The sequence below is a fragment of the Rosa chinensis genome, chromosome 5, assembly GCF_002994745.2.
Source record: "Rosa chinensis cultivar Old Blush chromosome 5, RchiOBHm-V2, whole genome shotgun sequence".
Classification (NCBI taxonomy): domain Eukaryota; kingdom Viridiplantae; phylum Streptophyta; class Magnoliopsida; order Rosales; family Rosaceae; genus Rosa; species Rosa chinensis.
The window spans coordinates 21277182-21418184 of NC_037092.1; the positions used below are offsets into that span (position 1 = coordinate 21277182).

The following is a 141003-nucleotide window of genomic DNA, read 5'->3' on the forward strand; positions in this document are numbered from 1 at the left end:
CGCATCCATGTGATGCGCCGATGTCGTTCGCATCCGTAACTGAACCTCATCACTCCAAAAGAAACCCAAGCCACCTGCTTGTCCTTCACTCAGCACCGCCTCTGCATGAGCAAAACCTAAAGCATGCTGTAGCCGCTCAAACTCTTCCCTGCGGCTGATTTTTGTCTCACAGAGAAACACGATCTGGGGCCTGTCCTGAGTAATCAAATCTTTCAGTGCCCTAACCGTTGCATCGTTACATATACCTCGGCAATTCCAGCTGAGTACGTCCAGATCCATGGTGGACCGATTTGCTTTCTACCAACGAGAAAGTATCCCTAGGGCTAGAGCGGCTAGATCGAGAGCGGCTAAACCCTGCCAAACTATTACAAAAGAACTTAAGAATGAAGCACAGAGAAGTTCACGGAAGTCTTTTGGAATTAGCTTTTCCCCTTACTAGAAAATTATTTTCTCTAAAGTTCAGTCATTCATACAAATAACTATAATGTCTAAGATAATAGACCAATTGAAGACATCCAAATTTACTTTAAAAAAATATTTATCAATTTAGAAGTTCGATCAAGCTCGACCCTCATGATAGCTAACAGATAGAGAGCAAATATATAAGTACGTGTCGGACTATTTCTCAAATTCATACATTTGTTTCGAATAAATGTATATCAATTAAAAATTCAAATTAAATATTCTATAAATGCGTGATAATATGATATCATTACCCAAGTAACCACACCTCAATATCTCAAACTCTCTTAACTAATTAACTAATAATAATGAGTGTTCCCGATATTTGAATTCTTTTTCTATATCCCACCTCCCCTTCAAAGTTTGTTTGCGTCTGATCAGGGAGGGGCCTAAACACTCATGTCAAAGTGTCAAACTCAAGCAGATCCTATGCTATGAACACTCATTGTGCCACGTCTAACTCAAGCAGATCCTATGCTATGAACACTCATTGTGCCATGTCTAACTCATAAACACTCATTGTGTCATGTCTAACTCATAAACAACATGAAAATCACATATAAGTGGAAATATCAACCATAATTGAAAACAAAACGAGACAACGACCAAAACTAAGCATCGATCCTGTGGTGGCACATGTACATGTATTTGCCACATGACCCTACGTACTATGGCACTTGATATATTTCAGAAAAGAATGAATCCAATATGTGACCTACATCACAGTGGTGTTATTTAATTTATTGCCCAGAATAAATATAAGGTCAAGGCCATTTAAAGTTGTCACAAAATATATTTTGGGGATTGGGCTCTCTTAATTGGGTGGTGCACGTCCACTTGGGTTATTAAGAAATAAAAGTAGGTTCTAATTCGAACTATTGAACATATTTGATTATGAAAGAGGATACATTTTCATTGTTAGGATCTTTTATGAATTCAAGTAGCAAGCTAAATATCATAAATTATCGTTTCGCTATTCCCACAACCGTAATTGGTAGCTACCTGGATTTCTGAGGAGTATTGTGACACGCTAACTTTAATTACTTGTATAAACGTGTGATTGGAACAAAAGTTTAATACCAAATTATAATTTGTTGTCACCACTCTGATATTCCAGAAACTAACCCATTACGTCTATAAATTGTAGTTCATTGTTTTCAACTATTTGCCAAAATAACTCTTCCATAGTTTGACGCTTTATCTACAGAAAGATTCTAGTCACGAATTAATATGATTAATTAGCTTTTCGGTCCATGATCGACAGAGGGCAATGAATGTCTGTTTGTTATTTTCTTCCTAAAGATAGCAAGTGTTTTGGTTAAAATACCTAAAAGATGTATAAACCAAGATGTATAGAAGATGATGAAGAGTTAATATAAAGAGTTCAACACAAAGTGTTCAAGCCATCCCGTAAATTGTCTCAATGAGGTTGAAATAAGAACAACGAGAAAGTAGTGCAAGCTGGGAATAGAGGGTACGTTGCTTATTATCGAGCGATCTTAAGAATAAAATTTCTTTGAATCCACCACAAACTACTAAAAATCTTGGATGCACAGTTGGCGCTCTGGTTTGAATTTGAAGACCAACGTACCATAGTTGGCACATATCATAGTACCAAACCATCTTGGATTTACAAGTTTTGCAACCTGGAACCTACTCAATATCTATATAACCCCCTTAAATCGATGATTACTGACAATCTTGAGTTGGTAACTTAACAATTCGGCTAATTTTGTCGGTACAGGCTTAATTATAAACCATCTTCTTGGCCATTTATTTCTTTTGAACAAAATAAACTATCAACACAAATATAGAACAAATATATGTTTTTGATTTCGTAAAGCTGTATTAATGTTTGGATCATAGAGAAGGTAATTTACAAATGATTCTGAAAAGGTTCTTAATTGGCTTCTTCTTTTTTTGTTTTTATTTTTGTTTATGAGTTCGATAGACCAATCACAATGGTATTGGTATGCAGCTCTATCTCACTCTCTTAGCACGAGAGAGAAGACAGGGAAATTATTTATTTGCCTGCATTATTATGAGCATCACTTAATACCTAGTTTGGCAGGTGAAGAGCATTATTGATGAATTATTATTTTTATTTATATAAAAAAATTAAAACTTCAACGATCATCATAATATAATATGAAGATTTTTTTTTTTATACGAATATAATATGAAGATTGAATTAGGAGTCAAATATGAGTGAGAGATTATTGAGGTGGTGTAAGCAACAATGTAGGGCCAATGTTGATCACGTGGCAGACAGCATCATCTTTCATTTTCGACATGGGTCCCGCCCCAGTAACGAACAAGTCATCTCGACCCATCACATGGTACGTACCCTTTGCCCTAATAATTAATTAGAGATTAGCAGTGATTAAGTCATTAAGAATTTAAGGCTAGTCCTAAACAAAGATTAGTAGTGAGTAGAAGGTTCCACTATGTTTTTGTTATTTTTTTACCCGCGGGGGCAAAAGTCGGCTACATGCACGTTGGGTTTTCACTTTAATTCGTGTTGATATATGATGTGTACGTAAATCAATTTAACTTGTAAATGAAGAATTCTCTTTAATTATCTTTCTTGTTAGAATGCTCTTTATTATATAAGATGCAAGGTAGGTTAAGTATGCGCTAAGTTCATTCTGAAAAAAAAAAAAAAAAGGTTCTAAGTTGCCAAATATATAAATTATTTAAGATGCGACGTTTTGATGTTTCTATAAATCCTTGATAATTCTACATGTTTTTACAGTCTGTACACTTTTGTTGTACTATTGGTGAAAAGTAAGACTTTAGTTGTCAATTGTCAAAGGGGAAAGTCCTAGAAATACTAGGTTCTCTATGTGGCTATGTGCAAGTGCCTAATCCTAGGGCTGCACACGGATTGGGTTGGTTCGGTTTTGACTCTAAACCGTCTCTATACTAAAGTGAGCGGTTTAAGCATTTTGGACAACCGATCATTAAAAAAAAAAAGCTTAACCCGATCCAATCCAATCCAATTAAAGATGGTTTGGTTTGGTCGGTTAGGCGGTTTTAACCTATATTATATTAACATACTATTTATGAAAAAAAATTCTAGTAAAATTCAATCTAAATAATAAAAATTATATTAAATAAGCATAATCTAAATTTAAAATACAATAATCAAATCCAAAACTAATATTCAAAAACCAAAATCTAGAATAGATTCAAAGTGATTGAATTATTTGATGGCTTAGCTATAAATACTAGCTTAATAGGGTAGTATTAAAGGTTAGAGAATGAGAGATTGAGATATGTGATATGAGAGGATCAAATTAATTGTAGTGATTATTTATTAGACTTCTAGGCCTTTGGGCATTAGATTTGATATGGTAGTATATCATTTGAGAATAAAGTTATAATTAGATATTTAGAACTTACTTACAACGACTGAACAAATTAATATATATATATATATATAACGACTGAACAAATTAATATATATATATATATTTATATTTAACACTTTTTCTTATTATATTTCAAACATACCGGTCGGTTCGGGTTCCGCGGTTTAAGCAAATGAGAAACCAAACCAACCCAATTCATAAATGGTTTGGTTCGGTATTGAACCGGCTTTCAATTTTTAAAGTTAAAAAACCTTAACCAAACCATATTTACCGGTCGGTTTTGACCGGTTTGGCCGGTTTGTACAGTGTTTTGCACACCCCTACCTAATCCTATGAATATTCCGCCGTTGGTGCGTGCTCCATTTTCTCATCAAAAAGAGATTCATAGCAAGAATTTACAACCCTACGCCGACTAATTTTATGAATCAATTCAAAGCTAGCAGATTTATGAAATTAATTAATTTATAAGTTAGTTTACTTTCTCGTACGTCATAAGATTTAATCTTCTCTATTTTCTTTATACTTTTATACATGACACTTCACATATTCAATCTAAATAGGTTACTATTTGCCAAAAAAAAAAATCTAAATAGGCCTGGCTAGCAAAACCTTATGCAATATCGATCGAGTACCCAAAGTACTTCAAAATGGAGTTTTAATTAGTTTCCCAAATACGGATAGCCAAACCTTGTTTTCTCTTTTGATCAGAAAGTGATGACTTCATTTAATTATATGATCCTCAGAATTTCAATCCAATAAACACTACGTACGATAAAAAAAAGAATATTATCACTCCATCATAAACTATGTAACGAATACGACTTCCAAAATCAACAATCCACTGTCAACGACACTTGCATCAGCAGTGTTAACCATATGCAATCGCCATTGTAGAACTATATATGCTCCAGATAATGAACGGCTGTGACTTTGTGTTATACGGCGCAATTATAAAACTTCAAATACTGGATTAAATGGACCGTTATCTCATCAAAAAGAGCTCCTTTCTGCAGCTAGTCCCAACCCCTTCGATGGTCCAACTTTGACCGTACATAATTACAGATCCATCTAATTTTAAGCAGAGCATTAAACTTGGTGTTTAAAACCTACCAACTCTGGATCGCAGAAACTAATCAACCGCGCCTCCCTCCTCCCGCAGATAGATCAAAATCATTAATAAACCATTCAGCTAGCATGGAAGTAGTTGGAGTCGTAGAACCAAAGTTATGACTATCCTGAATAATTTAGTAGAGCTCAAGCTCGATCTCTGTGAGAAACAGCCGACTAGACTTATATATAGGCTTATGCATGTAGGAGAGATTATTCAGAGCACCACTGTGCACTTGCACTAACATAAATGAATGGTTAGATTGCATTAAATACACTTTTTGTTTATTAAAAATAAAGTTGATAATAAATATCAAAGGTTGAGATTATTTTATAAGTGTTGGGTCACTTACACCGTCGGTGCATAGAATAATTTCCAATGCAGGTAGATCGATCAGAACTAGCCCTATTATTCAGTTCTCTTAACTTTTTTTTTATTGAAGTTCTCTAGCTTTGATTCACACCCTTCGATATAATAAAAGCGGCTTCTATCCTAACTCGTTCCCTTTGTCAGCGCCTTCAATTCTTCAAACAACTATATATTGACTATCCTCATCAGCCTCGTGCATGGGAATGTGCTCCCCTCCTAGTCTTATCAACAAGAAAACAACTACACACGTCGATTGGGTAGTCTTTTGTATTCAAAGCATTATTGGCCGCACAGATAAACCTAATGACGTCGCTAAACACTTACTTTTCTGAGTAATTAAGCTCTCTGCATATACAAAAGGAAACTCTATAACGGGGGAGGATTCAGTACACCGACGTGCATTTTGCACAGACGTGCACTTGTACCGACATAAATGGATGGTTAGATTATATTAAATACACTCTTAGGTTATTAATTAAAATATTAATTATAAATATCAAGGGTTGAGATCATCTTATAAGTGTTGGGTCATTTACACCGTCGGTGCATAGAATAATTTCCATAACAGAACCAAGTGACTATTTCTTTCATCAACAAAGATCCCATATTCCCATTACTTGACCTTCTTTATTTCTAGTTAGACGCGTAACTTATATTCAACATGCTATGATTTCGGTTAGCTTCTTCTTAGTCGAACTTGCTTCTATTGTGATTGTTTTTCTTGTCATAGCGAATAGAAAGATCACAACTAAATCAATGTCTAAGGCCTCGTTTGGTTCGCAGAATTGAGGACTCAGGAAAGGAAAGTCATTACTTTCCTTTGTTTGGTAACCACAAACTTAGGAAATACTTTCCTAATAGAGGAGAAAGCAGGGGGAAATCATTCTACTCAGACCCATGGGATTGATTTTTCCTTCCCATTTCCCAGCATTTATTACAAAATTTTTAGACAATAATACCCTCTCTTGCATAAAAAATTGGTGCACTTTGGAATTTTTATGATGTTGTTTTATTTTAAAATACAAGGTTATTATTGAAACATTGATATATTTTTTGGGATTTTGTCCATTTACCCAATTTCTAGGGATTTTTTTTTAATTCTCCCTTATCCAAAACACTCTAAGGAAGTCTTCCCTAATACCCCATTAAGTTTTTTGTTTTTGTTTTTTGTTTATTTTTGAGACTATTTTACCCTCACCCCTTTGTTACTTAGAGAGAGAGAGAGAGACCATAGGAGACTTCGCCGGAGCCCGGTTACCGATCGCCGGAATCCTGTCACCCGCCCCCGCCCACCGGACTTCTCTAAAAACCTCGCCTGAGATCCCCAAAGAGGTCGTCGGAGATCTCATAGGTCACCAGAAAGGTTTATTGCCCCCAAATAGACGTCTGTTAGGGGGCAATAGAGATTTATGAAACCTCGCTGGAAGTCTCCAAAGAAGTTGTTGTAGATCTCATATGGAGCCGGAGAGGTTTAGTGCCCCCTGAATAAACCTGTATTGCCCCCAAATAGACATTTATTGTCCCTCAATAGAACTTTCAGTCTCCAAAATGAGAACTAATCTCTGTAAAATTAGACCAATAAAACTTTGATTAAGGAAAAAAAAGAGGAGATGACATAAATTCATAACATATATTGCCCCCAATAGACGTCTATTGCCCCAAATAAACCTTTAACAGACCTCTATTGCTCCCTAATAACCCTTTACTGCCCTTTAATAAAACTTTTATTGAGAGTTAACTAAACTCCAAATTAGAACACTACCTCCAATTTATAAAGATGCTTACACATAAATGGCAAAAATAACTGAAAGCTCAAGATTAAACTCAAAATTGCAACAAATACTGTACCACTAGTAACCAAGGCAAAGTTAAACACACTATGGTGCCCAGGATCCAAAACCCATCGAGCCCATAAGCTTGGACGAACTTTTGAGAAACCCTCCCAACAAATAAACCTCAAGGTGCTCGCGAACTTCAAGCCGTCCCTCAACAACCGTCCTGAAGACCAAGTCATGAAGCTCTGCAACATTATTGTCGCCACCACGAAGCCAAACTCGACGATGATGAAGACGGAATAGAATACCGACCTTGAGCTTGGAGGGATCGATGTCCAACGAAGGCGTTTCGCAAGCGAAGAGCGTGGTGACTGAAAATCTGATCAGACCCTGTTGCTGGAAGCCTGCTTCTGCTACAACGACGTCAACGAGTCGCCGATTTCAGTGCGGTTGTTGTGCTACTCTGCAAAAGATCGAAGAGGGAAGGAAGATAGTCTTTTTTATTTGTATGTTGGGAGCTAGCCAGCTAGGTTTGTGTCGACTACTTCATGCTCAGAGAGAGAGAGAGAGCGGCTCCAGCTGGCTGGATGAGAGAGAGAGAGAGAGAGATATATATATATATATATATATATATATATAAGTGGCAATGGCTGTGATTTGGTAATTAGGTTAAGGGCAAAGTTGCAATTTCATTTTAAATTGGGTTAGTGGGAATAAAAAAATATGTTGGTGGGGTCAGTGGGTAATTTTGGCCAATTTTAGTGCTTTGGGTCAAGAACCCATATTTTTACGTTATTTTCCTGCACCAACCAAATACCGGAAGAGATCTTAAATGGTCTTTCCCAAATACTTTCCCTAATGTACCAAACAGAGGAAATGAAATTTAATAGGAGCTTTAGTCTTCCTTTCCCATGGGAAGGACAAGGGAATTGATTTCCCTTCCGTGGACCAAACGAGGGGACAAACCAAGCCTAAATGTAATACGATAAATTCAATGAATGTGATAGTTTATACTGAAACACAACTATTAAATGTCCTTAATAGGGTAACATTATTGCCTTTATATTTTATAACAAATATATATATTCTAATGTTTAGCACACTTAATTAACGGATGCCAACAATACAATACAAAAGTCCAAAAATCCTTATATCTCAAGCTCTTTCAAACTCTAGGGTTTGAGCAGAGAGCAACAGCAACACTCTTCTGAGGATCCGCAGATGTGGCGATGAAGGCGTTGATTGCGTCTTTGATCGTGTTCTTGTTCAGCGTTGGTAGGTGTGGCGTAGATCTAAGTTGGGATTCGTCTCCGATCTCGGATTTGCAATGCTGCGTTTGGTCCAACAGGCTGGGTGCGATGGGGTTGGATTCTGATCGCATGTTGTGGCGATGGGGTAGGCCACCTGAGTTCAGTGCGACGAGGTTGATGACGAAGGTTGGGATGTCCATCGCGAGGAGGTTTCTTGGCTATTGCTGTCGACACCTTGATTGGGGATTGGCAGTTGAGAAGCGAAGGGAGCAAGCACGGTGGGGCGCTGGGTTTCAGAGCAGATGCACGGCGGCGGTGCAATCTCGGATGGAGACATGACAGGGCATGCTGATTCCAGGAGTGCGGCGATCGAAGGTGCAGCACAGGGCAGTACCGGTACCGAGTTTTCGCACCGGAGTTTGCCTTGACTGGGTGCCCATACCAGTCTTTTGGGTGCCCAGAATAAGGTCATGGGCTTGGGGGCTAGGCTGGTATTGGGTCCAAAACAATGGTTGGGCTTGAGTTCTCCACAGTTTTGGATTTGGGACCTAAGAGGGGTTTTGGATGCTTGCTTGTTTATATGTGTTCGGCTAATTATTTCGGGTGTGTCGTGCTTACGTGCAGGCAGATTGCTTATTACAGTGTTCTATAAAAGATCTCTATATAATCATGCTGTGAGTACCACAATTGCGTGCCTGGCGAGCAGTGTTAATTGTACTGGGACAAACATAGTTTTGAGTCATTTACAGATCTCTAGCATGCCCGAATTACAGATTCTACTGGTTTGGTCTCCAAATCTCGAGGTCGTGGCAATGGTCTCATTGTTGGTAATTATCTTGAGAAGGCTGAGAATTTATCTTCAGTTTTCTGTTAGTTTCTCTTGAAGTGATTCAGAGTAGTATTTTATTGTACATGAACTTCCTACTGGTGTAGTACACCTTCTGGTTTGTTCTAGCTTAGCTCTAGTGTCAAGCCGTCTGTGGCTTGTGTATGCTCCCAAGGTTTTTCGAGATGTCATTCTAAACGATTGTAATCGTTAAAAGTTTTAATGAATTCACTTTTTCAAAAAAAATACAAGAGTCCAAAAGGAAAAATTTTCCCGAAAAAGGGATGATGTAGAAAAATACATTTGCATATTCATTGTACGAGCATTTCCAATGAAATTGTCAAGAGGAGATGAACCGATAATAAATTATAGGGTTAATTACATGTAAGTGCATCTTTGAATACCAACTAGTTTTTTTTCCCTCATAAGGCCACTAGATTAAAAAGGTTGTTATATTTTGGATATTAAAAACCAACATATTTACATAAATGCCACTGGAGGACAAAGTCAACAGTCATTCTCTCTCCTCTTCGGCAAGGTCTCCGGCCAACTTCCGGCGGACCTCCGGCGAACTCCGGCAACCACAAAAGCTACTGTCACTAACACCTAAAGCTACTGTGGCTAGCAACAAAAGCTACTCTGATGAGATTCCCGACAACCTCCGGTGAGGTCACAAAAGATACTATCACCAACAACAAAAGCTATTCCTTACCCAAAAACCTATGCTCCCCAAAACGAAAAGCTACTATCCCCAACAACAAAAGATACTGTCACCAATACCAAAAGCTACTCTCATCAACAACAAATACTACTTTCATTAGCAATAGAAAACTACTCTCACCAACAGCAAAAGCTACTTTCACCAACACCAAAATCTACTTTCGCCAACATCAACGAGAGTACTCACTAACATTAGAGAGCTACTAACATAGGTACAGAAAGCTACGGTCACTATGATAGAAAACCACTATAATAGTTACAGAGAGCTACTGATTTGAAAAAAAAAAAGCTGCTAACTTGAAATGCCACATGAACAATTACACATAAAACTACTAACATAGACACATAAAGCTACTATCACTATATTGAAATGCCACTAGAACAATTACATGGAGCTGCTAACTTGAAATAATGAAAATGAAAATAGAAGCTATTGGCATAAACATACTGACATAAACATAGCTATCAAAGTTACTCCCAACATCTGAGAAAGCTATTACTAACTGAGACAAAAGCCACTCTAAAACATCAAAACAAGTATACATTTACAATGTCAAATGTTTGAATCAAAACATTCTGATTTCAACCAAATACAATTGCAATTAGGCACAAATTCAGCCAAATCATCCAAAACCAAGAACAACCTGTCTATTAGGGAAAAGAAAATCTTCGCAATCAAAACAAATCAAATCAAAGACCTGTTAGTCCCAATTATTCCCAAAAAAAAAAAAAAATTGAGCTTGTTGCTCGCCGGAGAAGAGCAAGGAGGCTCGGGTCCGCCATAACCTCAAGAAACTGTTCGTGTTGTCGTCGCCACCACTGGAGGATTCTGAATTTTAGCCGGATCTGCGAAGCAGTTAAAGAAGAAAAGCTCTGGCTCCGGCATAGAAAATCGAAGCATCATATAATCGCATACCAGTTTTCCATTCGAAGAGAGCCGAATCAAATGCACCTAGTCAATTCCAATTCCATCATATCCAGATCCAAATTAGAATCTCTAAATTCAGTTAAAACCCTAGCCTACGCAAGAAGCCAAGAAGACAAACCTCATTTTCTTCTCTAAGACTGAGAGTGCCGGCGAAGGTGAGTGATTGTTATGGTGGTCTCCTCGTCGGAGGCATAATAGATAGGTAATTTCGAATTATGACCTGCAGTGGTGATTTTGGCTGGCGACATATATTGATCGAATGACGAGGTCCCATCAGATCTACTTTGGATCGGCGTCGAGATCAGAGAAAAAGCGGGAGAAAGAGGAGGAGGTGGTGAAACGATGCCGTCTCGTTTCACTCCGATCAGCAACAAGGCTTCTCTCCGTCGAGATCGTCCGGCAAGCGCTGAGCTTCGCTGCGCAATCGTCCGTTGCCGCTGAGGGAGAGCTTCTGACGTCGGAGATGTTCTTCGTCGGCGACGCCATGGATGACAGCCATGGCGAGAAGCGAACGAGCTCATCGGAGAGACTGAGAGAGAGAACGTTGAATCGCCGGCAAGAGAGAGAAGAGAGAACGAAGGATTTTTTTTTGTTTTTGTTTTTGTTTAAAGAGAATGGATCTGATATGTTGGTTTTGACGTTTTGTTAAGTGGAAGGGTAAAATTGTCATAGATAAAATAATTTGAAGGTGAAAGTGGCCTTATGAAGACAAAAAGAGTTGTGTGGCCTTATAACTAATTAAAGTTTTAAAATGACACTTGTGTGTAATTTTCTATAAATTATATCAATAAAAAATTATCCAACAGTGTAATTATTTGCTTCGCTAATATAGTCCTTTTAGCTTAACAGTCAAGTTAAAACTGCTGTCATATTCATTTCAATAAATTTTTATATTATTGTTTCGAGAAACAGACAGAATTTATTGACATGAGTGAAAAAATGTTAAGTTTCATCTTGCCATATAATCTAAAAATTTATATGTAACATTGAATATTTTGCATCTCCATTAAATATAAATAGTAAAAACAATACATCTGGTTAAGATTGAGAAAATTAAAATATTCTTTCATACTGGATTAACCTCCTTCTTTTCTCTTGTCTTTTCTATTGACATCAAATATTCTTGTTCCTTTCTTAAATTTACGTAGATATGGAGTAATATCTGTGCTTATTGCATGATTAGGTGAACCCAAAACATGGTTATATCCATAGGACCAGAAAAATCCCTGTTGGCTCCTCTGAATTTGATGCCCCATTCCTTGTATTCCTTCCCTTCCGCCCTTATTTAAACCCCCTTCTCTCTCCCATTTTAACATGCAGATGCTCAGCCGGGGTCAACCAAACACCTTATTTAATCCTCCTCCAGGCCCTTCGAACCTTCCCCTCTTCCTGTTCCTCTCTTCCTCTCTCTCATCCTTTATAAGCCTCCATACCAATCCCAAACAAACTTGCATTTGATTTTCTCCAACATATATACTACAACTCTCTAGCTCTCTTGTATGCACCAGCCATGGAAGTCGACTTGGACTGCCCGTTGCCTATAGCCGACTACGGCGACCTCGACTTCAGCTTCACCTCCTGCACAACCGACCGCACCTACGTCTCCTCCTCCAGCGCCCGCACCAGCTTGGCCCGCAGCAGCCTCACTCTCAGCTTCAACGATCGCGACTCACGCCTATCCTCCGCCACCGTAACAACCACCAACGTCCCCACAGTCCTCCACCACCGCAAATGGGACCCGCATTGGACGGCGATAAAAGCGGCCACCAACCTGTCATCCGACAAGGCACTCCACATCCGACACCTCAAGCTCCTCCGCCGCCTCGGCTCCGGCAACCTCGGACGCGTCTTCCTCTGCCGCCTCCGCGACTACAACCCCGACGACTCCTTGTTCGCCCTCAAAGTCGTTGACCATGCGGCCATCTCGCCGAAGAAGCAGGCCCACGTGGAGACCGAGGCCCAGATCCTCGCCATGCTCGACCACCCTTTCCTCCCTACGCTCTACGCCCGCATCGACGTCTCCCACTACACGTGTCTCCTCATCGACTACTGCCCCAACGGCGACCTCCAAACCCTCCTCATGAAACAGCCCCAGCACCGCCTCCCGGTCCGGACCGCCCGCTTCTTCGCCGCCGAGGTCCTCGCCTCGCTCGAGTACCTCCACGCGCTCGGGATCGTCTACCGCGACCTCAAACCCGAGAACGTCCTCCTCCGAGAGGACGGCCACATCATGCTCTCCGACTTCGACCTCTGCTTCAAGTCCGACGTCGTTCCGACCTTCGAGCGCCGCCGCGTCGTGAAGCTCCGGCCCGCCAGGAAAACAAGGAGATCCGCCAACTGCTTCGGATCGAGCGAGCGAGAGCCGAAGGAGGAGGAGGAGGAAATGGAGGCGGAGTTCGTGGCGGAGCCAACGACGGCGTTTTCGATGTCGTGCGTGGGCACCCACGAGTATTTGGCGCCCGAACTCGTCGGCGGTTACGGTCACGGTAACGGCGTCGATTGGTGGGCGTTCGGGATTTTCATCTTCGAACTGCTGTACGGGACGACGCCGTTTAAGGGCGGGAGTAAGGAGAGCACGCTGCGGAATATAGCGCTGGCCGACGGCGTTAGGTTCCACGTGGCGGAGGGAGAGGAGGAGGGGATGAAGGAGGCGAGGGATTTGATACAGGGACTGCTGGCGAGGGACCCGAAGAAAAGGATAGGGTGCGCCAAGGGGGCTACTGAGATTAAACGGCACCCGTTTTTTCATGGGATTAATTGGGCCTTGCTCAAGAGTTACAGGCCGCCGGATGTGTATGGGGTTAAAAAGAAGCCCAGTAAGACTATTGTCGTCCCGGCTGGGGTTTCGCTTTCAGCCCATAAGAGGCGGCGGTGGTGGTGGAAGGGACTTGGTCAGCTGGTGAAGACTAGAAGTAACAAGAAGAACAACCAGAGTAACAGTAATTACTATCATTACGTCAGTGATAAAATGGTCAGGAAAAGTTGATCACATTTGTGTTGATCTTTTTGGTGGGAAAAAGCTAGGTTTGTTGTGGTTAGAGATGAAGATTTGAGTGAATATAAAGAAAGGTAGTGAAGCAGTTCTAGATCCCAGGGGTGATCATCTTTGTGGATGTTAGGATATATGTGAATCAAGTTATACACAGTGAGATTGACGTTTAAAGAATTTGGTTATTGATTTACAATTTTGGCCATACTAGAATTCCTTATTGCGAATGTGTTCTTGTTTGTTAAATTGCTGGTGAACTGTCCTTGCACATGATTAGGTTCTCCGGAAACGACATACAACAATACCCCTATACAGGATTTCTTAGCAACTCTAAAGGTTCCATCCTCAATAAGATTCAATGATATAATTCATGTAAATTGAAATGTGTTTTTTGGCGAGGCATGAGTAATCAGTTAACTTTATCTTATGTAGATAAAACTGCCACAGACAATCTGGCCAACTTGGAAAAAGAAACTGCGAAGATGCTGTGACAGAATTTTGGGACAGGATTAGAGTGGTTCGCTTTCTTCACAGCCACACTATTTTGCTTCTTTAACATTTTGAGTGGTTAGCACAAAGCAGATCATAAGATATAATCTTTATTTTCTTTGAGCAAATCCAACAGAGAAGAACAACCAGTGAGTCTAAAAAACCCTTTCTGGCAGATGGAGTGAGTCTATAACTCCATACAATCTGCAATATACAAAATCATGCAAGCCAATATCAGTTCTAACCCCCAGAACGATAAGCCTACCAATCTTTCTGTTTTTTTTTTTGGGTGTGTGTGTGTGTGTGTGTGTTCTAACCTCTTGAAGGATCTTTATCCAAAGGACTCTCAGATGTTGGTGATGAGCAGTTGCTCACGGTCACGGACCGCCTAGCATCAATCATCATCGCAATGACCTCCCTCATTGTTGGCCTTTTAACTGGGGACACACTGGTGCAGAACAACGCAATCTTGAGAAATAGAGTCATCTCTTCAGTTGTGCTCCTCATACTCAGATCTAGCCTCTTGTCGAACAATTCGGATGTTGCCACTGAATTATTTATGGCTCTTCTTACCAGAGTGACTAGGTCTCCACCCAGCTCCAGTGGTTGGACGGGTGTCTTTCCGGTTACTAGTTCCAGCAGAACCACTCCGAAACTATAGATGTCACACTTCTCAGTCACTTTCATTGTGTAAGCATACTCTGAAATGAAAAGGTACATGGTCAGAATTACGATGAAGACTACTTGCCCTCTCTACTGTAAGTTACATAGGTTATTCTGAAATAAACATCTGATACAGTGAGCTACTTCAAGTGAGTGTAATAATTCACTAAAGTAAGCATATATTCCCTGAGATATGATATATAGTATATCAACTTTTATGTAGCAGTAGAAACGAGAATGACAGAGTGAAAATATGTAAAAACTATTGTTAACACTTTTCTTACCTGGTGCAATGTAGCCATATGAGCCAGCAACAGCAGACATGGATTTTGAGTATGGCAATTCAATCAATTTTGCCAAGCCGAAATCTCCCACATGTGCTTCAAGAACTTCATCCAGTAAAATGTTATTTGACTTTATGTCACGGTGAACGATTTGGGGCTTGCAGTAATAATGGAGATAACACAAACCCTCTGCTGCTCCAAGAGCAATCTTATATCGTGTATTCCAGTCTAGATAACATCTTTGATCGTTTCCATGGAGATGTTCTCCTAAACTGCCATTTTCCATGTACTCATACAAGAGCAGATTCGAGTCTTGGTGACAGCAGAAGCCATAGAGCTTCACAATATTGCAATGCCTGATCTTCCCGAGGGTTGATATCTCAGCGCGGAAGCTGCTATCGACACCGACTCCTTCCCCTTGTGCCTTGAGCTTTTTGACTGCAATCACCTCTCCATCAGCCATGACGGCTTTGTACACAGTGCCACAGGCTCCCCTTCCAAGAACTGCATTGTCTGAAAAATTGTTGGTGCCTACAACAAGATCCTGGTACTTGAAACCTTCCTTCGGAAAGTAATAGTTGTCCAACACGTCTGGCTTGATTGGATCTTCAACCGGAACAAAAGTAGGTCTGGAGCGCTTCATTGCCCAACAGAAACCAACTATGAGAATCAAGGAAATTACTCCAATTACAGCAGCAATGATGCTTACTAATTTCTCTTTAGATGAACCCTCCTTTATCCAGCTCCGTTTTGGTGTATGAGATTGAACTGGAGGTTGATGACAATGGTATGATCCAGATCTGCACAATCCATTGTTTCCAGCAAAATTTGAAGGATCCATCCTTTGAAATACTTGTGTGTTTGGCACAGTTCCCACTAGGTTATTGTTAGAGAGGTTGCACACCAGAAGGCTAAGCAACTCACCAATTGAGGCAGGAATTTCACCAACAAGCTGATTGTCATTCAAGTAGAGGGATTCCAACATCTGCAAGTCCCCCAACTTTTCAGGAATTTCACCTGAAAGATTATTATGGCTAATATTGAGGGCAATCTGTAGAGCACTGAGTTGGCCCAGCTGAAAAGGGACGCTACCAGAAAAGTGATTTCCCCCCATCTCCAACTCAGTCAATCGGGCAAGATCCCCTAGAGTACTCGGTATCCCTCCCATCAACTTGTTATCAGAAAGCTTCAAAAGTTCCAGATTCACTAGCTTTCCAAGTTCTTCCGGGAGAACTCCAGTGAAGTAATTCCTACTGAGATCAAGCCTCTGTAGCTTTGTACAATTTCCCAGCTCATGAGGAATGTTCCCCGTGAGCCTGTTGGAGGAAACATTGAAGGTAACAAGCTGCGATAGGTTGCCAATCTCAAGAGGAATATGCCCAATAAAATAGTTATCTGACAACAGTAGCCTTTCTAAACTTTTAAACCTGCCTACCTCTGGAGGTATAGGTCCTGAGAATCGGTTTTGAAAGACTTCAAGAGCATAAAGAGTATATAATTCCATAGGGAGACTTCCTGTAAGATGGTTGTCTCCTAGCATTAGCTGGACTAGAGACTTGCATGTTTTAATACCATAAGGAATATTTCCAGACAACCTATTTGACCCAAGGCTTAGAAATGCTAATTTCCCATACTCGCAAAGATGCGCAGGTATGCTACCCACAAGCTTATTTGCAGACATGTCAAGAATGCTGAGGTTACTGTTAGCTCCAAGGAGAGGAGGAATTTTACCCTCGAGATGATTATCAAACAGTTGCAACTCATCCATGTAAGGAAGGTTCTGAAATTCTAGTGGGATTGGGCCAGTCAAATTGTTTATGGACAAGTCTAACATCTGCAGCTGCTTCAACTGGCCAAGCTCCCTCGGAATGTTTCCTTCCAGATGATTTTCAAAGAGGTGAAGCAACAAAAGATTAGGAATGTAACCCAACTCCCGTGGTATGACTCCACTTAACTGGTTTTCAGAAAAATCTATATGAACCGCATTGGTACAATTCCCTAGTTCCCTTGGGATAGTTCCATTCAACTGGTTGGTGTATATATACAATCTCTTCAGCTGTGATAACTTACCAAGTTCCTTAGGGATCATTCCTCCGAAAGAGTTTTCATGCAAGGCAAGCAACTCTAGCCTACTTAGATTACCAATCTCAGCAGGAACTGAACCAGTTAAATGATTTTGCCAAAGGATCAAATCAGTCAGATTTTGAAGTTCTTCAAGCTCCCTGGGAATTGAACCTTCTAAATGATTCTGTGATAACCCCAAAACTTCTAAGCTCTGACACTGACTGATAACAGTTGGTATTGGGCCAGAAAGAGAATTTCGACCCGCCCTGAGGACTTTTAACTTTTTCAACTTACTAATTGAACCAGGAATGGAGCCAGTGAGATTATTACTATAAATCACAAGCTCTTCAAGTAGAGTTAAGTTCCCTATCTCCTCAGGCATTTCACCAAACACATAATTCTCACAGAGATACAACTTCCTAAGGTTGGTCATTTTGGTGAATGGGGTAACCAATTCCCCATGAAACCTATTTGTGCAAAGGTCTAGAAACGCTAGATTATGACAGTTAGCAAGATCATTGGAAAATGGCCCAGAGAAGAAGTTCTTGGACACATTGAATTCAACCAAGTAAGGAAGATTGCAAATGACTGGAGACAAAACACCAGACAAATTAAGGCCAGTGAGATTTATAGAAGTTACCTTGGACTTGAGACACCTCACACCAGTCCAATTGCAAGGACTCAAATGTGATGAATTCCAGCTTCCAAGATTGTTCCTTGGATCAGATAGGGACCTCTTGAACTCCAAAAGAAAAAGACTTTCTTCATCTAATGAGTTTGTAGAGCCAAAACTGAAACATAACACGAGGAGTCCCAAGTGTAATAGCATTTTCAGGGAAGAAGTAACCATACTACGAAAAACAACACCAATAGGTTTGCTTCACAACTTTAGGGGATGACAGATGAAATTTTGGACTAGCTCAAACCCAAAACATCATTTGATTGGGTACCCGATTCCGGAAAAGTTTAGAGGTGCAAATGATCAAAGAGAATGGAAGAAAAGAATGAAAACTGAGATAAGGATACTAGGGGGATAATGCATGGTTACCAAAACAGAGACTTTGGAGAATCCAGGAAATTTTGGTCTCTATGGTTTAAAGGGAGAGAAACCCAACTGGGCTTTAAGCATTAGGTAAAGGTTAAGAAAAATAAGTAAGCCCATGAAAATAATCAATATGGGTCTGACTTTCAGAGATAAGGAAGAGAGAGACAGACACAGAGACTCTCAGGTCCTCTTCACACCTAACTTTACAGAGAGGAGAAAAAATGTGAGGCTAAGAACAAAAATAGGGGAATAGATCGATTGATGGAGGAGGAAGACAGTGAGAGTCACAATCTTGAGCAGTAAAAGAGACCCAAATTTTTTAACAAGTCAACTCTTTCCTTGCTACCACTTTACAGCAAATTGAGTGCAGCTTCATTTTCTTTCTGTGCTTGCTCTGTTTCTTGTTCTTCTCGACCTCTACTTCTTCTGATACTCGCTTTGCTTTTGTCTTCATGCCATCCACCATAGAATTGCTTCTTCTTGCCTGCCATCATTGTGAGCTTGATGGGTTTTTCTTTTCCTGATTGAGAGAGACTAGTCATATGAAAATCTGAGAATGCAATCTGTTTCTGGGCCTCTAAGTCGGGATGTGAAGGATTTTGGAGACTAATTGTAATTTTGGTTTGGCTTTTTATTGTTGTTGGAACTGTGTGTAATGATTTCTTTGGAGACTTGTAATGTGGTGAGTGGCTCAGTGGGATTGTTTTGGAATCTCTCTTGGCATTCAGTACCCGAAAGGCTAAATGGGGAGAAGAAAAATCTGTAAACGTGTTTTCAACCCAACTATATGAACACTGTTTATCTTTTAGACTTTTACAATACACCAATGAGATATATGAACAAGTAATCAACTACGACACATGAGCTGCATGTAATTGTACTTGAATAAAATAAAGCCAGGATTATGAGTGTGTTTGGATTTCCAGCTTTGTGGGGGTGTTTTTATTTGTTTTTCTCTTCCTTTTACAGTTCACTGCTACAATACTATTAAGAACGGAGAATCGGCTCCAAATTAATCGCTTTTACGTAGAAAAATCGGAACACCTAGAAGCTGAAGCTCGTATCAATGGAAGAGCACAATACTTCGGGGGGTCGTCATGTAATTTGATCACATAATTATTTGGCTAGCTATGTAAAACTAGACTTAAACCTGAATATTGCCTCGAATTTTAAATTCTACGATCTTGACTGGTTTATCCACATACACCAAGCCTAGTCTGGTAAGTGCAACTTGTTGACATAATGAGCACGAATGAAGCATGAGATACTCGAGAGGGTGTAAATTAAACTTTTCAGTGTTATTTACCTACTCAATTATGCTCAATGATCATTGAATTTAAGTTCAATGTTGAAGAATAATAATGAAAATGAACTCATTCTAACTATCTCATAATCCTCTGTTCTTGAATTTAAATCTAATGTTAATGAGTCATGACTTGTTGGTTAGCTAACCTAAATAACATGGTAGAGGTCATGGGTCAAATCTCACATGCATCAGCGATGGGGGTCTAAGTGGGGTAAGGACTAAAAACAAAAAATGTTTGTTGAGCACAATTAAGTAATGTATTAACTGAGACTTAATTAGCAAAGAGATAGAAACTTGGAGACTCAAGGAAGAGGCCTAATGATGGGTGGCTGAAAATTAACTATGACCGCATATCAGGCTGCAAATAGGCGAGAGTAGCTGGTATAGCTGTCCGGGGCAAAGCATGACAGTTTAATGCAGGTCCTGATAGACCCGGTGTTATGCTTACTTTGCCTTTTCACGCAGACTTTGCTGCGTTGCTGGAAGGGATGAAGCTAGCAGTTTCTCTACAGTATGTGCATGTATTTTTTCAGACAGACTGCTCTTTTTTGGTGCAAGCTAGCTATCAGTCAAGAAGGCCAGGATTTGTCTACAATGACTTTTATGCTAGAGGACATCAAGAAGCTGTTGAGAGATCATCCTCAATTCCCGATTGACTTTGTACCAAGAAAGACAATTGCAGCGGTTCACTTGCTTGCATCTCATGCTTTTAAGGAATAGTGATAGCCAAATTTGGCTTGTAATTGCTCCTGACTTCATAAGGGATGTCATTAATAACGATTACAATCGTTAATGATTCAATGAAATCATTTTGGGCGGTTCTAGTTAGACCTCTAAATTTGATATTTGATATTTGAAACTCTCTTGATATTGGAAATTTTTTAATTCCTATCAAGCTCCGATAGATTATTGAAAAGGAGAAAAGAAAAATTCAATTGCACCCACCTATTTTAAGAACATAAATCCCTCTAGCAGGTATCTCTCTCTCTCTCTGCACACGCATCTTTCTTTGTGTTGTTGGTGGCCAATCCAATTTGCAAGACGATCAAATAAGACGATTTGTGAAATTTTGATCATAATATTTCGTACGATACTAATTCAAATAGTCACTGGCTTTTGAGTTTAACTTCAAACACCAATTAATGTCTCATTTATCTAGTAGAATGAGAGTAATGAACTAATGATTTGATCAACAATTAATATACTGTCCAAGATATTGAAATCAGAACTCTACTACTTCACCTTTTAATCTTTCAAGTAAAGAAGTATGTATGATTGATGATATATGTTTTAGGGTAAAGCTATGGTATGTTAATATTTCTCATACATCAACTATTTTTACCCTTTAAGGACTCATGTTACCACTTTGAGGACTAATATTACTATTTTGAGGACTCATATGGTAAACTAAGAAAATTTGTCACTTTAAGGACTCATGTTACCACTTTGAGGACTAATATTACTATTTTGAGGACTCATGTGGTAACTAAGAAAATTTACCACTTTAAGGACTCATGTTACTACTTTAAGGACTAATATTACTATTTTGATGACTCATTTTACCACTTTTAAGACAATTGTATGCATATCATACGTTAACACATTGTAAAATTTTCCCATACGGTATTCTTAGTTTGTTTTATTTGATGCCAATACCTAGCTTGTTAGTTTGGGCCCCATCTAGATGGAATTGTATTCAAACCAACTGATAGCATGTTCATGAATATGAGCAAATCGATCTAAACAAAATTAAAAAAGGAGGTAAAAATGGTAGTTTAGTGTAGAGATATTGACGAGAAATGTTTAAATATCAATTTTGAAGGTCTAACTAAACCATCCGGTATTTTTTTCAAAAAAAAAAAAGAAGAAGAAAGAGATAGAAACTTGGAGAATCCAAACTAGATAGTCATAGAGAAAATATTTGAGATCCCAAAAAATTGTACCAAAATTCCTTACCAAATGATGCGGCACTGCCAGCTAATGTCACATCATTGATTACATGATTTACTTGTTTGAATGAATTTGTGTTTCTTTTTTAATAAAGTAAAACTAAAATGATAAATAACTAATATCAACCTTACTAAACATGTTTTTTTTTTTTTTTTTGAGGAAAGGACATCAGAGTATATTTATGTATCAACTTAGTTTGTACACAAAGTGGCTACAAAGCCACTAATTTATGTGGGAACAAATTCACTCCAATACAAATCAAAATTAGAACATAATGCAAATTTAGCCAACTTATGTGCTACCCTATTTGCATTCCTACCAACATAACTAAGATGAGAACCATGTAGGCTCTCTAAAATAGTAGAAGTACCCTCATATACTCTACCCAACAAAGAAGTATTGGCACCCATTGACAGAATGGATGAAACAATACACTGGCAATCTGACTCAAAAGCAACTGGAGCTAGACTAAAACCTCTCCACTAATTGACATGCAGCTCGGCAAGCCAAAGCTTCCACAGTCTCCGGATTTAACACCTGCCATACCTTAGTATAGACTCCACCCACCACAGAGCCAGAACTATCCTTAAGCACAACCCTAATACCACCAAAATGGCTTGAAGCATTGTAAGCCCCACCACAATTGGCCTTGAGCCAACCCAGTAAAGGTAAAGACCATTTAACACTCCACTTATTAACAATCCAGTGTATCGTACCTTTTACTGACATATGAAGATGGTGAAAGGAAGTGATTTGGGAAGCTAGTTGAACATGAGATGCATACTTACCAGACCAAAGTCTCTTGTTCCTCTCCTTCCAAACAAACCAAACCAAAATCAAGAACAAAACAGCATTCTCCTTTCTCAATAGCCCCAAACATGAAGAGAGCCAATCAACCACAGAACCATGTAGATCACGCCACTGCAACACCGAACTCAGAGAAGGAAAGAGACCCAACAGATCCTTGACAAAAGAACACTCACAATTGACATGCATAATCGTCTCCTCCTCAGAATTACAAAAGAAGCACCCATCCACTACCGGTACTCTACGTGAACAGAGTTGTGAATATATTAGTAGGCAAGATAGATGAGCAAACCTTCCAAAAGTGCACTTTAATTTTTCCTGGAATATTAGGAAGCCAAATTGACTTCCAAAAGTTTGAAGCTTCTTCACCTTCATAAGAGGAATAACCCCGATACATCTGATGAAAAGCAAGTAAATATGTGCTCTTGGTAGAGAAACTGCCCTTGGAATCATAATGTCAAACTAACCTATCAGGAACAACACGCCGACTCGGGTAGCTAGAATCAACTCTTCATCATCCTGAGAAAAACAATCTCTCACCAAATCCACATTCCAAGGCAGACCAAGAAGCAAATAATCCTTCACCAACAAAGGCCCATCCCTCCTACGAATAACAAGTCTAAAACTAACTGGTCTAGGTATCTACTGATCATTCCAAGCATGAATATTAGCACCGTTACCCACCTGCCATCTTATACCACTCCTGAGGAGCTTTAAAGAAGAAAAAAAATACCTATCCAGCAAGCAGAGGGGGAAGATGTAAGAATATTGCTCCAAATATTACCCCATGGAAAGTACCTAGCACCATACAATCTAGCTAGCAAAGAATTTGGGTTACATAACAGACGCCAACCCTGTTTAGCCAAAAGACAACATTGTGTATATGTAGATCCCTAAACCCCATACCACCAGACACTCTTGGCTGGCAGATTTTAGACCAGGAAAGCCAATGAATCTTCTTATTCTCATTTTTGCTGCCCCACTAGAAGCGAGCATATCACTGGTTGACCCAGTATAGGCCTAGTGTGGGCTGCTCCCTACAGTGAAATAATATATGACAATTTCATGTATAGAATTCCTTGTTAGTTTGTTGCAATTAAAGGGAGACAATAAGGTTGTGCCCCCACATAGAAACCATCAGTAGCTATGACCAAACATTGCATAAGTTTTTAAACTTACTCTTATTATGTTATAACTTAGAACCTTTTTCTCTTAAGGATGTATATTTCTGTCCATGAGAATGATTATAAAAAAATAGTTCCTCCTGCTCTCATAGTAGAATATTATCTCTAGATTATGTGTTTTTAAATTTTTCGTTTTTATGTCAGCTATTGTAATTTAAGTTCATCCTCAGAGAAGCACACTTCTGGGTCCGCCACTGGAGCACGTAACTGATGAAGTGTATCGCAAAAATGTTGTGGCAGCTTAAAACAATTCATAGTATAATAAGTAGGGAGCGACTGAGCAACTACTCTAATGAGAAGATCTTTACCTGTACCACTAAGGAGTTTACCTTGCCAACCCGTTAGTTTCTTACTTATCTTCTCCTTAATGTAATCAAAGGGTTCAGTCTTATTCCTCACTCAGTAGGTCGTTAACCCCAAATACTTCTCATGATTAGGAATAATCTTAACACCCAAGTAATTAGACAACTGACTCTGTAGAGAACCATAGACCTTCTTATTGAACACCACACTGGTTTTTGTAAAGTTAACCTTCTGTCCTGAAGCTAACTCATAAGTAGAAATAACAGACTGATCTGCATGAATTCCTCATAAGTAGCTCTTCCAAACAACAAACTGTCATCAACAAAAAAAACGTGATGAATAATTGGTGCCTTTGGCCAAATCTAAATTCCCTGTAACAATCCCATAGGTATTTTGCGCTCTAAAAGCATGGAGAAAACCTCAGCACACAACAAGAACAAATAAGGAGACAAATGGTCCTCTTGCCTCAATCCTCTAGAAGGAGTCAAATAACCACATGGCCGCCCATTAATCAAGAAAGAATAATAAATAGTTGACACACACTGCATAATGATCTTGACCCAACTATCATAAAAACCAAGCCTTAATAACACTGCCTCCAAAAAACACCACTCCATACGATCATAAGCCTTGCTCATATCCAACTTTAAGGACATCACCCCTTATGTGCTAGACTTCCAATTATGAATAAAGTGTGAGATCTCATTGGCAATAAGTGTATTGTCAGTGATCAACCTCTTAGGAATAAATGCACTCTGAGTAGGTGAAATTAGAACATCAAGGATCTTCTTCAAACTGTTAGCCACAACCTTAGAGCATATCTTATAGACAACATTACCAAGAGCAATTGGTCATAAATCAGACATGTGTTCAGGATTCTGTACCTTAGGAATTAAACATACATGTGTATAATAAGAGCCCCAAGGAGTCTCCTAGAAAGCAAAAAGTCACGTACTACTGCTACAATGTCAGACCCAACAACCTCCCAATACTGCAGAAAAAATAATATGAGCATCCCATCAGGGCTAGGAGCCTTAGTGGGATACATCCGGAAAAGTGCATCCCTAATCTCAATCTCAGTATAAGGCTGTAACAAGTAACCTTAGGTTGTAACAAGTTAACCACCACATGCATCTATCAGTGAGCTGTGACTTATTGTTTTATTATAATTCCAACATTGTAAAGGTCATTGGTTCGATTATCACTGACATATGTAAGGGTGGGGTGGGCTAAGAGTTTTTTTTTTTTTTTTGTTAAAAAAAAAACCACCACATGCATCTGTGAACGATCAAAGTCACCCGACTTAAACATAGAAGAAAAGTAATCCAAAACTACCTCTTCCATACCTACCTCCGTAGAATGCCAAGTTCCATCATTAGCAAACAATCTGTGCAATATGTTTTTAGCTCTTCTGTTGGAGGCCTTATGATGAAAATACTTCGTGTTATGATCCCCTTTGGTCAACCATGTGACCTTGGATCTCTGTTGCCATTAGTGATGTTCTGTCATTAAGAGATTATCAAGCCATCTGTTCCTGTTGCAGTTGAGCATAATGAAAACTAGTTAACAAAACCTGAAGCCTGTCACGAAGCATATCCATTTCTCTCCTCCAATTCCCAAAAATCTCCTTCTACCAATGGTTTAAAGTAATCCTTGTATGCATAATTTTTTGCGTTACATGAAACATAGTTGTACCATCCATCAGAGTTGACCAACCCTGCTTCACAATCTGACGGCAATCATCATGCTGAACCCAGAATGACTCAAACCGGAATAGCCTAGCAGGCCTATTATGTGAAGGCGACTCTTTACAACTCAGTAAAATTAGGATATGATCCCCATGAATCGGCGCCAAGTATGAAACCGTAGCATCTGGGAAGACATCCACCCAGGACACTGAAGCAGCAGCTCTATCCAAGCGGCATTTCCCTCCACTACCATGCTAAGTAAACGGTGTACCAAAGAAGCCCAGGTCCACCAGATCACAGTGCACCATGACATCACGTAACAACTGCATCTGCCCTTCGTGTCGTGGCACTCCCATTTCCTTCTCAGCATTATGTAGAATCTCGTTGTAGTCTTCGATCACTACCCATGGCAGAGAAGACGCCACACACAGTTCCCAGAGTAAATCCCAAGTCCAGTGTCTCTCAGATGTGGTTGGATGCCCATAAAACCTGGTCTGCCTCCACTTGTGACTCGACCCATCAGTCTCTCTGATCTCAACATCGATACGGTGACTTGACTTCAACTGGAAACGGCCGTCAAGACAGTCACGCCAGAAGAGAGCTAGGCCGCTGGACTGTCTCTGGCTGAAGATAGCTTCGCAATTCAGGTAACCCACTTTCAATCGCAGATTCGCCATATAATCAAAATCTGAAACCTTAGTCTCACTAAGAAAGATAAAATATGGCCTGTGTTTCTGAATAACAACACACAAAGCTTGCACAGAAGCATCATACGTTGCCAATCCCTTTACAATTCAATGCCAAAATCTCCATTGAAGTTGACGGGCAATGCTGAAAAACCCGAAACCCTAGCTCCGTGTTTTTCTCGATAATATTTTACTAAACATGCCTTAGATTTTCAATGAAACTTAAAAACTTATGAGCCAAATTTCACTTTCCCATTATATAAGTACAATAAAGAAGGGGGGGGTGTGAAATTTGCACCCCCAAAATTGCAAACCACACCCCTTCTCACATCTCTTTTCACTTCCTAAAATGCCCTTGAGTTTTTTTGGTCTCTATCTCCTCTCTCTCTCTCTCTTTCTCTCTCTCTCTCTCTCTCTCTCTCCATGACAGAACCCTTCTTATTTTTCTCTCTCCTCAAAACAACGACAGACTCTCTTTTCCAATCTCCATTGTGTGAGGGCAATTTTGTGTTTTAGATCTTTTGTAGCAGAGCCCTCTTGATTAAGCGAGACTAGGCCCAAAATTGATCAAAGGTTGGACCTGAGAACAACCTCATTGTGACCAGCTAGATGATAACGGCAGTGATTGCACTAGATAATAACAGCAGCGATTGGATTGGATGATAACAGCAACGATTTAGATAATAACAGCAGCAATTGGATTAGATTTCACGAGAACAGAACTTACAGGTAGATGTGGTGTGGGAGCTAGATGCTTGGGAGCTTAGCAGAGAGAGAGAGTTTCGGCAATGGCATGATTTCTGGGTTAAAGTTGATTTGGAGGAATTGATGGCTAGGGATTCAGAGATAGAGCTTGATCTCTTTCTTGATGTTTCTAGGTTGTTGTGGCTTGCTTCCAACGGTGATGAGCTCGCTTTTTTATAGTGGAGATAGGAGGGGAAGATTTGTGATAAGAACTGGGGGTTTTGAAGTGGTATTCTTAGTTTTGGTGGGTTAATCCTCAAGCTTTCAACTTTTTTTTTTCTCCATGAAACCAAAAGGGTGAAAGCTGGGTCTTGTTATGAGAGTGAAGGCCGGTGGTATAGGCACATAGCAGTGAAGATCCCATATTTTGTGCTGCTGTGATATTTGAGGGATTCTAATCCCCCTATTTTCTGCTATTGTAAATTGTAATCACAAAGTTTGAGGGCTATTGGGAATTGAAATGGGATTGCTGGGTATATGAATAAGAAAGCTTCTCCATGGATTTTGGGTTCTTGCCAAAAATGGTGAAGCACCAATCCCAGCAGCAATCTTGATGGAGCGATATTTCTGGTTTGGGGAAGAAGATGGTTTCAACGAGCTTTGGGCTAGAAGCTGCTGTAATGGACTTTGGGTAATGGGCTTCGGGTAAAGAAATAACTCTAGTGGGCTTTAGGTTTTGTTGGGCCTGCTTTTATCTCTCTACTAGCCTTTGTTAAGGTTCTAGACCCTCAAGCATGAATTTTGGTCCCCAAGCCCAAAATTGTCAATAGGCCTTAACTCAACAATAGGCCTCACAGAATCTGTTACCTTCCACACCACACCCTTCCATATAAGCCCCAAGCGTAGCTTGGGTCTATGCGTATTGCATGGTAAATAAGCGTGTTAGCTTCTTTGAAAATGCGTGTCAATCGTTTGAGCATTTGGGCTTCTCGTAGAGAGCTTCCTTTTGACGTGAAGTGGGCTTGCTCGAAGGCCCAATTAGATTGCGAGGTAGATGACTCGTCCCCTTTTCATGTCACTCGTTACATTTGAGCTTGTGGAAATTTGGGTGTCAACACATTGAAACTTTCTAAACCCGATCTCTGACCTAAACTCAAACTAAATCTCTCCTCTCTCCCACTCTCTCTCTCTCTCTCTCTCTCTCTCTCTCTCTCTCTCTCTCTCTCTCTCTCTCTCTCTCTCTCTCTCTCCCCGGGCACGGCAACACGGCGCACGGACGCCTTTTCTCTCTTCGATGGTGACGCCATGATGGATTGACAGTGCGATGGTGGTAAGTTTGGGTTTCTATTTTTCACTCTTCAGTCAATTTATGGGTTTATGGTATTCAATTGATTTTTGTTTCTCTTACTTTGTGCTTCTGGGTATTCTATTTTCAGTAGCAAAGCATAGACGATTAGACGTCTTCAAGGCTCAAGCAGATTTCTGGGTTCGGTTTCAGTTTTCGACTTTTCGATTTCGGATTCTTCAAGCTTGGTAAGTTGCTAGTTGTAAAAACAAAAAACAAAAAACCCCCAATCATGCATTTCTCTGTTTGTAGCTCATTTTACTCAGGTATTGCTTCAAGATCAGGAAAAATTTGGTGCATTAGTTAGTCGGGTTAAGGAAATTGGATTTAGTTTTGATAATTCAACATCTGCAGTGGCACTAGGCCAATTGGGTACTAAAAATAGTAAGTCCATAATGAATCGAAGTCGCTGAGTTTATATAACGAAATGGGGTTGGTATGAGGATGATGTTCACTCTGCCTTGAAGAAGTTCCCTCAGTGTATGTTCAAGTCGGAGAAGAAAATAATGCAAACAATGGATTTTCTGGTGAACAAGATGGGATTGCCTTCAGGAATAGTTGTCAAATTCCCATAGGTTATGTCAGTCAATTGAGTATGTGCCTATGTGGTATTCATGATTTGGTCTTTCTCTTTTCCTTCATTTTTAGTTTTACTGGTTTTGGTACACCTTTTTACTTCCTGTTCTTATGATTTTAATTTTTGTTTCTGCACTACGTGCATTGGTACTAAGAATAGTAAGTCGATATGGAATTGAAGTAGCCAAGTTTATATGATGAGATGGGGTTGAGGATGATGTTCACTCTGCCTTCAAGAATTTAAGTCGGAGAAGAAAATAATGCAAGAAATGGTTTTTTCTTGAACAATATGGAATTGCCTTAAGAAATGATTGTCAAATACCCACAGGTTTTGGCATTTAGTTTGGAGAAGCAGATAGTCCCAAGGTGTTCAGTTGTCAAATTCACTCTTGAATCTGTTTTTCCAGTTTTAGATAGGAATTAAATTGTATGATTCATTGATTTGTATCTGTTTTGCTCATTAATCTGAAATCTAGGATTTTATTGATTTTTGCAAAAGGTTAGGTCCTCATTTTTTAAATTTGAGGTTCCAGACCGGGTTCAGGTCCTTGTACTTGACCTGGGTTCGGAGCCTCTGGTTTTCAAATTTGATTTCGACGAATGGGGACGTTGAGCCTTCGCCGTCTTTGGGCATGAGGTTGTGGGCCGCCACCACCTCCACCACAAGGCATTCTTTACCGATGCTGTTGCTCACAGTCATGGATGGATTTTGGTGAAGAAGAAGAAGGAAACAGAGAAAATGAAAGATGAAGCAGAGAACAGAGGAATAGAAAAAACAGAGGAAGCAAACAATGAATGAAACAGAGCAGAGAGCTAGCTAGAGAGAGAGAGAGAGAGAGAGAGAGAGAGAGAGGCGTATAGGGAACACAATGTGACAAATTCGGAGGCTTAATAAAGCCAGAAAACCACCATGCGAATCAGAAGAGCGTGCAGCTTAGAGATAGAGAGATAAATAAAAAGCCAGAGAGAGAGAGCTCTGTTTCAGGGAGAGTATAGAGGAGGAGCTCACTCTTTCTAAGTTGGCAGAAGGTAAAGACAGTCAACGGTCCCACTCTTTAGTTCAACGTGTGATGTTCACGGACCAAAAAAGACCAAAAAAAAAAAAAGGTATCTGACTCAAGGGCATTTAAAAAAGTGTAAAGAGATGTGAGAAAAAATACTATTAAAATAATATAAAGGGGTGTGGTTTGTAATTATGGGGGTGCAAATTTCACCCGCCTAAAGAAAAAGAACCCCAAACCTGCTGTATTTATGTGGTTCTTTGATTATATTATTGGTAATCAAAGGGTGACCCCAGGTTCGAGAAAAGAAAAAATGGTCCAGACGCCCACCTATACACCCCTCTTTTATGAAGAACAATGAGAGATAATTCTAAAGGCCTTTTGCCTTTACAATTTCCTTAAATCTAGTCAAAGAAAGTAAAAAGGCATAAAATATTCTACAACACAGAAATCTCCATACCCATCCCCAAATGTAGGGGGAAAAAACGCTTCTTGAGAAATTAGTTATGCTATAAAATATTTCAATGTGATGGTGTTATGATGCATGTATGACAGTTGTTAGATTAGTCTGAATTGGGATTCCTCACCTTTTTATCTATATCTTTCTTATAAAAACTTGAAATAAAATATATGTCATCCGTTCGTTCATACAAATCGAATTATGTTGCATCTGCCACGTCATTTGATAATCAAATTTAGTATAAAAATTTAGGATGGGTGTGGCTCTTTCCACCCTATAATTTTCTTTGCTCACCCTACATCTAATTTTTGCCACCAAAATTTTCAGTGTCACCCTTGTTTGTTAAACTAAAACATAAAACAAAACAAAAGCTGTAGCGTTGCCATCCACCGTTGCAAACAAACCATACCACACCTCTGTCGAACCAAACTGCAATGATGCCTCTCATTTTCTAAATAGATCCCTTTTCTAGTTTTATCTGATAGCTAGCAAAGAACTCCAGCATGCTTGCAGGACACTTGATTGATGGAGCAAAAGAAAAGAGAAAAAAAAAAAAACCGAAAGGAAGAAAGGGATAGAGCTTAGTGTGTTGCAAAGGCAGAGGTGCCACCTACAAAAATTTGATAGTTTGGTTTGGTAAATCATGCATGATGCATTATATGATGAAACGCCATGGACCCATATTACCTATGAACATTACAACTTTGCCCTTTTATGGAGATTGTTTCTCTTCTGTTCCGATGCCATGGTTTTCTTAAAATCTCACTACCTAGTGTTCTCTTATCTATGCACTCTTTTCAACTTCGATCAGTTGACAATGAGTTAAATTATGTGGTATTAATTGGCTTCTTATAGAGGATTGAATAAAGGATGAAGGAGCTTGGCAAAAGTGTCGGTCATAGCAAGGGTGCTAGTGGTTGTTGCAAATTTCCATTCTTTTTTATTTATATTTATTTAATTGAAGGATAAAATTGAAATATTTGAGTGATAATTGTTTTGTAGGATGAACAAAGTAGACTGTAGGGTAGTAATAGCCATACCCATTTAGGATATGTAACGCCCCAAGCTGCACCTCACCAGCTTAAGCACGTCACAGTGCCGCGAGCCTCTAAAATATAAACCGAACGCTCGATTTATATTCTAGAGAACCGCTAGGCTTTTTGTTTGAAAAGTTTTCGTAAAACACAGCGGAAGCTACAAATATTTTTGAGGTGAAAACTTGAATTGCTAGCAACCATTTTGTTTGTTCAGAACTTGGATAATGACGTACACGGGGTACGGATTTCAATGAAAGAGAATCCAACTGAGTTTAACCTGAGGCTAGATAACAACAAGCTCTGAAACACGAAGTTTGAGAAATAAAAGTTAGCGCAACTCCAGACAAGGGTTTACCGAACTTGTTATGCACACCCAGCTCCGTCCGCTAATGTCCCGTCACCAGTGCACAGTACCTGCATTCATACTGTTGTAGGGGTGAGCTTTCGTCCTCGCTGCTCAACAGGAACTCTAACTCGACTAGGCATGAAACCAATAAATAGATTTTGGAGCTCCAGTGTGAAAATAGGCTTAAACCAAGTAATTAAAAATGAACGACAAATTTTAATATTTTCAACTTGAAAACTGATGCATGATGCTTAAATAAATACGGCGCCAAATCCAAGTGTTACCTGATGGCCGGTCCCATAGACCCACTACACGACCTTACATCAAATTCATTTATCACCAGGTAAGCGTAGCGAGAACGTCCACTACCTAGCTATACACACGTACCGAGTCCGGGATTGCAAATACTTGGACGACCGGTATAGCTAACCCTCCGGAGGTTTAGGGGATCGAACCCAAGGAAGTCAGTGCCCCTTTCGCTCTCAAGCCATCACATCTCTCACAATTTGGTTAGTATGCATTGCATTTTAACATAACCAAACCGTACCACCCATCATGCATATTTTAACACAAGATATAAAGAAACAACTAACCGAGGAGAGTCCTGAATCCCTACCTGGATTCCGATGCTTTCTCTCACGTACTCCGAGAGTCGTGAACCTTCTGTTCCTCGGGTAACTGGAATCCTAAATTCCGACATTTCGATAGTCAATAGTCTATTGAACATATAAACGAAATCTCGACGATTAATAAATCGTCTAAACCTACTTTTCCTGGTTTGACCAGGAGTTGACCAAGGGTTGACCACCTTGACCATTTGACCATGTTTGACCAATCGAGGTAGACTCGATAATTACCTAAATTATCGAGCATTGACTTGAAGTTACGTTATCGACCAAACATATATTGAGTGTATCCGATTACCAAGGCCACCCAATACATGTATAAACATTAATTTCTTTCTTTACTTATTATCACACCACGAAATACACAAACAAACCAATAACGACGTCACTAACGAAAGATCTCAAATTTACTTAACCGTTTAGCCACATAGTAACTCCATGGAATTTACTATGGACACCCAAGCTTTATAGCTTCACCAAAATTTTGATTTTTCCACAACCCATTCCTAAATTCTAAACTGTTATCACCGTAACAACAACAACCACAATCAGACATGATAGTCATAATCCATTCACATCGACTCACAACCCAGTCTGCACATGCAATCGAGCTTATACACATTCAAACAACTAACTATCCATTTCAAGGCCACAACAACAGGTTATCCACTCACTTTCAAACTCAACCTTGAGTAACCAACTTAGAACAAGCATAATATAATTTCAGCCAAACAACCCATTCAGTTCATCTAACCCCCAAGTATTATACCAAGATCAAAACTTGGTTCGAGAGTTGAAATATACCTTCAAGAGCTACTGTGCGCAAGCTCGATTGAACAGGGACGATGATGAACTGGGAGTTCAACACCAGCTTGCAGTTCTTTGGAATTTAGCTTCAGTTTAGAACGACAAGCATCAACAGGTGGAGACGAAATGCAGAGCGAACCAAGAGAGGCCAGAGAAGTCGCCTGCGTCGAAGAACAGAGCCGGAACCGAAAGGAATCCAGAAACCCAATTCATCAAAACTCACTCCAATCCGAAAACTAAGTATCAAATTGTGTATAACATGACGAAGGGATGAATTTCCATACCGAATGCACCTTGAATGGTGGCCGGAAACTTGCAGAAACTGGCCAGAGCAGTCACTGCACTCACCGCCACATCTCCCTCCTCGTTCCGTGCATGGGCGATCAGAAGCTACTGGGATGTAGGCGATGCAGAGGTGAAGGGAATGGTGGGTATGCGCCGTCGTGAGGTGGCCGGAGGACGGCGTTCTGGCCGGGTTTTCTTTCTCGGGTCGGTGGCGTCCGGTGCAGAGAGCACCAGGTTCTATTCTCTCTCTCTCGATCCTTCTGGCTCTCCCAACAGAGCACACATGGATATATAGACTGATCTAATTAAGGATGAAAGGCTAGGATCAAGAGGTGGAGTCGGTGGATGGCTAGGATCACGCCATCTGTTTCCTAATTTCTTAGTTTAATTTCTAAAATTCCTCAACTTCAGAAAATAGTTAAAAATAGCTCGGGTATCCGGAAAATTCCCCGAAAATTTCCACGAACTCGTCGTGCCGTATACTTTACCATCCACCTCCTAAATTGAGGATTTCACCTTATGTAAAATTCTGAAATTATTCTCGAACACTTGACAATTACCGAGATCGTAAATAAATAATTTGTCGAACGATCTCAAATTAAGCTTGATAAATTTTCCGGGGCTCACAGGATATGTAGCACAACTCTAACATGAAATTGGATATAAAGATCAGTTAGAAGATAATGCAAACAGAACAAACACAATTACCATAATGTGTCTCAGTTAGGAGCGCAGCAGTATGAACATGTACTTGCCAAGTTTGCTTTGTTAGAAAAATGTTGTAACATTTGGTTGGAGGAAGCGCCTGAATAGCTCATGAAATGTATTATTGATGATGTATCTTTGATTTCCTCAATTTAGTGAATGGTTGTTTCACTTCTGCTTTATAAAAACAAAACAAAAAACAAAAACAAAAACAAAATCGAACAAACAGACAAACACAATTGACTTGAACTTTGTTGTGGATTGGATCGACTACCAATATCATTTCGTAAGAAATGTTTATAAGTAGATACTTATCTCATTAGCCGAAGAAACTAGATACCTTTTGAAGGCAGACCCAAAAGTGAGAAGTTATCACCACATAATTAATCTAGGAAGCCCAGTACAAATGTTGCAACATTATGAGGGTAAATCTCAAAACCCAGGTTCAGTTTGACCCCAAAGCCAGCCCTTAAACTCTATGTTTCTTATGATCGAGAACGCCCGGCCTCTTTGCCAAATAACTCATTTCACCCCATATGTGATTTCTTAAAGTCAGATTTTCTGGCCTCTTAAAGCTAATCGACTAATATTTTACTTACATATGTACTGTAAAATTATCAACCCAACTATCTATATTATACATGTGTTGAGTAAAAATATGCACACAGTGAGCGTAAATGTCACCCAACATAATTTCACTCGTATTCATTTAGTGAATAGAGTTTTAATTATTTCGGGTTTGACCTATTCAAGACAGAATGTGTCTCTTAATTATATTCTCTTGTTACAGGGAAACACCCTTTGATTCTATTTATGAATAAACCAATTGTAGAAGTGTGTTTGTTTATTTGTTTTTGCGGCTGCACTCGGATATTTGAATGGGTTGCCTACGTACCCTTGGAGAGGGATCAAGCCACTTGTAGTTCAAGAATTCCATTGGGTGAATGACCCATTAGAGGGTATTGCTTTTGGAATGTGAATAGTGTTTGGACGAATTTTGTGTAAGTGAACCAAGGATAAGATTTGTTTTGGATTTGTTTGGAAATGCTGTGACGTTTCCTGGTGTTTGGCGGAATTTGACTGATGAGGTCAGGGATTCGGATTGGATGAACCAGGGAGTCAGGGATTTTGTTTGGACTTGCGGTTGCATCTAGTGGGTCGCTAGATTGCCTACATACCCTCGAGGAGGGATCAAACCGTTGTAGTTCTTGAGGAATTTGTATTTCTGGTGTTGGGAGAATTTAACTGGAGTCAGTGATTCAATTTAGGACTGGCTAAATTTGACTGGTGGAGTCAAGGATTCTGTTTGGATTTGTGGTGTGAATTTGATTAGTGGAGTCAGGGATTCTGTTTGAAATTGTGGTTGCATCTAGTGAGCCGCTAGATTGCCTACATACCCTGTAAAGGGATCAAACCATTGTAGTTAAGAGGAATTTGTATTTCTGGTTTTGTACCAACTTTTGTGTTCGACGGATGTATGTATTTTTTTGAATCCATCAAATGTATTTCTTTTGCAGACATTCAGATTTGATTTGGGCATCCGATGTGTTGAATTTTGTACTGGGCCGTGTAATGGGCTTTTGTGTTGTCAACAAACAAAATTGGCCAGGCCCAAACGTCGAGATAAACTGTTTGAAAATAGGCTTCAGAATTTGTGGATGAGTGATTCAGCAGGCCCATCTTTCTTTCCAGGCCCTTTAGCTTTAATTTGCGTCAGGCCCAATTACAAAGCCCGCTCCACCTGTGAGACCAAACTGATAGACTCTTGTCTTCACATCAGAAAGCTGGGATCTTTCGCAGTTGCCTCGAGCTGGTACAGATCGTGTTTGGAGATGGAAGCTAACTCTTGCAGTTCGCTTTGGAGAGGGAAACATGAAGCCCGGCTCTGCATAAATAGCGGGTTGCATGCCCGTGATGCTGCAATTACAAACTGGGTAAAGCCTCCATCTTTCTTATTTCTTCTCAATGGATTTCGATCAACCGAAACACCCACTAAGATTTCCGAATTTATTTCTTTGCTGCTGCAAATTTGGTGTGGCAATTGGACAAACTGCTATTGCGGCAACTTGTCAATCAGCTGGTGTACAAAGAGCTTGCGACCCATTTTTTTGGGTACAATCCACCTCTCTGAATGATCAATTAAGCCTTTGTTTTTGTCTTCTAATTGATCATGTGTAGCACCGCATTAAGAGAGTTGGAATCATTAATTCAATTATGCTTGCCACCATTTGACTTTTGCTTATGACATATAGCAAGTTCCAAATTGAATATTCAAACCAATGCTTCTTGTATTCTTGCTTATGACATACAGCAAGTTCAAGTTTGAATATTCAAACCAATGCTTCTTGTCTTCTTGCTTATGACATACAACAAGTTCAAGGTTGAATTCTTGTTTAAACAATTAAGCTTGCTTCCATTGTTTTGTCTTCTTGTTTATAATCATGCCACCGCTTCAAGAAACAAAGCAAAGCTTAATTAATCTTTCTATTGCTTCTGAGCATCTGGACCTTGTCCAGACCCTTTTGTATTGCTTTAATATAAACTCTTTTGCAGGTTTCCATTATTTCACCACCGCCAAGCTTTGTCATGCAATTTTGTTTGAAACGTGGTCGTAAAGGATGAGACTTTGAGAGACAGAATTTTGTTCGTCTCAGTTTCTATTTGCTGACTATAGCTTCGACATTGGCTTCAAGGAATATTTGTGTGATGGTCATGACCATCCATGACTTTGGCTGTTCATGAACAACCTCCGTTAAAGCAATAACAGCGTCATCGTTTGGGGGAATTTAGCAGCTGGGTTGTTCATGAACAACCAAATATTTCAATGCATTAAGCTTGCGACACCATTTGGGAGGGATTTTGAGCATGAAACTCGGCTGTTCATGAACAACCGCTCTTGTTTCAATGCTTCAGGCCTCGGAGCATTTGGGAGTAGCAAGAACATCATTTCGATGAGCTTAGGAGAACTCTAATAATTGTGGTCGTTCATGAACAGCCTATTAGAGTTTTGGAGGGCCACAAGACATATGAGGATCACTTGGAGAAGGTTGTATCACAGGGAAGCCAGACTTGTTTTTCCTCCTTTTCCTCTTTCCGCTCTCTGTATTTCTGCTCTGTAACTTTTTCTCCTATGTTGCCCCTGTATCTTTGTATTTCTCTTCCCCCTCTGTCTATTTCTTTTCACGTTGCCACCTTTATATAGCAGTAGTTGGATAAGTGTAGCTGGGTAGCTGATAACCCTTTCCAACTTTGTATTTGAATTTGAATGATAAGTTTATCTCCAGCTGTTATCTTCACATTTGAATGGGTCAATCACTTAACCAACACTTGAATAGTCAAAGCTAGCAGAACATGTATCCTTGATGTCAGTTGTACTTGTCAAAACTCAAAGACCAAAATTTTGAATAGCAATTATCCTCATTTGCTAGACATTCAAAGCTATTTAACAAACTTTAAGCTTATCAATCAGAGATGTATGAATGTATTTCTTTTTTCTTGATCTCGCAACAGCTTGTACAAGCCTATAATTGTGCACCAATATTTGGTGTGATGGGCTCCCACCTTTCCGATTTAAAAGACCATCACCATATAATTTGTGGACTTGTGATTTTTTTTAGTTTGGTAGACGACATTATTACACAAATTAGACCAAATAATATACTTTCATATGTGTCATGGCCGGTGACTTCTACTATAATTGCATGCGGGTGTTATTTGTTTTTAGTAGTTTGAAACAAAGTTTTAACTTTATATTTATATTTAATTCTAAATAAGTGCACAATAAGTTTTATACTGAAATTTACTTAATTGCGAGAGATTTTCTCCATATTTACGCCAAATATACTAGAGTTATATTACGTTAGGGGTTTTAAGCTCTGACTTGACAGTGACCCGGTTGTACTGAATGAGTATATGAATACTTCAATTCTCTAAAAAAAAATATTTACAGGTAAATAATTAAGTCAGCTTTCGATCAGGAGTATATATCTATCTACTATCTACTCATTAATTGTTAGTGTGACACATGCATTAGAATAATTAATGGGGTTTTGTCCATTTACCCCATTTCTAGGGATTTTTTTCCCACTTACCCCATTAAGTTTTTTTAATTCTCTCTTACCCAATACACTCTAAGGGAGTCTTCCCTAATACCTTTTTTTTTGTTTTTAATTTTTTTTTAATACCATTTTACCCTCACCCCCTTGTTACTTAGAGAGAGAGAGAAAAAAAAATAGAAGAGAGAGAAACCATGGGAGACTTCGCCGGAGCCCGTCACCGGCCGCCGGAATCCGGTCACCGGCAGCCGGATTCCGGTCACCGGCCGCTGGATTCCGGCCAACTTCGCCGGAATCCGGCCAATTTTCACCGGAATCCGGTCAACGGCCGCCGGATTCCGATCACCGGCTACCACCCACCGGAAAGTTTTTTTGCCCCCAATAGACGTCTATTAGGGGGCAATAGACGTCTATTGCCCCCAATAGACGACTATCAGCCATGTATTGCCCCCCAATAGACGACTATCAGCCATGTATTGCCCCCAATAGATGTCTATTGCCCCCCAATAAAGGGGCAATAGACGACTATCAACCATGTATTGCCTCCTAATAGACGTCTATTAACCATGTATTGCCCTCCCAATAGACGACTATCAGCCATGTATTGCCCCCCAATAGACGTCTATTGCCCCCAATAGACGTCTATTACCCTCCAATAGACCCTTAACACACTCCAAAGAGCACAGAAAATAACATGTGAAAACAATATTGGAAACAGTAAAAGCTCCACTAGGTTCTCGACTATATTGCAAGAATACTCAATCAGAAACAAAATCATTGTACAGATGCTCCTCAATACCTCAAAAAATACATTCCAAACTGGGAGAAGGAAGCTAAAGCACTCTACGAAAGGTTCGAACATAGGCCGGGCAAAAAACTAAAAAAAAAAAAAAAAAAAAAAAAAGAAGAAGAAAAGGATCGAGTGGTACTCCTGATATTCAAGAACCAGGTTCCGACCACTCAGGGCTAGGCTCCGACCAACCAAGGTCAGGCTGCAACCTCCTCCAAGACTACTCCTTCCCCGGCCCCAACACCCTCGGCCTCCTCCCCCTCCTCATCCACATCCGACTCTCCCACCTCGTCCCGGACTAGCTCCGCTCCACCGGCTCCACCAGCCTCAACCCCATCATCAATCGCCTCCTCATCCACATACGAGGAGATCGTCGCCTTCGACCACTATCGCCGGGAAACGACGACGACGTGGCTTTACTGCCGCTCGATCCCATCTTCTCTCTCTCTCCCTCTCTCCAGATTCAATGCGCCTAGAAATGCGATTTGAACCGCGGAACTGAGATCTGCATCACAGCTCGCACTCGATCGAGTGGAGGATTTTATGCAGAGGAGAGAGAGAGAGAGACAGCACCAGAGGAGAGAGAGAGACGGCGCCGGAGGCTAGAGAGAAAGCGCGGAGGAGAGAGAAACAGCGCCGGAGGGGGAGAGAGATCGGGATGTGAGATTGATGTTGAGTGGCGTGTTTGTAATTTTTTAATTGAGTTGAGGGTATAATGGTCATTTAGTGTCAAATTGGGTATGTGGGAATAAAAATCTGTTGCTGGGGTAAGTGGAATAATTTTTGCTCATTTTGGGGCGTTGGGTCAAGGCCCCATAATTAATTAGTTAGGTTATGTTGGCATTGACTTGTAAGGAGAGGGAAGGTTTGATGAGAAATCCTCCTCTACCTCTATGCTTAATTGTCGTGGTTATAACTTGAAACCTTTAATTAATATGAAAGTTTGCTTCATAAAACCTTATAATCTATCAATATAACCTCTGTACGTACGTCTTCGTTATCTTTCAGAATAAATTAATTATGACCAAATTAAGGAAAACCAATGTACCACTGCATATTTAATAGTACATTATTTCTTATTGATTTTATAGCATCTTTAGCAGAATCTCTATTGTGGCTCCTTAGTTATTTTGGAGAGCATGTTTAGCTTTTTATCTATTTTAGCAGCTGTACCAGACTCCTAAGTGACTCTCTATTATAACTTTTAGCTATCTCGCTCCTCAATATAGAGAGCGAGATGAGACTCTCTATAATTTAAAACATTCATTTTAAGTTATTTTATGTAATTTATAAATATATTTAAACTATTTAATATTTATTTAAAAAATAATATAAATTCAAAACTTGCTAAAATAGAGAGCATTGATGCAGACGTAATTCTAAAGTGGCTAGCTAAAATAACTTTTTAGCTAAAATTTGACTCAAAAATAGATAGCATTGCTAAAGATGCTCTTAAAACCTTACCTTTGTCCATACCTAATTATCAACGTTACCTAATGCGTTGATGAAAAGCATTAATATTTGCTTAATTAACAAATTTGATCAATTTACAGAGCTTAATTCCTGTATTTGTCATTGTTACTGGTTCTATCATTTTTAGTCCTATATACTGAATGACATGCATGCATATGACAATATTATCAATAGTATAAAAAGTTTATACAGTATATGCTATGCTTGAATGCAAAGGAACGTTGCTCATCCTCTTAACTCATCATTATGCTTCGCTTAAATCATGTATATAGATCACCATCTCGATCATTGTACATTTTGAACTAATGAATTTAATTAGTAATAGTACATGTGCTAAGCAAAACAGGAACATGAAACACTTACTAGTTTGAACTAGAAAATTCTCCAAACTTAATTATACATACGTCTTGCTTTTACCATCATCTATTTCCTTTGATTTTCTCAACACCACCCCCCAAAATTATTAATCAAGTTTTCTTACTCTGATCATCTGCGACGGCCATTTCTCATATGTACGTGAGTTTGATTTTAACTATGCCTCGCAAAGAAAGAACTATAATCCATCTCTATGTCAATAATCAAAGCACAAATAGGGTAAACGTTTTTGGAGTAAATACTATAATTTGCTCTTGATTTTTTTTCTCTTCCTTTGATCAGTCTTTGTCTTTCTATATAATATATCGGTCTTGATATAACTATTAAACAACTAAAACAAGCTCCTTTGTACGTACTAATTAGTTAACTATTAATCTTTTTAAAATCGCACCAGGGCTTTGTTTTATTATATATACCTCGAAGCTAGCCTCAGCCTCGGCACTCACTTGCTTAGTACTGTAATCCTTTTCTTTCTTCTTCAGTCTTTTAGTTTAATTAATTAGCAACAAAGCTGATTAAGCAGTTTGTGATAGTGCAATGGTGGAGGAGGTTGTTGTTCTGGGCTTCTGGTCGAGCATGTTTGCCATGAGACCCAGAGTTGCTCTGACCGAGAAAGGGGTGGAGTATGAGTACAGAGAGGAGGACTTGCCCAACAAAACCTCACTGCTTCTGGAGATGAACCCGATCCACAAGAAAGTCCCCGTTCTTATCCACAACGGCAAACCCGTCTGTGAGTCGGCCAACATTGTCCAGTATATTGACGAGGCTTGGAAGGACAAAGGTCCTACTTTGCTTCCTTCTGATCCTTACCAGAGAGGTCAGGCCAGGTTCTGGGTTGATTACATTGATAAGAAGGTAATAAACGTCTCGCTATCTATTTTTTATTATTTTTTTTAATCTTTCTCCAACTTTCTGTTTTCCTCCTAGTATTTTTTTTTCTGGAAAATTCTATAATACATACTTGTATATATATCATACACACATTTACAAATGTAACAACAAATTTGTTGTCAAAGTGGTAAAATGAGTTATATTTTGTGTAATCTTAGTTATATTAATAGTAATTACACCACCTACAACATTGTTACAAGTTTTTGAACAAATTCATTGTTAATGTTGTAATTTTATTTTAATTATATGTAAACAGTGTAATTTGTTCTCAATGTTGTAATTTTGATTCATATAAATTGTAAATTTTGTTCAAGTAGATGTAAAATCAGTATATGATAAACATCTTAATATCATAATTTGTCTCCTTTTTCTCCCAAATCAAATAATGCTACTCTAAATTGATGAACTGTAGTTATATGAAGCTGGGAAGAATATACGGTCCACAAAGGGAGAAGAACAAGAAGCAGCCAAGAAGGTTTTTTTGGAAATCCTTAAGCTGCTGGAGGGAGAACTTGGGGACAAGACATACTTTGGGGGACAGAGCTTTGGGTTCTTAGACATCAATCTTGTCACATTTTACTGTTGGTTTTTGACCTATGAGACCATCGGAAACTTCAGCATAGAGGCAGAGTGCCCCAAACTGATTGCGTGGTTCAACAGGTGTACGCAGAAGGAGAGCGTCTCCAAAACTCTTCCTGACCCAAAAAAGGTGTATGAGTTTTGCCTTTTCTTGCAAAAGTATTATGGTGTGGCATAGTGGAAGGGAAAAGGGCTTTGCTTAACCATGATGTCATGGCCACTTGCAAAAGCATCTCGATGTTATGGCCTTTTCTTGCTTAAATTATGGTGTTCATCTGTTTCCTTTAATTTTCCTATAGGCTCCGGCTTGTGTTTCATGTGGTGTCCTTTGGTGTGTCTTGTACTCTTGTTATGTCAATTTTATATGAAGAGAAAATATTTCAAACAGTACCCAAACTTAGACCAACTCGTAACTTCAGTATCCGACTATGCAAAACTATCACTTTGGTACCCCAACTTTGAAGTCTAACCCAAGAATGGTACACGCCGTCTATCACAGCGTTAAATCTTTGCTACGTGGCAAACCATGAGGGCCCTCAAAATATGCCACGTGGTTAGCTAGTTAACGCCGTGATGGACGGTGTGTACCATTCTTGGGTCGGACTTCAAATTTGGGGTACCAAAGTGATAGTTTTGCATAGTCGGGTACTGAAGTTAAGAATGAGCCTTAGTTCGGTACTGTTTGTAACATTTTCTCTTATATGAAATAAAGATGCAGCCAATTGTGAAAAAAAAAAAAACAGATGCAGCTAGTTTAACGTGTCTGCTCGTTGTTATGGGTGAAAATGACGGTTGGATGGGTTACGATGATAAATAAAAGGGTTTTTGTCCATTTATCTCATTTTTAGAGATTTTTTTCTCACTTATCCCATTTAGTTTTTTTAATTCTCTCTTACTCAAAACACTCTAAAGAGGTCTTATTTAATACCCCATTAAGATTTTTTTTTTTGTTTTTATTTTTTTAAATACCATTTTACCCTCACCTTTGTTACTTAAAAAGAGAGAGAGAGAGAGAGAGAGAGAGAGAGAGAGAGAGAGAGAGAGAGAGAGAATGGAAGAGAGAGAAACCATAGGGGACTTCGCCAGAGCACCGTCACCGGCTGCCGGAATCCGGTTACCGATCGCCGGAATCTGGTCACCGACTACCGCCCACCGGACTTTTCTAAAAACCTCACTGGAAAGGTTTATTGCCCCCAATAGACATCTATTGCCTCCCAATAGACATCTATCAGCCATGTATTGCCCTCCAATAGATGTCTATTGCCTCCCAATAAGACTTTCAGTCGCCAGAATGGGAACTAATCTTCTTAGATTTAGACAAATAAAACTTTGATTACATAAAAAAAAATAAGGAGATTACATCAATTCAAAATGTCTATTGCCCCCCAATAGAACTGAATATGAACTAATATTCCTAAAATTAGACAAATAAAACTTTAATTGAAGAAAAAAAAAAAGGAGATTACATCAATTTAAAACGTCTATTGCCCCCTAATAATAGAGTCTTCCAATAGATCTTTAATAGACATTTATTACCCCCTAATAGCCCTCTATTGCCCTAGTGTTTTCTAAGATAAATGGTCAAAACCCCAAAAAATATATTTTGATGGTCAAATATCAATATCACCAAACTTGACTTTCTTAAACACATGATGTTTAATTAAAATATACATTATCTATTTAAGCCAAAATGGATAGCCCAACCAACTAACCAAGGCGGCAAGGCTACTCTACGTTTTATATTTTTATATTATGAATCAATCTAAAGAAAAAGAAAGATAGAAAGAAGCATCCAACACACTTGTAACCAAAGCTGGTCACTTGGTGGTTTGTTGGCTTTGCTTTAATTGCCAAGTTTGCGAGGTCCCAATATATATAGACTAGCATCAAAAGCAACATCAAACACTTGTAACCAAGAAAAACAAAGAAGCATCTTACACACTGACAGATCTTTTGGCCTCTAGTGACTGATATGAGCACCATCAACACACCAGCAAAAAAATCATGACTTTGGAATCGACGCGTGGTCGTTCCTGACAAACCAATATTAAAGATGTAAGAAGAAGAGAGCAACATGAGTGTCCTCAGAACTCTCCTCCGACGAGGACTTCTCCGATCTTATTGCCCTTGCAGGTCTTTCGTCTCCAAGGCCATGAAAAATCTGGAAACCGAACCTCGACGATGGCGCGAAGGGGAGAGATAGAGGAGAGAGAAAGAGAGACGGCGCTGAGCCTCGACTACGGCGCAGTGGAGAGAGAGAGAGAGAGAGAGGAGAGAGACAGTGTTGAGGAATCAGAATCGGGTTTGAAGTTTCTGAAAGCTATCCGAAGGACGAAGTCGAAAAAGTTCGAGAGAGTTGCTCCAGCGAAGCTAAAAAGGTCGGACAAATCGGAGTAGGATGAGAGGAAGGTGGCAGAGAGAGATCTGAAGGAGATATGAAGGGGTTTATTTATTTTGGTTAAGGACAAAATTGTCATTTGGCTTTATATTTGGTAAGTGGGAATGTAAATTTGTTGTTGGGGTAAGTGAGATAATTTTAGCTGATTTTGGTGTTTTGGGTCAAAGACCCTAAATAAAACATAATCAATCCATTTAGTAAGAAAAAATAAAAGTAAATTGATAGATTTAATGTCAGATATGAATTCGCTTTGAAGTAAACATATTTGTGTTAGATAAAAAATTATTATCAACACATTTTAAATGTTAATGAATACATTTATTTATTTTATTTTTTTCTCGAATAATGATAATTCCATTGATAATAGCGCATACCAAGAAAGCCATTACATACTCATCCGCTGACACATAACAATGGCCAGAAAAAGGATTCTTGGAAGAGCCACAGTGGTATATAGGATAGACCAACTATATTTGAACTTATCGCTCACTTTAAAAGCAAGCCTATAAGCTATAGAAAAAACATAGCGAATAGACAAGCCAAACTACACTCATTAGATTCCTAATATAAGAAACTTACTGTAATTAGACAAAAGCTAAAAACATAGGTTTGGAGTAAGAGCCTAAACCTAGCCCAAAATTAGAAGCTATTGGACTAGGGAAGAATCCCAGCCCGAACTCAAAGCCCACCAAAGCAAAGGTCCACCCAAGGCCCATTCAGCCAGATCCAGTCCAGTTCACCCACTTCCCCGTCCCTGTCATACAGACCAACCAAGCCATGCTCCGTCGATGCACACCGCCACGACCTGCGCTCGCCTCAATCTGCTCCGTCACCACCTGCACTGCCACTAGCACCTGCCGCCTACGACCCAAACTGCATAGATCACACCACCACGGAGAAAAAACCAAACCCCATCTAGGCGCCCACACCTCCCACCACTACCGAGTCAGACCGGTGACGCCGTCATCAGGGTTCGATCGCCGGACCTGTTAGCACGACAACCGCATCTCACCATCCCAGCCAGAATCACCAAGAAACCTTGAGCAAAACCCCATCTGATGGAACAAGAGCAATAGCCACTAATACCCGTACGTTCGGCAGCAAACCCCATGACGACAGCGAGGTCAAAGGCCAGCCCATGCGTCCAGGCGTCGCCGGACGAGAATGATTTCTCAGATCGAAACGTCGCCGGTCTTAAGTGTTTTCTCGCGGAGAGAGAGAAAACTTTTTTCCTATTTATTTATTTGTTTTGACTTTACAAATAGTTCATATAATACTTTCAATGCAATGACAACTAGTATATATAATTTATATAATGAAGATAATTTTTGTTGTTGTTGTTTTTTTAGGGGAAGGTTGGGGAATCAAAGTCCCTATCTAAAAACATTATTAATGAGTGAAATGTCATTATACGTCAGAGGAGATATAACACCCGAACTTCTAGTTACATTAAAAGCAAAACAAATATCTTCGTAGAGAATATCCTAAATTATCTAATCCAAACGCATCAAATCAGAAATTAATAAGTTACGGTAATCTATTAGTTACGTCATTTACTTCACGATAAAAACGTCACAATTGTATAGAATTGAAAGCATGCATATAATTAAGACTTACAATCCTCTCAAGTCTCAAACAATTATCATCCGACAAGTCTTCATCTACATCTGCAGTATTCTTTGTATTTATGCCTAAAACTGACTTGACTTGGCTAATTACATTTGTAGCCCTTAACACCGTACGTGAGTGAGCAAAATCACTTCAAATATAATATAGTAAATTCAATGAAATTTACTTAGTTTGAACAGGTTCGCCTACACTCTAGAGTTACACGACCAAAAAGGCGAAGACTCTACAGATTTCATTGTATGTATGGCATATTCGCAAAGCAAAGCACTAAACTTCCAATATCACATCGTCCTGAACAAGCCAGAAGCCTAGAACATTTCAGGCACATCATTTTCTCAAGCAAACGTCATACAACACGTCACACACCTATCTCAAAATCAGCCACGACTATACCACATGCAAATTAATTAGACTTCAAACACCTCTATAAAACCCCCTTTGGTTTTCTTTGGGTTCTTGCTCATCAGTCTCCGAGCTAGTTAGCAATACCTACAAGCTAGCTAGAAGAACTTTGTGAACTGTTTCCATGGCGGACGAGGTTATTCTATTGGACGGTTATGTGAGCAGCTTTGGGATGAGGGTCAGAGTAGCTCTGGCCGAGAAGGGAATTAGGTATGAGTACAGAGAAGAAGACCTGAGAAACAAGAGCCAACTGCTTCTTAAGATGAACCCGATCCACAAGAAGATCCCGGTGCTCATCCATAATGGCAAACCGGTCTGTGAGTCGCTCATCATTGTGCAGTATATTGATGAGGTATGGAAGGACAAGGCTCCTCTGCTTCCCTCTGATCCCTACCAGAGAGCCCAGGCCAGATTCTGGGCCGATTTCATTGATAAGAAGGTAACGCTTTGTATTTGTATCTTCTTCGTTCATCATTTTAATTTGCAATGTTTCATTTATTGTAATTTTGTTTCATGGTGGAGAGGTTCGTGATTTTGGTTTGCTAGTTTACTTGTTTAGCACACCATTTGGGACTGTTTGGTGCTTCATTCATTTGGGGCTTTGCATGATTTGGGTTCTGTTTATATTCTCTTTATGGGGAGACGGAAGCAAAACATCATTGGATAAATGCTTTTGTTTAAGGTTAAATTGCATATTGAACAAAATTTGAAATGATATATATGCATGAAAAAGAAAATGATTTCTATGTCAGTTTTAATAAGCACCCTTAAAATTGGCCTAAAATTATCGAATGAATAGTCACTAACATGGTCTGCGAAACTTTCAGTTATATGATGCGAGCAGGAAGATATGGACTACAAAAGGAGAAGAGCAGGAGGCAGCAAAGAAGGAATTCATTGAAGTCCTGAAGGTGTTGGAAGGAGAGCTTGGAGACAAGCCTTATTTCATGGGTGAGAGATTTGGGTTCCTGGACATTGCTCTCATCACATTCTACAGCTGGTTTCATGCTTTTGAGACACTTGGAAACTTCAGTATAGAGGCCGAGTGCCCCAAGCTGATTTCATGGGCCAAGAGGTGCTTGCAGAAGGAGAGTGTTTCAAAATCTCTTGCTGACCAGAAAAAGGTTTATGAGTTTGTTGTTGAGATGAAGAAGAGTCTTGGTGTGTAAGAAAGTCCTGAAATAAAACTCTTTAGGTGTACTGGTCTTGAAACTTTTCTGGTGAGAGACACTTTGGTGTGTCTGCTGAATGCCATGACTTATCCATAAGTAATTAATTATGTATCCTAACAATAATGAAAACACTTTGATGTGTCTGCCCATTGTTAATAATATATGAAAGGAGTGTTTTCTAATAGTTTGTGGGTCAATATTTCTCTCAAGAAAAAACGGGAGATAACATCATATTCTCAAAAAAAAAAAAAAAAAAAAAAAAAGGGGATAACATCTTTTGTATTTTAGTCTTTGATGCGGCTCCATCTTCTCCATGAAGCCTCTGCTGCTATTTTGTCCTCTGCTGCTATTTTCTGTTTTATGCTTCTTTCTTTTTTGTTGTAGTATCTTCGTCGAAAAACTTTAAGAAATAGGGAAAAAACATTTGATAGCTCCATATTACTAAACTTTTGAAGTTCGGAAGGTGTCACACATCATCTACAATTTTTTTTTTCTTTTTGATGCGACATGATCTACAATTGCATTTTTCCCTTCCTCCTTTCAAATTATCTGCTTCTTCCTTTGTCGGGATAATGCTGACGTCAATTTTGTTCATAACAAGCGATGACAACATAAAGATTCAACCTTACCAGTGAATCTGGGTGATTCTGGGCTGATTTCATTGATAAGAACGTCTGTTTTTCTGTTTTGTACAATTTCATTTTCAAGTTGGAGATGCACTACATGTTCATCATTAACGCCCATCTGGAGGTCCCTTAGCTGAGCATTAATCTCAATGAACTTCATCATATGCTCTCTCCCTTTTGCTCTCTCCCTTTTCCTATGCCTGTGTACTTCAGTTCATTGAATTCTTTTGACAGTCTAGCTGCCTCAGCCTTATCACTGTCTCTGTACATATCATGAATGGCATACATGTACAGGAAATTCATGGCTAGCTCAGGTTCTTCAATACTATCTCTAACTATCTGACATGGTAGTTCTAATCACATTCTTTGCCATCTTATTAGCCCTATGTCACTCCTTATAATATTCCTTATCTTCATGTGTGCTCTCACTATGAAGCATTTCAGGTTCTTCCTCATTCAGGCAAAGGTCTATGTTCTGGTTCATGCATGGCTAAGTAAAAATCTACTTGGTTTCTCCACTTCTTATTTTATATCCAGTTAGGAGCTAAATGGTGTTCAAGATCACAGTAGGGATTTCTAAAGAACAAAAACAAAATAAAGTTTTGTAAGTTTTCAATCTGTAAAATTCTTAAAATTTTACAGTTTTATGTTTTCTGTAACTCAATCAAAAACAAAATAAAGCAAACTGAACATAGAAAACAAAAACCAAAACACAAGCAATGTCATATTTCAAGAATTCAATCAACAACCCTTCAACCAAAATCAATATCATGCAAAACTTTTGAGCAGAAGACACAATATTCTGAAGGTTTCAAATCAATAAGCCACATTTTTTGAAATAATATCAACTTGATATAATAATACTCAGGCTAAAAGGACCATTACATATACTCTTTCTACCATCTCTAGGTAGATAAAGAGTTTGTGAAAAACCACAGCGCGCGATACATAGATTAGGTCCGATCATTTGACCGTACCCATGCTCACTTATTTAAGCAAGCCTGCAGACTATGAAATAACATAGTAAATAAGCAAGGTAAAAACTTATAGTTGCCCTGAAACAATAGGAAATAGAGTTCCCGAAACAGAGGAAACTATTGAAAAAATAGACAAACTAAAAATACTAATACATCTTGGACCTAAGGAAATACCTCAGGCCTAAGATCCACTAGGCCCCAGGAGAGGCCCACAACCAAGCTAGGGCAAGGAGGGCCCAATATGTGAATCCAACCCAAAATCAACTGCTACACAGGCATCATCGCTACCACCATCCCACCTCTAACATCATTGCGCCGCCGCCACTTTCCGACCCCAAACTCCTTCGAACAAACCTCGTTGACAAAGCACCAGCAGTCGTCATCCCCTTCCACCATACCCTTACAACCCGAGCACCCAAACCCATGATGCAGATCCGCACCAAAGCCTGGACAACCACCATCGCCCTCCCTAAACCCGCCATCAAGGGTTAATGACCCTGCTACAAGATCAGAAATCGACTCCCCACCATCATTCACCTCTGTCTGTCGCGCATCCCAACCCCGTACAACCACCTCCATGAGCCTAAAGCCAGACAAAAAGGAATCCCTCCGCCCTAGCCTCTGATCACTGGACCATGCTTCTAAGATATTATCCCGTCTGGCCACACTCAACACATGCCGGCGAGGCCAGAGACCTACGCCTACGGCGCTGCACAGCTGGACGAGAAACAGAGAAGATGACGCTAGGTTTCACTTGCTAGTGTTAGCATTGAAGCCACCCTCAAATGCAAGAGGTACAAGTTATAGAATAGGGGATAAAGTAAGGATGTCGAACCCACGAGGATTGGTAAATTCTTTCCTAGCTAGGGAAAACCTAAGGAAAAACTAGAATAATATGCAAATGTACAATCATAAACAAAGGCTCACAAGTGAACCAAAGTTCATGGTGAGTATGAGCAAGATGGTGTGTAGAGATTTGATTTTGATTTTGAGATTGGTTTTTATTCAAATTGAAACAATGAAAGCAAGTAATATAAACTAAGCTAAACTAAACAAGTTATTATCAAATGGATGGGAGTTAGGGTATCGGGTTTCACCTTTTGCCTCCATTGCAAGCATTAAAGCGATTGAATATGAATGATGCAAAGCTAATTGTCCAACTACCCTCTTAGCATCCGGATAGGACTACTAAGGCTTAAACCCTTTTCATTTTATTAACTCTAACTGGATAAGTCTAGAGCTAACTACTTAGAGACAAATTCAATTATTGGATAGGTCTCAATCCTTTGCCCTAAATGCATAAAGCTTAGAGTTTAGGTAACCAAGTAAGCAAACCAATCCTATCTCTAGGTGATTTTAGCTCACTACCCTCACATGCACACATGGTGTGCTTTCATGCTCCCTTTTTGCCTAAAGGTAATCAATCTCTAGGAAAAACTTCATGTCATGGCAAACACATAACTCAAATTGATTAGATCTAAGTAATGCATTCAACTATTGACTTAGCATGTGAGAATGACAACATGAATTTGCATCAATTTATAAACAAAAGCATCAATACAAGCAAGTTTGGCTAGGGCTTTCAACCCTTACCCCAACTAGTTCACTACTCACACATAGTTAGATACATAAGCTTCAACATTCTATTAAACATCAAATACATAAAAAGATATGGAGTAAAGGGTGACTATTGATGATGCCAGAAGAGGTGGTGGAGATGGGTCTCCAAGAACATGATGTGGTGGTAGTCACCTCCTTCTTCTTACTCCAAGCTCTTGATATTGGTAAGAATAGTGAAATTTAGAATCTTTAAGGTGAGTTGTGGTGCTGAGTCACTACCAAAAAGAATTCATTTGGCTTTACCAGTTAGCGTCTACGTGAGAATGCTGTCGCCATTGATCTAAAATTTGCTACGGCAAATGTGGCGTTGCAAAGAGAAAAATTATTTGCCACGGCATGGCGTCGCCGTCGCATAAATATGCCCTCAATGGCTACGGCATATTCTTTCCGTCGCCAAATTTCTTTAATTTTAACTACGGTAATACATACCATTGTGTATTTTCATTTTATACATTTTCTTTTGTTTTATTTTTTTGATGTTGGGGTGGATATAGGTGCCAAAATTACACATGTTGGCAAGTTTTTAGGTTTTTGGGTCATAAACTTTGTTCTTGTACCTGCTCCCTCCATCTGCTATTTCCTGCTCACTCCATCCAGTCCCGACAACGAAGTCGACCATAGCAATCTCTCAAACTCTCAGAATCTCATCCCTCTCTCTCCGACTCTCAGACTCACTCTCCCCCAATCTTCTCCGCGGATGATGGTCAACGGCATGGGCACAATGGGCCGACGACACATCAATCTTCTCTCAATCTATCCTCAAATCTGATTTTGGTCCGACCCTCTCCTCGAACCCAATATGGCCGGTAGTGACTTGTCCTCTCTCTCTCTCTCTAAAATCTCAGATCTGTTTGAAAATCTGAAATCTGAAACCCAGTTCTTGGTTTCTCAATTTCCCCTGTTATGTGTTTATTTCACTTTAATCAAAATTGAAAGTGTAGGCTGTGTTCTATACTTCTGTGTAGAAATAGTGGTATTTGTCATGTTCTTGGTTTGATTAGGTTCAGCGAAAATGCTTTAGTGTTGTTTATTATGTACTTGGAGAATCAATGTTCTTGGTTACTGAGGCACTGATGTATTGTTCTAGTAAAACCTTTCAACTCCGATTCCTGAAAATTGGAAGTCAGATTTGCTTGATTCATAGCTTTATTATGAGGGAGTAGGCATAATTGGAATCTTGTACTTTGTAGTTGTGAAAATATGACTTTCAGTTTCCTGCTCTTAGAAAGCAATAGAGGTGGGAATAATTTGTGAGATTTGTGTACTTTTTCCAAAAAGTTACTATTTCCTTTCTACTGGAAATTTAGGCTTAACAAGAAACAAATGAGGTTTATGCGCATATGACACTTAATTAATAGGACAAGTTCAAATGAGGTTTATGCGCATTTGAATACACTTGTTGCTGTTAACTTATTCATGTCTTTTATCCCAGAAAACTACCTGGGTTTCAACATTCTACAAGTGCATAGTACTTGGATTTGCACTTGGTTTTGTTTGTGTTGGCCTGGTAAGTTTATATACCTAGTTCCGTCATAATTTATACATATGATTTGTTGGAACAACAGTTATATACAAATGCATTTGACACTTAATTAATAGGACAAGTTCAAATGCTCAATCGGATTTATTGTGCCATGAACACAAGTTGCTTAAATAGGATAAACTCGGCTTCTCCTTTAGCATGAAGCTTCGAATTTCAGGTACAACTAATGTTTTTTATTTTTTGTCAAATGTAAATGTATTTTCTAATCAAAATTTTGTCATGCTTCTTGTAACCAAGAACTCTCTGTGAGTCTAGAGTTTCTCTTTTTCTAATTAGGGATATAATATTTGTTGAGTTTTACATGTTCTGGATGTACTGGTTTTTGTTGGGATCGACAATGGTTAGTAGTAAACTACAAAGAGAGGGCATAAACTCAAAGAGTTGAGCCAAAGCTTGCTTTGGTTGAGGTACAGCTGCAAAACGAGGCATTCTTAGAGAATTGGGAACCTACTGAAAGCTCTTATCTTGGTGAGAACATCAATCTTATTTTGTTCTTAATTGATATAAACTTTGTTTTCCTTTTAGACACCAAAAACCAAACTATGGTTTCTGCAGCAGAAATTTATAACTAAGCTAGTGATGCTGTGATTCACTTGTTCTCAATTCTAGTTTACTGATTATCACTTTGCCCCGTCATGTTTATTGGGTTCTGTAGTTTAGTGATTATGTTTATTGGGTTCTGTAGTTTAGTGCTCATGTTCAAATGGATTTGTACTCTTTCTTGCTTTTCATGGAATTGATGGGAAAAGATTCGGAAATTGATGGGAAAAGATAAGGACATGAGGAATCAATTACACAACCAGAGGAGTTTAGCACATTGTTTACGGCTAAGAAACCTTTGCTGTTGTTCACATCAGTCTTCATCTTATCTTAAAATATAAAGTATGTTTAGAGAGACGAGTTTAAGGTTGGCAGTTTTGTTTCTTCCAAGAAGAAACAAGTTTAAAATATTTAGATTGTAGAATCTAATATGCTTTTGGAGTTGTGGACCTTCATATGCAACAAATCTTGGACTTTCATACTAACCTTTTGAGTTTTTAATTTATGCTTTTGGATTTCTCAAGCATATATATAAGTTAGGCTCAGTAAAATAGGAATATAAAGAGCAAGTTAGTCTGCAACAATAAGTAATTGTAAGGTTATAACGGTAATGATCATGCTGTAATAGATAGCAAAGTTGTGGAGTTAAGCTGCTAATTTACCTGATTTGCTTCCATTAAATTATCCTTTGTCAACATTAGTTGCAGTTTAAAAAAGGCTTAAAGACAGAATGCTCAGTCATGATTCCATTCGATTATATTACAGGGACTCTTATTTTGGCTCTAATTGGTGGTCATTTAAAACTTTGTTGTTTAAGTTCTCATGCCCACTATTTTTTGATAGAATTCAAGAATCAATCTAGTTTTAGTGTAATTTCTCATCAAAATTTAATATTGTTTTTTGCTGTGCTACTTTGCTATTCTATCTATTTGATCTGCTTTGCTGGAGATTATATCTAGTACAATAGGATTATTATAAACAGATATATCCCAGCTTTAGTTGGTAGTCATATAATCTAAGCACTAATTTGTTCCCGAAATCTTTTTTTAAACAATTTAATGGGAAAGACTATCCTTTGCTTTTGTGAGACTGGTTTGATGGTTTTGATATTAGGGTATGTGTTTTGAATTGGGGTTTGAGAAGGTTGGAATGAAAAAGGTGTAAGCTTTTGATTTTGATTTTGAGTGTGTGACATCAATTGCTGAATAACAATGATAGTTATTGATGATTCACAATCTTTTGATCTCAGTTGTTTGTGATGAGTTGATTATGTGACCTATTCCTCTAAGAGTTTATCTTTTGGATCCTTCCTGGGCACAAGACAATAAAGCTTAGAAGTAAAACAGGGCATATCAATACCATAAGACAGTAGGAACTAAATGCTTTCATAGAGTATATATGAATTGAAACTATAATGAAATGACTGAAAGCTACGAAACTAATTAAGTAAAGGTTTTTTTTGTTCTGTATCTTATTTCTGATGTGCATAATTCTTGTTCATTGTTTATCAAGTTCTAAATTTGCAACTCTATATATGTTCATTGAATCTTGAATTGATGCAGGTATGTCCAGAACTACAAGGAAAAGGAGAAGTTGGAGCATAGGTTCTGAAGTGCATAGTTGGAAAAGGAGGATGAGAGGCAGAGCTTTTAGCAACATTTTTTGGGGATTTGCAGTTATGAAAAACTCATATGTAGTTTAAATTTCACTTTATGTTTTTTTTTTATGTGGGGTGTGTAGTGTGTACATTGATATTGTTTGATCTGGTTGACAGTAAATTTGCCGACCTAGGATCTATGCTTTAATGAAGTAATTAATCACTCAAATGTACACTTCTCCAAATTTCACTCTAAATTTCATTCAAATGTACACTTCTCCACACTAGGATCTATGCTTTCATAAAGTAATTAATCAGAGGATATCAATATCAATTTGCCTAAACTTTAGTATCTGTAAGTGTAGTCCCAAGTCTCATGCTCATCCTCCCTCTCTTCACTTGATTTATGTTTCTTTATCTGAATACTTTTCACTTATCTATGTAGATAGAAAACGGACACATATCTTGAGGAAGATGGAGGAAGATCCCTGCAAAGCTTTTCTTGAAGTAGAGGAAGAAAAGTACCTTGTATTATCTTGTAAACTCTTGTATAAGAGCTTCATTGCTTTTGTAACATTCATGAGAAAAATCAAAATTTAACATTCCCTTTTCAATATGTTTAATTCCTTTTTGTATAGCTCGCTTTTATCCAAAAAAAAATAAAAAAAATCTGGCAATGCATATATGCATGCCAGATTTTTTTTTTAATTCATAAATAAAATTTTGCGACGGCAATTTTACCGTTGCAAAGTTTTGGTAGCGGTCGGTGGCGTCGCCATAGATATTTGCGACAGCATTTTACAATGGCAAAATTCTTGCGACGGCATTTTACAATGGCAAAATTCTTGCGACGGCAAGGGGTTGCCGTTGCTAATAACCTTGCGACGTTGCATTTGCCATCGCAGATACCAATGGCGACGCCCTCAACGACATCAGTGCAATTGTCGTCGCTTAGCCGTCGCCATTGGTCTTTCGCGACGGCACATCGCCGTGGCAATTTGAATTTTTTTTTTTTGTAGTGAGTGGTGGAGGAAATGGAGGTTGTAGTGGTGGAAATGGTGGTGTCTTCTCTAGAGAGAAAAATGGATCTTGGATAAGATGAAGATGATTGAATGAAGTCAAAAATGCTGAAGAATGAATCTTTGGTCTCTCTTTGATCAACTATGTATGCCCTCTTTGGTCCCAAAGTGTGCAAGAGATGCTCTTATACCATTGTCCCCCAAATGGTCCCAAATCGGCAAGGTGACAAAGGATAAGATGTAGAGAGATATTTGAATTTCAAGTGATGGGAGATTCTCATAACCATGGTCCTCCTTTGCTGGAGAAAGGACCCTCCATGAGTGGCAACTGCCGGAAAAGTTTGTCAGAAAAGTCGCCGGAAAAGTTTGCCGGAAAAATCGATTTGCAATTTTTTTGTAATCTCCATGTCTTCTTCCCCTAGTTCTAAATCTCCTCATTTCAAGACTCAAATAGTCATTTTATTCTCAATGCAAGGTTTCCTACAAATAAAAGGAAATGGATTAAAAATGGTAAAATAGCATGGAAGACAAATCAATTTTCATAAATATGGGGCACAATTGCATAAGTAATTTGTGACTCAACAGCTAGGTTTTGGAAAAAAGTAATCACACTCAGCGAAATAGTGTTTTATGCCGTTCTTTGAGAAACAGAACAGCTTGGATATAATAAGCCACATCCATTGAAGATAAGTTATCTAGAGAAAACAAATCACATTTTTGGATAAAAATTTGTATTCTGAGTATCCATATTTGAAATCAACAGATATGCATATTGCTATTTGCATTCTAAAATCACACAGTACTCCTTCTTTGAAAGCAAAATAATAGGTATAATTTTAAAACACAAGATACAATTTTTCAGGTTTTTTAACCAAAAGCTTTTTGCAAGAATCAATGAAAAGTGCTTTGTGCAATATATTCACTTAAACCTAAGAAAACACAAACCAAAATTGAGCTTGAAAACTTGATTTTTTATCCAGATTAATGATCCTTATAAGAAACTAAGCCCTTTTGTACCTGTAAATTTTAACAATGCCTAAAATTTTAGGAGATTTCTACATACATTGTCATACCACAAAAAAAGATACAAAACTCAACAATTCATATCATAACAAGCATACCAACTCACAAGCAAAAGCAATACAAATATGTATACACCCAGTTTCGATTCCACAAGACACAAAAACATCCAAAGAAATTAAATTTCATCTGATCACCATCTACGCTAGCCTATGCACACGCCGGGAATGCTACTAGGGTTCTTGTGCTCATCAGTTAACATAAAACAAAATTGAATCGAAACAAGATTTTTTTCTGAAGACCTAACCTTTGCAATTTTTCCAATTTTACTGCAAAAATTCTTTTGCAGAAGCATGAATTCAAAAACCAGCAAGCAGCAAAACATCCTTCTTGGCATCTTAATTCGAGGTTTTGAATTCCCAAAAAAAAAAAATGAATCATCTTGTGTGCTTCAATTCCAAAACCCAGAAACCAGCCCTAACTGATCTGACCTTCTAAAAACAACGGTCACTATCTTTAGTTTATGAAGGAATAGCTAATCTTCCTCTATCAACACCAGACCAGTAGTTATCACTAGCATATGTTTGGATAATTATTTCATCATTTTCTTCTGGTTGTTGTAGAGTAGGGAGATTCTTGCAGAGGGATTTTATCTGCTTCACAATTTTTTCATCCATCATCTTCTGTGAAGTTCCATTTTCTTTTGGAACTTGTTTTAGGAGATAAAATTGTTGTTAGTCATGAGATTTTGGGAATGAAATCTCTCCTATAGTTGATGACTCCTAAAAATCTCTCTAGACTTTTAGCATCAGGAATTCTGTCTGGAAATTTCCAGATTTTCTCGAGGATGTGAGTTTGGAGCTTTATTACTCCATTCTTGATGTTTATTCCAAGAAAATCAACTTCATCTAGGATAAAGAATATTTTCTTTTCTCCTAAGATAATTTCATGCTGAACTATCAGCTTTACAATCTCATAAAGGTGTTTCATGTATATGTTCTTCTCTGTTTTTAGAGAAGACAAGGATGTCATCAATATAGATGACACAGAATTCAGCAACATGTTTGAAGATGTCATCCATTTTCTCTGGAAAATTGAAGGGTTTTAGGCCAAAAGACATTACTAACCATTCGTAATGACCTTGTGGTGTTTTAAATGCAGTAAGAGAAACACTATCTGGATGCATCTTAACTTGCCAAAAACTCGACTTTGCATCTAATTTTGAAAAGACATTAGCTCATTTGAGCTGATTGATCAAGACTCTTGCTTGAGCTATTTGATAACTGTCTTTAACGATCTTTTTATTGACATCTATGTGATCAATCACCATTCTTGGTTTTCCTCTGACATTTTCTGCATGGTTTCTCACATAGAAAGCTGGAGCATGATGAGGGCTAGTAGATATATGGTCGAATTAATCTCTTGTTTAGGAGATCTTCTATATCTTTTCTGAATACTTTTTATCTTCCTCTTTGTATTAAGAAATAGATATGACATGACATATAGCATTCATATCATGTAATCTTAATTCACAGACCACTGGGTCTTTTTCCCAAAATTTCTGAGGGTCGACATCTATATTCTGTTCGAGCATTTTCTTGATTTTATCAAGAGTAGGTATTTTCTGAGATTCAAGCTTATTCTGAAAATGCTTGATATTATGCTCATGGATGAAACTAGCTTCTTCATCTTCGCTAGTAGTTTCTTCTTATTCTTCAGAAGATTCTTCAACAAGTAATTCTTCTTGTTATTTTATTTGTATCACAGGTTCAAATCTGGGCATGTAGGGCTTACGATCACCACTATTTTGTTGCGATCTCTGATATTGAGTAGTAAAGTTTGGACTTACTACACTTTTTGCTTGGGTCAGTCTATCGGCCCAAAACATTCTGCCTTCTTTTCTGAAGCCCATTGCTTCTTCATCTTGAACAAATCTCTGTTGGAGAAGGAAATCATTTCCCAACAAGAAATCTGATCCTTGGCCTTCAGATTGCCAAAGAGTATGGATGATAAATGTTCCGCCACCAATGGTGATGGGAACATCTTTAGCTACTTTTTTCATGATTAGGTGACTTCCATCAAACTGGACATGCACCAGTAGCTATTTTTTTGTTGTCTTCTTTCCAGAGTTCGTCTAGTATTGCAATTCTTTTGGCAACTGTAAATCCTGATCCATTATCTACAAATGTGTGTAGATGATAGTTTCGATGATCAGGAAATTTTAATCCAATCTCTATGTTGTTGCTGTATCTGCTAGTAGAGATGATTTTCGCTTGTTGAGGCTCATTTTCTTGAGCTTGTTCCTATGGTATGAATGACTTACATTCTTCTGGAACCTTTTTTGGTGGTTCAACTAGTTCTATTTTATCATCAACCTTTTCTTCCTTTGAGGTGCAAGATTCAACTGTCTCTTGGAACAAAGTTTCTATTTTTTTTTATCTTTTTGTTCAGAGAAATACTCTTCATATTCTTGTTCAACTAATTGGCCGATAAGGCCATTCTTGGTTTTTCTTCGTGCTTCAGCTATGAAGCATTCCTTGTGATAAGTCTTTTTTTATTCTTCACAAAACATAGGAAGTCCATTCTTTTCATGACATAAGCAGTAGTCACAAACAAATGTACCAGGGTTCACCTGATAGGAAGACGTTTTTGCTTCTATCTTGCTTTTGCTTCCTTCCCAGCTTTTGACTTTTAGAACATTCATCTGTCTAGATTCTAAGTATTCTACTTCTGAATCTGTTTTAGAATCAAATGAGGATTCTTCTAACTAGGCAGAGTAAACTGACCTGTCATCATCGTTTTCATCAGAATAAGCTATTTCATAGCATTTCATATTTGCTATCTCTACTATAGGCTCATATTCTTCAAATAGAGATTTTGTAGATCTTTTATTCTTTTCTGGACATTCATTGGCATAGTGTCCTTCAGCTTTACATAACCAGCATCTGCAAGCATTCTTGCCTGGTTGTTTATCCTGATGGTTTTTTTTTTGTGATTCTTTTCTTTTTTGGATCTTCATTATCTTGTTTTTTAAAATTGAAACTTTTCTTAAATTTCCAATCTTTCTTTTTAGAGCTAAAATTATTTTACCACCCTGAACTTTACACCTAAAATCATTTGTGTCCCCAAACTTCTAATTTGATCACATATGCCCTTATTGTAACGTCCCATATCTCAATTTACCCGTTTATTAGTCATTTGGACGGTAAATGACAATTACTTTCACTTTTTACTTTGTTTCGATACTTTTAGTGGCCCTAAAAATTGACTTTTTGTTAGGGTCAAAATTTGAGAAAATGTTCTTCATGAAAGTTGTAGAAGACGTTAAAGCGAGCGCGTGCATATGCGGTACGTAAAAATTAGAGTTCGTATGCTATTTATAATTTGTCTATAAATAGCCCAGTTACTATGGTAAGTTTCCATTTTCAGAAACTTACCGAGCTCTCTCTCTTCTCTCTTCCTCTCCGACCTCTTCACCTTCTTCTGGCCATAACTCCTCCATCCGGCGATGGATTTTGACGCATAAGCTGTCGTTGGAAAGCTCTCTTCCTTCTCTTCATTTCTGGGTTCGTTTGGTAGCTTAATTTGAACTATGGAAAGTGCAGCAACAAGAAGAAGAGGACGGTCACTGTAGCAGTTTTGAGTCAACGCCGATATTTTCCTATTCCGGCCGTCTCCGGTCACCAAACCGGCGTCGAATGTTCGGTTTTTGCCAAGGATCATTTTTCCCCTAGCCTTGAGCCACGATTGGAAGCGTGGAGGAAGAATCGAAGGTTTGAATTTCTGGGTACTATTCATAAATATGGGTTTATTGATTTCTGAATTGTTGATCTAGGTCTAGTTGTTTTCTCGGGTTGTGGTAGTTTAGAAAAGTGTTTGGAATGATGAGATGATGGTGCTGCCAAAATTTGGTGGCCATTGGAGCTGGTGGAGGTGGAGGTGGGCGGCGACTGCAACGTGTAGGGCAGTGTTTTGATTATAGTTTTTAGCCCATTAAATCCTATAAATGTTGTAGAGCTTGTATGTGAAGTTTGGTGAATTTTGGAAGAGTTTGGAAATGTTTGTGATTTTCCGAAGTTCGGAAGTTTTGTGATTGAATTGTGGAAAATCCGGCCGTCGGATTTCCCTCATTTTCGTTGTGGAATATTTAGATTGAGGAATTGGTGTTATGGGTGTGATTTGGATTGAATTTGAGAAGTAATGGAGATAGAGATTTTTGGGTTTCGTTGTAATGGAGATAGGGATTTTTGGGTTTCGTTTAGGTTCGTAATTGTTTAATTGAATTGTCGTTTATAGAAGTGTACTTGTGTACAGGACGATATATTGAGCTACCGCTTGACGAAGGAACTCGTTTGCCTGGTCGCCAACCAGTACTGTGAGTGGACTTTTGATTTTAAGTGATGCATGCAATATTGTTTCGTAATTAATTATTACGTTTATTTATTTGAGAATATAAATTGATTTATCTCGGTTATAATTTCAGAATGATTTTGGTTCTAAGTTTTAAATGGATATTGCGAATTTCGAAATAAAGTATGATTTGCTATCGTTAGTGATTTTGGTTTTCGGATTATAAAGTGATTTCGGATTTGATTGGGTTTTGAGATTTATGAAATATTATAAAGTGATTTCGGGAATGAATTGTTTTCGGATTTTAAATGGAATTTTTGTCGAGAAAATGATTGATTTAATTATTCTTTTAGCGTGTGGGACACGCTGTTGATTTTTGCGACTTACTACGAGAATTTCCGGGTACGGTTGGGAATCGTACCCGTGTTTTCTTTATTCGCGGAACTTATGGGGAAGCCTTATAGATTTACTGGATTTGAATGGTTTTTACCCACCATACCTGGGCCGCTATATTTTATTGCTAGCTAGCCGATTAGTACTCCTCCCTGCTTACTATGTGTTCGTGGGTGAGTAAAGCAAAGCATGGGATGCTCCAGAGTGTGGGACACTCCGACCCGAGCTTGGGAGGCTCCCTTATTTCGTATGGTGATACTTCTTCCTCATATCTTATCGTTGCTTGACTAGCGGGGCTAGTCTGATTTTCACTGTAGCCAGCGAGGCTGGTCTTATCTTCTTGAGAAACGAGATTTCGGTTTTACGTTGTATTTTTTTTCAAATGTTGTGACTAGTGAGGCTAGTCGGTTTATCGTTTTGAAATCCTTGGATTTAAAGCTAAATGTGTTTTCTTATTGTTGCATGCATCGGGATTTTAAAGAGAAAAATGTGGGAAAGTATGAAATCCTTTTTCTTTTAAATTGTTTATTTTTGTCCACTCACGCTAACGTTTTTCGTCTACTTTCCCCTGGGCCTTTCAGTTTCTAATGCCCAGTTTGCAGGCGTTATTAGTTGAGGTCGGGCGTACATGGTTCGAGGCATAGTTGACGAATAGCTTCCGCACTTCTTCGTTTGGCTCTGATCTATTGTGGGTTAATGTTTTGGGCAGTCCACTTTAGGGGTGACTCGGCTAGTTCTCGGTAGAGTTATCTCTAAGGTGGGCCCCGCAGGGCTACCTAGGATTTCAGGGTGAAATACAGGGCGGGTCCTGTCACTTATACTTTCCAATATAATCAACCAAAGCCATTATAAACTAATTCATCAATTTCTTTATAAATTTGTGATGATGAGAGTCCACCTAGGGTCAGTTTTTAGCTATAGACATGTAAATGATGTGTTTCTTGCATGATTGAAAGCCAAAATCTAGTTTGAGTGAGCAACACTATATGAAGAAATTGATGGATTAGTTAAGGATTGGCTATAAGCCATCACATTGAAGAATACAAAGGGCACAAGCGATCATATTAGAAGTTTAGGGGCACACATGATTTTAGGTATAAAGTTCTAGGTGGTAAAATGATTTTAGCTCTTCCTTTTATTACTCTTTCTGAATCTTTTCGAGTAATATTTTTCCTTTTTCTTTCAGAATTTGGATTCATGACATCTATAATTGGTAGGCATATCAAATATTCCATAACAAAAGTTTTCCACTTCTTTGAGTTGTTTCTTGGCCATTTTGGCTTTAAGATTTGCTTTGCACTGTTCTTTTAATAATTGCCTAATTCTGTTGGCAATTCCTCCAACTAAAAATCTTTCAATTGGTTTTTCAACTATGCTTCTCTCACAGCTGTTCTCCATGGTTCAGGGAGTTTCTTGTGTAACAGGTTTACTAGATCAATATTTTCTAGTGCACCTATTGTACAGTTGTATTTTTGAAATTCATTCAAGTATTCTTCAAAATATCTCATGTCACAAATTTTGAGAGCATAGATATTTGATTTAGCAGTTTCTTTAACCTTTTCACTCAAATTTGAGAGATCTCCACAGAATTAATCGTACAAGGGTACTGCAAAATCATACGGAGATCTAGAATTTTTTATTTCTTCTAGCCAGTCTCTTTGAAAGACAAATAGTATTCTTTGGATATTCCAGTGAGAGTAGTTTCATAATACACCTGAAGATCTGGTGCCTCAATTTTTCCAAGGGTGAGAGCAGAGGCCATCATGAGGCTATCTATCCATTAGTCAATAGCTTTTCTCTTATCTAGAGCTTTATCTAGATTTAGCCATATATCATAGTTTGTGATTGGCACCCTAGGCATATTGTCCTCTGGGACAAATGTTTGAGAATTTCTTTCTTCCTTTCTACCCGTAGGGCTTTCTGTATAGGGAGTTTCAGTTTTCCCTTTTCTCTGATGATAAAAGTTTTGGAGTTGGAGCTTTCTCCGTCTTCCATTTCTGTATCTTGATAAGGAAGGATATTTCTAACCTTTCATTTTTTGAAAATTTTCATTTCTTCGATTAGTTGTTCTAATCGTTCAATATTTTCAGAAGATTCTGCTTCATCATAGAGTTATAGAGTTTTTTTGCTCTAAGCATATTTACTGGTCTATTTAGATCACCTTCTAATTCTTCTTCAGTAATTGGATCTGTTGATTCTTCAACAGTAAATTTGGTACCACTAACACTAGCTTCTCTAGTGCTGTAGCTGCTTCTAAGTAGATTTTTATTTATCCTGACATTTTCAGGACATACGTCACTTTTTGTGTGATCGTCAAATTTTAGACTGATATCTCCAATCTTTCTGCTTTCATATATTGTGGCTTTGACACGTTCTGGTGGTTTCTTTGGACTAGATAATTTCCATTCTATAGGAAAAGTTACTTCATTCCAAGTAACCTTGTGAATCTGTTGTGAATGGTTCTTCTAACTTGTGAGGAATCTAGCAATAAGTCCTGGAATATTTGATATCATTGTCTTGGGCTCTATTGTAGTACTCATTAGTTTATAGTATATTCTGTATACTATAGCAAGTTCTTGCATATCTTTTTTCATAGATATACCATATATCTTGACTTTCAGTCTGAGACAGTGAGCTACATCTTTCAAGCTGGTTGAGAAATTTGGGAAATAGTTGAAATATGCCACTTGATTGCATAGAGATGCTTCAAGTGTTCTCAACAGACTATCTTGAAAATCTGTTAGTCTATTGTCTTGTAGGACACAAAAAACTGAACAGTTTATGCTTTCTCTGGCAAGTAATTTTATGCCTACTTAGACTGCTCCAGTATGCATAAATTGATAATTCTTTGCCCTTACTCGGGCAACTTCTTCAGGAGTAGTCATCAAGAGATCTGTTTCTCCTGTTGTAGAGGGAGTTGTAAATTCCAATAATTTGAAATGATGGCTGTCCATAAGTTCAAACTTTCATCTTTTATAGATTTGTTTGAAATCTAATTTTGGAATTTCGGAGTTTTTCACCTCCTATTCAATTTCATTGTATTCAAATTCTTCTGCATTTAGGAGTTGTATTCCTTTCTTTTTTTCCAAAGATGCTCATCATTTTGACATCTCTTGCTTCCAAGCGTTTTGGTTTTTCATACCGGATACTAGTCAGACTAGTAGAGGGTTCCAGAAAAATCATATTTGGAACAGGATTCTTCTCAGGTTTTTCTAATGGTTTGAATCCCTTAGCTTTCTTTGATTTTACTGGAGGCTTTTTCTTATCCTTCAGTATATTTTTCATAGAATCCAGCATTTCTTACTGTTCTTTGATTTTTCTGCCAACACTTGTTAGCTGCTCTTCTTCTCTTTTAGGACGTTCTTTGATATAATCTATTTTGTGCTCCAATTTTTCTAATTGGGTGATTATATCTGGTACTTTTTCTAAATGATCATGGCATCTAGATACTTCTTGTATCAGGTTCTGATGTTTCTCATTAGAAGATTTTAGTAGAGAATTCAATTTCTCTAATATCAATTCAGACATTGTCCCCATGTGGAATTCCCCTTTCGAGCTCTTTTTACAAGCTCTGATACCAGTGATGTGCGGATCTAACCGATGCTCAAATAATCAAGAGGTTTTTGTTCCTCTTTACAGATAAATTTTAATTTTTCAATATTTTTCTCAATTCCATAAATATGCTTTTGTACTAGGAAGATTCTATCACAGTAGTCTGGAGTCCTTCTACTGAGTCTATCCATGTAGTCCTTTGCTTTTCTCAATTTTTCTCACTCTTCTGCTAATTCTTTACCAAATCTTTGACAATTTGCAAGTAAATCTAAGCTGGACAAGATGCGATCTAAATGTGCTATTATGGATATTGAAAATTAACTGTTTACCTTCGAGGAGATGATGAAGTTTAGCTGTAATTATTGTTTAAACAAATAAATCAAGATGGGCCCACCACGTTTCATCAAAAGAAAACTAGTCAAAATAAACATGACAATGGGGCGGGTTGGGGATGAGGATCACAATACCATCCCCATCCCCGGAGTAATTCTTCACCCCCATCCCTAATAAAAATATATTGAGGATTCCCCGTCCCCATTCCCACTGGGAACGAAGTTTCCAAACCCGCCCCAAATCCCCAATAAGAATTTAAAAAATAGAATAATTTTTTTTTCTCATATTGCCTTTTTTAAAATAAAAATTTACAATAAATAAAATTAAAACATGATTAAATTCATAAATCATAATTTGGTGAGTGCAAAAGTCAAACACCATTAAAGTAAAGTAGTAAATGTATATATTTGTAATTTATATTATAATATATATATATATATATATATATATAAATTAAATATATGTATATATCATTGGGGCGGGTTTGGGGATTGAGATCATAATACCATCCCGATCTTAGATAGCGGGGATTGGGGATCCCCATTCCCCATTCCTCATTTGTCCCCGAATTCTCCCCCCCATTTAAGGCCTGTATCCAATGGAGCTCCGCCCTGCTGGGAATTTTTACCATCCCTTATAACCTTATTAAGCATCTCCCTATTCGCAAACCACTCAGTTTCCACCGTCACATCGTATTAGACTTCAAACACCTTAATAAAACCCCCCTTAACTTTATTGGGGTTCTTGCTCATCAGTCTCGGAGCTAGCTAGCAAAATCTACAAGCTACCTAGAAGAGCTTTGTAGACAGTTTCCATGGCAGACGAGGTTATTCTATTGGACGGTTTTGCAAGCATCTTTGGGATGAGGGTCAGAGTAGCTCTGGCCGAGAAGGCAATCAAGTATGAGTACAGAGAAGAAGACCTGAGGAACAAGAGCCAACTGCTTCTTAAGATGAACCCGATCCACAAGAAGATCCCGGTGCTCATCCATAATGGCAAACCGGTCTGTGAATCGCTCATCATTGTGCAGTATATTGATGAGGTATGGAAGGATAAGGCTCCTCTGCTTCCCTCTGATCCATACCAGAGAGCCCAGGCCAGATTCTGGGCCGATTTTATTGATAAGAAGGTAACGTTTTGTATTTGTATCTTCTTCGTTCATCATTTTAATTTGCAATGTTTCATTTATTGTAATTTTGTTTCATGGTGATGTCTGTGATTTTGGTTCGCTTGTTTACTTATTTAGCACCATTTGGGAATGTTTGGTGCCTCGTTCATTTGGGCTTTGCATGATTTGGGTTCTGTTTATATTCTCTTTGATGATTGTGAAAGATCTCCTCTAGCTACTTTTGACTCTTGAGATAGAGGAAGCAGACATTTTAAAGGATTTTTCTTGTTTTAAATTAAATTAGTGATAATGGGGAGAAGGGAGCAAAACATCATTGGATAAATGCTTTTGTGTAAGGTCAAATTGCATATTGAACAAAATTTGAAATGATATTCATGAATATATAAGAGAATGATTTCTGTGTCATTTTCAATAAGCACCCTTAAAATTTGCCTAAAATTATCAAATGAATAGTCTCTAACGTACATGTCTGTGAAAATTGCAGTTATATGATGCAGGCAGGAAGATATGGATTACAAAAGGAGAAGAGCTGCAGGCAGCAAAGAAGGAATTCATTGAAAGCCTGAAGGTGTTGGAAGGAGAGCTTGGAGACAAGCCTTATTTCATGGGTGAGAGATTTGGGTTCCTGGACATTGCTCTCATCACATTCTACACCTGGTTTCATGCTTATGAGACACTTGGAAACTTCAGTATGGAGGCCGAGTGCCCCAAGCTGATTTCATGGGCCAAGAGGTGCTTGCAGAAGGAGAGTGTTTCAAAATCTCTTGCTGACCAGAAAAAGGCTTATGAGTATCTTCTTGAGATGAAGAAGAGGCTTGGTGTGGAATAGTGGTCTAAGAAAGTCCTGAAATAAAACTCTTCAGATGTGTACTACAAACTTTTCTGGTGAGGTATTCTGGTGAGAGATACTTTGGTGTGTGTGCTGAATGTTGTAGCATCTGTTATGTATCCTAACAATAATGCAGACACTATATGAAGTGTCTTCCCATTTGTTAAATATATGAAAGGAGTATGTTCTAATAGTTTGGGGCTACAATTTTTCTCTCAAGAAGAAAAGGGGGGAAGCATCTTTCGTATTTTAGTCTTTGATGCGGCTCCACTTCATGAAGCCTGTGCTCACGTTTGGTCCATAGTCCACTGTTGCTTTTTTCTTTTTTTATGTTTCTTTCTATCTTTGTCAAAAAACTTAAAGAAAAAAGGGGTTGAGGAAATTTGACAACTCCATATTACCAAACTAACTTTTGAAGTTCGGAAGGTGTCACACATTATCTGCACTTGCATTTTTCCCTTCATCCTTTCTATTTATCTGCCTCTTTCCTTTGTTGGGATATTGCTGACGTCAATTTTGTTCATAACAAGCGATGACAACATAAAGATTCAACCATATAAGTCAATAAAAATTAATCACTTCTTTCAGTGAATCAAAACTTCCGCTACTCTAGATGTGGTTAGATAACACTGGTGAAACCGGGATTTATGGTTTCTTGCTAACCATTTTAGGAGGATAGGATCAAAAGAGTCCAGATCAAAGTCTAAACTCTATAGCATCCATCAATTGTAAGTTTTTGATGTTGTCATTAGAATCAAACTAATTGATGACTTTAAAACTATTTTCCACATGTCCTCGATGCAAAACAATCTGTTTCCAGTTTCCACGCTCGCATCTTCTTGAGGTATATATAACATTGCAGACACATTACTTGCTTAAGAAACCGACATGCACATCTCTCAAATCCTTTACCAGTCTGAGAATTGGCTCAGGAACAATACAAGCTTCAGCAATATTTTAGTTTGTAAATAGCATTTTTGGGATGAGGGTCGGAGTAGCTCTGGAAGAAAATCCCGGTTCTCATCCATAATGGCAGACCAGTCTGTGAATCTCTCATCATCATGCAATACGTACGTTGATGAGGTTTCGAGAGATAGGGGCAAAGGGGTTATGATAAATTTAAGGTTCTAAAAAAAGGTAGACGCTAGTCGAGCGGTGACTCGGGTGGATCTAGGCGAGAGTCTAAGTGGAGACTAGGCGGATTTTAATATTTTAGTTTTTATATTATTTTTATGACATAATCATATAAATAAAAATATTTAAGGGTTAGTGCTCATACACCCCTGATCCATGAAAATACTTCTCGTACCCTAATGTCTTATTTTTGTTCCTCTTTACACAACCTTTTCCCCCTTTCCTTCCTACCTACACATCTTATCAGAATTCCTTCCATCAATACCCTTCCCTGATGTTTGTTGCTTTTTCTTTGCTGTCTATTTCAGTATCTACGTTATAAAGTTTTGTTGAAAACGTGGTGGGCCCATCAAAGTTTTATTTGTTTAAATATATATGCAGATGTTAACAGTCATCCTCTATTTTTCAAAGGTAAACAGTATAAATTACTATTCATAATTTCGATCGTTGACAGACTTGAGTTGAATGCTATCTGTAAAAATACTAGCAAAGAATTGCAAAAGGAGAGAGAAAAATTGAGAAAATTGAAAGATTATAGAGAAAGTCTTAATAGAGAAACCCCCAACTACTGGGATATCATCTATAGACTTCAAACCAGAATCTATAAATTAAAACAAGATATTGATAATCTCTTATATATTCTGGAAGAGGAACAAAAACCTCTTGATTATTTGAGGATTGGGTTTAGGGTCGTGGTTAGATAATACTGGTGAAACTAGAATTTTGGTTTCTTGCTAACCATTTTAGAAGGATAGGATCAGAAGAATGCGGATCAAAAGTCTAAACTCTATAGCATCCATTCAACTATAATTTTTTGATATTGGCATTAGAATCAAACTAATTGATGACTTTTAAAGGCTATTTTCTACATGTCCTCCATGCAAATCAATCTGTTTCCAGTTCCCACCCTCGCATCTTCCTGAGGTATCTCCAACATTACAGGCGCATTGCTTAAAAAACCGACACGCACCTCTCTCAAAATCAGCCACAACCAAACTTCGATACATTGATGAGGGTTGGAGAGTTGGGGCTCCTTTGATTCTGTCTGATCCTTACCGGAGAGCCCGGGCCATTCTGGGCTGATTTCATTGATAAGAAGGTAAGTTTTTCTGTTTTGTACAATATTTCATTTTCAAGTTGGAGATGTGATTGGGGGAAGGATTAATTTAGCACCATGTTTGATTTGTTTAGTGCTTTGCATGAAGTGAAAGGGCTAAGCTGTTGAATCTAATCTTTCTCTAGACACTATATAACAGAGGTCTGTTCTGAACGAGTTTTTGGGTAAATTGAATAAGTGCAGAGTAAAGTTTAGTCTTTGTGATTGAGTCCCTGTATTTACAATTCACTTTGACTCCTGGAATTTGAAACAAGAACCCTCTGGACAGACCCAGGAAAATTCAGAATAGTTTTACTGATAAAAGTGATCCCAAATGACAGTGGAAAATTGTCAATGATTTGAATTGTTAGTTTGCAGCTAATCACAAGAAACCACTTGTACTCGAGAACAAATTCCATTTAGAATAAGAAACTGTGTATGTAAGCCCTTGCTATAACAAGTAGACAACAATTCCATGACTTGACTACAGGAAGAAAATGACAATGAAAACAGGACCAGAGGCACAAGAGTGCTTCATGCTATGGAGGGCTTGGTCAAGTCCCCATTTATTGAAATTACACGCAAACCAAAACAAGGTTCAATCTTGGAAACCAGAACAAGAACAGGATGAAAATGACATTGATCACATCTACTCAATTCCAAGCTTCTTCCTCATCTCCACAACAAAGTCACAGACCTTGTCCTGGTCAGGAACAGACTTTGACACACTCTCCTTCTCCAAACACCTCTTAACCCAAGCAATGAACTTCGGGCACTCTGGTTCAATACTGAAGTTGCCGAATTTCTCATACACAGAGAACCATGAATAGAAAGGAACAAGTGCCACGTCCACAAATCCGAGGGTCTCACCACCAAAGAAAGGCTTGTCCCCAAGCTCAACTTCTAGCAACTTAACGCAGTCAATGAATTCCTTCTTAGCTGCCTCCTGGTCATCTCCTTTACTTGTCCATGTCTTTCTCCCTAGATCATATATCTGCATTTCCCAACAGCAAAATGTTTCAGAAACTTCAAGGCTCAAATAGGAGGTAAGCAGAGACTTCCCCCTATAGTATTTAGAGCAAGTTCTGAACCTCTATTGTCTATTTATATACAATACTTGCAACTTAATTTTTTGTTGTTCAGAACTCCATTTGACAAAGTTTTGTTAGTCTACCAAGAATCACAACCAAACATTATTCATTTTCCAACATGACCTTGGAGCGAAAACTCCATTTGGATGTGTATAATGGGATTTAGGGGTAATCCAGTGTAAAATATAAAAGGTTTTGGTCTTTACATTTATTGATCTTTCTTACAGTGTTTTCAATTTTGGCAACACAGAAATACACACTACATAGGCCAAAACCCTAAACCCCAAATCCCAACCACATAGAAAGAGGATCTTATCTCCATTTAGTTGTCTTTTTCAATATAAATCCAAGAAACCACTTTTTCTTATCAGGATGATAATCACTTATAACACCTTTTTTCTCCCTAGTGATTACTAAAGATCATATCTTGTTCACACAATCATACTATCAACACATAAGTACAGAGAACCCATTTCAAATCAAACAGATTAAAGTCAGCTCAACCATATTTCAAACCAAAGTCAAGGGAATTTTACCTTCTTGTCCACAAAGTCAGCCCAGAACTTGGCTTGGGATCTGAGGTAAGGATCAGAGGGCAAGAGTGGCTTATTAGTCCAAACCTCGTCAATGTACTGAAGAGCAATGACGGACTCGCAGACGGCTTTGCCATTGTGAATGAGAACCGGGATCTTCTTGTGAACCGGGTTCGACTGGAGCAACAGTGGGCTCTTGTTCCTCAGGTCCTCTTCCTTGTACTCGTACTTGACGCCTTTCTCGGCCAGAGCTATCCTCAGCCTCATCCCAAATGGGCTGGGCCAGAAGTCCAACAAGACAACCTCATCTGCCATTGATGTGATTGAAAAAAAAACTAGAAACTGCAGAAGGGTGAGAGATGAAAAGACTAGCTCAGCTTAGATGTGAAGGCGCCGGTGGTGATTCAGTGTTAGCGGGTAAGCGTATTTATAGACAAAAAGAGAGCGGTTTGTCATGATGGGTCAAAGTATAATAAATGGAAGAAAAGAGATGGAGATATTCTTTTTTCTTATTTTTTTTATCCATGACTGGAGATATTCTATTTTGCATCCTTTGTTCTATATTCGAGATTGTTCCAATGACATGGCAATGCCCGTACGTCACTGCTTATGCACCACATCTATTGATACTTTCATGGCTCGTGGTCGTGGGTGGTTGCAGTCTGTCTATATTTCAAATCATCAGTCTTGGACAAAAAGTTTAGAGGACCGACAAGTCTTTATCAAAGTTTAGAGACCCGACGACATTCACAAGATCGTAAAACAAAATATTAAGTCCCGAGTTGAACTCAAAAATAATAATTTTTTTTATTACATAAAACGATCAAAAACTATAACACTTAATATTTTATGAGTCGAACTCATGATCTCTAAAAAAATGAGACTTATATTACTAGATCAAACAATACTGAGAAAATGACAAATTTTTAAACAAAAGAAATTATGCATTAAGGATGATTTTAAATCAAAGATCAGAATAGTACAAATACCAAACATAAGCTCAAGAAGCAGGTAGAATCTACCGATGATAAAATACTACTTGTTACATGAATACTAACGTTCAAGAGGCAATAGCTAAACACAAACACCTCCCATTCAAAAGAAATCTCGGCTGTCAACTATCTTATGTCAGACACTCAATTGTGGTAGACAAAATAATTGATATTCTAAGAAAACTCATAAAAGAGTTTCTACTAGTATAAACTAAACGCAAAAATAAAAGAGTTTCTACTAGTATAAACTAAACACAAAAATAATATTAAGCATGGGCAAACTCCCCACCCTTGAAACGAGGCACACGTCTAATTCCAAAGGAAGATAGCAAACGCCCAGTCCTGCAACACCACCATGAGTTGGGATGTCATCCTCCCCCAACAAGACATGGCGAACCTGATCGCCAACGTCGAGTCATCGAGGAAACATCCACCCACTTGTCACACATCAACCTCGCGCCTAAGCTGTAGTGCCAAAACTTTCACCACCTGGAGTCGGAGACAGCCTTCAAGCAGTCAAACTAGAAATCAAAGACCCAAGCCTCATATAGAATATGGATTCGTCCGCTGCTTTTGGTCTTTACTGCCACCAAGCTAGCATGTAGTCAGAAGAACCAAGTGTGATCTCCTTGACCACACAAGCCACCGTGCTCGCCTCACCACCTTGTGCGTCGAAATGACACTGCCTCGACGACAAAGTGTTACTGGAAGAAAGTTGGATCGACAATGAGCGTCGTTAGGACAACACTACAACAAATATGGCCTATAGATACCATTCAATCCCCACAGTTACATCAATGGTGACAGCACCCAAAAAATACTCACCATTCCTTTTTTTTCTTTGGTCCGACACTCACCAAAGCCCACAAACGTGTCCCTGCAATTTAAAACAAATATTTGTCTAACTATTCACAACTCACCAAACGCGTCTTTGTGTAGATAAGCTGATAAGGTGAAATCAAGGGCAAAGCCCTCTCCTCAGAAACAAAACGCTAATTCCTGTTTGGATCTCTCTCTCTCTCTCTCTCTCTCTCTCTCTCTCTCTCTCTCTCTCTCTCTCTCTCTCTCGTCCTCCTTCTCCTTCCTGTATCTCTCGATCTCTCAATCATGAACAAGGTAGTAGATCCAAAATCCATGCAGATCCCCCACTATCGATTTTGGATCTGCTCCGATGGTGAAGTTTCTGCTGGAGCATCTGGAGAAATCGATTTTCGATTTGCTCCGACGGTGAAGTTTCTGCTGGAGCATCAGTCTTAATCGAGTTTGGATATGCTCCGATGGTGAAGTTTATGCTGGAGCATCTGGAGAAATCTGGGTGTGGGATATTAGACTGGTCTTGCTGGGCCGTTCATTGCGAGAAGAAGATTGCCGGAGTATACACCCGCCTCGGATGGGTACTATACATTTGACCTTTTCTCTTTGTTTCGACTACTTTGTGTTGAAATTGAAATGATTTTGATTATTACAAATGTGACAAACTTCACTTTGTAGTTGAGGAATGACTTAGTCATTCCTAGGATGAGTGTTTGCGTCATTTGGGTTGCTCTCTAGCTCTTTTAATTTTCTCCTTTTGTGTCTGTAAGGGTGTGTTCTGTGGCGGTTCATAATAGCAAGAAATTTCGGGGATTTGAACAAAATGGCTAATCTCTTTGCTGTGTTTTGTGAATGATTTATCTTTCAGATAATGGTGTGTAGTAATCACATGAACATGCAAGATGAGGTCAACCAAGTAGTGATACATGAGCTAATTCATGCTGGAACAGATTCGTGTTGGCCATCTTAGTGGTGATTGCCACTGTAAACGTGAATTTTTGCTGTGCCAAGAAGATTCGAGAATTGTGAACAAGTGAGTTTGTCAGCTATATATTTAAATAAGAAATTGAGATACCCTCTTTTGTTTACTTCCTTTGCATACATAGTGGAATACTCTGTTACCAAGAAGATTCGTGAATTTGTCTTTCAAAATTTGAAATAAGGGAGCTCGATGACTTCTTATAATTCTACCTCTCACTTGTTTATAGTTTACACCGACTTAGGTATCTCAGTAGGATGTAGGTGACCATTTTTGGTATAGCCGCGTAACAGTCAAGTTATTCACTTGTATGTATATAAACAATGAAAATCAGATTATATCATAGCCGCGTAACTATTCTTATGGGTTTTGTTGTTCCCCCGACAGAGAGGAGGCGACAGTAAAAAGAAAGAGAGAGAAGAGAACAGGGAAACAAGAGAAAGAAGAAAGAAGAAGAAGACGGGAAGCTGTGTGTGTTTTCTTTGATCAGTTGGTATTTGTCTACTGTTCTGCTTGAATTATGTGTTTTTCCTTCTTTTTTTTTCCCTCTCCCATCTTTACTTGAAACTTGGAAGTAGAAGATCAAGGTTTTATCACTTGAGAATTCCTTGCAGTTTGCATCGGCATAGGGTTGGAAAGGGTGCAACTTTTACTAGCTTGGCTTATTTTGTGTGATAAGGCTGAAATTTATACAACTTTTGGCCTAGATAAGATTAATGTCCTTTGCTTAAATTTATACACTTTAAGGTGGTGTCGTTTGTTGGGGAGCTGTATCTTCTTTGCTTTTAAGGAGGAGTAGTTTGTTAGTTTGCACTCATTGGTCTGCAATTTAGTTAGGGAGGAGCAGTATAGTTTTCATGCAAGGGCTTATAGATTTGCCTATTGTTATTGTTTTCAATTCATTATTTGTTGTAAATTTGTCTGCAATCTCTAGGGAGGAGCAATGTAGTTTTTATGAAAGAGGTTATAAATTTGTTTGCAATCTTTGGGCAGTTTAAATTCAGTTTAATTTTTGTTATTTTACAATGAGTTGTTTTAAAAGGTTTTTTCTGATTCAATGATGTCCAGTTTGTATTTGGATTATATTCACATTATATTCACTTTTAGGTAAGATTTTGGTTTTACATTTGAGGTTTGCGATGATTTTCATGTAAGATCGTTTGAGTATTTTGATTTTATTTAGGTATCACTGAATTTCAATTTAGGAATAGGGGAGGGTCTATCTTAATACATGTGAATTGTTTTTTGGCTTTTGTTTTATCTGTTTTATAATTACTTTCATGATCTCATTATTGTTTTTTTTTTTGGGTTTTGCAGATTGTGTTCGACGGAATTTTGTATCATTTCACTGCCATTGTTCTTCTGTCTGTTGATTAACATTATCTTCATCTCTTATTGTTATTCAGGTAGACCTGTCACAGTTTATTATCTTTATTTTTGGTTTCGTCTGTTTTCGGTGCTTTTCTTTTTCGTATTCAGATCATAGTTTGTGTGATAATGCTGCTCTACAATTGTCTAAATTCAATTGTTTGATTCTGTAGGCACTGGGAACAGTGTGCTATCAGCTTCTGTTACTTTGGATTCAGGTATGAATTTTATAGGAACAATTATTTGCTGCACTGAACATTGAACATTTATTTGTTTAAATCATAGGTTTTTATGTGAACCATGATTGCTGACATTCAAGAGTTATTTACTTCAGTGAGTAATTTCAGTATTATATGGTTCGGTTCTTAAGATTTGTTCATATCCTGCATTTCTGCTTTATCTAGATCAACGGAAAAAAGAAACAATGAATGGAAGACAAGTAGGTTTGCATTTGTTAATACTAACTACTTCTATTTTCGTTTTCTCTTCTTCATGGTTTTTGTGCTCGTTGCGCTCTTCTCTTCTCTTAGCCTATTGCTCAAAACATAAGGGTAGATCATCATCCTGGTGGTGGGCATTGGTTTGCTGCGGGTCTCTCTCCTAATGTAAGCTCGCTGCTCTAACTGTTTGGTTGTCCACATCTTCAACCTATCTTTTCTATAACAATGCTTGCTCCTCTGCAGATTCCAGGCAGAAACAGGGTCTCCATGCATAGCAGCCCACATTTTCAGGATTGAAGGAGCGGTGAGTCTTCGTTATCCCATCATCATATCAGATTGTAGTTGTTTTGTCCATGGCTTTGTGTAACATAATCCCTTGAGAGTACTTGAGAAAGTTAGATGAAGCTCTTGAGGTATATACTTACAAGTCATGTGGTGCCGTTTTCTATATGACAGTCTTTAGCAATAGTTTTTCTTCTAGACACTGTTTGGTTGTGTAATTATTTGATTAAAAGTACTTCCATGTGAACTCAATAACTTTATATGAATGTTAGGTTGCTGCTCATAATTTTGCTCCTGTGTTCATAATCTACAATGCTGGAACTGATATTCTAGATGGCGATCCTTTGGGCAGGTTGAAATTAACATCTTTCTCTGATCTTTTTCAGTCTTGGAGAATATTACTTGCAGTCATGACTATGATCTATGAATTGTAGATGTGATCTTTGTTTATGTGGCTTGTTTATGTAGTCATCCATGGAGGAGAAGTGGAAGTTGCAGATATCATGCCTAGATTTATTTATTTTTTCTTTCACAAAAGTGATTTGATAACAACTATTGAGGTTGTATATTAATTTTCATTTTTTTTTAAATTTGAAATATTGCAGTCACCATTGTTAGATAGTGTGTTTTCTGATGATGGGGCCCACAGTTTGTAAGTCACCAAAAAAATGATAGTGCATTTTTGAGTCTTTGTCACGCCAGCAATGGCAACCATTCAAATTTTGGTGTCTAAGATGGTGACTATTGCCATTACACACCAATCATTGTTGTCTTTTACTTCAATCCACACCATTGTGAATGGTGTTTATAGCTCAGTTTTGTGGTAGTGCAATCAGACAACAGTAAGTGTTTTTAAATTGACATCGAAGTGTCGCTGATCGACAATGAGGTCGCTAAAGAGAGTGAGGCGACTAAGGTTACTAACCCCCGCAATTATGAAACAATGCAATTACTCAAAAATGACAAATTGTTTTGTAATAAAAGAAAATAAAATAATTAGATATTAGACTTGTTTATACACGAAAATGACAGTCAAGTTTGTGATGGAGTGGGTCATCATCGATGTATAATGTTAATGATAGTTGAATTTTGTTAATGCTCAAGATTTTTGACGACGGTCGGATCTGGTTAAATCGGACGTGGGTCCAAAGTCTCAGATGATATAGTGTGGGTAAACGTCAGTGTCACCTGTCAAGTAAAATATACTTGCGTCAGGAGGGAGACCGCATTTGGCGGTCTTCGCTACTCTGTTGCCTAAGCCAATCAATGTATTTATGTTGACAGAATGACGTTATGTAATTATTTTATGTGTAATCAATGAGGAAAGATGAGTTGACCTTTTATAAGTGGAAAGGAGAGTGGATTCCATTTGGTTTCCTATGTGGGACTGATGAGGATCAGTTAGTGCCTTCTAAGGCTTCAGGGAGGCCATCTTGATGCAGCACATGAAGGCTCGTCAAGGGTGATCTCAGCCTGAAGCAGAGCTTAGGCAACAACCTGAATGGTGGTGTTTCCAAAGGTTACGCCCATGGCGGCGCTAATGCTTGTGGCGGTGGCCTGAAGCCAATCCTCAATGTCTAGCTAATTATGTTTGGCAATGCTCTTGTATGTACAAGTTTAAAGTTGGTTGGAATAGAAACCGGCTCTTTCGTTGTTGCGAACTCATTTTTGCAATTATGCCAACAGATGGAACACATTTCCTTTGCATCGATACATTTATCAACGTCATGAAGAAGCTAGCAAGTCATGGACTAGCAATCTACGTCGATGCTAGTTTGGCAACAAAATGACAGGAACAGACAAGAGGATGATCTGTAAACTGCTTTGGCAACACAAGAGATAATTGTTGCTCCGTTAGAGATTGTTTGAAGGACAAGTGCTGCAAATTGAGATTAGGCTTTTAGTGAACTTGGGATTGGCTTGTTCGCATAAATGTGGCCCATGTTATGTTTCATGCGAGCTCGAGTCTCATAGTGTGAGCTAGGGCTTTTGCTGTTGCGGTCGAAATAGAAGATCTATTGTCATCCTAGTTTCTTATGTGAGCTAGGGTTAGCTATACTGGTCGGACAGTGTTTCGATCACAATGACGAACTAGTTTCGTGTGTGTAGCTTATATGTTTAATTTGGCGCTCTGTGACTGGTAAGGTCAGATATTGGTTCTATGGAACCAGGCCATTAGGTAAGCGCACGTAGTTCTTTAATCATGCATCGGTTTTTAACGCGGAAAATATTTTAAGTTTGTCATTCTTATATATATGTGTTTTGTTTTCATATTGGGATCACAGAAATATTATTCGCTGGTTATTTGTTTTCAAACCTACCCGGGGTGCCCAGATCATGTAGGCGGCCCAAGCTAAGTCTAAGACCCACATCATTTTGGAAATTTTGGGTGTCCAAACCCTTTGCAGATGTTGCTTGGATTTGGGCCCATTTGTGGACCACAATCTTGGGCTCTAGTCTCCTAGGGCTTCGTATTTGGGACCCCGGTGGCTACATCGAACAAACTACGTCTATGGTTGACTTTTTTAGCCTGCAGATTATGATGTTTTCTCTTTACATCTTGATAATGGAAGCTTTCGGCATACCGCAATTGAGTGCATTGGCAAAGGAAGTTTTCACACAAAATTATTTTTTTGTAAGGTAATGTTATAGTTTGCTAGGCTCCTTGATTAAGCGAGCTTCAATGTCTTAAGCGAATGGTGCATGATTCCCTTTTTCTGGGATATTTGTAAGTGCCGTTCAGGCCTGCGATTCTCAATGAAATCTTCATTTACTCAAACAAAAAAAAACCTGCCCGGGGTAGGTCCCACAGAGCAGCAGGGACAAAAGCTCACCCCTATAATAGTATGTGTGCAGGTACTGTGCACTGGTGATTGGATTGATAGACGGAGCAGGGTACGTGAAAATAGTTTCGATAAATGGTCTTACCGGAAACAAGTTCCAAAGTTTAATTCAATTTATGGATTATTGAATATATCTTGGAACTTGTTGGTTAATCATTTCCTTCTAATCCAATGGTTGAGCTGAGTCAATTGTTCTTGGTTTCTTGTTTAATTGAGCCTTAGATGAACAAAAGTTTGAAAAAATGATTGAAAGTTTTTACCTCAAAATTAAATTTAGTGTTTTCGCTGTGCAGTTTTTGGAAAATGATAGATTGAATATGAAAGGAAAAGATAGTTAAAGCATTTGAAAGCTCCTAACCTAAAGCAGGCAGCTAGCAACAAAATTTGCCTCTCTATAAATATGTCTAAAAAAGATAGAAGAAAATTGGGAGGATAAGGTCCTGATATCTTCCATCAAAGTTAAAATTCTCCAAGGAACTACAACTTTGTCCAGAATGCATTCCAAAAGAAGCTTAGAACCCCCTTCCACAGAGATATGAGAATAGTTGTACAATAAAGTCGCCTGAAGACCATCTCTGCTAGCAGTAGCCTCAACCACTAAAACATGAGCTGAACCTAATTTTTTAGTAGCTGCAAAAAGGGGGTTCCCATCCAAATTTCTAGAAACAAAACCAATAATAGCCAAACCATTTTTTACCGAGCCATCAAAATTAAGCTTAACAAAATTATGGTATAGAGGTTGCCAATAGGAGATGGCTATTGTTCCAGTAGAGATTGTTTGATGGACAAGTGCTGTAAATTGAGATTAGGCTTTTAGTGAACTTGTGCTTGGCTTGTTCGCATATATGTTGCTCTTGTTATGTTTCATATGGGGATCGTGTCTAAGCTAGGGCTTTTGCTGTTGAGATCGAACCATTGAAATAGAAGATGTACTGTCATCCTCATTTCTTACTTAATCAAAGTCGATGAAATTTAAGAAGTGGTGGATCTATGATCACTTTATTATGGGTGATTAGGTAGTGTAATCATTTTATAGACTTCAGTCCCAAGAGGTAGTCATGAGCTTTATTCCAAAGAGGTATTCATAGTAAGGTTAATATGGTTTTGGTCTTCATTTTTGTACATACTGCTTGTATTACATACCACCAAGCATAAGCAATGACCTTTTAAATAGTTAGCATTACAAGATGGGTCCCGCCTTCAACATGCATTACCTCAACGAATACCCGAGCTACCTTGTCATAGTTGAGGTCAACTGATATCTCACTGGGAGACCACCCTCTCATGCTCTCCAAAAGGCATCAAGAGAAGCAATATGTATATTACATCCCACATCAGAAATGTAAAAGAGAATAATTCTGTCACCGTCCCAAAATTATGCTGCCAAGGCCAATTTGATACCCGAACTCTCAAAAATATCAGTGTGATACCCATAGACATATTTTGACATCAACGTGATAGTTCCGTCAAAAATCCCCAACGGCTCTGTTTGTTTGCTAACGTGGCAAGCACGTGGAGACAATTTTTTTTAAATTTTTTATCAAGGGCAGAATAGTCTTTCACACTAACTAATTAAAAACAAAAAAAAAACAAAAAACGAGCCATGAACAGAGCTCTCTCTCCTAACTCCCATTCTTCTTCTTCTTCCTAACACTACCTCGTCCCACTCCAACTCACAATAGATCTAGCTAGATGCATCATTTTGCTGATAAAGATTAGTTTTTTTTTGAATTGACCTGCAAAATCCAAGGCTGCAGCAGATTACTTTTACTGTGATAAAGCAAAATCCATCGCCGGTCATCTGCCGGCTCAGATTCTGATGGACCAATGGACCCTTTTCTAGGTACCATGATCAAATCGGTGAACAAATTGGCCTGAAACTTGGGCCCTCGTCAATTGATAAAAGTAATAGGCTTTATTGGGTTTCTAGTCTGCATCTTTGTATCCTTCACTCAGAACAACAAAAAGTCTGCATCTTTGAATGTTTCTAGTCTTCCCAGTTTGATCTCAATGAGCTATGTAGAGAGAGAAAAGATGCAGCATCTCTTCCCTCTGCGTCCACCCAAAACTGTACTAACTCTCCCTTCAAAACCCCTACCACTCATCTCCTTCTTCTTCCACACCTCCCAACCCCACCACCACCACCCACAAACCCACCATGAAATCATCGCTTCGCAATCCGACCCTCGACAAATCCACAAGTAGCGCATCGACCAAACAACTTATCGTACCTGAATTTGCAGAGGAATTCAACCATCTTCTACCCAATTCCAACATTTGAATGACAGAGGACGGTTGAACGGGATCTCAACTCTAATCCGAAGCTTTCCAACCCGTTTGCCAGGTTTGTCATTCTCTTGGAAGTCCCCAAGAATATAGCCAATCATCGTCATCACCCCTTCAGACTGGAAGGTCTGGTGGGATGTCTTGCAGCGTGATCCAATAGGAGAACGAGGTGAACGGTACAGTCTCGATATCAGCGACGTTGTCATAGTAGGCTAGGGCTACTGGCGCATGATTGTAAGATTCGATCACAGTCAGCAGCATTATACATCGTGAAAAGGATTTGCTGCCCTTCAGCCCCATCCACTTGCGGCGAGCCTTCACTCTCCAAGCATTGCGAAACATCCCAAGGAAGTATCTAATCTTGTACTCCCGAGCAGTGAGAAGCTTTCCCACTAAGAAAACATCTGCCTGGCGGAGACCTTTTCCCTGTGTAGGCCGTAGATCGAGTTGCTTTTTTCCCTCAGCGATAGCAAGGGAGGAAGCAAGATGAGCAGCTATGGCATCAACAGAACTCATCTTTAAAAAATTGCACAGAAAAACCCTAACCCTAACCCTAGGTCAGAGAGAAAGAGATAGGCGACTCTTCTAACTTGACTCACTTTGTTTCTGAATTTATGCAAGAGAAGCCATTGATAAGATACTTAAAGTTGTGAATATTTTTATAAGGGGAGTGAAATCCATACTCCCTAATTTGTGATCCACACCATCTCTTTCCTTTTTTAGTTAAAATTTTCATAAAAAGACAAAATTTAAGTTAGTAAAAATAAAATTTAAGTTACCAAAAAAGGAAACATGGAGTGTGGATTGTAAAATGAAGAGTGTGGATTTCACTTCCTTTTTTATAATTGCGATAGTCATTCCGTCTATTTCGTCGAGATAAACAAGTTGTATTTTATCATAATTCGTTCCGGCCAAGAAATAAAGTGCTTATTGATCTTAATAATATTTTAGAGTATTTTCCATAGACTCTTTATTATGAGGGTAACTAGCTAGGGATATAGTGAAGAACAATTGATTTTGAACCATAGATGTTTTTCACATTCAACCAGCAAACCAATTATAATTATAAAATGGCAGTTCCAGAAAGCACGTCTCTGGTTCAAAGTTCGTATTTCGTAGACAGATTTGGAAAAGGAAAGGGTATAGGGACATCATTGAAAGCACAGCTCCCACATGGAGTAAGTTGCAAATGATACCAAAACATATTGGTAGTTCATTTAACAGGATTAAGAATCATAACAATATATATAATGATCGACGGGTAATAATCCACTACCCTTTATTTGTAAACATGCATGAAGAACCCGAAATAAGACAGTAAGGATCATTACTCTTGTCTACTGTTCCTCATCTTCACAACGTAGTCATAGAGCTGATCCGAGCTTGGAACAGACTCGGAGACACTTTCCATCTGGAAACACCTCTTAACCCAAGGAGGGATCTTAGGGCACTCTGCCTCTAAACTGAAGGTACCAAATTTGTCGTGGACAGAAAACCAGGAAGCGAAAGGAAGAAGTGCCAAATCCACAAGTCCAAGAGTCTCACCCCCAAAAAAAGGCTTATCGCCAAGCTCTCCTTCAAACAACCTGAGACAATCAAACAAGTCCTTCTTTACTGCTTCCATTTCTTCTCCTTTGGCCCCTGACCATAACTTCCTCGCAAAACCAGAGATCTGCATTTCCCACAGTCTCAGAAAAATTATTGAACTTTAATAGGAGGTCATGAGAGATTTTTTACCTACTCAAGTTCCTGTTCCTCGGTTTTTCAAAACTCCATTGATTAACGTAATTTGAGTTTATCACAACTCTCACACTTCATGACATCAGAGCAAAAATAATCTCAATGGGTTTGATTAGTTATATCCAAAACCTGGTCGTTTCATGTTTACATGTAAATGATGTAATATGTGTCAAGAAAAACACTATCCTCATAATAAATATTTGTAGTATTAAAACTTAACCATGCACACCACAAAAAGAGCATTCGTAATGGTATTCCCTATTTTTTCAACAAACTTGCTGAAAAAATAGCTAAATGTTAAATTAAAAGCTATTTAAAAAATATTAATTCAACGATACTCAATACTCTAGGGAACCATGCATATACAACCCACCAGTTATGTAAAGCATTAGGAGTTTCTAGAAGTCACACTCTCTCATCAGATTTAGAAGCTTCTAGCTACTTTCCTATTTTATGAGCGTAGTAGTTTGTCTGGATATAACATTTTTAATTTTAGGTTTTCCCTAAATTTTGTCTAAAGAGCTCAAATATGGAACCCATTATTGATGTTCTAAACCCAAAATTTGATATGCATAAATAGAAAATCCCAAAAAATATTTTGGTGACGAGACACAAACTTAAACAGAGAGTACCCTATTACTTCCCTCATTTTATTTTCAACGACTTTTTTTTTTTCCGTCAAATAGTTTCAACTACTAGTTGCAACCAATGATATGATCACCTCAAACATGTTGAAACACAAATTACCGTCTTGTCAACATAGTCAGCCCAGAACTTAGCTTGGGATCTGAGGTAAGGATCCGAAGGGAATAGCGGAGCCTTATCTTTCCAAACCTCGTCAATGTACTGGAGCGCAACGACAGACTCACATATTGGTTTGCCATTGTGAATGAGAACCGGGACCTTCTTGTGAACCGGGTTTGACTGTAACAAAAGTGGACTTTTGTTGTTCAGCTCTTCTTCCTTGCGCTCATACTCTATCCCTTTCAAAGCCAGAGCGATCCTCAGCCTCATCCCATATGGGCTGAGCCAGTAGTCTAGCAACACAACCTCATCCGCCATTGAAGTCTTTCAAGATTTTGATAGAAGCAGAGAAAAGTAAGACTTGTAGTTATAGTTTTCTTGTTTTCTGTCGATATTTTCAAGATTGTACAAATTAAATGCCTCTGCAGAACTTAATAGAAATTCTTTTTGTGGGAGATAGCTTAAGACCTCGTCCATTTGACGTTTCATTCAAGGGAGATAGCTTGTGGATTATTGTGCATGCAAGAGTTCTGGCCGGCGATGACCTCAATTTTGTCCCCGTTTTAATTGTCACATTCTAATGTCCGTCTCATCCCATAATGGCGGGCGATAACCCTAAATGAACTTATTATGCAATAACCTAATACTTTCCTATCTCAAAGCTAGGTTTAGAATAAATAAAAAACGGTTATTCACTGTAACAAGAACAAAATTCATTTAGGGTAAGAAACTGATCGAGAATATTCGAACTCTTTGCTCTACACACAACAACTTGACCACAAAATGTCATTATTCGACTACAAAAGCAAACAATATTACAAGAAAAAAACAGGACCAAAGGCACAACAAAGTACCAATTACTATGGGCTTGGTCAAGCGCCCCTTTATATTTTTTTGAAAAATACAACACAACCCAGAACAAGGTTGAATCTTTGAAAAAAACAGATCAAGCACAATCAAATTGCCATTGATGGATAGATCACATCCTACTCCATTCCAAGCTTTTTCCTGATATCCACAAAAATTTCAAAGATCTTATCCTGGTCTGGAAGGGACTTGGACACACTCTCCTTCTCCAAACACCTTTTAATCCATGCATTGAACTTTGGGCACTCCAGCTCTATACTGAAGTTACCAAATTTCTCATACACAGAGAACCAGGAAAAGAAAGGAACGAGTGACACGTCCACGACCCCGAGGGTCTCGCCCCCAAAGAAGGGCTTGTCTCCAAGCTCCACTTCTAGCGACTTAATGCAGTTCATGAATTCCTTCTGTGCCGCTTCGTGTTCTTTTCCTTTAGTTGTGCATGCCTTCCTCCCCAAATCATATATCTGCATTTCCATCACCAAAAGTTTCAGAAACTCTAAAGTCTAAACTACATTTGACAATGTTTTGTTAGTTTTCCACAACAGAACTCAATTGTGTCTCATGTTTTCAACCATTTCATATCACAATATAGATGAGGGACAACAGCAAACATGTAACATATTCCAAATTAAACAGAAGTCAGCGAAGTTACCTTCTTGTCCACGAAGTCGGCCCAGAACTTTGCTTGGGATCTAAGGTAAGGATCAAAGGGCAAGAGTGGAGCCTTATCGTTCCAAACCTCGTCAATGTACTGAAGCGCAATAAGGGACTCGCAGACCGCTTTGCCGTTGTGAATGAGAACCGGGATCTGCTTGTAAACCGGATTCGACTGCAGCAAGAGTGGGCTCTTGTTCTCCAGGTCCTCTTCCTTGTACTCGTACTTGATGCCTTTCTCGGCCAGAGCGATCCTCAGCCTCACCCCAAAAGGGCTGGGCCAGAAATCCAACAACACAACCTCATCCGCCATCGAAGTCTTTGAAGATATTGGTATGATAACCGAAATTGCAAGGGTGAGGATTCTGAAACGCAGCTTTAGCTTAGATATGAAGGGCTGTGTGGCTGGGACTAGTATTTATAGGCAAAAATTCAAAAACAAAAGAATTCGTTAGTCAACGTAGTGAAGATTAAAGAACAGGTAGGAGACTAGGAGATAGAGTTACTTGGTCCAAATATTCGAGATGGTTCCAATGAGATGCCCAGTACGTCACTGCTTATGCACCAAATTGATAGCTAGTCTTAGGTGCATGCAACCAGACTTATGGGTTGCTGCTGCAAAAGTTCAACCGAGCGAAACCTAACCTAATGAAAGCAAACCCAAAGGGGAGATCGATTTCCTTCTTCGAACCGAAATTGGGAGTTGTTGAAGAGCGAAACCTAACCCAATCTCCATATCGATCTGATGAGAGTTTATCTAAAGGTGGTGGTGGTAGGTCGAAAACGGGGGAGGAGATGGAAACATGTACGGATATTATGTTTAACTACTACATCTTTTGCAATTGGATCAAACCGTTGTGATGGTAATTTGTGGGTTCTCATTGTTGTTGTAGATTGGTTCGCATCAGTTCAAAGCGAAAGATTGAAATTTTGCGAGGTCAGTTATAAGGAACCTACATTTAGCATTTTGTATTTCACTGCTAATGTCGATTGGTCTAAGTAAACTCGGTCCTTTTACTGAAAGAAATCAGTATTCAGTGCTTTAGGTTCTTAAAATCGAATCAAAAATGCATTTTTGAGGTCTTGCATCCCCTGTTAGGTTCACCAATTGGTGTGGTCTTATCTTATATGCTATTGCATGTATGTTTGCGTAATGTTAGTTTATCAAGATTGGGGTTAGTATATATGGTTGTTTGGTTTACAGTCAGATTGGTTCTTCTCTTATTCTATTTTACTTTTGTGGAAATCAAGGCATTGCTCGTTCATATTATGTATACGGTTATACCCGAAAGAGCAATTTCAATGAGAAATGTACTGTTAGATCTTGGCTTTTGGGAATGAATCTGTTTCGGCTTTGTGTTCTGCGTGGCCAAGTAGGCCAACACAATGTACTGTCTTCAATTTTTGAAGGGAGAATGAGTTTGTTATAATTTGAAGCTCAATATTCTTTCCCAAGAGGCAGCCTTTAAGTTGTTAAATATACTCGTATTGGCATCATGCCAAGGATTGTTCCTTACAACACGACCTTGCTACTGCTTGCACCGGTGAACCAGCCATCGACCCCGAATCGAAATCCAAAGGTAACCTTTTATGGTGTGAAGTCTTTAAATTCAAACTCGGGGGTTTGTCGTGTGATGTGGTTTTGTAGCTAGAATGGAGCCTTGCCTTTAAGTTCACTATATGCCTAAAAAAAAAAAAAAAGAGAAGAAGACTTTTTTCTCTATATTATAATATTCTTTTAGTATTAAAAAATAATTAACAATGGTATCAGAACAAACCAAAATGAAACATGGCATAAAGGGTCTGGCCAATTGGTTGTAATCTATACTATATTGAAGAGAAAAGATTTTGTCAGTTAAAATAGAACTTTTCTATGTAGATACCTTTTATATATATTAAAATACGACGAAACCAAAATTAATTAAAAAGGATAAACAACTAAAACCACATATAACAGAAAATAAAAAAATATAGAAAAAGATATTGATTGATCAGTATAATTTGTTCGTCATTCCCCTAAAGAAAAAAAAAATTTCTTTAAAAAACAATAACACCTTCCAATATCAAAGATATAGAGTAAATAAAAAACTAGTTATGCAATGTAACAATAACAAATTCTATTTAGGATCAAAAATTAGTATATTTGAATACATATGTATCGCATATAATTTTCTACAACAAATTATACGAGACAAACAAAAGTCTCGCATATAATTTTCTACAACAAATACATATGTATCGCATATTAATATATGCAACAAAAATAAAACCTTGCAGTTATTTTTTGATCAAACATATAATTCTCGCAGACGGCATATGCAACATAAACGAAGTCTCGTATATTACAAATTGTAACAAATATAAAGTCTCATATATAGCATTTTGTAACACACATGTCTCACAAGATGTCATATGTGAGGAACGAATTGTGTCGCTTATTAAAAATGTGACAAACATGCAAGCCCCGCAGATGGAATATGCGACGTAAATGAAGCGTCGTATATTAAAAATAGTAACAAATATAAAGTCTCTCATATAGTTTTTGGTAACACACTTGTGTGTCTCACAATTTATGATATGCCAGGAACTGATTGCGTCGCATATTGAAAAAGCGATAACCGTGTAATTTCGTCGCTTTTGACAATCAGTAAAACACATAAGGCGACAACTGGTTGCGACAACCCAAAGTCGTCGCATTTTCAATTCAGCGAGAAATTTAGACTTTTTACAACAACTTTGGGTCGTCGCCGATGACATTTTCTCTTGTAGTGGAACTCTTAGCTACATATAACAACTTCGAACAATTCTTAGGTTTACCCCTAGGGTGAATCAGTATATTCACCCCCGTTGTCGATTAACATATTTTCACTTAATAAATTTATAATCCAACCGTCTATATCTTAAATTATCCTTTAGAGATCATCACTGTAAAAAATCAATCGAATCGGAAATCGTTTAATTATCTAAATGAATCAAACAAATGGATGGTTCTAACAACACTTACTACTACTATAATGAACCGTCCATGTATTTCATTAGAAATGAATAACTAAAAGGTCTTCAATTTAATTAATTTTTTACAGAGCTAATCTTTATATTACGCTATACAATATGAATGGTTGGATTAGAAAATTATAAAATTATTATGCGTTAATCGTAAGAGAGGGTGAATTTGCTCATTCACCCTAAAAGTGAACCTAAGAATTGTTCAACAACTTAACAACAGTTTATTGTCCAAAAGGAAAATTGTTAACATCAAATTAAATGTCATAATTCGACTACAAAAGCAAACAGGGTTACAAGAAAGAAACAGGATCAGAGGTACAACAAAGTACCCCATACTATATATGAAGGGCTTGGTCAAGCCCCATTTTCTTTTTTTGTTGTTGTTTTTTTCTTAATTGGAAATTTTTTAAAAGTATATAATATGATTAGAATAACTTTCTTTTAATTTCCAGTGCAAGTGAATTGTTTAAATGCTGTTCTGCGTTTGAGAATTTTACAACAAAGGGAATCGAAATTAAAAAAGAATGATTAATTTCAGTTTACCCCCTGAGGTTTGGGGGTGTCATCATTTCACCCTCTCTACTTTTAATTTTGAATTTTTACCCCCCAAACTTTCCAATTTCAATCAGCCGTGTCCAATTTCTCATATTCCGTCCAAATTGGACGTCAACTCTGACTATCAGACCCACTTCAAGGGCTAAAATAGTCACTTCAAGACAAAATTTAAAATAATAATAATAATAATTTCTTCTTCTTCCTTCGATCCTCTTCTTCTTGTCTCTCTCATCTCCTCTATTCTCTCTCTTTCTCACCGCCTCACCACCACCATGGCCCCTGATTAAGACGACTCTCCTCTTCCTCCCTAGACGATGTCGTTGACGAGGACGACATTGAAATCATCAACTCCGCCTCTCATTCCTCCATCTCTAATTCCCTCCCCATCGCCATAGCCACCGATGAAGTTACTGTAGATAGTGTCCAGCGGGTGCTTGTTGTAGTCTGCCGGAGTACAGATCGTGGGAGATTGATGGTCTGCAACAAAATCTGAGCCGTCAAAAAACAAAGCGGTAAGAGAAAAACTAGAGTGAGAAAGAAGAACAAGGAGAAGAATGAGGTACCAGATCTGAGGTCTTGATGAGGCCTTCGAGGCGCAAGTCGTGCTTGATGTTGTGGCGGTGGAACTGGATGCGATCGGACCAAGGATGACCATCCGATGGCTCCAGCAGGTGCTTGATCTTGTCATTGTACACGTCTAGGGCTAGAATCTTGTGCGGCGTCTCCGCCATCAGCTTCTCGCAGAGTGGGACCCAATGAACCCTCCTGCTCCAATCATGCATATCGTCATCGGCTTTATCTGCTTGCCATCCAGATCTACTCTCCCCGCCGCCGACGCCATTCTCTCTCTCTCTCCCTTTCTCTATACGACGACGTTTTGATTCTTAATGCAATGGTGGATTGGGGTGAAAAGAAATGAGGTGGAGATTTTTGGGGTTCCGAAGTGAAAGAGAGGAGGAGGAGGAGGAAGAATATGGAAGTGAAAAGGAGGGGTCAGAATTTATTCATTTCCGTGGTAAGTGGTTGCAATTTGATTTGTTGGTGAATTGTGTAGTGATTGAATTCTGGTGTTGCAGTTTGAGGAGTTTCAAGTAGGTTTTTGTGGATTTTGGGCGATGGGTTTGGTTTGGAATTTTGGTTGGAGTTGATTTCAGGTGGTGGATGTTGAGGATTTAGCTCCAGAGTACTTTGTTTTTGATGGAGAGGGACGGATCGACACCGAAGACAAGAAAGCAGTCGCTGGTGGGATGAACGGAGGAGCTGACATCACAGCCTGAATCAGAGGAGGGTCTTTGGGGCTGCCCGTCAGAGATGAGAGAGACAAGAAGAGGATCAAAGGAAGAAGAAGAAATTAGTTTTTTTTTTTTTTTTAAAAAATTGTCTTGAAATGACTATTTTAGCCCTTGAAGTGGGTCTGATAGTCAGAGTTAACTTCCAATTTGGACGGAATAGGAGAAATTAGACACGGCTGATTGAAATTGGAAAGTTTGGGGGGTAAAAATTCAAAATTAAAAGTAGAGGGGGTGAAATGATGACACCCCCAAACTTCAGGGGAGTAAACTGAAATTAATCCAAAAAAAAAAACCGAATGTGGAGGGCTTGGTGAATTGCCCGTTATTGTACATGTAAACAACCCTAAAGTTTAACCAAAGCTTCATAAGAGGTTGAAACATTAAAAGCAGAAGAAGCAACGGATGATAATCATCACTTGCTTATTAGTTATTATGCCCTGCATGCTTCCTCCGATGCCATCTATTCTATTTCAAGCCTTTTCCATGAATTGCACAACGAAGTCATAGAGCTTTTGCTGGTCAGGAAGAGACTTGGACACACTCTTCTTCTGCATACACCTCTTCCCCCAAGCTATGAATACTGGGTGCTCTGCCTCTATACTGAAGTTGCCAAACTTCTCGTACACGGAAAGCCAACCATAGCTGGGAACGAGTGTCACGTCCACGAAACCAAGAGTCTCACCCCCAAAGTAAGGCTTCTCTCCAAGTTCTCCTTCCAGTAATTCAATGCAATCAAGTAGGCCGTTCTTTGCTGCCTCCTGTTCTTCTCCTTTGGTCATGCATACCTTCCTCCCAAAATCAGCAACCTGCAAAAACCATAAAAGAGAAAAATAATAATGGATTAAATAAGTAACTAACCTGAAAACACTAGACCTAAACCCATCAACATATTTGTACGTATCACGAAACCAGTAACTACCTTTTTGTCAACAAATTCGGCCCAGAACCTGGCTTGGGATCTGAGATAAGGATCAGAGGGCAACAGTGGAGCGTTGTCATTCCAAGTTTCGTCAATGTACTGGAGGGCAATGAGGGATTCACTGACGGGTTTGCCATTGTGAATGAGAACCGGGATCTTCTTGTGAACCGGGTTCGACTTCAGCAAAAGTGGGCTCTTGTTCTTGAGGTCTTCCTCCTTGTACTCGTGCTTGATGCCTTTCTCAGCTAGAGCGATCCTCAGCCTCATCCCAAATAGACTCGGCCAGAAATCCAACAACACAACCTCATCTGCCATTGAAAGGTTTTGATGATTTTGATCGATGAATATAAGGGTTACAAAACGAGCTAGCTTAGATATGAAGCTTTAGGTGGTGTGGTAGCTACTGTCCATTCCATGGGAGTATTTATGCACAAAATTTCCCAATAAAGAAGGCTAGTAGTCAATGCTCCATTTCTCCTTACATTCTGCAGGATCCTTCCAATCAGGTGCGGTTACGTCACTGCTCCTGGCATCAAATCTATAACTAACAATTTTATATATATATCTTGGGCAGGAAGTAGATCTGGTATACTTCTTGGGCAGGAAGTAGATCTGAAATGCTATTTTCCTTCCTTTAAGAGGAGTGGGTAAAATAAACAATAAAAAAGGACGAGGAGTAAGAGAACTTTACTACCGGAAGCATCGATCACAGAATCACAGGTGAATCACACTGAATACTAGCTATATATACGGCTATACTAGTAAGTCAATCAGGCATGATTTTAATTTTCTAACCAAATAAAATGGACCTCCTTCATGTAAATCATAACGTGAGTATGTGCAACTTGGTCACACCCCATATGATCTTCCAAAAGGGAAGAGAGAGAAGATAATAGAGAAAGAAGATCGAGCTCTAGTTGTTATGATACAAGGTACGGGGTAATTTGGAAAGTTTAATGAACAAAAAAGAAATGGGATAATGACCAATAACTACAAAATGAAATTATTAATTACCAATAGCAAAATCCAAAATACTGAGTCCGTGCGGCCATAATCGTAAAGAAATAACTCTCAAGTATTCAAAAAATTACCAAACATGCCACTGACCAATATAAACCATTTCTCCCAAAATCAAAGCGATCCCAAAATCTAAACCGTCTGAACTAAATCAACATCTAGGGCTCCGGTGAATCTAGGCGACGAAGCAAGGGCGCAAGCGCGACCCCAGAGGTGAAGCAAGCGGGCGACCCTGGCGGCGAAGCAAGGGGGAGACTCGGCGGCGAAGCAAGGACCCGATCCGGCGGCGAAGAAGGACCCGATCAGGCGGAGAAGCAAGCTCGCAACCCCTGCGGCGAAGCAAGCGCTCGACCCTGCAGAGAAGCAAGGGCGCGACCTCAACGGCGAAGCAAGCACTCTACCCAGCGGCGAAGCAAGCGCTCTACCCAACGGCGAAGCAAGCGCGCGACCCGGAGGAGAAGCAAGGGCGCGACCCCAGCAGCGAACCAAGGGAGCGACCCCAGCAGCGAAGTAAGGGCGAGACACCGGCGGGTCAGTAGCTATAGTCTTGAAGGTCAGTAGATAAATTTGTAGTTACTGAAGGTCAATAACTATGGTCTGATTTTTGTGCAATGCATTCAACACTGTCGAAATTTGATTATGTTTAGCAGCTTTACCTGAGAAATTTTGGTTGAGAAATTCTGAGGGTCAGTACCTTCAGCCTCGTGTTGTCATAGTCTCTCCCTCAGATAAATGATTTTGGTTGAGAAATTTTAATTATTCTCAATGGTTGAGAAATTCTGAGGGTTAGTAGCTTTAACAAATTAAGAAATTAACATTTAGGCTATTGAGGGTCAGTAAATCTATGTGTATTGCAATCTCATTTTTATGTGTAGCTAGGCGGTGAAAATTGATGTTATGTGGCTGATAATAGTACAAAATGAATTGTCTGAGCTTATTGACAGTCAGTAGCATTAAAATGCTCCAATATGTGCAATCTATGATGATTGAGTGTCAGTAGCATTAAAATTCTGCAATATGTGCAATCTATGATTATATGGACCCTCTAAAGATCATTAGCTTTAGTTTCTGAGGGTCAATACGTTTAGTTTCTGAGATTTCTTTGTTCTGATGGAAAATGATGAGTTCTGTGACCAACAATAGTACAAAATGAATTGTACGAGCTTCAGTTTCTAAGAGTCAGTAACCTTAGCTTCATGATTTCACTAACCCTATGTTTATTGCAAGCTCATTTTTATGTTTATTTCTAAGGGTCAGTAGCTTTAGCTGATTTTATTAGGCTCTGTGGATATTTGATCTTATTATTGCTGTTAGTCTTTATTTTCTGCTTGAAATTCTAGTCATTGATTTGCTGCAACTGTGAGTATCTTTTGATTAGGTCTTTTGCATTCTTATAAGGTATAATGGTTTTTTAATCAAATTAAGGGTCAAATACACTATTGAGGGTCAGTATTCATATATTTGCATTTATCATATACAGATTAATCGCAAATGGCAAGGAGGAAGGCTGCTGCAATAGACAAAGAAGATGTACCGATTGAAGAACATGAGAAGAACCATAGTGGAGAGATTTCTTTTATGTGTATACAAACAATCCAATAGGTTAATCATTTAGAATTGCCTCTAGAAACTGGAAAGAACTGTAATTCGTGCATGTCAGAATGATACTGAAGCTCAGTACATTAAATCTGCAATGCCTTAGAATGATACTGAAGCTCAATACATTAAGTCTATATAGAGGTTATTTTGGTAATTTACTAGTTAACAGAATCAATTCAAAAAATGGCCGCATGGGCCTGGACATTGCACATGGTTCAGCTACAGTACCGCAAGGGAATTGAAAAAAACAGGCTTTGCTTGTGGTAATAAATGGGATAAGATTGTATCTATTGGTAATTTGCTAAAAAGAAATCAGGAGTGTAGATATTACTAAAAAAAAAAAAATTATAGGTCTGTCAACCACCCTTTTTTTCCGGATCAGCGTAAATTTGATTATCAGTATCTTCCAATCTACTCGCCTTTTTTCTTCTAAGCTGTCTTCTTATAGCTCTTGGTTGGATTTGTATCAAATGACGGCTGGTTAAGTCTAACTTTTTGGTTACAATACATGAATTTTAGGAAGAACCACTCCAACTTTTACTCAACATTTTCTATTACTCGTCTTTCTTTGAGAGTTTTTCTAAGAGCTGCCTTAAAAAGGTTGTTCCTATAGCTCTTTGCTGATCGAATTTGTCTCAAGCTTTAGTGCAACAACTTATCTATCAAGCTTAATTCAATTTTCGGGAGAACGAGATATTATTTATTCTTGGTTGATGCATAGTATAATTGAGATTCATACTTAATAACCATGACCTCACCTCAAATTTACGCTGGGTGACTTTGGTTATAATTTATGGTGAGATAATTATCTATCGCTTGAAGAATAAATCAAATAATTAAGAAGAAAAGAAAAAAAAAAGGAAAAAAAAAAACAATCTTCAATCAGTGAAGAAGGGGAACTTGGTAGCGCGGTGTGTCTAAAATTGGGAAAATCAAGTTGTTGATTAAAATAATATTCAATCTTGATATATTGGTTGGAGCTAAAATGAGATAAGTTGTCATGTCATCTGTGAAATTTAAATTTAACACAAGCCAAAAGATATATCCACTCGAGATGTTCTAAAGCAATAAGTACTCAAAATGAAATTAAAAGATAATATTCAAGTCCCTCTTCTCTATAACAAGTTACAATGTCATCACAATTCTAATAGCTTTTTCTTTGCTGATTGATCACTTGCCCTTCATCCTTCCTTGGGATCGGATGCCATCTTTTTATTCCAAGCCTTTAAGTTTCCTCAATTGCACAACAAAGTCATAGACCTTATCCTGGTCAGGAAGAGACCGGGACACGCTCTCCTTCTGCAAACACCTCTTCGCCCAAGCAATGAAGTCTGGACTCTCTTCCTCAACACTGAAGTTGCCAAACTTTTCACACCCGGAAAGCCAGCTATAGAAAGACACTAGTGAGACGTCAACGAATCCAAGGGTCCCACCCCCAAAGAAAGGCTTGTCTCCAAGCTCTCCTACTAGCAATTTAATGGATTCAAGGAAGCCCTTCTTTGCTGCTTCATGTTCATCTCCTTTGGTTGTCCATACCTTAGTCGCACAATCAACAAACTGCAAAATTTTAAGGGTTAACTAAGAAATTGACATCAAAATGCTTAACTTGATTCGATCGGTAATTCCATCTACATGTTAATTCCTACTTGACACAAAATCAGTAAATTACCTTTTTGTCAACAAAGACGGCCCAGAACCTGGCTTGGAATCTGAGGTAAGGATCAGAGGGTAACAGTGGAGTAATATCATTCCAAACCTCGTCAATGTACTCGAGGGCAATGAGGGACTCACAGATGGGTTTGCCATTATGAATGAGAACCGGGATCTTCTTGTGATGGATTGGACTGCAGCAAGAGTGGCCTCTTGTTCATCAAGTCCTGGTCCTTGTACTCGTACTCGATGCCTTGTCTGCTAGAGCGATCTTGACCCTCATCCCAAAAGGGTTGATCCAGAAATCCAACAAAACAATCTCATCCGCCATTGAAAAGGGTTTGAAGATTTTGAATTTTTAATCGTTGCGAAAGTACAAGCTTAGATATGAAGTTTCAGGTGGTCGTAGTGTCTTTTGCATTCGGGTATTTTATGCACACAATGATGTAGGACGAGATTTTAGCCAATTTCAACAAAGAATCTCGAAAAGAAAGAAGCGTCTTCACATTAAGAAGAATAAGTTGAATATTGGAAATTGGTATTCAAATAGGCTTCTTAATGATGAAATTAATCATAAATTACTATTTTGGATATATCGGGATTCTCGAGCAAAATCTTGATTGGGATTCCAAGCGTAATATTCTTTAGTATCTAGGATTCTATTTCTGATTTTTATTTAATCAGGTTTAATTAGGTTTCCTAGTTTTAGTCTACAATAAATTGTTCTTTATGTTTTCTAGTTGTATTAGGTTTATGCTATGTGCCCTATATAAGGCAACTCTAAGATTGTAATTTTCATTCAAGTTATCAATAAAATATATATATATATATATATATATATATATATATATATTAGAGAAGTTTCTCTATGTTTCTTACGGGTGTGTCCGTAATTGCTAGTGGATTCTAAATCATCTCATATGGCTTTCGACGCTTGATGGAGCCTCTTGCTATCGTGTTTGGCAGGATCTTGCTATAGACTTTGTGTTGGGATTACCCCGTACCCAAAGGGGTGTGGATTCTGTGTTTGTGGTAGTTGAGAGGTTCTCCAAGATGGCGCACTTTATAGCTTGTAAGAAGACTGCTGATGCTTCCAATATAGCCAAACTGTTTTTCAGGGAGGTGGTTCGTTTGCATGGAGTGCCCAAGTCCATTACTTCTGATAGAGACACGAAGTTCCTTAGTCACTTATAGATTACGTTGTGGAGAATATTTGGAACAACTTTGAATCGTAGCAACACAGCTCATCCTCAAACTGATGGACAGACAGATGTTACTAACGGAACTTTGGGTAACATGGTTCGGAGTATTTGTGGAGATAGGCCCAAACAATGGGATATGCTTTGCCATAGGTGGAGTTTGCTTATAACAGTGTTGTGCATAGTGCAACAGGGAAGTTACCATTCTCATTAGTTTATACTGCTGTTCCTCGACATGTGGTTGATTTAGTGAAGCTTCCTAAAGTTCCTGGTGTTAGTGTTGTTGCTGAAGGCATGGCTAAGGATGTGCAGACTGTTAGAGAAGAAGTTAAGACCAAGTTGGAAGAAACTAATGCTAAGTATAAAGCTGCAGCTAACAAACATCAAAGAGTTAAAGTGTTCTAAGAGGGTGACAACGTGATGGTATTTCTAAGGAAGGAGAGGTTTCCTGTTGGTACCTACAACAAGCTGAAGCTCGAAAAATATGGTCCTTTTAAGGTGCTGAGAAAGATCAACGACAATGCTTATGTTGTTGCACTTCCTGAATCCATGGGCATTTCTAACACCTTTAATGTGGCTGATCTGCATGAGTTTCGTGAAAATGGGGTTCCTTATCCTGAAGAGAACTCGGGGTCGAGTTCTTCGGAGGTGGAGGAGACTGATGTAGAACGAATGGCAGTCCGAATTGAAGAACAGTTCGATCATGCAAAAGGAGGAAAACCCAAGTTACTATTGCAACTTTGGCATTCGGTGTCCGATTCGCGATTGCTATAGCTTTCCAAAAAGGGAATGATGCCAAGAACAAAACTCGTCACTATGCCACGACGTGTGGGCTTTCAGGGTCGTTTAGGGCCTCAAAAATGCAATTTACTGTTTTTCAGAATTTTCGGTTTCCTAGTTTGTTTTGGATTTGTTTTATTTTTACCCGTGGGCTTTAAGGTTTCATTGTTAGTCGCCCTAGGGTTTCTTTTCTCATATATAAGTAACCTTAAACAGCTGTAGAACCTATCTTTTTTATCATATTATCAATCAAATTGAGATTTTTCTTTTTTATCTCTGGTGGACTCTATAACATTTGTTTTAGGTTTATTGCTTGTAAACCTAGGTGATCTTTCTAACTGCGTCACACAATTTTACAATAAAGAAGGCTAGTAGTCAACCTTCCATTTCTCCATTTTATTCTTGGGCAGGAAGTTTAGACCTCATCAATTTATGCCATTTTCCTTTCTTCGAGAGGAAGCTATAAAGAAAAACCAAAGGGGGAATCAGAGAATTTTAACAATAAATTGTCCCCTACACTTTCTAAGCAAACCACAAAGGAAAATGACTGTAGGGAGCTTGGTCACTGGTCACTAGCTCACATAGAGAACTTCAAAGTTAGAACACACAAATTAAGCACTTGATCTAATTAATAAAAGAGACAGATTATCTTTGCTCAATTAAAATCACTTGGTCATGCTCCCAATCTTATAGTCATAGACCTTTTTTCTGGTCAGGAAGAGATTTAGCAACACTCTTTCTCCAAGCACCTCTCTTAGCCTATGTAATGAATTTTGGGTGCTCAGCCTCCACACTGAAACCAGCACCACGAACAGCGGTTTTGATGGTGGCTGAGTGCACCCAAATACCAATTTCTTCAAACGTAATCGAATTCGAAAGACATTTCCATACCTCGTATGTCATCATCGGCAACTGGAGTCACTAGAAAACTCAAGAAAATTGCCGAAAACGACAGAAAATTCTAGGCTTTGAATTGATTTCATCGAAGCTCGTTGGTAGAAACCCAAGCCACAGGCTTGGTCACGATGTCAATACAGTCCTAAAGCCAGTGGTCCACCGCTGGGAAATGGCTGGACAGAGGAGATACTATGGTTTCCTTCGCTGGTTGCCAAGAAATAGGTTGCATGATCTGAATTTTTCTGAACTCTTCTGGACCGTTTGATCTTATCTTATGGTATTTATAGAAACAAATCGACGACCACAATGAAGAGGTGTTGAATGGACACTCAAGATCGCACCGCGACTACTTTCTCATATTTAAAAAGAATTTATCTGTTTCCAAACTTTCAAAAATCGTAGAAATTAGCTCGGGTGTCCGAAAAAATTTCATGAACTTGCCCTAACACATATTTTACTATAGATTTCTCAAATTAAAGACTTCTCTTCAAGGGAAATTCAGAAATATACCCCCGAGATCACTAAATTAATCTCGAACAATTTCATCCCAACTCCTCACTGGGCTCACATAAACCCAAATGGTCATCATCATGGCCTAAATTATTAATTACTTGATTCATAGTCATGTTCTTTATAGTTAACTAATCACTTTATCTAATAAACTTCTACTAATTTCTGTCCATCTCAATCTTTTTTGTCCTAGGAACATTTCTAAAAAGCTGGCCATAAAAGCTTGTTATAGTTCATCTAGCTTATCTGGATTTTGTAAAACCATATAATTGCTCACAACATATGCACATCAACTCGACAATAATCAGAAAAGGATCAAGACTTACCTTAAGCAATTACTGGCATGGATTCCATCTCTACAACTGCACAACAACGATCACTTAGAATATAGCCTTCTGTTGGTTACCAACCTTGCTTCTCAATGGACAGAACTAATGCAATAATCATGGTGGCAATAGGGACCAATTCATCTTATTTATATAGGTGACTTAACCCTCAATAAGCTTCCCATTAAAGCATTCCTTATCGGATTAGGTTTCCTAGTTAGATTCCTAATGTAACACTTCATTGTAGTCTTTCTTGCAAACCAAGAATTGGATTACTTACCCTAATGAATTGATACACTCTTTCATTAAGTTACAAGTATTGATTTATAGTTTATGTCCATGTTGAACTAGTTTTGATATTAAACTAATTATCAATTTACTATATGTTAATGTGTGACAAGTCCATGTTGATTCTAACAGATTTGTCCCAAACTTTACTCCGACAACATATCAATCAATCTTAAAAATTCAGGATAATGATCTGAGATATTGGTTTTCGCTTTCCTAAGCATGAATCTATTCTATCATAAAGAAAATACGTAAGATGGCAATATTTGTCCAAATTTGTACAAGGAACCAAACCACAAAGAAAATTACTTGACTTTTCTACAGGGGTCTGGTCAAGTGTGCTTTGATCGTAGATGAAGATAATTTACCACAAAAGGCTCATAATCGATAGAATTGATTACAGGTCTTGATCGACTGATAACTTGGTTAATATGCCCCCAACCTTAAAGTCATAGATCCTTCGCTGATCAGGAAGAGACTTTGACACACTCTCCTTCTCCATGCACCTCTTAGTCCATGCAGTGAACTTTGGATGCTTGGCTTCTATACTGCAATTTCCATATTTTTCAAACACAGAAAGCCAGCTATAGAATGGAATAACTGCCACATCCACAAACCCAAGAGTCTCACCCCCAAAGAAAGCTTTGTCTCCAAGCTGTCCTTCTAACACCCCAATGCAATCAAAAAATTCCTTCGCTGCCTCATGTTCTTCTTCTTTGGCTGCCCATATCATCTCCTTTGGTTCCACAAAGTTAATTTGATGGTTATATTGGTTATCTAAAAAAGTCTTTATAGTAATCAAAGTATTCTATCTAATTGATTCTGAATTTCCTACGTATTTACTATTTCTGTACTGATATTGTGCTTACATTATCGTATAATTCAAAACTCATATTTTGTTAATACTGTGATTTTTCATAATAATTAATCATATCCAAAACTTGGTCATAGAGGCAAACTTGATTACAATAGTACTTAAATATGAATCCAAGAAAAATATAACTAAATCTAAATCTTATTGTCTGATTAGAGTACATAACATGTTAGTTTATTTTCTGATAACTTAAAAGTTGGAATTGTCTAGCATAGCATCAAAGTGTCTTCATTATTCAACAAAAACCATAAACAGATCGAAAATAGAATCATATCAATTTCCCATCGATTCAATACTTTCAAAAACAAATTACAAGGCAACTAACCTTCTTGTCAATAAAGTCTGCCCAGAACCTGGCTTGGGCCCCAAGGCCAGGATCAGAGGGCAACAGTGGAGCCTTATCGTTCCAGACCTCATCGATGTACTGAAGCGCAATGAGGGACTCACAAATCGGTTTGACATTGTGAATGAGAACCGGAACTTTCTTGTGAACCGGGTTCATCTGCACAAGTAGTGGACTCTTGCTCCTCAAGTCCTCCTCCTTGTACTCATACTCGGCCCCCTTCTCAGCCAGTGCAATCTTCAACCTCGCCGCAAATAGGCTCGGCAAGAATCCCAATAACACCACCTCATCCGCCATTAACTTGAAGATTGATCGACGCAGTTCCAAATTTTAACTATTAAGTGCGAGAATCTAGTATGGTCAACAAGTTCAAAGTAAGGAAGAAGAAGTGATTGACTGGCTTGGCTTTGGTATCTCGAGAATTATCGGTTTGGGATTTCAGATTCTTCCACGCACGTATGTCACTGCTTTCGTCAACAAATCTTTAAACTAGAAATTTTGCCCGCGCTTTGCCGCGGGTTTTGGAGCTAACACAATGTTATTTAAGGACATGAAAGATTCCATGTCCGAGTTGCAGCTTATGCTAAGAAACCAAAACATTTAATAAGGGCAGCAAATTACATACCTATCATAGATAAATTTTATTAGCACATCTGAGATAAAGTCCTCAACAGTGAAAGGACTTTATCCCACAATGGCTCAACTAATTACATACCTATCATAGATAAATTTTATTAGCTCATCAGTAGCCACTAAAGCTGGCTCACCTAATTTGATGGCTTTGTGCAGATATTTTTGGTTCACTGGTAGTCCTGGAATAAATAGGAAAAAGCATGTGTCACAATCAATTCTCATACTAAATTCCCATGAGAAAAAAATATACTTAAACACATAAAATAGCAATTAGCATCACAGACATTCTCATTGACCATAAAAAAAGGAAAAAGAAAATTTAGAATATTAGCTGCTTCAAAGCAAGAAACTGTGCCACAAACCAAAGGCTACAGATGTCCAACTGAAATCTATTGTCCAAAAGTAAAATCTATCAGCCAAAACCTATCCCCGGCTCACATTTTCCTTTCTAATCAACTATTACATAATACATCAGTGTCCTTGTACTGTCAACTTCTAATTACAACATATACTCGTAAGTCTACTTGCCACAAATCCCATCACAAACAAAACTAAGAGAAGAAGAATATATTCACACACACAACCAGAAGACTATATCAGCAGCATATATTCACTCCCTCACTAACCAAACAGAGCTCCACATACAATCAAATCCCTCAAAACAGATCGAATCCGAAAAATCAAAACTATTTGAACCCGATAATAATGATAGCGATAGTGATTTGAATCAAGCAATCAAAAAAAAACCCGAAAATTCGAGCTTATGTTCAAGTTCTAGTTTCTAATCACATCAAAAAGCAAAGCAATCAAAAGACACAGAAAACCTAGATGGATAGAGAAGAGAGAGAAACAGATTGGCATACCTTGTAAGCTAAGAATGCGCAAGTTTTGTTGCCATTGTTACTAATGGCCTCCTCAAGTTGGAGTTGATATCTATGCTTCTCATATGCTTTAGTTTCCTGCAAAAGATGATGTTGGTAATGAGATCAAAAGCCAACAAATTTTGTAATGTTTATGACCGAGTCTCAGTAAAACAGAGATACAACTAACTGGGGGAATAAGTATAGTACTTACCCCCTATCGGAGCACCTTGCTGTGTCTATGTTTACGATATCTTTTACAGGAGATGTTTAATTTCATCATCGAGCACTGACTTGTTCAATTGTTTCTGAAGATTCTCTGAAACCTCCTCCATCGCTTATGCCTTGATAACAATATATAAGATCAGTAAATAATTCAACTCAAATCAATATGCTATAAAAGATCAAGCAAACAAATGATAAAAGAGGTGCTGGACATATACCTCTAAAGTGTAACCGAGTGAACTCTAACCAATGATAAAAGCCAATGCCTCAGAGTTCTCATTTGGACTTATCCTCCACCTTCTCCAATGCTTTAGCTTCAAGGGTTTCTGAGGTCATTATTATTTGTTTCATTCCTTGTCGAAGCATATTGCAGGCATATTTGGAAGCAAGATAAAGAAAAAGAAGCATGTGACTACATTTCAAGAAATATTCATATACAATACAGTGCCCTTTGAGTCTCTTTCACCAAATGTATAGATTGTGTTGTCTCCATCTATTATTCTTATTCATAAAGTAGGTAATGACACACACACACACATTTAATATTCCTATACACCAAGTAATAAGCCCCAAAATCATAATCTAACCACAATCTAGAAAGCATACCTGAAAGGGGGATACTATGTCAGATCTATTGCGTTGGAAATGCCCATGCTGCAAGAAAAACATAGAGAAGATAAATTAAACATAATAATAATTTCTAAAAGATAGACAGTGTAATAACCCGGTTCAACTATGATCTACAATCACTAAACCCCAATCATCATAGTAAAAAGAAACTGAAATAATTCCAAAATATCTTAGCTCAGAGTCACCAAGTTCATTGATAAAGGAACCAAAGACAAATATCACTTTTCAGAATCCTATAACCAAAGTATAGATCCAAAAATAAAAAAGAGAATAAATTTTGTTTATAAGATTGTAATATCCAGATAATATCTACCCCCATCATATGCAAAAATAGTTTGATATATGTAGGCTGGAGTCGACCATCTCATTGTTTACTCATCTTATCAAAATCAACCTTATTATTTTAAAACATATTGAAAGAGAAAAGGATTAATTACTAATCATAAAGCAAAAATCTTTTCAAGAGAAACCGAAAATCAATAACACATGATAATAAAAAGAAAGGCGAGTATATTCATAGCTCCAATTTTCACTAAGTTGAACCTTCATAGCTTCAATTTTCAGAAGATTATAAATAGCTGAGACTCGGAAAATCATTCGTACCCACCACCCAAAATCGTCCCCTTCCTCCCCATATCAAAACCAAATAATTCCAATAACTGATAAGAAAATTATGCATAGCACACAATTTGATGAAAGTTTTTCAAATTGCCAAAGATCAGAACCTTACCTTGAAACCATTCCAACGTTGCCAAGAATCCTCAGACGCAAGTACCCAACCTCATTTCTTGTTAGAGAAAAACATGGAAATTGTTAGCAAATCAATACTCTGTTTAATCAAAACCTCTGAGCCCAAATCCTAATTAATGACATATCAAGATTTACACTAATTCTGAAGAAATTTTTTGAAGAAAAAAATCAAGTCGATACCTCTCAAGAAAGCTCATCCCTGAGCTTATCCATGTAAGGAAAATTCAAGCTTGAGCACGAAGCACCAGACCTCTCACCCTTCTTCTCATCTTCTCATGTTTTCTTTTCTTCATTCACAACAACAATTTCAGGCTCTACCTTCTCTTTCTCACTCTCTGCCCATCAAAATACTCAAATTTCAGTAAAAAAGAACAATGAAAGAAAAAATTGAGCATTTAAATTTCAAAATAGGGAAGAAATAAAAAAAACCCAAAGTGGTTTGTACCTTCTTTTGTAGTTTCTTCATTATCACTACCATTCTTCAATTAAGAACCGGAAGTTTACCAATTGAAAGCGAAACTAAATGGATGTGGGACCATTCATCTAGTTATCAATATGCAGTGCAAAACTGCTCTAAAAAGCTATATTCAAACACATTAACAATAAAGTAAAGAGTATATGCAGCGAAAAAGTGCCTAGTGTAGATACTGCAAACATTTTCAAATAAAAAAGAAACCAATATGCTATGCAGTGAATAACTTCTAAACAAAGATCATTATAAGTGATTAAAACAAACATCATGAAACTCACTCAGTTATTATTCAATAGTATGTAAATGTAAATTTAAGTGCGAACCAAATGAAATAAAATTGAACGTTTTAGTTAGCTGGTTGAAGGTCAATAATAATTGATGAAAGTGTAAGGTTCTGCAAGCTTCAATCCAATTTCAAACTATGGTTGATGAATTGATGCACGACAATTCTGAACACCTGAAAAGAATTTATCAATCAAACTACAAATCTCCAATAGCTAAATATCTGTAGTTTAAGTGTATTTCAGAAAAACAAAGGAAAGATTCAAACGTAACTGCTATTGTTGCAATCCAACTTAATAACCGAAATCAAAAACTGGAGAACAAATGTTACAGACTCTTAACAACTGTGAAATTACTAAAAGACATTGATTTATCAATCAACTTATACACTTCTATACAGTAATCTAAAAGACATTGATATATTTGAGTAAGAAGTTGACTACTATCATACCAAATTTCAATTTGTAAATCAGATTCGAATTTTTCTTTCTAGTTGAAAATATGTGTTTCTGGGTTTACAAATCCTATTCAAGCTTAAATTCAATTGAAATAAGAGACCCACAGTTTATCATATGCATAATTTAAAGAGAAAAAGCCGAAAGAAAGTGATTGATTGATGATACTAACTCAGTTTCTATGGAGGTTGACGTTGATCGGAGATCGCAACAGTGGAGGAGCTGGAGTCGACGTAAATGGAGAGTTCCCGAAGCCACTCGTGAGTCAATCTTATGGCTTATATACTCAGACTATGAATAGTACAAAGGTAAATTGCCAGAACAGTGATTAGATAGATCTAGAATCTGATAGATATTCTTGGCGTTTCCAGTCTCTTCTACTCAAAAACATGATTCTGAAAATATAGAAGACCAACGCATTGATGGGCGACTGTAATTCACGTAAGCACCAAGGGCAAAATAGTCATTTTCTTCGGGTCTGAATGAACAGTGCCACGCCCTTTAGATAATAGATAATTTCTTTTCTTTGAATAGTAAGATTGAATAATAATATCCTATAATATAAATAATTATAAAGTAGGACGATTTGATTCTTTTTTTTTTTTTTTTTTTAGAACGGGAGATCAATTAAGCAGCTCCAAAACAAGCCCAATGAGCTGAAAATATAACTCTGATAGACAGGTCCAATCAGACAGATAAAAGAAAGGAAACTTAATTCACATCTGTGCTCAAATAAATAGCCAGTACATAAAAATTAAACTTTAAAAAGCTAAAAACCAAAAAACCAAAAAATAGGCCCAATAAGAGCCGAAAACTAAAAACTTAATTTGATTATGTTCTTTTGTCATATCGTGTCATCATTCTAGCCTTTTAGGACAAATGGGGTAAGGACTGGTGGATCTCATCTTTAGGTTTGTTTTTTCGATAGGATTATCTTTAGGTTTGTTGGCAAATTGGACTTCTTAGAGACTTGTAATGTAATGTATTCTCATCACTCATAGTTGGAAATTTCCAAGAGTTCAAATAGCATGGAGTATAGAGGAATATTATGCTTTTGGTCCGTGTATTTTGATGAGATCAATGCAGTTTTGATCCTGTTTTGAGTTTTGTAATTTTAGTCTCGTCATTTTAGTCTTTGTAGTTTTAATAAAAAAAAAAATTAAAAAAACAGTGTTTGTCATGTTTTAGTTAACCTATCTATACTCATGCTTAAAGGTGGAATAAACGTTGAGCTTGAAGAAAATGACAAACATGACCATTTGCTTTAGTGAGTCTAGTCGTTCTCTTCTCATATTGACAAAAAATTGCAAAGACTGTAAATTCAAACGTAAGAACCAGATTACAAGGACTGAAAATGCAATTAGTTTTTCAATTTTAGAATTCCTCATTTTTTTTCAATTATAACAAATCACAGTGATAGTCCAAGCACAAATTAGTAAGCTTTAGGGTACCTTTTTGTCAACGAAGTCCGCCCAGAACTTGGCTTGGGATCTTAGGTAAGATCAGAAGGCAACAATGGAACCCCATCTATCCAAACCTCATCAATGTATTGAACCACAATGAGTGACTCGGAGAGGGGTTTGCCATTGTGAATAAGCACCGGCACTTTCTTGTGAACCGGGTTCATCTGCAAGTGGGCTCTTGTTCTTCAAGTCCTCCTCCTTGTACTCACCCCTTCCTCAGCCAGTGCTATCTTCACCATCGCCACGAATGGGCTAGGCCGAAAGCCCAGCAACACCACCTCATTCGCCATTGAAGTCTCGAATAACGATTAATGTAAGTTCAGTTAACTTAGGTGGAGCACAATGTGTATGTAACTGTGAGTATTTATACTAAAACTCTAGATCAAGCAAGAAGTGACCAACTAGCTCGGTGCCTCCAGCATTATACATTGATTCAGAATTGTTTAATACCTGGAGAATTGAATTCTTTTTTTTCTTTTTTTTTTTGGGTCTGGGAGAATTGAATTCTCAATTCCTCTTTTTCTTGCATAATACACATAACAAATCCTAGATTCTTCCACCCAGATATGTCACTACTTTTTCATCAACAAATCATGATTTATTTCGATTGAATAATAATTTTTTGTTTTATGAAAGACATTTTTTTGGACAATGGTCACTTTCATCACTCAAGAAACCAAAGATACATGTACATGCCTTTCAAAAAAAAAAAAAAGATACATGTACATGATATAAATTATAAAGCAGCACAGATGCTGTTGTGTTTCTAATATTCTTTTGTAAGAATATAATCAAGATGCATGTACCTGTCAAATTTATTATTAATTTTTCTTATTCTCTAATCCCTCAGATTTGTCGCTACTTTTTCATTAACAAATCATGATTTAATTAGGGGGGGGGGGTGAAATTTGCACACCCAAAATTACAAATTGCACACCCTCTTATTTTTTTTAATAGTATTTCATATCACATTTGTTTAGACTTCCTGTACTACCCTAAAAAAATCAGAGTTTTCTTTTTTCCTTTTTGGGTTCTCTCTCTCTCTGTGGCTAGCACGGACCCTGTTACTACTTCTTCATGCTGCTTAGATGAGGAGACCAAAAAAGCAGCATGAGTCCTCAATGATTGCAAAGAAGCACAAGATGCATTAGTGAAATGAAACATATGCATATGCCACAAACCAGAACCCATGACCAAGACATCTGGGTAGTTTCGATTCCGGTTGAAACCCGCAACCAGAGAAGTCAAATTGAGAGCATAAAGCTTGAACAGAAGAAGTCTAACCCGCCCAAAAGAAGTCTAACCTCATCCCAATCTCATCAACCACAATATGATAATCACTGTGGCGCAGCTCATCCCGAACCGTGTCCATTCACTCTCAATCGAGAACCAGAGCGAGCAGCAAGTCAGCGACGAGCCTGGCCTAAGAGTCGCCGGCAACGACGACCCAAGATCCGTTGAGGAGATCGGCGGCGTCGAATCGGCCGAGGCCAAGCTTGTGGTAATCGAGGGGGGGGGATCAGAATCGGGGGAGTGAGTGACGTCCCAAACGAGGTCGTGGAGGTGGGAGAGGCAGGAGTCGTGGCGGTTCTGGAAAACGACGACGGAGGAGACGATGGTGACGAAGCCGGTGACGAAAGGGAAGTAAGGGGTGAGGTGGATGCCGATGGCGAGAGTGATGAAGAGGGCGCCGCTAAAGAAGAGCATCTTGTTGCAGCTGAGATGATAACCGGCCATGCCCATTAGAACTAAAACCACAACGCAAGCCGCCAACACTCCCAATTGAACTGCTTCGATCTGTTGGGAATGAGAACAAGAAAACAAAGAACTCAAACACAAGAACTGGATTGAATGACTTGATTCTTTATTGAATAACAGTGGTTATTATATAGCCTTACATGAACAAACAGAATAGCTAGAAAACAGCCCAGGCCAACAGAAACGTGGTAAATGCAACAAGAAATAGTCAAAACAGAAATCCCTAAAGAAAGTGTCAAAGCTGTGAACAACTTCCTAAAGACTAGGGACATATTAAAACTGAAATTAGAACCTAATCAGCAATGATACTAATACCTCCAGGAAACCAGAAAACCCTTCATTCGTTCCCTTAAACTTACTACAAATTGCAGTCAAGGAACCTTCCAAACACCCAGCTGCTCTCTTAACTTCAAAAAAGCATCAAGCTTCAGAGGTTTGGTCATCAAACCTGCCACCTGATCCTGACTTCCACAATGAACCAATGCAATTGTACCTTCCTTAGTAAGATTTCTCAAGAAATGGTACCTCACATCAATATGCTTGCTGTGCCAGTGCATCACCGGATTCTTAGACAGCTTGATAGTTGAGCTGTTGTCACATCTCACATATGTGCACCCTTCATCAGAATGCCCAAATTCCTTCAAAATCCTTTTTATCCAGAGAGATTGACATGCACACATCGCAACTGCTACAAATTCTGCCTCTATGGTTGATAGAGTCACTATTGGCTGCTTCTTTGAACTCCATGAAACTGCACCAGAGCTCAGTAAAAATACATAGCCACTTGTACTTTTCCTATCCTCCGTATCTCCGGCATAGTCACTATCCGTAAATGCAAGAAATTCACCACTTCCTCCTTTCTTGTAATGAATTCCAAAGTTTACAGTCCCTCTCAAATATCGAAGTGCCCTTTTTGCTACTTGTAGACGAAGCTTTGTAGGTTTAGACATGTATCTGCTTATGAGGTAAGTGACAAACATCATATCCGATCTTGTGGCCGTGAGATACATCAAACTATCCACCAATTGCTTATAGTATGTTTCATCCACTGTAATGCCATCTTCATCTTTGTTGATCTTGCATCCAGGAACTATTGGATTATTAACTGAATTGCTCTCCATCATACCAAACCTTTTCAAAACCTCTAGTGCATATTTCCTTTGGCATATTTAAATACCATCTGACCTCTGTAACACTTCAATCCCAAGAAAAAAACAGCATCTTCCCCAAGTCCGACATGTCGAACTCTCTCATCATGGAACTTTTGAACTCAGACAACATAATTTCATCATCACCAGTAAATATTAAATCATCAACATAAACACTTACAATGATGATCTTTCCTTCCCTGATTTTCTTAGTGAATAACGCCTGCTCGCTGTCACACCTTTGGAAACCTTCATTGATGAAGTGTGCTTCGATTCGGCTGAACCAAGCTCATGGAGCTTGTTTTAATCCATACAAAGCCTCATGCAACTTGTAAACTAGATGTTCGCTCCCCCTTTTCTCATACCCCTTCGGTTGTTCAAATAGACATTTTCCCTCTGCTCACCATGAAGAAAGGCCTATTTGACATCTAACTGAAAGATTTTCCAGCTTTTCTGTGCTACTAAAGCAATAATCATCCTCACTGTATCCAACCTCGATATCGGTGCAAAAACCTCTGTGTAGTCTATGCCATGCTTTTGTGAGTACCCTTTAGCAACTAGCGTTACCTTGTGCTTATCCATTTCCCCATGCTCATTGTACTTCATTTTGTATACTCACTTCACCCCGATTTTTTTGCTCCAGTCGACAGCTCAGTGAGTGTCTCTATGGAGTTGGTCTCACAGTCCATAGCAAGTCTCTAATTTGCATTCTTTACTGCTTCTTCGAAATGAATAGGATCAGCTGACACAACTAATGCCATGTCTGATTCATCTTCAGATAAGCCTTCCCTAGTAACATAATCTTGCATCCACATTGGAGGATCCCTCACTCTCTCTTCATCTTCACCTACTTCATCTCTAGTTCTATCTCCCTCACCAATCTCTATACAACTGTTTCTCTCCTCATCATTATTAATATTTTCACCTCCACCGTCACTTTCCATATCTCCCTCACTATTTTCTTCATTCTCACCCCATTCTAAGTCTAAAAGAATTTGCTTCTCATAAGACACATCCCAAACCCAATCCCACTGTTTTTCTTCTTCGAAAACCACATCCCTACTCACTACAATCTTCCTAGTGATAGGATCAAACAATCTATACCCCTTTGACTCCTCACTAACTCCCAACAAAACACAAGGAAAACTTTTATTATCAAGCTTACCTCTTCTCACATCTGGAATGTGTACATGAGCCAAGCAACCAAAGACTCGAAAGTGATCTACTGAGGGTTTTATCCCACTCCATGCTTCTTGCGGTGTGATATCTTTCACTGCCAATGTCGAACACCTATTTAGAACATAGAAAGTCCAATTCACTGCCTCTAGCCAAAATGTCTTCTGAATCCTTTTGTCAGAAAGCATCGATCGGACCATGTTCATTACTGTTATGTTTTTCCTTTCAGCTACACCATTGTGTTGTGGTGTGTATGTCGTGGTCAGCTGCCTCTTGATACCCTTTCGCTTGCAGAACTCATTGAACTCATTGGAAGTAAATTCTCCTCCCATATCAGTCCGTAAACACTGCACAAACATCCATGTGTCCTTTTCAACCATTATTTTGAACCTTTTAAAGCAATTCAATGCCTCTGACTTTTCAACTAATAAAAACACCCATGATTTCCGACTAAAATCATCAATGAAACACAATGTGTACCTATTTCCACTATTGGACTCAGGTGAGATCGGACCGCAAATATCGACATGAATCAGCTCCAATTTCTGACTTGCTCTCCAAGTGATTTTCTTCGGCATGGCATCTCTAGGTTGCTTGCCATTGATACAATCCGTGCAGGTCATGCTTGAGGTAGGAAATTGAGGAAGTCCACATACCATCTTCTTCCATTGCAGGGTTCTTAAACCTTTATAGCTCAAATGGCCATATCTTCTATGCCAAAGGTAGGAGAGGTCTTGAGAGCTTGTGTGAAAACATCTTTCTGGTTGAGCTTGTGCAGATACTTGAGCTTGAGTCTGTGCTAGTAGGATGAACATTCTGTTGGCGCTCATTAGGGTTTGAATGATTAAACCCTTCTCTGGATGGTAGATCTTACAAACTCCTCCCTAAATTAAGATTGCCAAACCTCTCTCTTGAAGTTGTCCTATGCTCAAGAGATTATTTTTGAGCTCTGGAACATAGTACACTTCATTGACAACATGATTAACTCCATTCAATAGTAGCTTCACATTTCCTTTTCCAACCATACTCATTCTACTATTGTTTCCCAACTTAACTGAATGTTGAAAACTATCATCTAAATTGATAAACATACCTCGATATCCACACATACGATTGGATCAACCTGAGTCAAGGAACCAAGCATCATTCTGTTTCACCTCATGCAATTCAACATACGACATCAGTAGCATCTCATCCTCTTCATTCAACTCTGCATAGTTGGCTTCCTTGTTCAACGTTGGACATTCATATTGGAAATGTCCAAGTTTATGACACTTGAAGCATTCCACCATGGCCCTATTGAACACTTGTCCTCTTCCACGACCTCTTCCTTTGTAATTGCTTCTTCCTCGGCCTCTTCCTCCAACTCTTTCATCATAGACTCTCAATGCTTGATCATCTCCTTCATTCTTTTAGAATTTTTTTTCATGAACGAGTAATGAACTCTGCAGTTCATCCACTGAAAGACTATTGATATCTTTCGACTCCTCGATCGAACAGACTATGTAGTTGAACTTCTCAGTAAGTGTGCGCAAGATCTTCTCAACGATCTTCACATTAGACATGTTCTCTCCAAGATTCCTCATGTCGTTTGCTACCAGCATCACCCTTGCAAAGTAATCTGTGACAGATTCTCCAAATTTCATCTCCAACACTTCAAAATTCCTGCGAAGGATTTGAAGCTGAGCACACTGTACCCTAGCATTTCCTTGGTACTTGACCTTCATGGAATCCCACAGTTGCTTTGCCGTCTCCTTCTGAGCAATTGTCTTGAGGATGGACTTGTCAATGGATTGGAAAAGATAATTCTTGGCCATCAGATCCTTCAACTTTGTCTCCTCCAAGGTTTTCCTCTGTGCACCAGTTAAAGCTTCTCCAGGTGCAGGCTCTGCATACCCTGTCTCAATAACACTCCAATACTCCTTTGAACGTAGGAGATTCTCCATTAGCATGTTCCAATGCTCATAATCCCCATTGAACTTTGGAATGCAAGGTTGCGCAAAGTTACTTGACTCTGCTGCCATCTTTTCACTTCCTCACTCTGTGTTTTGGAAATCACTCAAAAAGACTGCTGCTTTTTCTTTTCAAGCCCAGTAGGGGCTCTGATACCAGTTTGTTGGGAATGAGAACAAGATAATAAAGAACTCAAACACAAGAACTGGATTGAATGACTTGATTCTTTATTGAATAACAGTGGCTATTATATAGCCTTACATGAACAAACATAATAGCTAGAAAACAGCCCACGCCAACAGAAACGTGGTAAATGTAACAAAAAAGAGTCAAAACAGAAATCCCTAAAGAAAGTGTCAAAGCTGTGAACAACTTCCTAAAGACTATGGACTTATTAAAACTGAAATTAGAACCTAATCAGCAATGATCCTAATACCTCGAGGAAACCAGAAAACCCTTCACGACCAATGGGGGGAGGGAGAGAGGACCCAAAGAGAAAAAGAAAACTCTGATTTTTTTAGGGTAGTTTAGGAAGTCTAAACGGATGTGATATGAAATACTATTAAAAAAATAAGAGGGTGTGTGCAAATTTCACCACCCTTTAAGCCTTTAATTATTTCGATTGAATGATAATTTTTTTGTCTTATGAAAGGCATTTTTCTTTAGACAATGGTCACTTTCATCACTCAAGAAACCAAAGATACATGTCATGTACGGTGTAAATTATAAAGCAGTCATGTACGGTGTAAATTATAAAGCAGCCTTGGCTGCTAGCTAGGCATTTATGATTTATTGTTGTGTTACTAATATTCTGTTGTTATAAATTAAGGTGCATGCACCTCTCAAATTTTTTATTTATTATTATTATTGTTGTTGTTATTTTTATTTTTTTTATTTTTTATTTTTTTATTTTTTATTTTGTTCTTCTTCTTCTTCGTCTCTAATCTATAGGTAAAACAACAATAAAAGACTTATGTGGTTATACCATTAGACCAAATGATTATGAACTAATATTTTATTTTATTTTTAGTTAAATAAGAGGTAAGCGTTGTGGTGACCCTAAGGCCAGCTTTTCTGATTTGGTGAGATCGATCTCGTCCTGCGGCGCTTGACGTCTTGATGTTGTGTGGTCTACTGCCGGACTGAAGTTTTGATGCTATTGCTTGGGGACGGTTTCCTTTGGAGTGTCGTTTGCTCAAAGATCTAGCATGGTGATTTTCAACGGTCGATTTCGGTGCGAAGTCTCTGAAGCACTGTGGTCGGATTGTTCAAAGTTGTTGTGCTTTCCTGGACCGCCAATGACATGGCATGGGTTGTGCAGGTGCTGCATAAATGGCAGGGTGGGTAGTGTGATTCCGGTTATGTCTAATGAGTGGATATAGTTCTATGTAATATTGTAGGTGCGTACTAATCCATTTTTTGTCTATCTATAGATGACAGCAGTGTTAAGAGTATAGGTCAAAGTCAAAAAAAAGGTCAAAGATCAAAGTGATAATAAGCAAGTCAATATAAATACGGAGAATTTATTCTTTATTAATGTAAGTTGGTTACCTATTAAAAATTTAAAACTACCTAAAGAAAATTCAGAAACAGTACATCATCTTCTTCCTTGGTTTTCTAGTTTTCTTAGATATCTTGCTTTCTTCTACTTTTTATGTTTTATCATGAATTTCAGCAAGCGGAATGGTGTGTAATGACTATTTTAACTTGAGATGAATGATGTCGCCGATTTGGATTTGATTAAAAAACAAAACAAAAAATATCATTATATGGCAAAAGAAAAAAAAAATTGGCACTGTTTTCATTTCGTTCTTTATTTTTTCTTTCTTCTTTTTGGGAAATCCAATTTAGCAAAACTACAAAGTTCCTTCTCGATTCTAGAAAGGGTGCTGCTACCTCATTCAGCCATGTTCATCTCTGATAATCAAGAAATTGGGAAAAAACATGAAAGTTCTTCATTCAAGCTGTTCCTATCTTTCTCTTTTTTGAATTTGAGAAGAAAACTATATATTAACCCGTTAGGGGCGCATGATCTATCGTTATTAACACTGCATGCATGTGATTCCACATCATTTTGAATCTTACAGTTCGTACTGATAGATATGGAGAGATCGAGAGAGAGTCATAAATTGGCCTCACTTGTCACCTTCTCAGATGCCGTGCCGATTAAGCTGCTGATTCTATCCACACCCGTACGTACTGGTCCATCCAAAAAGGAAACCTTACATTTCGTACGTGCTAATCCACTTTTTTGGACTATACAATGTATAGTTCATTCTTATAAAGTTATTTCTTGTTTCTAGTTATGAGCTTTACCGATCGATTATACCAGATCTGATTAGGTGATTAATTTAGTAGACATGTATTCCCCGTAATCCACAAGAAAATCCGGGTGTTCTTACTCGTGAAGGTTCAAACTCATAATGTTTAAGTTTATAGTAGGTTTATGTATATTGTATGCGGAAATTAAACACGCTAGGTCAATATATTGTAAGGAATGTGGATTTGGTACGATATTAAATATTACGGATCGTCAATTTCGTATCTTGCATGGTACCCTCAAAACAGGATAACCTATAAGGTGTGGCAACCCCAAAACGTTTAGGATCTAGAAGGCATGAAAATGACTGAACGTGCCGACCGAATGAAAGATACAGCCAATTTCAGTTTAAGTAACCCTATAAGAAGGTGCCCATTATCGTTCCCGGTTCTCCATCTTCCTCTTTCAATCTTCCCAGAACTCTTCCTCAGTTTCTCTAGCCTATCTGTAATGGAGGAAAGAGTCAGTACTGAAGTAGCTGTCCCACAGATGATTTCAGTGCGGAAGCGCCAACAGACCAAAATGTTGGATACAATTTTTGAGGAAGAGTACTACGATCTGGAGTTGATCAAACCTTGCTGCCGACAATTTACAGATCAACTTCTAGTTATGATCTTGACATATCATGTTATGGTAAGAAGCAGCTCATACTGACTGCGGAAGTGGACGGAGGTCTAGAGATTAATTAGAAGAGAATAAAGAGCCATGACATTGAAGTATAGTCATGGATCATTTTAGCTATTGCATTATGTTTTTTGAAGTTGCAACCACCACTTTAATTTGTTCTTCTCCTCATGGAATTTTTTTTAAACTTCCAAGGAGATTGCAACTGCTGTAATTTTTTTTTTTTTCATTGAAGGAAAATGAGAAATAAATGACGACCGTGTGGTTAGAAAACATGGTTGTGACTCTAACTCAGATAAATACCAACTAGCTAGGAAGCAAGACAATTAATTACCCTGCAACTAAGCACTTTCAATTAATTCAAGTTAATCCAGTGCTGTTTTCTATTACGAAATCCTATATATCGTGCTTCACAAGTACTGTGTGTGGGTGAGTTCAAAATTGTCGAGGTCTTCAATACACAAAGTAAATTTGTTGAATATGTGCAAGGCAAGCCAAACATTGGGGTTTTCCTCAACAGCTGTATTTCTTTATTTAAGTACTATTTTGATGACTTTTCAGTCCAGAATCCAGATAAGAAGGTATCCGATATTCCGATTACGTTAAGTATAGCGGGCATGACGACAATAATTCTTTAAATTCATCATCACCAATCATCACCAATATAATTGTTAATCATTTTAAAAGTTGTTGATGCATGTTGGCTTTTAAAATAGTATACTTCTACTTCATCCCTTCATCATGCAATGATGAACTGGTCAAAACTTTCAATCAACTTGGAGTCATGCCGCGTGGGATTGATATGGAAAAACCTGCCAAACTAGATTCTAGTTCATATTTCATTTGAAAACTTGGAAACTCAATTAGAGAAGTTCACATGCATGTTTCCAAATTTAACTTCATATATATGCAGGGACCAGGGACAAAGACATGAGTCTGAAAAAGTCCAAAGTATTCCCTAAATCATATTAATTAGGGTTTTTGTCCATTTACCCCATTTATAGAGATTTTTTTTCTCACTTACCCTATTAAGTTTTTTTAATTCCCCTTTACCTAAAACACTCTAAGGAAGTCTTCCCTAATACCCAATTAATTTTTTTTTTTTCCAGACTATTTGACCCTCACCCCTTTGTTACTTAGAGAGAGAAAGAGAGAGAAACCATAGGAGACTTCGCGGGAGCCCCATCACTGGTTGCCGGATTTCGGCCCACTTTTGCCGGAATCAGGTCACAGGGCGCTGCCTACTGGACTTTTCTGAAAACCTCGCCAAAGGTTCCCAAAGAGGTCGTCGGAGATTTCATAGGTCCCAGGAAATGTTTATTGCCCCTATTAAAGGGGCAATAAACCTCTATTGCCCCCCAATAGAACTTTCTGTAGCCGGAATGAGAACTAATCTTCCTAAAATTAGACAAATAAAACTTTGATTAAAGAAAAAAACTAAGAGATTATATCAATTTAAAAACGTCTATTGCCCCCCAATAGACATTCAAAAATTTTTTACCCCCCTTTTCTTCTGCCCCATTACTTAAAAAAAAAATAAAAAACTATTATACGGGCACCCAGAAAATGCTCTGGGCACCCACATCTGCTTCTCGGGTCGGATCCCACGGTCGTTGCTCGGAAACAGAAGCTCGTCGCCATTAATGCCTTGCACGGTCCGATTCCGGCGTCATTGCCTGAGTTAGATCCCACAGTCGCTGCCGGAGCTGCATGTTCAACGAGCAGTATTTCTCTGCCAGCAACAAGCTGAACTACCAGATTCTGACATCTTTGAGCAATATTCCTTTGCCGGTAACCCGATCCGAGCTGGACTACCCAGACTCCGACATCGACGAGCAGTATTCCTTCGTCGGCGGCCCTAATCCAGTCTAGAGAGAGAGAGATCAGGATGAGAGAGATCGATGTTTGAGTGGCATGCTGGTAGTTTGTTAATTAGGTTAAGGGCAAAATGGTTATTTGATGTTAAATTGGGTTAGTGAGAACAAAAATTTGTTTTTGAGATAAGTGGAATAATTTTGGCTCATTTTAATGCTATTGGTCAATGACCCTATTAATTAAATAATGCAGGGCCTCTATAAATAAAAGCCTGTGATGAAGTACTATAACATTGAAAACAGTACCCAAACAAACAAAAAACCATGAGAGCTTCAAGTTTCTATGATTGTTTTAGCTCTCTAGTTTGCCTTACCTTGTGCCTTGAGCAGCTTCAGTTGTTTGCATTTGCTTCTGCTTCTATCAATTCCAATTCTGAAGCAGAGGCTCTTCTCACATGGAGAGACAGCCTTCAAAACCAAACAAAGAATAATCTCACCTCATCCTGGACCTATAATCCTAGTACTAGTAATGCCACCAACTCTTCCGGAAAGCCAGAAGCAAATGCAAGCCCTTGCCATTGGAGTGGTATTTCATGCAACAAAGCTGGAAGCGTGAGCAACATAAGCCTTTCTGATTTTGGTTTACAAGGTACACTACATGAATTTTCGTTCTCCTCCTTCCCTAATCTCGAATATCTGGACCTCAGCTTCAATGAACTCTTCCATGTCATCCCACCTCAGATCAGTTCCCTCATCAAACTTGTGTCTCTTGAACTAACCAATAATCAGTTGTCCGGGAGAATCCCACCAGAAATCACTCTTCTAAGAAATCTAACCTTTCTTAGTCTCGAAGGCAATAATCTTTTTGATATTATTCCTAAAGAGATAGGAAACCTGAAATCTCTCATGGAGCTATCATTGAGCTATAATCGACTCACTGGTTCAATTCCAACATCACTAGGTGATTTGCCAAACCTTACTCATCTTTATCTCCAACATAATAACCTTTCTGGCAACATCCCTCCAAATTTTGGAAACTTCAGAAAGATCACTGTGCTATACTTATGGCGCAATCAACTCTCTGGCCCTATCCCTCCAGAAATAGGATATTTGAAGTCTTTAGAAGATCTAAACTGTGGCACCAATAATCTTAGTGGTTCGATCCCAACATCACTAGGTAACCTAACAAACCTTAAATGGCTTTATCTCGGTGTAAACAATCTATCTGGAGCTATTCCTACGGAGATTGGGAAATTGAAATCTATGTTGGGTATAGATTTTGGCATCAATCAACTGAATGGTTCAATTCCCACTTCATTTGGTGACCTGACAAACCTTACAAATCTCTACCTTCGAGATAACCAACTTTCCGGCTCCATCCCCCAAGAGATGGAGAAACTTAAGAAGCTGGTTGTACTGCATTTGGATACTAACCAATTTTCTGGTTATTTGCCCCAATATATTGGCCAAGGTGGATCGCTCACAAACTTTTCAGCTTCAGACAACTATTTGATTGGTCCAATTCCCAAAAGCTTGAAAACTAGCACAAAGTTATTCAGAGTCCGACTCAATGGAAACCAATTGACAAGCAATCTTTCAGAAGACTTTGGAGTCTATCCAAATCTTCGATTTCTAGACCTGAGCGACAATAACCTGTATGGTGAAATCTTAAGCAACTGGGGACAGTGCCCACAATTGACAACCTTACTACTTGCGGGAAACAACTTAACTGGCAGTATATCAACTGAGATTGGAAATGCAAGCCAAATTCATGAGCTCGATCTTTCTTCTAATGGTTTAGATGGGATGATTCCAGAAGAATTTGGAAGATTGACTTCTTTGGTGAAGCTGAAGTTAGATGGCAATCAACTTTCAGGTAGTGTACCATCAGACTTTGGATCATTGACTGATCTTGAATATCTTGATCTATCAAGAAACACATTGAACTCGTCAATTCCAAGCGTTCTGGGTGATTTGCTCAAACTACACTACTTGAATTTGAGCAACAATAAGTTTGGACAAAGAATTCCTGTTCACTTGGGGAAGTTAGCTCACCTGTCCCAACTAGATTTGAGTCAAAACTCAATCGAGGGGGAGATACCATCAGAAGTCAGCAATATGGAGAGTTTGGAGATGTTGAATTTGTCACACAATAATCTTTCTGGTTCCATTCCAACAAGTTTTGGAAATATGCGCGGCTTGTCGTATGTTGACATATCTTACAATGAGTTGGAAGGTCCACTTCCCAACAGCAAAGCATTTCAAGATGCTCCCCCAGAAGCATTACAAGGAAACAAGGGATTGTGTGGCAACGTTGAAGATTTGGAACCCTGCAATGAAGATAGTTCAAAAAAGGTCCATGGCCAGAAACTGGTATATGTGATCTCATTCTCTCTTCTGGCAACACTTTTACTTCTATCTTCCTGCTTCATAATTGTCTTTGTAGTATTTAGAAAAAAGAAGCATCGGGATGACGAAAGATACAATAGACATGAGGAGATTTCTTTTTCAACACTCAACTTTGATGGCAAGGCGATGTATGAGGAAATCATAAAGGCAACAGAGGATTTTGATTCCACATATTGCATTGGGCGGGGAGGACAGGGAAGCGTCTATAAGGTGAATTTGTCATCTGCCAACATAGTGGCCGTGAAGAAACTCCATCAGTTATGCAATGACGATGAAAAACTTCATAAGGAATTCTTAAATGAAGTACGTGCACTGACTGAGATACGACACCGAAACATTGTAAAGCTTTATGGCTTCTGTTCACATAGGCAACACTCATTCTTGGTGTATCAGTATCCAGAAAGGGGTAGCTTGGCAACAGTGTTGAGCAATGACGATGAAGCTAAAGAACTTGGGTGGAATCAAAGGGTGAATATTGTCAAGGGTGTAGCTCATGCCTTATGTTACATGCACCACAATTGTTTGGAACCAATTGTTCATCGGGACATATCAAGCAAGAACATTTTACTGAATGCCGATAATGAAGCCTGTGTTTCAGATTTTGGCACTGCTAAGTTCTTAAACCCAGACTCAGCTAATTGGACTGCCCTGGCAGGCACCTATGGATACATTGCACCGGGTAATATTGTTTTTCGCTGTTTTATACTTTTGTATATTGATTACATTTTTGTGCTCTTGTACAGTAGTAGTCTCCTTGTTAAACTGATTGGTTTCGGTTACTAACTTCAAAATTTGACTTGGAAATTAGCATAATTATAATTTAATTTCTTTATACATGGTCCATTATATAATCACAAGATACCTGCATATCAATAATGAAAATTCAATTTTTATAAAATTTTTGTGTGCAGAGCTTGCTTATACAATGGAAGTGAACGAGAAATGTGATGTTTACAGCTACGGTGTGGTAACATTGGAAACAATTATGGGAAGGCATCCAGGAGATCTTCTCGTACCTTTATCATCTGGGTCATCTTCACCGTCATCTGCATTACCCGCCCATCAAATGTTAATTGTGGATGTTTTTGACAAACGCATTACCCCTCCTACAGATGAAGTTGCAGGTGAACTGCTCTCTCTTGTGAAGATAGCATTTTCATGCTTGAATACCAGTCCTCAGTCTCGACCAAAAATGGAACAAGTTTCTCAACAACTGGAAACTCAGAGGCTGCATTTGTCAAAGCCGTTACAGATGATAAGATGTGGTGAATTGCTGACTCTCAAATAGTTTGACTGCCTGATAAATTGGCAATAAGAGAATGTGCTTCTTTCCTATACAAATTTCACTATCTGTGTGATTTCCTTTTAGAAAAGGGAATATTGTTTCCTTATTGTAATTTTACTTCATGTGCTTGTGTGCTATGGCTCATGTATGATAAAACAAGAAGTTTGTTTTTCTATACTAGATCAGAATGACCCAACGCAAACAAACAAGAACTTTAGGCTGCCAGAAATACATTTCCTTTAGTGATAGAAGTTAAAAGAGTAAATCCTACTATGTCCATATCATTGCCAGAGAGGGCAAAGCCACTGTAAAGAAGGAAAGTGAACTGCCTTAACCAAAGGCAAATTGTTATGTGTTGGCTGAAATGAGCATGAGGTCAGTACCTGAGTCCTTGGTCAAAACTCAAAAGGAGGCATGGAACAAACTGTGAAAATACATGGTGGTCAGTGTGTGAACAACGCCAGAGGATATAACATTATCGGCCAGCCCAGCCTGTTACACGAGAAAATCAGGAGAATTCCTGTTATAGGAAACGTGATTCATACCTTATGAAATAGGGTACATGACTGTAATGATCAAAGACATTTTGCAGTGTTATTCAAGAACTGATAGAGAAGATTGCAGGACACTCATAATCAACTGTATAAGAAACCAAAGAATAACCCAGCCAAGGCATGCAAAACTTTTAGGCTTCTAGCTATACTCTGCAAGAATCTATCCTCAGTTTTCTACCACTTGGCTTGCAGTACTTTAGTAGACCAAGTACATTCAATCAGTTCTGAATGTCAGCACAAATAATAATCCTGTGTAGCTGATGGTAAAAGAGAAGTATTCACTTTCAGCACAATCTCAAGTTAGATGTAGAAAAGTAAATTATAAGAGTGACCTTCACAGTCTGAAGCTACAGGAACTAAAAGGGCCCTCAATATGACCACCAACTTTAAAAAGACTATACTTTCTATCATAAATCCAAGATATCAAAATGTTTACTAGCAACAAGTTATATTCAACTAATTTCCCTACCTCAGTCTCCTTAGTCCGAAAAAAGCCCACAACTGACTATCCAATACACAGAATAATGATCTGGTACTTATTCCATCATTCATCTTCAGTCTTCTCCGGTGCATCAGAATCTAAATCCTCCTGCACTGTCTCGGCCAGCGTTTGACTCTCAATCGGTGGGCATTGAATTGACTGCAAGAAGTTGAAGTACGCATACTTGATATCAAACTGCATATCATACCCTGCCATACATAATCAAACCTCAATATCTAACCACGCACAAGACTGAGTTGAACATAAAAGGCAATGACAGTGTCAAATTCTTGATCCCTTACAGTAATTTACAGCAATAGTTCGTCCTCTGCTATCTGGGCTTTGCCTAACATGATGAAACCACATACTTGGCCTGCATCAACTCCACCATATCATTTACACAAAAATCTACATATCAAACAAAGCAACCATCTTTAATCTCTGGAAATGCATCAATGAAATCAATTCAAAACTTACAAGTAAAGCATCTCTCCTGGATTAATCGTACAGCAAAATGGCTTAGGCCCATTGAAGAACAAAGGGAACTTGGAGAGAGAAGAAGAGCTGTCCTCAGGAGCAGGGTAAGGATCGACACTAGACCAAGGCACAGACCTAGCCGGACTCTCCATTTCCAGCTCAAACTCTCCGGTGACCGGAGAATACGAATACTGAGCGGCCGGGTACTCCCTTACGTACATCCGATGCACATCGGTGGGAGGGAGGAGGAGGAAATGCTTCTGTCCCGTGACCACAGCGTAGAGATTCTCGTAGTGATCCTTGTGAAACGACGTCGTCGAGCGCTCGTCGCCAATCCACATGTTGACGGCCTCGGGTCGGCAACCTAGGGCTTCGGTGGCGAATTGGATGTGCGGATCGCAGTCCGCCGCCAGCGGCGAGTACTCGGAGGGGAAGCAATTGTTCTGCTGCTGCGCGTAGGCCACGAACGACGACGCGTCGTTTTTGGCGGCCGTGATGAGGCGGAGGGCTTCGGGGAAGGGCGTGCGCTGCACGTGAGCGGAGGCGAAGCAGAGGGAGGAGGAGGAAGGGGAGGGGACGAGGGCGTCGGCGCGGCCGTGAGGGGTGAGGTGGAGGGACACGTGGGAGGAGGAGAGGGCGGAGGTCAGGTAGGAGTCGGAGGTCCAGCGGGTGAGGGCCGGCCAGTGATGGGTGGCGTTGGAGATGATGCAGGGCTTGTTTTGGGAGACGAAGTCTCGGAGGAACTGGAGTGGAGTTGGCGGGAAATCGAGGCGGTCCAGCTCGCCGGAGGTGCCGAGATTGAGCTCCCGTACTTCGTTCCATAATGTCTCGATTTTTCCCTCCATTGGAGTTGGATACGGAGTCAGAGTGAAGTGAGACCGAGGTCTTCAATAGAATGGGCCACATTTTAGGCTATTTTTCAATTATATTAACAATATTTAGGTTAATTTTAATTTTTTGAGGGCAGCGTTTAATCCTAGTCCTAAGCTATAAGATCTAGATGGACAAGCATGTCAAAAAACTAAAAACCAAAGAGATGAGACCTTTCCTCTTCCATAAAATTATTTATTGCTTCTGCCAATAAAATAGGTGAAAAAGGTATAATAAACAAAAAATAAATTAAGAAGTTTATTTTTATCGTCTAGATGATTTCGTGCTCCGACGCACGATGATAGAAAGATCAAAAGAATGCTTTAACTAGATGATTTCGAGCTCGGACACCCGGTGATATCTCTAATTGAGGCAAAGCTTGGAATGTAAGGAAATATTGAAGCCATTGAGAGACTGTCTAGCCGGAGCATCTGATCAAGACCCTTTCTTCCAGGAGTATACACCTCCAGTGTAAGGCTCATTTTATCAAGCAATAACGCTTTCCCGTCTTCTGTGTGTTCTATCACTTGTTTAAAAAACGGAGTGGTGCCGCTTATTTCCAACTCTTTGGTCCAAGACTCGTTACAGCCGTAATCCTTCATCACCCAAACAATGATTTTGGTATAAGAGCAAACTGTTACAGAGAGCCAATCTTTCAAGATTCCGAGGTTTAAAGCAGTGACGCTTCGAGGAGAAGGTGGCAGGGGTAACTCTTGAAAACACTCCCTCTCAACGTTGAAAGCACAAATTATACGAGAGCCGTCAACAGAGCCAACAATCCAGTGAAGAAAACCATTAAGATAAATCCCGCCATTACGTGATCGATAACGAAGAGAGTACACAAAATTCCCAATGCTTCTCCAAATCCACGAGCCAAGAGTCAAAACCTTTACCTCCACTTTGTCAGGTTCATCGATTACAGGCACAAACAAAAGTACTTTATAGTCATTACTGATAGGACTAAATCCAAAACCAAAATCTTTAATATCATTCTGTTCACCAGTATGAGTAGGTGGAAAAGATAAAGACTCACCGGTCAAGGGATTGGATATGCTGTAAAAACGCCTCCTGCCACAGAAAGTCGAGGCAAAATGGTATACAAAAAGGAAGCCATTGCATGAACCCACTGTTATGATTCTATACTTTTATATGGGCCATTATTCTTGTATGGGCCTATTTGGACTTTATGTTTCGAGAGTCCACTACTTCTAGATATTTTCTTTGCTTAAATAACCACTAGCACTTGTAACAGAGGATCATTGAAGTATATTGAAATTTACATTTGCTTGATTTCTCTTGTTTTCCTTTCCTTCCTTTTGCAACTGATGTCGCTTCACGGTTATGATCCCGGGGATCGTAACAACTGGTATCAGAGCCCACACCTGGGCCTGTTTCCGGTGAGTCCGGCGGTGTACGGCGGTGGGATCTCCGGCGTTTATTGCAGAACACATGCTTCTCACCCTCACGGTAGCCCTAGCTACCCAGCACCTCCTTCTCCATTTCCATTCCAACCAATTTACCCACCACCACCGCCACCTTCCCAAACCATCATCAATGGCTACACGTTTCCACCACACTTCCTTTACCCAAATCAAACTCATACGTCCACCAACCAACTCAGTTACCCACACTCTCAAGTCATGGTCGAACCAGAGCTTCCCTCGTTTCAACCACAGTACGCCATAAATCCTTCAATTCCAACCTTTCGGTCACCTTCAGTCCCCACATTTGTGCCTCAACCCCAATTTACAGATCCCATAGCTCCATCTTCTATTTGTTCAATGGGTAACTGTGAGCCCCTAGCTCTAATCACGGATCGGATGCGAACCATACCCTCTTCCTCTTCTTCATCATCTGGGCCACAAACCCACGAAGATACAACAAACCCATCTTCTTTGCCGCCAATTTCTGATGTTTTCGTGCAAAAGGAGGTCCTCCGCTACGAGGCCGCTATCTCCGCCCTCATCGACAAGCTCGAGAAGTTTCACCAGCCCCTCTCCATCATCGTCACAGAGGAGGTCAGCCTCGCCGGCGAATCCGCCACATCTGACTACCACCAAGGGAAGCAGGCTGTAATAGTTGAGGGACAGGATGACTTGATAAGAGATGAGGAAGAAGATGAAATCACACAAGTAGATGAGGAAAATAGAGAAAGAAAACAGAGCTTGGAGCATAGCCAAGTTGCCCATGTTTCCGGCACCGTGATGCGCGACAGGCTCCGCAGTGCGCCGGCGGTTCCCTCGTCAGGAAATTCGATTCTGGGTAACGACAAGGAACTGGAAGACAATAGTGACATGGGAGCCCATGTGTCTGATTCCGAATTGGAACAAGAATCGGAAGAGAAAGGAGATGTGAGGTTGACTGAATCCTCCCAGAATTCCACATATAACAAAGAAGGTCTGTTAGAGAAGCTTGGAGGTACGAGTTGGCCCAAGAATGCTAAATGGGTGGACAAGCTTATGTCGGATACTGAGCAAGAGCAAACAGTGGATGTGCATGATGACCTGCCAGGGGAGCTTGCATTTTATACACAGGCTCTAAATGGAATGAGGATGGCCTTTGAGAAGCTTCAGTTAATGGGGCTTCCATTTCTGAGACCTGAGGACTACTATGCAGAAATGGTGAAGTCGGAGTCCCAATTGGAGAAAGTGAAGAGCCAGTTTTTGTTGGAGATGACTACCAATCGGAGTCAAACCTCATCGTTTCAGGTATGCACTACATTGAATTTAAATTTTCAAGATGTCGGAAGTGCTTTTGAGAGTATATTATCTGGTATGCTTAAGCTCTATCATAATTGCTTGAATGGTAAAGTTGGAGATAAAAATTGGCCTCCTGATGAGTGGATTGAGAAAATGAATGGGGATGCTGGTAATTGGTTTGACAACAGGTCAACTAAAGGAATTAAACTTGATAATTTCCTAGTAGCTACTGGATTGAGTAAAGGTTATGGATTTGTGAAGTATGCTGCTGTTCAAATGGGTAATAGTGCATTCAATATACCTGGCTATAATCTTTTGTTCAATTTAGATGGTGGGCTAACAAATTTGGCTTACTGGCAAATGAGTTTGCCTCTTGCTGTTGGGCTTGAGAAAATTCAAAGGGATGCAGTTTTACTTTTACCTCAAGTGGCTCAGCTTAAGCTGCCTCAGTTTTTCCTGAGCATCAAGAAACTTGTTCTCCTGGCTGGTGCTTTAAAACCTGTTATTGATTCACTGAGTTCACCTTGTATGGAAATCCAAAGAGCAGCTGCTCTATTACTTGGTCAGTTAATTACTGCTGATTTAGATTGCAAGGCACACATTGTTCAAAGGCATGCGGTACAACCATTAATTAAGATGCTCCAGTCACCTGATTCACAGGTCAGGGAGATGTCAGCTTTTGCAATGGGGGGGTTCGCACAAGACACACATAACCAAGATGGCATTGCTCATAATGGTCCCATACATAACCAAGATGGCATTGCTCATAATGGTCCCATAGTGCCTCTATTGAAGCTACTTAATTCAAAAAAAGAATCTCTGCGACACAATGCTGCATTTGCTCTGTATAAGGAGGGCAACCTTGTAGCTCTTATAAAATTTGAAATTGTTCAGAAATTTGAAGATGGAGAATTCTTTGTTCAACGAACTAAGGATTGTGTAGAGGGGAAGATTTGTGGACGAGTATCGAACAATCTATTATATCTTATGTGGGTTACTGACGAGGATGTTCAAAGTCGAATAGCTTTGGCTCTTGCTCATCTCGGTAAGCCTGGTGATCGTCGTGTCATTTTCATTGAACATAAAGGAATGAAGCTGCTGTTGGGACTTCTTCAGTCTAAAAGCCTGAAGCAGCAACATGATGGTTCATTGTTCTTGCACAAATTAGTTACAAAAGCCACTCCACTCTCTCTTGATGTGATTACGGAATCTCTCACGGCAGTAGCCCAAGCTTTGTGCACTGGACTACATATAATTGTGGCTTACACCTTTTATCAACATTGTTCTATGGTTGTGGAAGCTTCTATAATACTGTGGTATTTTTCTCTTGTACATTTTTCATTGGATAGTGTTGATTTCAGGTCTGCAATGCTTTGGGTCTGCCTTATTCATGCACGTGAACATGCACTAGACTACTTATTCATGACCTATACTGTCCATGCACTCTCTCTCCCTGTGGCTACAATGTTTATCAAAGTTGTTACTGGTGATAATCTTTTTCTATTTGAAGTGCCTATACTTCATCTCCCTTGCCAAACTAAACCTATCTGCCACCCAAGGAGGTTTTGTGCTGATGAAGCTATTGACTTTCTCAAAAGCAATTCAACGTTATCCTTCCTCAGGTACTCTTTTGATCCACTTCTTTCAAAAGATAATTATGTAGGCTTTGTGGCTTATAGGCTCAAGTTTTTTCAATATGTGGTGGGACATGTTCATCAGGATGAGTTTTTGTTGGGAACTAGCTCTTCAATTTTTTATTCACCATTCCATGAACTTGTGAGGAAGTTTTTTCCTTTATCACTTATTGCTGCCATCCGTTTGATACAACCACTTTTGGCTATCATATTGAGAGAAGATGCATACTATATCATTGGAATTGTGGTGGTTATCTCTATTAATGAGCTGGTGTCTTTGAAGTCTAAGAAACAAGACCTTGAACCTAGGTATGGTGATGTTTATAATGGGAATCATTGTTCTCCTGTGAGCTGTTCTCTTTTCCTCCCTGAATTCATGAATGCATGGCTTATTAAATTTTGCTTCGTTACAATTGACTTTGGAGATCTTGCCTTGGTTCCTTCAAAACATTTTCCAATACCCATGTGGTCAAATGAAGCTTATTTGCCTCTCTTGTTGTCTGCAATTATGCACTCCCAGATAATGGAATTTGTGATTTCAAGCCATCTACTGCAGAGTCCCATTAGAGAAGCCTTGAGGGTCTTTTCTAATATGCAAAATTCGAATTGTCGGCAGTCAAATTCTGATTCTCACGTGAGTGTTCATCTATGTGCACTAATACATACTTGGCAAGTTACAGATGACGAAAATGAAGCTACTACTGTGGCAATTGCACTCAACTCTAGTGCTGCAGTGTGTATTCAAAGTGTTGCAGTGTGTATTCAGCTCAGCTCATGTAAGGCTACCTTTGATACAGATATATATGTTGCAACTGCACTTATTGGCATGTATTCAAAGTGTGGTCTTTCTCTCAATTTTCAAGATAAGGAAATTGTTACTTACTTTAAGAAGATGAGGCAACATGAGATGCTTCCCACACCATTCTCTTATGCTACTTTATTGAGTTGTTGTGCAGAGCTAGCTTCTTCATTCCAAGAGAAACAGATTACTACTTCATTGATATTAATGAAAATTTCACTTGCCAAAGTGTTTGAAATTGAAACTGATGGTGGGTTTGCACACAATTTGGAGAAGATGTGTTTACTTATTGCTGGACATGAGTGGGCAGCTGATGTGATATCTTCATATTTTTCTCTTCTTAATGTGGATGACCTCGCAGATCAGTTTGTTGCACTTGTTGATTTATTGGGTTTGAAAAAAGTACTGAGTTTGGGTGGTGACTTGCATGATGAAGTAGGGACAATTTGGAAGATAATTCAGGCTTGAGGTCAAGCCTGTTCTTCGAGCGGGTGGAAATGTTATGATTCTATACTTTTATATGGGCCATTATTCTTGTATGGGCCTATTTGGACTTTATGTTTCGAGAGTCCACTACTTCTAGATATTTTCTTTGCTTAAATAACCACTAGCACTTGTAACAGAGGATCATTGAAGTATATTGAAATTTACATTTGCTTGATTTCTCTTGTTTTCCTTTCCTTCCTTTTGCAACTGATGTCGCTTCACGGTTATGATCCCGGGGATCGTAACACCCACAATAGTTCGATGTGACGGATTGTACATGGGATTTCCATCACTACGAAACCTCATTACGGCATTTTCTTGAATAAAGTTGCTTTTGAGGTCTACCAATGTCAACAATTTGCAGCACGGGCTCCGGTCGTGGACCAAAAGGCATGTGGGTGTACGTGAAAACAGGTCTCTAGATAACTGGGGGTAACAGCGCCAAGACTTGCACACAAGCTGGCATTGGACGAGCGTTTTGGTTGGAAGTTTGCACAAGATCTCTGCTATTATGTGGTCCGGTAATTGAAGAAGGTAGGGTTTCTTATCTTCTTGGTTTGGTACTAGTCCACCATTATTCTGGCAAACTTTGGTTGTCATCCTGTTTGGTTGGAAGAGTTTGAAGCACTGCCGGCATCGCTATATGTAGGGTTTGAAGCATAAGTTCTATTTTGGGTTTGGGGCCCAAGGGCTGCTTTTAATCCTTGGGCCTAAGTTAATTCGTGACTGTTTATATTCAATTTTGGTTCAATGTAATCAATCTGATTTGTTGTTTTCAAGTTCTCTCAATGATGTTAAATTATGAAAATTTGGTGAAGAATTTTCTTGACCTACAATTTGACACTGTTTCCTTTGTTTAATTAAAACTCATATTACACGTCCCGGAAGGGAGGAAGAAGAATTCAGATGCTGCATTATGTTGTTTTAACTAAAGAAAAAAAAAATTTAACAAAAAAAGAAAATAGAGAGCAATGGGATTCAGAAACATCGCTCTACAGCTATAACGGATAATAGCAAGTAGGTTTATGTATCAACAAAATCACTGGAAGTGCTTGGTCCCAACCTTCCAAGTTAGGTTTTCAATTTTGTTAGGCTTCACCATGTACGTACAAGTTTAGATCAACTTGGTGTGTTGGCATTCCATACAAAACGGGAAAGTATCTTTGTAGTTTAATGAGTTTAATATCTTTTATTCATTTAAAGATATTTTTCTGTGTGCCAAAGTGTAAATCATTTTAATATTTGATCTCCTTAATTGTTTATATTTTGTTAACACAAAAAGATTTGTTTTTCCTTATAGAAGGGGATTAGGGTAAAAAAGCTGTTTTGGTTGGTGCGGCAGCTGTTTATATAGCTTGGAAAAACATACGGAAAGGTGGAGGCTTCCAAAGACGCAAGAATATTGATAAGAGTCTTGCTTGTTTGTTTGAGTTTGAGTCTTCACAAAGAGTCAATACACTTGGTTCATGTGTAAGTGTTATTGATCATGTTTTCATATGCATAAAAACTCTCTTGAGATCAGTAGAGAGACTGTGAAGAAAAAAGAGCAAGATCGTGTGATCGTTCAAGTGAAGAAGAAGGTCAAGATTCAAGACAAACACCACTCTAGTGATAGCCGCGTAGAGAGCTATATGCGTTTGTAAAGAACATATCTTTCATCATAAGTTAATTCTTATTTTGAGTTTTCAAGAGTAAGAGCCCCGCAGTGTTTTTAATCTCATATTTGAGATTTTCACTGTGTATTCAAAATTTGGAGTTCTGTTTATTATTTTTCGGTTTCTGGTACCTAGCAAGTATTGATCAGTGCACTGCAATCCCCATTTTCCAGAAAATCATATTCTGTCCTTGTATTTTCACACCAACTTACTCATGATAAAAGATAAATAACCTACACATATAGGAGAACAAAGCGAGGAAAGAAAATTACAAACAAGTTAGCGTGCATGACAATCACATGGAACATCCACTTTTGCTGCAGCCGGGGTTCCTGCTGTCCCATTTTCATGGATCTTAAAACATGTACCACATTTCATCAAATGTATAAAAACTTGCACCAAGTTCAAAATGATTCATAGTTATCACAGGGCTACACTGCTATTGTCTAATAGGAGACGCCTTCTTTAACAATACAGAAGGTATTGGAATGAAAATAGACATGTAGCAAAATCAACGACACTCAGTGCTCAAACAGGCCTATCTCACCAGCATCTAAACTGAAATGAATTTCAACCACCCCGAGCTTCCCTTCTGGTGGCATCGTGCAGCAGTTCAACATCAACTCCCTCTGGAGGTAGTTGAACATATCTCACAACTGACCCCCTGATAAAACAGTTCCTCACTGAAAGCTGCAAAAAGACATTGCCAACCGATTCTTAAATTAAAAGAGCAACTTATTATTCAAGAGTGAAATTCAACTGGTATGTTTTATTTAAGCATAATAGGGTCACACAGGCAGAAACACAACCAGCAGCTCAACAACGCAAAAAGAGTATGTTGACAATTAAATGTAACCCAGCAAATAAGCATCAAAAGTCTTGAAAGCTAGTGACGCATGTTTCTATAGTTTTTCCCCTCACCCAAAAAGAAAAACAAACATTGAAGTTTGAATCCAACATCTTCTAGCAATGCTAGTTTAACCACACACAATCTAGCGAGAAGGAAAACTCTACCAGTAGGAGTTCAACAGATAATCCTTCCATCACTAGATTCAATGAATGTGCAAATTAAACTGGCAAATTAACAGGTCTAACTTATCCAAAAAAAGACAGGTCCAACTTATCCAAAAAAGACAAAGGTACTCGGATCAGATAATACTTAAGAACATATAAGCTTAGGTGCATGCCCAGAAATCACCAACCACCATATTGTATGCTACACTTTACCACAGACCAACATAAAAAAGGGAATGAATACAATCACTCATAAACCCCAAACTAGATTACGACACTTCTAATATACAGATTCTATCCTTTTAAGCTGCCCAGTCTACACAGAGTCCCATCCAAAAAAGAAAAAGAAGAAGAATATGATACTTGATTAACAAATTTAGCTAGAATCTTACTTACCCAAAAGATCCAGTCACCATAATTTTAGTTGTCCTCTAATTATCAGTTTGACCTTAAAATCCACCCCAGATTTCCAATGACTTAAGCTCATATGTGACAGGATTCTTACAATGAAAGAAAGAAAAAGTGAATGAAACCCTAACTGTATAACTAAACTTTCCCAAGGAATGAACAAGTGCATGCTTAGAATAAAGTTGCATTTATGTATTTCACTTTTGGGTGTACATAAATTCTTTGAAGCACTAAGCTGTAAAATGCTTGTCCGCAAATAGGTCAGCCTCACACTGTTGAATTTGCTTCTTTTTTGCGAGGGAGACAACACATGAGGGGAGGGTGAGAGAGAGACGCCAGGGACACAGTACTAAATTGAACAGGGTTTTACTGTTGAACAAGAGCAGTGGCTCTGCACGTTTAAGGAAGGGGGCAGTAGAGGAAAGCAGACATTCCGTTTTACTTATAGGCACACTCTCACAACACACATATACACTGATGGTTAGTCAAACATGCCTTTGTTTTTCTTCTTTATCATGGGTCGGAGAAGCAACCAAACCCAGTCTTTTTCAGCTATAACAGACGTTTATGAGAGAAAATAAATTACAAAAACTTCTTTATAAAGGGACTTGAATCTCATTGTTATACTCCAGATTATATCTCCAAACCCCAAACTCCTTACTAGCTCTATCCATACCATTTTTGGTCCACTCTTCTGTGCCATTAACTCCAGTAAACTAAATCCTAGGTGGCTTCCAATCTTCAAAATCCAATTAATGAAATCACAACAGATGACTCGGTTTCTCTTTAGTGGGATTTATCCCCACCCTAGAACAAATTTCATCGCTGCTAATGCGTACTTTCTCATAGTGCCACATATCCTCTTCCTAAAATATGAATTCTAAATGCATCTTATTAGTACATTATTCCAAGCCTTATGTAGCTTATCAGAAAGTGTGATACACTGCCTCAAAGTGGTTTCATTTACCCCTCCCTTCAGCTTCATAATTATTTCAAGAATCCAACTATCCCACACTCAACTCATTCCCTTTTCTCTATCTTCACTGTCAACACTTCCATCAACTAAATATCCTACGAAAGAACCAAAATTTGCAATCCTTCACATTAAAATTAAAACACAAACTGTTATGTACTTCCAGAATGCAATGTTATGATCACTCAGAAGCCAGGACCTCCTCAAGGGAACGGCCAATCCTAAATGCATCTTATTAGTACATTATTCCAAGTTTTAAGTAGCTCCAGAAAGTGTAATATACTGCCTTAAAAGTGGTTTCATTTAACCTTCCCTTCAGCTTCATCGTTATTTCAAGAATCTAACTATCCCGCTCGACTCATTCCCTTTCCTCTATCTTAACTGTCACACTTCCATCAACTATATATCCTACAAAGAGCCAAAATCCGCAATCCTTCACATAAAAATTCAAATACCAACTGCTATGTACTTCCTGTATGCAATTAACGTGCTTATGAGCTTATGATCACTCATAAGCCAGGGTACAGGACCTACTCAAGTGAACGGCCAATCGCCACCATTGTTCATCAATTACACAAAAACAAATTCGACAGAGCATGCTAAATCCAAAACCCTAACTTCACACGACATTCAAAATTACCAGGATTACCCTCAAATTACCAAAACCCTAGAAAGTAAAAATACGCCACACAGGCACGTAAAGAAGAGTAAATTAGCAAAAGAGAAGTGAGAGATACCATGTGGGGGTACTTGTCCTGGTCAACAACCCTAGTGTTCTCAAGCTTTATGTTGAGATACTGATCGACGGAGTGAAGTGTGCCCCTAATCGCAAGGTCGTTCTTGAGCTCCACAGTGACTTCTCGGCCCACCAACTCCTTGAAGTAGGAGAAGAACAACTGCACAGACCCAAAAAAAAAAACAGTTGAGATTAACGGTTGCAGAGAAACTCCGACGGAAAATCAGTAAGAAATTACAATCGGAAAATAGGGGGAAACGCTACGAGAAAAGGTTGGAATAGAAAACTGGAAATTGAAGATTACCATTTTTTGTTAGGTAGAAGAAGGAGAAGGTGAGCTGTTTTGGTTTCCCTCCGATCGAGTTTTGGGCGGTGGAGCGAAGAGTGAAAGATGTGGAATGTGGAGTTCGCGGCTTCGCGTTATTTAGGTGTTTTGCCCGGGACTGGCATAAAGAGTCATCGTATTTAATCGGGCCTTGGGCCTCTTTAGTTTTTTTAATAAAAAAAACCTGGAGAATAATAAAAAAAATTAGTTTCTCCAACTAACCAAGGACTAAAATATTCAAGATATCCTTGATAAATTTCGTTTTTTACAAGCATCGATATTAATTTTAGGGTCCTTGACCAAAAACCCCAAAATGAGCCAAAGTTATCCCATTTACCCCAGCAACTGATTTTTATTCCCACTAACCCAATCTAAAGAGAAATGACAATTTTGCCCTTAGTCTAATTAAGAAACCACAGCCACAGCCACTCATCTCTCTCTCTCTTCCCGATCCCCACCTCTCTCTCTCTCTCTCTCATCACCAATCGAATGCAGCCTTACCAGACCATCTCCGAGACAGCCTCCGTCCTCGGCCAGAATATCGTGGTCACCTTGAACCTCTCCACCGCCTTCAACATCCATTTGAAATCAAACTGCTCTATCAGAACCAGAGTCGCTGCCGGGTCGAGTTCCATCTGGAGCGCATGCATCCTGGCGACCACAGCTATGAAATTCCGGTGTAGCCTGTGAAGGAGAGCTTGTGATTGTTGGAGCTTGGGTCGAGAAAGTGAATCGGAGATTGGGGACGTTGACCCGGTCGTGATAGTTGCTGAAATAGTCGGATCTGGCGAAGGCACTTGGCAGCGTAGTTAGTGAAGATGTCTTTAGCGTCAATGGGCATACCTGGTAAAGTGTTTGATGTGCGAGCGGGAGGCTTCGACCTCGCCGAAGGAGGAAGAGTAGAAGCCGGTTTCGATTCCAACCAAGTCTCCTCTGTGTCTTTTTTTTTTTACTGGATTTTGGGTTTTTTTTTTTTTTTCCAGTTGAGATCGAGCATGAGAGGGTGAAGACTTTTTTTTTTTGATAAAATAGGGGCAGAATGCCCAGAAGGAAAGAAATTGAAAAAAAAAAAAAGTTCTATTAGGGGACAATAGACGTCTATTAGGGGGCAATAGTCATTTTGAATTAATGTAATCTCTTCGTTTTTTTTTCTTTGATCAAAGTTTTATTTGTGTAATTTTTTCTTTGATCAAAGTTTTATTTATCTCGAAAGAGTCCAACAAAACATCTCCAGGTCAAGGTGGCCACATCCTTTGTCTTCAGTACAAAATCCCACCACTGCTTTGCCTCATCCTGGAGGAGAAATGTAGCTACTATCCACCTCTCAACGTCAGTACAGATAATCATCTTAAAATAGGTCTCCATGTTCTCGACCCAGCATTCAGCTAACATGTAGTCTGTACCACCATGAAATGCGACTGCTCCCAATCTAGTAACTTCCCCAGTCAACCATGATAGGCGAGTAGTATTAATGCCCTCAAAAACAGGCAGAACAGGCTGCATCAAAAGCGGTTCTTGCACTTCATCTTTCCGGTAAGACTCCTTCAGAGGGAAAAATCTGCCTCTACCTTTAGCACTGTCTCCCTGAAGATCCATTACCTAAAGAATATAGCGTAACCATAAGGTACTCTCCCAATCACAAGTATAAGTCAACGTTATGACTAAATCAACCGCAACACTACGTCAGAAGATACAATTCTATCCCCTACGTAAACAAGAGTTAAATCTAAAGGTCCTCGTTCCTCAAAAGACTATAACTCCTAGAAGCTACCTTAAGCTCCTACAACTTATTCACTGAGCCAACACTACCCTGAAGACTCACATTCCAACACTCATTGCATACCCAATGACTATATCAATACCGAAGAGCATCAGATGGGGATCCGCTGCAGACGGGCCATCACTCGAGGAGTATTGATTGTCACCAAATATGCACCTTACGCTCTGATACCAAACTGTCACGCCCCTGATTTTACACACATGAAAATCGATATATATAACCCCATAATTATATATGCGTGAACGTCCAGTCATCAATACAAAATACCTGGAATCTTTTTCCCTTTAACTTACACAGATATTGATGCCCTGAACCCTCAAAGTTAATATAAACTCGCTCCATAGAGTTATATATTACAATGCTTACGAAATAGATTGTCAACAACAAAATAAAACGTAAATGCAGCTCAGAGTAACTATACAACGGAAGTCCTTAATCAACGGTAAAGTTACAAAATGGCATCCTACCGTAAAGCCGCAAAGACGCTACCTCCGCTTCAGCCCCGATTATCCTAACCTGCAGGATTAACCCCTACACCGTTTGAATAGTGTACCGGGTTGCCACACAACAAACCCGGTAAGCTTTTGCAAGCCCGTATGAGTAACTCAAACCACACACAACTCACGCCAAAAATAAGGAAAACAACTCACGCTTTGATTCCTTAAAACACGAAATAAAGGAGAATAACTCACACTTTAATTTCCTTTCAAATCGAAATAAAAGAAAGCAACTCACACCTTGTTTCCTTTTAAAACGAAACATAGAAAACAACCCACACTTGATTTCTATCAATAAAACATAGAAAGCAACTCACACCTTGATTTCTATCAATAAAACATAGAAAACAACTCACACCTTGAATTCTATCAATAAAACATAGAAAGCAACTCACACCTTTATTTCTATCAATAAAACATAGAAAACAACTCACACCTTGAATTCTATCAATAAAACATAGAAAACAACTCACACCTTGAATTCTATCAGTTAAAACATAGAAAACAACTCACACCTTGATTTCTATCAATAAAACATAGAAAACAACTCACACCTTGAATTCTATCAGTTGTACCATAAGCGTACCATAGAAAGCAACTCACACCTTGATTTCTATCAAATCGTTAATAAGGAAATCAACTTGCACCTTGTCCCCTTAAAAACCATTAATAAGGAAGCAACTCACACCTTGTTCCCTAAAAATACGTAATGTCATGAGTTGTAAATAACCAATTCCCGTTACCCCATGAATTACCTATATGGCAGACAGATTAGAGCTCTAACTGAAAAACATAACCACTCGTCCGGCCAAAGACGTGGTCACCTGGTATTCTGCCCAAGGTCTCAGACCTTTGATCCTCGGGCCGCACTGTCCCTTGGAGCAAAACATTAAAGGAGTCGCACAGGACCCAAAATGTTACACAAATCGCAACGCTTTTGAAAACAATCGAAATCAACATTCCCATAATTATTGTTTTCCGAAAAAGCCATAACACAAAACAATAAAAAGCATCAATTCATGCCTATTGTTTTCATACCCAAATCTCAACACTTTTCTCAAATCTCAACGCTTTTCAAAACAAATCGAAATCAATCATTTCCACAAATCATTTGTTTTCCAAAAGCCACAACCCAAAACAATAAAAAGCATCATTTCATGCATATTGTTTTCATAAATCCACAAACCACCCAAAACATATATATATCACGTAAACATATATCTACTAATACATGAATACGTATGTATATATATACATCCCATAATATACATATATACACACGTAATCATCTACTCAAAAGTGCCACTAATACCATCTATAGTTTGCAGTTAACTAAATAACTCTCAAAACAGTATGGTGAACCCGTTCGTGATATGAACTTCGTGAGATTACTCACCTCAGAATCCCGCTGCGTCTTCTATACAGAACCGAACTAGTACACTATCACCAACAACTCGTCCAATTCACCTTCTAGAAGCACCTATTCACCAATGATCTCAAATCAGTAACGATTCATAACCAATTTTAAGTCCGAAACCCCTGTTTTGAACTAAAATCCCCCAAAGTGGCGCCAATCGAGGCAAAACCACATCCGAGACCTCCCGAAGTCTCTGGAATACGTCCACGATCGATGTGACCAAACCACAAGTCGATCGGACGCTCAAATCCTCACGGATAGAATAATCGATCGGTATGAAATTGCAAAAATCATAACAATTCCATACGAACTCCAAAATTTGCATATTATATATCGAAACGCTCGTATCAACGAGTAGAACATATATAATACCAAAAACAGTTCCTTAAGTGGCCGGAACACCGCCGGAACACCGCCACAGACGGTGGTGCACCGCCGCCGGCCAAAAACTCATTATTTCACAAAACTCCCAACATCAAAGTTCTTCATCTAAGCATGCTTGTGAATTCTCATAACTAGCTCGAAGTCAGAAAACAAGCTTAAGGGATCGAAAACTACCTCACAAGCCGTGAACAGTAATCCCAACTGAGTTGATCGAATTTTCACGTGAATCGATCCAAACAACCACCATGGATCGACCAGGGAGCTTGTTCTGAACTCAACCCAAGAAAATCGAAGCCGTGCCGACGTCGGAACTGTGTTTTCAGGTCGGGTCCGATTTCTCCAGTCTGCACCGCCTTGAACTGCCACCGAGACGGTGAATCGCCGTAAGAGAACACCAGAGGGACGACCAGACGGAGGAGACGACCCTGCTGGCCAAGTTTCAAGGCCGGAGACCGCCGCAGTTGGCCGGAAAAGTCGGGTTGGATCGGCCGGGTTCGGGTCGGGTCAGGCGGTTTTCTTCGATACTGAGGGAGCGGACGAGAGAGAAGAGAGAGAGAAAAAAAGGCTTCCGGAAAAGGAAATGAGGAAATGAAAATATATTTCTGATTTTTCCTATATATACTAAAATGGAAACTTCTTCCGCTAGCCATAACTTTCTCATACGAACTCCGATTCTCGCGTTCCACATGTCCACGAACTCGTAACGACGCGCTCTACAACTTTCGTGAATGAAGTTTTCAGAGAATCCCAACGTATAAAAAGTCAACCTTTGGCAACCCCCTAAAACCATACTTTTCAAATAATTATTCGCCCGAAACACTTCCGCTCCATCCACGAGCCACGAAACGTCCAAAAATCACAATTTAGATTCCGGAAAATCCTCGGAAAATAAATACGAATTTCTGGGGCATCACATATGATAAGCTTAGCTGGTCTTTTATTGAACAAGTTTTGTATGAAGTTAATATTCCTGAAAAACTGGTTAAACTTATCATGAGTTGTGTCTCTACTGCTAGTTATCAGATTATTGTTAATGGTGAGCTATCTGATTCTTTCAAGGATGGCAGAGGTATTAGGTAGGGTGATCCTCTATCTCCCTACATGTTTGTGCTTTGTATGGAAAAAATTTCCCACTTAATTAATTAGGTCTACTGTTAAGGTTCAACAATGAAAACCAATTCAGTCCTCTCAATCTGGCCCTTATGTCTCTCATTTATTCTTTGTTGATGATTTGTCATTATTTTCTGAAGCCAGTATTAAACAGGCCAAGGTGTTGAAGTAGTGCATGGATATTTTATGTGGTCTTTCTGGTCAATCTGTGAACTTTGATAAGTCCTTGGTATATTGTTCTCCTAACATAAAGAGTGGTAGTGCTAAAGCAATCAACATGATTTGTGGCTCTCCCCTTATTGATGACCTGGTTATCTATCTTGGTATTCCTTTGATTCTCTCTAGAGTCACAAAAAAAACTTATGTTCGCCTTGTTGATAAAGTTCAATCCAGACTGGCTAGTTGGAAAGGAAAGGCTTTAAACATGGTTGGTCGTCTAACCCTCATTCAATCTGTAAATTCTTCTATTCTCATTTATGCTATGCTGACTGCTAAACTTCATATTCAATTGTGTGACAAGCTTGATAAATTAAATAGAGATTTCTTATGGGGTGATACTGAACAAAAGAGGAAGATCCATCTTTCTAGCGGGGATCTAATTTGCATATCTAAATGTAATGGTGGTCTAGGGATAAAAAAGACAGTTGATATGAACAGAGCAATGCTTGCTAAGGCTTGTTGGAGAGTGGCTCAGAATGACCAGGGCTTGTGGAACAAATTTTATAAGGCAAAATATCTTCATTCTAAATCTCTTCTCCATGAAAATTATAAAAAGTCTCCCAATTGTTCCAGTACTTGGTCTGGTGTTGTTTATGGTGCTAATCTGTTGAGGAGAGGTTTGATGTGGAGAATTGGAAATGGTGCTAGTACCAAGTTCTGGGTTAACAAATGGTCTTCTTGTGGTATCCTTAAAAATTATGCTTTGAACCATGATCTTGTTGATATTAATTCTCTTATGCAAGATTTTTGGATCAACAATGATTGAAACCTGCCTATGTTACATGTCAATCTTCTTGCTAATATTGTTGATAAAATCACTGCTATCCCTTTAGCCAATAATGATCTGCCTGTTATATAGGAAGTACCTCTTCTGGCATTTTCTCTGTAAATTCTGCTTATTCTTTGTGATGGGCAAGGATATCAAAACTATAGATGGTTGAGGAACTGGTCTCTTCCTATCCCTCCTAAGCTTAAAATTTTCCTTTGGTCCTTTGTCTCAAGCAAACTTTTAACTAATGAGCAGCGGGTTATCAAAAGGCTTACAACCAATTCATTTTGTCATTTCTGTGTTAATACTCCAGAATCTATGTTGCACATCTTTCGGGACTACCCTAAAGCGAAACAAGTGTGACAATGCTTTAATATCCCTTCCAATATGTTGGCTACTTTCAGTTTAAACTGGAACAATTGGATGTTGGCTAATCTGTTACAGAAAGGCTATTATATGAGGAACCTGAACTGAAACATCTTTTTTATCTTCTGCTGTTGGTTCTTATGGAAATGGAGATGTAAATGTGTCTTTAATCTTAATTTCTGCTACCCTCACAATCCTACTGAAATTGTGTTTAACTATGCTGATGAGTGAACTAGGGCCAGTGCTAAGGCTAATTTGAAGAAGAAAAGCCATGTCGAGTTGCTTTCCTGGATCAAGCATGTTCAAGCCTGTTGCTGGATTCCATAAGCTTAATGTTGATGGCTCAAGAATAACTAATGGTTCTATTGGAGCAGGTGGCCGGTGTTATAAGGGATAATGTTGGCTGCTAGTGTGGTGGCTTTATGGTTAATATTCGTATTGGTGAAGTTCTTCAAGCTGAAGCCTGGGGCTCGTTTCATGGTCTTCATCTTGCCTTAAGCCTAAAAATATCTAAGCTGGAAGTTGAATCTGACTCTGCAATT

General features: G+C 38.7%; 16 protein-coding genes, 3 long non-coding RNA genes and 2 pseudogenes across 21 annotated transcripts; 8 read left to right on the top strand and 13 right to left on the bottom strand.

Annotated features, from left to right (window-relative positions):
* Positions 1-12137: 12137 nt before the first annotated feature.
* On the top strand, positions 12138-13993 carry LOC112164634 (serine/threonine-protein kinase WAG1). The gene has a single exon (XM_024300900.2). The coding sequence runs from the start codon at positions 12323-12325 to the stop codon at positions 13796-13798; it is 1476 nt and encodes a 491-aa protein (XP_024156668.1). The 5' UTR covers positions 12138-12322; the 3' UTR covers positions 13799-13993.
* Positions 13994-14203: 210 nt separating this feature from the next.
* LOC112164633 (leucine-rich repeat receptor-like serine/threonine-protein kinase At1g17230) lies at positions 14204-19254 on the bottom strand. The gene is made up of 3 exons (XM_024300899.2): positions 15238-19254; positions 14608-14991; positions 14204-14494 (listed from the first exon to the last, which is right to left on the bottom strand). Exons 1-3 carry the CDS (start codon positions 18149-18151, stop codon positions 14478-14480), a joined length of 3315 nt encoding a protein of 1104 aa, XP_024156667.1. The 5' UTR covers positions 18152-19254; the 3' UTR covers positions 14204-14477.
* A 12904-nt stretch (positions 19255-32158) lies between these two features.
* On the bottom strand, positions 32159-33702 carry LOC121049611. The gene is made up of 3 exons (XR_005800874.1): positions 33437-33702; positions 33150-33313; positions 32159-32405 (listed from the first exon to the last, which is right to left on the bottom strand). It is a non-coding gene; the product is annotated as an uncharacterized LOC121049611 (long non-coding RNA).
* A 2236-nt stretch (positions 33703-35938) lies between these two features.
* LOC112166999 lies at positions 35939-37438 on the top strand. The gene is made up of 2 exons (XR_002923545.2): positions 35939-36254; positions 36696-37438. It is a non-coding gene; the product is annotated as an uncharacterized LOC112166999 (long non-coding RNA).
* Positions 37439-41229: 3791 nt separating this feature from the next.
* On the top strand, positions 41230-42622 carry LOC112166346 (probable glutathione S-transferase). The gene is made up of 2 exons (XM_024303168.2): positions 41230-41690; positions 42139-42622. The coding sequence occupies exons 1-2, from the start codon at positions 41373-41375 to the stop codon at positions 42481-42483; spliced, it is 663 nt and encodes a 220-aa protein (XP_024158936.1). The 5' UTR covers positions 41230-41372; the 3' UTR covers positions 42484-42622.
* Positions 42623-46765: 4143 nt separating this feature from the next.
* On the top strand, positions 46766-48090 carry LOC112165484 (probable glutathione S-transferase). Its single transcript, XM_024302006.2, has 2 exons — positions 46766-47173; positions 47562-48090. The coding sequence occupies exons 1-2, from the start codon at positions 46859-46861 to the stop codon at positions 47901-47903; spliced, it is 657 nt and encodes a 218-aa protein (XP_024157774.1). The 5' UTR covers positions 46766-46858; the 3' UTR covers positions 47904-48090.
* Positions 48091-66034: 17944 nt separating this feature from the next.
* LOC112165480 (probable glutathione S-transferase) lies at positions 66035-67627 on the top strand. The gene is made up of 2 exons (XM_024302001.2): positions 66035-66605; positions 67090-67627. The coding sequence occupies exons 1-2, from the start codon at positions 66291-66293 to the stop codon at positions 67432-67434; spliced, it is 660 nt and encodes a 219-aa protein (XP_024157769.1). The 5' UTR covers positions 66035-66290; the 3' UTR covers positions 67435-67627.
* Positions 67628-69548: 1921 nt separating this feature from the next.
* Positions 69549-76982, top strand: LOC121049465. Of its 2 annotated transcripts, XR_005800293.1 has the most exons (10): positions 73060-73674; positions 73962-74126; positions 74460-74565; positions 75390-75478; positions 75614-75658; positions 75845-75879; positions 75971-76045; positions 76124-76184; positions 76435-76514; positions 76631-76982. It is a non-coding gene; the product is annotated as an uncharacterized LOC121049465 (long non-coding RNA). The 2 variants fall into 2 exon arrangements; XR_005800294.1 differs by lacking the exons at positions 73060-73674; positions 75845-75879 and adding an exon at positions 69549-69667.
* On the bottom strand, positions 70061-71725 carry LOC112165483 (probable glutathione S-transferase). The gene is made up of 2 exons (XM_024302005.2): positions 71292-71725; positions 70061-70658 (listed from the first exon to the last, which is right to left on the bottom strand). The coding sequence occupies exons 1-2, from the start codon at positions 71601-71603 to the stop codon at positions 70314-70316; spliced, it is 657 nt and encodes a 218-aa protein (XP_024157773.1). The 5' UTR covers positions 71604-71725; the 3' UTR covers positions 70061-70313.
* A 5636-nt stretch (positions 76983-82618) lies between the features above and the next one.
* LOC112165482 (probable glutathione S-transferase) lies at positions 82619-84093 on the bottom strand. The gene is made up of 2 exons (XM_024302004.2): positions 83779-84093; positions 82619-82963 (listed from the first exon to the last, which is right to left on the bottom strand). Exons 1-2 carry the CDS (start codon positions 84091-84093, stop codon positions 82619-82621), a joined length of 660 nt encoding a protein of 219 aa, XP_024157772.1.
* Positions 84094-84589: 496 nt separating this feature from the next.
* On the bottom strand, positions 84590-85679 carry LOC112165481 (probable glutathione S-transferase). The gene is made up of 2 exons (XM_024302002.2): positions 85295-85679; positions 84590-85106 (listed from the first exon to the last, which is right to left on the bottom strand). Exons 1-2 carry the CDS (start codon positions 85607-85609, stop codon positions 84762-84764), a joined length of 660 nt encoding a protein of 219 aa, XP_024157770.1. The 5' UTR covers positions 85610-85679; the 3' UTR covers positions 84590-84761.
* A 4555-nt stretch (positions 85680-90234) lies between these two features.
* On the bottom strand, positions 90235-91476 carry LOC112166387 (probable glutathione S-transferase). The gene is made up of 2 exons (XM_024303230.2): positions 91069-91476; positions 90235-90955 (listed from the first exon to the last, which is right to left on the bottom strand). The coding sequence occupies exons 1-2, from the start codon at positions 91381-91383 to the stop codon at positions 90620-90622; spliced, it is 651 nt and encodes a 216-aa protein (XP_024158998.1). The 5' UTR covers positions 91384-91476; the 3' UTR covers positions 90235-90619.
* Positions 91477-94896: 3420 nt separating this feature from the next.
* On the bottom strand, positions 94897-95665 carry LOC112166994 (annotated as a pseudogene).
* Positions 95666-99520: 3855 nt separating this feature from the next.
* LOC112166995 (probable glutathione S-transferase parC) lies at positions 99521-106637 on the bottom strand. 2 transcript variants are annotated; one of them, XM_040519790.1, is made up of 11 exons: positions 106310-106637; positions 105031-105253; positions 104095-104578; positions 103830-103984; positions 103630-103686; positions 102876-102923; positions 102488-102595; positions 102259-102388; positions 102048-102143; positions 100534-101363; positions 99521-100070 (listed from the first exon to the last, which is right to left on the bottom strand). In XM_040519790.1, the coding sequence occupies exons 10-11, from the start codon at positions 100846-100848 to the stop codon at positions 99732-99734; spliced, it is 654 nt and encodes a 217-aa protein (XP_040375724.1). In that variant the 5' UTR covers positions 100849-101363; positions 102048-102143; positions 102259-102388; positions 102488-102595; positions 102876-102923; positions 103630-103686; positions 103830-103984; positions 104095-104578; positions 105031-105253; positions 106310-106637; the 3' UTR covers positions 99521-99731. The 2 variants fall into 2 exon arrangements, with proteins under 2 accessions (XP_040375724.1, XP_040375723.1); XM_040519789.1 differs by having other exon boundaries at positions 105031-105336.
* Positions 101912-106611, bottom strand: LOC121049167 (annotated as a pseudogene).
* A 5178-nt stretch (positions 106638-111815) lies between the features above and the next one.
* Positions 111816-112427, bottom strand: LOC112203410. Its single transcript, XM_024344380.1, has one exon. The coding sequence runs from the start codon at positions 112425-112427 to the stop codon at positions 111816-111818; it is 612 nt and encodes a 203-aa protein (XP_024200148.1).
* Positions 112428-117438: 5011 nt separating this feature from the next.
* LOC112168129 (MDIS1-interacting receptor like kinase 2) lies at positions 117439-120811 on the top strand. Its single transcript, XM_024305251.2, has 2 exons — positions 117439-120202; positions 120435-120811. The coding sequence occupies exons 1-2, from the start codon at positions 117439-117441 to the stop codon at positions 120809-120811; spliced, it is 3141 nt and encodes a 1046-aa protein (XP_024161019.1).
* On the bottom strand, positions 120393-123249 carry LOC112168131 (bifunctional peptidase and (3S)-lysyl hydroxylase JMJD7). Its single transcript, XM_040507116.1, has 5 exons — positions 122321-123249; positions 122146-122216; positions 121832-122052; positions 121192-121300; positions 120393-120751 (listed from the first exon to the last, which is right to left on the bottom strand). Exons 1-3 carry the CDS (start codon positions 123163-123165, stop codon positions 121907-121909), a joined length of 1062 nt encoding a protein of 353 aa, XP_040363050.1. The 5' UTR covers positions 123166-123249; the 3' UTR covers positions 120393-120751; positions 121192-121300; positions 121832-121906.
* Positions 123250-123334: 85 nt separating this feature from the next.
* LOC112203411 (F-box/kelch-repeat protein At3g23880) lies at positions 123335-129442 on the bottom strand. Its single transcript, XM_040507115.1, has 2 exons — positions 129057-129442; positions 123335-124313 (listed from the first exon to the last, which is right to left on the bottom strand). Exons 1-2 carry the CDS (start codon positions 129406-129408, stop codon positions 123514-123516), a joined length of 1152 nt encoding a protein of 383 aa, XP_040363049.1. The 5' UTR covers positions 129409-129442; the 3' UTR covers positions 123335-123513.
* On the top strand, positions 127584-128895 carry LOC121049515. Its single transcript, XM_040507117.1, has 2 exons — positions 127584-127832; positions 128044-128895. The coding sequence occupies exon 2, from the start codon at positions 128047-128049 to the stop codon at positions 128788-128790; it is 744 nt and encodes a 247-aa protein (XP_040363051.1). The 5' UTR covers positions 127584-127832; positions 128044-128046; the 3' UTR covers positions 128791-128895.
* A 1267-nt stretch (positions 129443-130709) lies between the features above and the next one.
* LOC112202049 (sm-like protein LSM2) lies at positions 130710-134055 on the bottom strand. The gene is made up of 3 exons (XM_024342952.2): positions 133899-134055; positions 133596-133754; positions 130710-131153 (listed from the first exon to the last, which is right to left on the bottom strand). Exons 1-3 carry the CDS (start codon positions 133899-133901, stop codon positions 131034-131036), a joined length of 282 nt encoding a protein of 93 aa, XP_024198720.1. The 5' UTR covers positions 133902-134055; the 3' UTR covers positions 130710-131033.
* Positions 134056-141003: the final 6948 nt, after the last annotated feature.

Bases quoted from the DNA above. Each gene is read 5' to 3' on its own strand.
- LOC112166346 (XM_024303168.2), top strand. From the start codon at position 41,373: ATGGTGGAGGAGGTTGTTGTTCTGGGCTTCTGGTCGAGCATGTTTGCC. The intron at 41,691-42,138 runs GTAATAAACGTC...GATGAACTGTAG, and splicing joins TTGATTACATTGATAAGAAG to TTATATGAAGCTGGGAAGAA.
- LOC121049515 (XM_040507117.1), top strand. From the start codon at position 128,047: ATGGAATTTGTGATTTCAAGCCATCTACTGCAGAGTCCCATTAGAGAA.
- LOC112203410 (XM_024344380.1), bottom strand. From the start codon at position 112,427: ATGGCAGCAGAGTCAAGTAACTTTGCGCAACCTTGCATTCCAAAGTTC.
- LOC112166995 (XM_040519790.1), bottom strand. From the start codon at position 100,848: ATGGCGGATGAGGTGGTGTTATTGGGATTCTTGCCGAGCCTATTTGCG. The intron at 100,071-100,533 runs GTTAGTTGCCTT...GTGGAACCAAAG, and splicing joins CAGACTTTATTGACAAGAAG to GAGATGATATGGGCAGCCAA.
- LOC112202049 (XM_024342952.2), bottom strand. The intron at 131,154-133,595 runs GTATCTCTCACT...GTCTTTTTGCAG, and splicing joins AGGACAAGTACCCCCACATG to CTTTCAGTGAGGAACTGTTT.
- LOC112165483 (XM_024302005.2), bottom strand. From the start codon at position 71,603: ATGGCAGATGAGGTTGTCTTGTTGGACTTCTGGCCCAGCCCATTTGGG. The intron at 70,659-71,291 runs GTAAAATTCCCT...TGGGAAATGCAG, and splicing joins CTGACTTTGTGGACAAGAAG to ATATATGATCTAGGGAGAAA.
- LOC112164633 (XM_024300899.2), bottom strand. From the start codon at position 18,151: ATGGTTACTTCTTCCCTGAAAATGCTATTACACTTGGGACTCCTCGTG. The intron at 14,992-15,237 runs GTAAGAAAAGTG...TTTTCATTTCAG, and splicing joins ATATGGCTACATTGCACCAG to AGTATGCTTACACAATGAAA.
- LOC112164634 (XM_024300900.2), top strand. From the start codon at position 12,323: ATGGAAGTCGACTTGGACTGCCCGTTGCCTATAGCCGACTACGGCGAC.
- LOC112165482 (XM_024302004.2), bottom strand. From the start codon at position 84,093: ATGGCGGATGAGGTTGTGTTGCTAGACTACTGGCTCAGCCCATATGGG. The intron at 82,964-83,778 runs GTAATTTGTGTT...TGGGAAATGCAG, and splicing joins CTGACTATGTTGACAAGACG to ATCTCTGGTTTTGCGAGGAA.
- LOC112165481 (XM_024302002.2), bottom strand. From the start codon at position 85,609: ATGGCGGATGAGGTTGTGTTGTTGGATTTCTGGCCCAGCCCTTTTGGG. The intron at 85,107-85,294 runs GTAACTTCGCTG...ATGGAAATGCAG, and splicing joins CCGACTTCGTGGACAAGAAG to ATATATGATTTGGGGAGGAA.
- LOC112165484 (XM_024302006.2), top strand. From the start codon at position 46,859: ATGGCGGACGAGGTTATTCTATTGGACGGTTATGTGAGCAGCTTTGGG. The intron at 47,174-47,561 runs GTAACGCTTTGT...CGAAACTTTCAG, and splicing joins CCGATTTCATTGATAAGAAG to TTATATGATGCGAGCAGGAA.
- LOC112165480 (XM_024302001.2), top strand. From the start codon at position 66,291: ATGGCAGACGAGGTTATTCTATTGGACGGTTTTGCAAGCATCTTTGGG. The intron at 66,606-67,089 runs GTAACGTTTTGT...TGAAAATTGCAG, and splicing joins CCGATTTTATTGATAAGAAG to TTATATGATGCAGGCAGGAA.
- LOC112166387 (XM_024303230.2), bottom strand. From the start codon at position 91,383: ATGGCAGATGAGGTTGTGTTGTTGGATTTCTGGCCGAGTCTATTTGGG. The intron at 90,956-91,068 runs GTAGTTACTGGT...TGGTTTTTGCAG, and splicing joins CCGAATTTGTTGACAAAAAG to GTTGCTGATTTTGGGAGGAA.
- LOC112168129 (XM_024305251.2), top strand. From the start codon at position 117,439: ATGAGAGCTTCAAGTTTCTATGATTGTTTTAGCTCTCTAGTTTGCCTT. The intron at 120,203-120,434 runs GTAATATTGTTT...TTTTGTGTGCAG, and splicing joins CTATGGATACATTGCACCGG to AGCTTGCTTATACAATGGAA.
- LOC112168131 (XM_040507116.1), bottom strand. From the start codon at position 123,165: ATGGAGGGAAAAATCGAGACATTATGGAACGAAGTACGGGAGCTCAAT. The intron at 122,217-122,320 runs GTAAGTTTTGAA...GAGTTGATGCAG, and splicing joins CCAGGAGAGATGCTTTACTT to GCCAAGTATGTGGTTTCATC. The intron at 122,053-122,145 runs GTAAGGGATCAA...TATGTATGGCAG, and splicing joins AACTATTGCTGTAAATTACT to GGTATGATATGCAGTTTGAT.
- LOC112203411 (XM_040507115.1), bottom strand. From the start codon at position 129,408: ATGACAACCAAAGTTTGCCAGAATAATGGTGGACTAGTACCAAACCAA. The intron at 124,314-129,056 runs GTGTTACGATCC...TCATAACAGTGG, and splicing joins GTCACATCGAACTATTGTGG to GTTCATGCAATGGCTTCCTT.